The sequence below is a fragment of the Lepisma saccharinum genome, chromosome 28, assembly GCF_977018435.1.
Source record: "Lepisma saccharinum chromosome 28, izLepSacc3.1, whole genome shotgun sequence".
Classification (NCBI taxonomy): domain Eukaryota; kingdom Metazoa; phylum Arthropoda; class Insecta; order Zygentoma; family Lepismatidae; genus Lepisma; species Lepisma saccharinum.
Window position 1 is genome coordinate 9577059 of NC_139256.1, and position 144179 is coordinate 9721237.

Sequence of the window (144179 nt, forward strand, 5' to 3'; positions counted from 1 at the left end):
GCATTGAACAGTATCCGTTCCGTTGATCACCAACTTTTGTTGCGGCGTGTACTACAGCAGACGTTCGATGCGCGCCGGAGCCTTCTTCCACTGCGCACCATGCGGCAACACTGTCGTCATAAGCCCCATACTGAACTCTAAAGTTGGGCTCACCAATACTTGCGGTAGCTGCGAGTGTCGTATCCGTATTTACAAACCCTATAGTGCTGTAGAACGAGAGGTATATAACACTTTCTTATTGGCTGTGTGAACCGGAAGTGTTTATGTTCGGTGTCCATTGTTCCTTAATTTACAAAAGTATGGAAAAAATTAGACTTTCGATTATATAGTAATAAAGTTGTCGAAATTATGTTAAGAAATATACGTTTATATAATAAAATATAATGTTTAAAATGCTATACGTTGGATATACATAATTTTCTGAATAGTCATTGGTAGTTACAATGTTTGCAATGATATGACTTTAAATAGAAAAATCATTCACTTCAAGAAGAGTTCTGATTTATGTCTTCTAAAACATTAATTTAAATAATTTTGCTAAAAAATGAACGTTATTGTAAATGGGTTTCTTGTCTTGTTGGGATGGATATCTGAAATCTACAATGTTAACTTGAACCCTGCCATCTAGCGTTAACTTGAAGGAACGCTGCATCAACTTCCGGAATGGCAGCCAATCAGTAGCCAAATATCGCTGGAGGTTCTGCAGTACTATAGGGTTTGTAAATACTCGTCCGGTATATCTTCTCTTGTATGTAGTACGTGCAACTATTCTCCCCATTTCTGTCCCCTTTTGCAATTCAATCACTAATTTCATTTTCCTCGTATTTCTCCACTCATTTCCTTTAGACTCCCTCACACTTTACTTCATCGCTTTTGCTAATTTTCTCTCATATCATTCTTACGCTCCTTTAATTTAAGCTTCTAACTAGATTCGCTCCCATCTTTATCATATCTGTCTCCCGTCCTTTCTCTTCCTCAAATTCGCGGCTCTTACTTTTTATTGGCGACTGATTCTGTCTTGATGTATACACCAGAAGAATTCTCGTAATTTACATCTCTCCGGGCTGTTAAAACGAGGCCCTGCAACACGCGATGTTGGAAACTTCAATAAAGGCTACACAGAAAGCATTAATCAAAAGGCGCCGATCGTGGTCACGTAAAGAAAAATGATCTTAACACTCTGGCGCCACAAATTTTCAATGTTATTGAAGCACGAACGTGAATTTTACGTGAAATACTGTTAAGAACCCTTAATATCCTCTTTTTGCAGAACGGTTGGAAGAGTGACTTTCAGAGTTTTGTTAAGGTGGAGCTTAAACGCGTACGGCTATTTCGCGGAATTTCAAAACAAAGCAATCATCAAAGATATTTAACTGTCTCACGAATTTCAACTGAAAGGTTTTAAATTCGAGGGAGTTAACTGTGGTATTGTCACTTGCAATTCTTAGCCACTTTCTTCCTCCAAAAACAGTATGCACTATAACTGAGACTCGTCCTCGCGGTCTAAGGTGTTGTGGTTTGGACTCCGACTGCGGGACGTCATGGGTTCGAGTCCGCCTGGGTTCAGTCTCTGGTTTCTCGGCCTGTGTTTAGTTTGGTTTGAGTTGGTGTGTTAAGTCCCTTTATGCACAGATAGGCTAATCGGGACTGGCTACAGTTCAATATGGGCTCCGAACCACTATGTGCCTCTACCGAGTATCGAACCCGGGACCCCTTGATTACAAGGCGACGACGCTACCACTGCGCCATCGGCGAGGCCTTCTCGGCCTGTGTATAGGACCATGTAGAGGTACGGGTTATGTTATGTTATATCTCAGACACTTATAACCAAATTGTAGTGTAATTATTCTAACATTACTAAGAGTTTCGTTTCTCAGGATCGAACTAAACCATTAAATATAAGAATGGGAAATGAATTGATTGTTTTCGTTTATTTAAAGGAGCATTTGTGTCACTTTTGGCTAATCGCGACGATGTTATTGCAATGATCCACGTTCACTTCCACACAGATCTTCGAGTATAATTACTATTTTCTATGTATTACTCTTTAGAACCACTCTCCATATTTCTATAATTATCATATGATTATTGTTTACTGTCTCCAGCGTTGATTTTCATTAACAAAATGTTCCTCATTCTGTTTTCTTCCAGATGTATGGCAAAAGGGAAAATCCAGGTTCCTCAATACGTTTCGTCTCCACTGTCTTTCCCAGCCTTTAATCACACCCATTATCCTCTCCCTTAAGATCGTTTACGGTCCTTACATTCCCAGCATCCTCCCCACCATTGAAGCAGCAGAGTAACAGATCTCGACTTTCCAGTACAGATCCAGTTCAAATCCAGGCCGAAAGCTTCTTACTTGATCCTGACCCTTCTCAAGATTCGTGTAGGAGAGGTTTGTCCCACCCTCGGAGTGAAGGATCGATATGCTAAGACATACAAGTGCCCGAAAGCTTTGAGTTGTTGCGGGGAGGCCAACCCGACTCTCCACTCAGCTCAGATCGTCACGGCTGGAGATCTCCCCTCCCTCCCCCTATCCTCTCATTCTCCTTACTGACAAGATTTGTCTCTGCGGAACCGACAAGTGGATTTCTCGAGGCCAGGCTTAGGTGCCGAGTCGCGTGGTCTTCTCGCTTCCGGGTTGGATCTCTTCAGAGAGATCACGGCGCGCTCATCGACACCCCAAGATTGCTCATTGGAGAGGAGACGCAGCATCACAAAGGACCGCAGCGGAATGGTCAAGGTCTCTTCCTTGAATACGACAAAGCTCTGCACGTGCCACAACAAATGCCCGGATTCTTTCTTGGAATTTAAGAAGAAATTCCAGACATCGGGTAAGAGGATTTTAATATATTTTACAAGTATGATATTGAAGAGACCTTCATTCTGGAATCTGATTTCCACCTGACCACGTTGAATGTATCGATCTCGAACCGTAAGACACGAATATACAGAAGATGTTGGGGTCAACTCTTGGTCTTGAAACTGAAGCCCTTGGGTTCAAGTCCTGGTATGAGCATCGGTGTCCCTTTGTGTGCATCCAGTCATCAATTTCACACACACGCACACACGCGGTGAAAAATTTTCCTTTGGTTTTCACGTCGGAAAGTAAAATAAAGGTTATTTCTTTATTTTCAAATAATTCGAATTAAAACGTGTGGGAAGGTATTGCTTCTCCCTCCTGAGAAAAAGTTTTTCCTTCCCCCCGCCCTGGAAAAAAATACTTTTTTTTCACGTCGCTTCTGTATGAAGATATGATGAAATTTCCCCACTTAAAGAACTGGTTTCTAACAGCATCCCCCGGAACGTAAGAACTCTCCAAGATAATCAATAATTTAAACACAAATGCCGTGTGAAGAAGTCCACTTTTATGCACAGAGAGGCTAATCGGGACAGAACCTACAGGTTAAAGTGGGATCTGTACCTCCATTTTCCTCCACCGGGTATCGAATCCGGGAACACTTGATTAGAAGACTACCACGTTATTGTGCACGAAATGTAAAATCCGAAATTCAATTTTGTATTCTGTTTATTTAGCGCCACTTTTCTTGTACTATTTACTAATCGCGACAATGAGGAAGACAGGAATAAGTGAATCTAATGAAATGCATTCACAAAGGAGTGGCGATGCTCAGGCAGGGATACGTACAGAAACGAGTCTAAATAAAATAAATCAGCAACATAGGAACTTTAGACAAATATTATCCACATCAATCACAATGAATAAAAAGAGTGTTTACAATAGAATTTAGCTGCAGAAGTACTCTAGGCTAAATTATTGTGCCGGTCACAAAATTAACAGAGGAAACATATATGACGAGTCCTCATTGTCTAAAATAGAGTTCAGGGCAGGTAGACGCGACATATTTGCAGAGATGCTCGGACTGTGGGATACTTTATGGCCTACAATGAGTCAAGGAAACGGAAGCTTTCAGAGCTAATTGTCTGGTCCAGCGCTATCCTCAGTTCCTCTCTCTTTCTCTTTTGTTCGCTGTGGAGCAATTATATAACGAGCACAAATAAAGGGTTTAGAGAAAGGGTTAGCGCTGGTGTTGTTTATTATCTCTCTCCTCAACTCTCTCTCTCTCTCCGTTTTGGATAGATACTTTCCCCCCAAACTGAGAAGAATGAAAACCTCTTTTATATGAGTTATATCCTGTTTATCCAGGAGGGAGATCCAGATTTATTATCCTGTATCTGGGAAGAAAACAACTCTCCACTTATACTTCCAGTGCAATCCAATCATTTGTTGCGAAGAAAACTTTATCTTCTCGGTCTTTTTGGTTACCCATATCTTCTGGAACGTACGTCTTAACATGAACAAACTTCTGGTTCTAAACTTTGCAAATATGAGATTTCGTCAAACGGCACACTGTCAAAAGCATTTGCATTTTGTTCTTACAGTTGTAAGCTGACTTACGGCCTCAATGTAATTCGAATTTGTATCGTACATTCTTGTATGTATTGCTGTATCAAGGTTCTTAAGCAGGAAAGTATAAGTATAAATAAATTAAGAAAAACAGCAGGAAAAGTTGGTGTTATTATTACTTGAAGGGTTCGGGTGTAAAACATGGTGACATTTTGGTCATTTCCGAGTTTATTAAGAAAAAAGGTTATTAGAAGCTATACTGCAGATAAATTGTTTTCGTGTTGTCTTTACCAATTTCACAAGGCTTCACTGAGTCCAATGCAAATTGTATGATATAGCAATTTCGCTCGAAAATCGAAGGATGGCGCATTTTACTTTGTAACTCAAAAAATAACAAAATGTCATTTACCATGTTTTACACCCGAAACCTTCTCTTAGTTACCTCATGTGTGACATGAACTCGCATATAAACTGTATGTTCTACACCATAGTCACATACCTCAAGAATTCAATTGAAGTTCAGATAACCCTAACAAAAATTAACTAACTAACTAACTCTCTAGCCTTCTTAAACCCGAAGGTTCATGGATGCAGCAACACAGGCCTTCCATCTGTCCCTATCTTGAGCAAGTTCTATATACTCTTTTCCATCCCTACCGATTTCCCTTAGGTCCATCTCAACGTTGTCCCTCCATCTTTGTCTTGGCCTTCCTACAGGTCTCTTACCATCAGGTTTCCCAACAAGAATCCTGTAGACTCCTCTTTCCTCTCCCATTCGTGCCACATGGCCTGCCCACCAAAATCTTCTTGATTTAATCACTCTAATAATATCTGGACATGAATACAAATTATGTAGTTCTAAATTATGTAACCTTCTCCACTCACCTGTCTCCTCATCCCTTTTAGGTCCAAAGATTTTCCTAAGGATCTTATTTTCAAATACTCTCAATTTTTGTTCCTCTTTCAATGTAAGGGACCAAGTTTCACACCCATATAATACTACAGGCAAAATTACTGTTTTGTATATTTTAACTTTAACTTGGATATTAAACGAGAAGACAAAAGTTTATGAAGAGAGAACTAACATGCATTTCCTGAATTAAGCCTACTTTTTATTTCCTCTTTAATATAATTTTCATTTGTTAATATTACTCCTAAGTATTTGAATTTGGAAACTGGTTCCAACTAGTTGTTTTCAATAATTAGATTTTGATTATTACCTAATACTTGGTTTCGGCCTGTAAGCATAGCTATATTTAGCTTTCTCTTTGTTAACTTCCAAACCTATCTCTTTAGCAGTTTTGAAAAATATTTTAGAATTATTTTTAATTGTATTTATATCATATATATATATATATATATATATATATATATATATATATATGTATGTATGTATATTACCCTAACAAAAATTAGATACCAATACCCTTTGGAGATACTTTTGTAATTATACACAAAGTGAATTACAGGGATTGCTATGTAAGTCTGACTTTTACGACAGTCAACAGACTAGATTTTAAGTCGTAAAAATGACAAGTGACTTGATTGATTGATTGACTTTGAGTTTTAAGTCCACTTTATGCACAGTAAGGCTAATCGGGACTGGACCTACAGTTTAAAGTGGGATCCGAACCACTATGTGCCTCCATCGGGTTCGAACTCGGGACCCCTTGATTACAAGGCAATGACGCTACCACTGCGCCATCGGGGAGGCAAATGACTACTGACGACAATGTAAGTATTAGAAAAGCTAAGAAACTAGAAGATAAGTTTTAGTAAAGCCAACAGACGAGATTTAAATTTTAGAAAAGCAAAGTGACTAGAGTTTTAGATTTAGAAAAGCCAACAGACCATTGCCTGCTTAAAGTTTAAATTTAGTTTACATTTAGAACAATTAAAAGTTTAAAATTTAGAACAGCAGTTCAAGAGTTTAGAAAAGCCAACATAACAAACTTTAAAATTTAGAAAAGCAAAGTGAATATAGTTTAAGTTTTAGAAAAGCCAACATAGGAGACTTTACATGTAAATATTCGAAAGGTCAGTAGACAAGAGTTAAAGAGAACGTCCAAACGATAAGAGTTCAAGTCGTGGAAAAGCCAAGTGAAAAAATTTCGAGTTTATCGAAAGAGAACTGAATTTTAGGCAAGTCAATTGACGAGAGTTGAACTATCAACACAACCAACTAATGAATACTGATGATTTTGAGGAAATCAAACTAATGCTACTTTGAAATTTAGCAAGACCAACAGATACGAGTTAGAATTTTAGAAAAATCCAGCTGACAAGAAAGTGATTAAAACTATACATATTACACGGTCACAGTAACGATGATGCTGTTACGTTATTTAGCAGGGAGCACATTCCAGGGCGAACAGTACCCAGCAAAGATCGTGCAGAAGGAATTCCATCATACAGGCCACCTCCAGTCTCCTGTTCTTTGACGTTCTCTGTGGGTACTCGCTAATCCCGTGACGCCTCGCTGACGTCGATTCCCAAAGGATAGGAGCAGGATTTCTGGCATTCACTGACGCGAGGAGTGCGAGATGCATATAACAACATCACAGCAGTTAGAGAGAAAAAATTCACACGCTGGTGGTGGGAGGAATTTCCGCAAGCATCTACTTTTTTAATATTTGGGTTTTCAATAAAATGTGGGATTAGTGACGGGTCAACGCAAAGAATTTGATGTCATATTTAAAATATGCGAGGTCACCTAGCGTCAGTCAGATGTGGAGGCTGATCCTCTGCAACCCACAGTTACAAAGGGTAAAGAATGTGCATTATATTAGATTAAAAATTGGGTCGTTGGTGCATTCCTGTTCACATAAAGTGGCACATTTGTAAGGTTGGACAGTTGAAGTATATGCCACTTTATCATTGTAGTTGGGTTTAAATTAGTTTGAAAAATAAAATATACCTTATGAGGTAAGGGGTGTCGAAAGTATATTGTTTGCAACGTTCGTGGCAAAAGTACTGCACACTACACCATGAAGCTGTGCAAAAGTGTACCCATATATGCTAGCTTGTAGCCAGCCGAAGACATGAACTCAAAATATCTCAGGGCTTGCGGGGTTTAGTATGGAAAGGTCAAAAGTCAACTAGTAAAACTTTATTTATATTTATACACGCATGTAAATAACCAGTTTAGCACATACGCTCTTATTTCCTCTTAGTGAGTTACCTGGGCAGAGTTAGTAACCTTATCTAATTTAGGGGGAACCAACTAGTGCAGGTAACCAATAGGTACCTTGATAGTCGTCACGTGCCACGCCGTCAGGGGACAACATGCGAAAGCGTCCAATCAATTGCGAGGGACGGGCCAAGGGGCCCGCGGTTTCACAAAGGTGATGGTATGAAAGAACGCCGCAAAGTCAATCCAGCTACTGCAAGGAAACGGTACGGTCCCTTGGTATGTCCAGTCAGTAGCAAGAGACGGCAAGGTACAAAGGGAAGGTCTGGGAGCACCCAGGAGACTTGGGCCGCCACACCAAGCTCTCATGGGGAAGACCAGGTAGGTAGGTAATCTGCTTTTCTTATTCTCCTTCTTCCTTTTCAAGGCTTAGCTATTGGATCCCCGTAGGGGAAACATACAGACAAGATCTGGGAACCAGGTCTTTCGCAGCCGGCATCTGGCAGTCGACTGAGCTCCGGGCCTCGCTGCATTGTTTATATACTGTTTGGTGGCAGCACTGAGGCGGGTGGAGAAGATCGGAACTAAGCCGGCTGCAGCGTTGCAAACTCCCTTCAATTCACGAGATGCAACTCATGCGTTATAAATTATCAAGTTTTGCATTGTAAAAACCACTAGCATGTGGCGATATAAACTTAACACTTGTGTGCTAAACTAAACACGTTACATTAAAGAATTTACAAGACAAAGAGATTCGACAATGCAAGTTACATATTAAACAACAATTACTGCACAAAAGATAACTGAATGCGTAAGCCACGCAGGGCATTTAGCATGCTTTCTTTAACCAAATCTTGTGTGCCACAACAATATATGTTTCATGCTTAACAACAATGCACTCAAAATTAGATAAAATATAAATCAAAAGCGTAAGCCTCTCAGGGCATTTCGCAAGCATTAGTAATTATATATTTAAGAATATGTCTATCACGCAGGATCGCTAAATGTGATGACCACACAGGGTCGTTACACATTCCGAAAACTTGCCTAGATTTCCTTGTTCTCTTTCTATTCTGTCTTGCTGTTAAACGTCAGGTTCCCATCTCCAATTCTTGTACAGTCACGGACACTTCTCGGTTGTAAGAACTCGATTGAAAGTCAATGGGTTCATTACAACCCAGAACTGTCCGTGACTGTACGCTGATCGATAAAAGGTAAGTTTTCGATTTCTGATACCTTCCCTTTCATTCTAAAAATCATTTCCACACATCCTTCCCACTGCATACGTGGTCCACCTTTCTCTCTCTCTCTCTCGCTTTCAAGACTGGGCTCTGGGTGCTGTCTAGGTTTACGGTGTTCATCTATTCTAAAGTTCAAATCACCAACCCTGAGACCTTCTGTAAACAAAACCACGTGCATGCAGAAAGCATTGTAAACTCATAGAAGTAAAATAATCAACACGAAAATCCAGCGTTGTTACTGGATTCATTACATAAGGTAAAACAACGGCCAATTTGTAGCATGGGATACGCTGCCGCAAATAACGTCACACTTTAAACCCGATGCTCTTTCTTTTGTTCTTATTGCTTCACCTTTATGGTGAACTCTTTGCACCAGTAATCATTTCCCATAAATTTGACTTCTTTCTTGCATGCGAATTGACTATATTTTACTTGCATTTTTTTAGACAAAATGATATAACATGGTAATGTATATTTCTAAGGTTTGATAGATATAGATAGGAGTGTATTTGAAATTTGTTTGTAGATTTTATATAAATTGTATCTTATGTAAATAAAATATATAATGGGCATAAACAGCCATATGCAATGTTGTAAGTCCAATAAATATATTGATGATGATGATCAAAACAAGACAAAGAAAGTTCGTAAATTTATTACGGTTGTAAACTTTGACAAGCATCCTAATAACGACATTTGTTCCGCCAAATATAGTGCACTTCGTAAATTAACTTGGTGACATGGCAAGGCATGATAAGTGTGAACATTTTGTAGGAATATGCATTGTAACTCTCAATGAGCTTAGATATTTGTGTACATAATGATATTTTATAACATTGGTTATTTTCTAAAAATAATCATGTGAACAGCAAGGAAGTAGTGCCACTTTCAACATGGCGAGTTCTATGCGTGCGGGAAGGCCTCCGTGTTCAGTGATACATCGAATCGGTGAGACGGTTTGTTTACAGAAGGTCTCAGGGTTGGTGATTTACACTTTAGTAACGGTATCAATTAATGGATCTTGCTGTACCTGATCCTTAATTGTGGTATATCTGCCCCTCTTTCTTATTGCCTTTCCCACTGTTCGCGGTACAAGTCTCTTCTAGGCAGAAATGTCGAACTCTCTGTTCCAGAGCAATGTAGATTGTCATCTTCATTCGTTAATTTTACACCAATGAATGTGTTGGTGGTATGGTAATTTATCTGGTTAGCCTTGTGTGTTCTCTGATTCATCTCGTCATCTATCCTTCCATGATAAGATGGTGCTATTCCCAGGTACACGTATCTGTTTATTGGTTCTGTTTTTCTTTCCAGCAAGTGTTAAGGGGCTCAGCTACTCCTGCGTTTGTTACAAACATCACTTTACTCTTGTCCACATTCATGTTTGCACTCTATGCCGGAGTGGTTATCACAGTGCGCTACGATGCAGCTTTTCCCAGATTCGAATCCCGGCCTGTGCATATCATCACAGATTCTCATCTTCCCGATTAGCCAAAAGTGGCAGAAGTAATCAATCGATCAACGACATATGTGTTTTATTCCTTTGTCTTATATTGTACAGTCAACGGCAAAGATAATGGTAGGCAAATTGTCGACCGCTATTTCCATTACTTTTTTATTCTACGTCTTAAGGAATGAAACTATGTTGATTCGAAGCAGGCATTGTTATCTGCTTATTGACGTCTTTATTTCAATTCATTGCCATCACATTCCGTAATTCAGACCGAATGAAAATGGTGGTGGACAACTTGTCTACTGTTTCTTTCGCCGTTGGGTGTACTTGCCCACGCACTCCATAACTCTTGCTTATTATCAAAAAACTTCTACATTTAGCCTGTTATTTCCTACATCAGTAGAATAGAATCGTGGAAACATTTCAAGGATATCTCAGTCTGAATGGACGAAGCGCCTGTTGTCGCGAGAAAGCAATACTCCACGTGCAGACCAATCACTTTGCCTGATTCCTCTGTAAATTAATGCTGTAACGGCCGAGCCGGTGAAGCGAAGACTGGATTGGGGTAGATGCAACATCACTTTGGGGACCACTCAGTAGCTTCTTCTTGTTATTGTTGACAATCTCAAAACATCGTCAGAATTCTCTAGGAGTGTGAGAATTGAAGTTGGCTCTCATGAGAGTGTCGGTAGTCTGAAATCAAGCGAGAAACAATTTTTGCACTAAAGGCAACATTTAGCGTAAGTTCGAACCACGCGGATAATGACTTCATCGTGTATTTCCATCCAGCGTATTTCGAGTATCAGACTATACATTGATTGAAGTACGATAGGAACGGCGCTCATAAGCCTCATCATAATCTTTCCATGGCGATGTATTTGACAGGCAGAACGTTTCCAGCGTTCGAAAACTCGTCGAGCGTAATCTTGGAATTTCATTTCGCCTCACTCTCTCTCCCTTTCACCCAAACACAGCAGGAAATAAAGAGAATCTGTCCACGTCGATTGATTCGCCACAAAGCTTTTGTTTACGCAGCGCTCGGAATTACAACGGAATTTTCCGCCCCGGTTGTCCTTCAGCCGATTTCAGAAGAGTCACTCCCGACAGCGCGGAAACAATGTTACGCAGAAAACGAACACCCGCATGAATGACAAAACAGTTTATATGACTGAGAGCGACCACTTCCTCATTGGCTGGTCTGGTTCCAATTGCCCCTTCTGTTTTCAAATCGTCTGTCAGACGAACGACCGGAATGCTTGAGTGAATATTGGGAACATCTTGACCAGCCCAGCTGCGCTGAAGAGGTTGCAAGTTCGAGTTTTGGCGAAAGAGCTCATTTGGTATTTCGCATCCTCGTAATGTAACTCAAGTATAGTCCCAATTTCGCACAACTTGTGTCATATTCTCTTCAGTTTAGCATAGCACTTGATTCTTCTTACAATAAAAGAAATAGAGAATTGCAATGAACTATTTAACCTAGATACTGACTTTGAAATATGACACAATCAGGATGTCTCTGGCAATAAACTAGGTGGAAACACATTGGTATTGCTTATGTGTAATACCTGATACTGCAGCCGCAACTTTAGGTTGAATTTACATTGCGCGAAAGTTTTGTTACACACAGGAAAATACACAAACACACACACACACAGAGAGAGAGAGAGAGAGAGAGAGAGAGAGAGAGAGAGGGAGAGGGAGGGAGGAACATCAGTGTAATTGTGAACAGGGCTCCAAGAACAGAATTTGGCACAAAAGGCAGGACGAAAAAGTATATCAACACTTTTGTATCCGTTATAGACATTGAGAAAGCATTTGGTAAAGTAAACTGGAACATAATTTGTTGCATTCCACATAAGAAGAATGTACTTCAATAACAAAATAATTATGCATACACTCATATAAACTAAAAGTCATGCTCGAAGCAGAAGAATGAGAAAAGCAGGAAATAATAAAGGAAGATATCAGGCATGAATGTTCTGTGACATCATGGATTTCCATCCTATAAATTGAGAAAGCATTGAACGAAAATACAAGTCGTAGTGAAAATAAATTAGTATGTTAGTAATTTCAGAATATATAGCACTGTTAAGTGAGGATGAGGCAAGACTTGACAAAATGATACACGGTATGAAAGAAGGGATCTAGAATGGTGGCTACAAACTCAAAATAAATATGAATAAGAAAAGGATCAAACTTTCAGTAAACTCCAACCCCAAAGAACAAATATAATGCTGGAGATAGAAAAGAATCAAAGAACTGGAAGAATTTTACTATCTTGAAAGTACAGAATACAGAAGGTTGTTACACGTTGATGGTAACGACTTCGATCACCAGGGAGCAGCACGTAGGCACAGCACAGAGCAGCCAGAGCCAGTAGGACGAAAGTACCGTGTGTTGACTTTCAAAGACGATGGTTGGTGTGTGAGTGAGTGTTTATATGGCACCAAAAATTCCAATCTTTTGGGAGGGGTACATCTGTGCCCTTTCCGACGTTGGGTATAGTTATTGCCAGATAATTAAACAGTGCCACATGAAACATTCCATGTGTCAAAGAAGGGCATCAATGCAGTGTTGAAGCGCCATAAAGCTTGCACCGTACCTGTTGCTTGAACCAGTCAAAGTGGGCCTCTCACACATCGGAAGCCCAAGCTTTCCTCCGATGTTGTGCGGAAAGTGAGATCCTTGGTGCGATGTGAAAACCCTGCAACGCAAAGAGTGATTGCACAGGCAGTGCAATGTTTCCCTGCAACTGTGAATCGCATCATAGCCCAAGATTTACAACTTGTGCGGAAGCACAAGGCTGAAGTTCATAAGTTGCGTGCCTCACATGTCCAGGAGAGGAAGACCAACAGTCGGAAGCTCTACGAACACCATCTGGCAGGGGACCGCTGGAAGTATGTGGTGTCCTGGATGAAGCATGGTTGTATCTGTCGGTATGTGGTAAAAAAAAGGGCCATCTACTATCGTCCACGTGATGCAAGAGGTCGATCTGAGTGGGTACGTGAATGTGCTGAAAGTTTTCCACGCGGGTTCATGGTTGTTGGGGGTTACTGCCATAACGGCAAACTTCCACTGGGCAGAGTGGAAAAAAGGCTAAAATAAATGCAGCCTATTACCAGACGAATATTTTGGAGCCACTTTACAGACATGATATTCCTTCTCTCTATGGCAGCGACACATCTCGTGTTGTCATCCACCAGGACAAGGCTTCCAGTCATACGGCAAAGTCCACGCAGGCATACATGGATCGGATGGCACGTGAAACGGGCATTCATGCAATCCCCTTTACAGACATTCCTGTGAAATCCCCCGATGCCTCTTCTATGGGTTTTTGTGGGTTTCCGTTGTTGAAACGAGCCTTGGGAAGCAGACGGCCCCGCACAATTGAGGGTCTTTGGAAAGCTTGTCAGGAGGAATATGATCGTTTGGACCAATGTGTTCTTCAACGCAGTCTCCTCCAATGGAAACTCCGCTGCAGGGCCATTGCTGCAAGACAGGGGTATCACGTGGAGCACTACCGCTCGTGACGTCACGGTTTTTCTTAAGGTGAGGTGAGTTCTAACTTTGTTACCATTGACGTGAAACGACCTTCTGTACAATAAGAAATGATGAAACAAGTATGAAAGTGATCTCTAGTAGGATAACGCAAACAAAGATATTTTATCTTACAAGAAGAAGCAATTGTTAACCTATGTGACTGTAAGGGAAAGACTAGAAGAATTCGCCTGAATCAACATGGGCAGGGTCTAAAGCTGAAAGAAAAAGACTAGAAACCTATAAAAGATGAGCTGGCAGAGAATGTTGAAGATCACATGAATACACACACAAACAAAGGAACATGTTCAACATGCAGAAATGGAGAATTCAAGGAAGTTGTAAGATCGCAGGCCATGACCAGAGACAAGCAGGATTCGTATCGTACCCAAGGTATTGGATAAGAAGTCACAAGGCTTATGTTATTCTTAACATAGCAGGAAGAAGAGAAAGCAATGCGGAGTAAGCAATTAGGCAAACGTTAGGTTAGTGACTTGAGAGACGGCTATGGAATGAGCGTTGGAATCGTGAGGGAGCGAGATCAGTTGGCAAGAATACGAGAGAGAGTAAGGACTGCGGATTGTGAGAAAGAGAGAAGGGAAGTGTGAAGCGATTATTGGACAATTGTGCGTGAACAGATTGAATTCTGACAGGGAGGTCAGACATGTGACAATTGAGAGGACAATTGTGGGAATAACCTTCATCTATTTGTGAGGCAAGTATTATCCTATTCTTAACAATATCCATATCGGTTCAGTCATGGATAGTACAGAAAACTAATTATTGCACATGTGAATTATTTTGCCATTCCTTTGAATGTAACCTCTCGCATACATCATACTTCAGGCTAAGCGAGTGATAACCATCTGAAAGATGAATGATAAATAACTACATCACCCAATTGAAGATTCAAGCTTCTTGGTTCGATCCCAATGCAGTTTTAACATTGCGTTACGGATTAATGAAACAATACTTGGTGAATTACAGAAAACACATTGGTAGCTAAGAATAGAGATTATGAAAATGATAAATTATGAAAACTGCATAGAAAATGAAGGCATTAACACAAAACCGAAACAAATAGAGGTATGCAAGGAAGTAAGAAAATATAATTTAAACGGTATCAAGGCCTGTCTTCCGTAAAAACGAAGGCGCAGGAAACTAACAAAGAAGAATGAAGTAGCAGGAAAATAAGGGAGAGGCGGATTTCCTAAGGTGCTAGAAAGACCAAACCAGCACCAGGGATAGTATCACAACTAATTTTCTCTTCCAAGCTATCCTATCCCTTTCTTAATAACTTCCTTTACACCACAGCGACGGACTTTGGCAAAATAAAGTTCGCAAGGGACAAGATACCGAGAGAGAGAGAGAGAGAGAGAGAGAGAGAGAGAGAGAGAGAGAGAGAGAGAGAGAGAGAGAGAGACTTCGCAATAAGGGGAACCACGTTGCACTTTTATTGAGCTCTTTGTCTTGTCCGGGGGATTCACCGAAAGTCTGTTAGTCCGGCATCGGCTGTCCGTGTTGCCCCGTCCGCTGCTTGCATCAGAGACCTTAATTTAATCTCGTCCTCCCACGGCGAGTGAATGGACTCCATGTTGAAACATATGGACATTCACATCTGGCGAACCATGTTCAGCGAAAACTCTCTCTCTCCGTGTTCCTTGGCGAGTTTTCGGCTCAGTTCGCGAATCGAAACAAGACAGATGCGGGTCTGCAGATCCCTCCAACCCTTCACCCCCTTCCCCACGTCTTCCTGCTTCCCATCCAAGGGAATCGCTTGCAAGCGGTCTCCTGCTTCCATAACGGGTTTGCTGAAGGCTCTCAAAGTCAACAGAACAGGCAGAGCTTATCCAGTTTCGGTTCTGTGTTCGATCACCCCGTGTCTTATCTGTCCACTCTTTAACTGCAATTGCTGTTATATTTAAACACTAATTTTGGGTTGGGCTTAATTCTATTTTTAAAGTTATGTCAATTTTTGTAAATTGCTATAGATGTTTTTCCATTACACGTTATATGCTACTTTCGTGTTTAAACTTTTGTTGTCTTTTCCGTTGCTTTTGCATTCCATTTTTTAAACATTATTTCTTTTGCATTTACTCCTATCGTGTCCCTAGTGAAGCCGATTTTTAATCTTCTTTGAGAAGAGAGGCGAGATTGACATAAACGATATATATACACATATAGAAAAATATAAAAGACGCATTTGATTTGAATTTTGTTCGATAGTCACTTTTCTGCCACTCTTGCCTAATCGCGACAATGAGGATGAGAAATTCATGATGGAACATTCATGAACCTCAGACTCCTCACGTCATAGCGCGCCGTACTAACCACTCCACCACGGAGGTCGTCAGAAAGGAGGAACGTAGTGGAAATATTACTGAAAACTGAGAAACATTGGAAAATGATATCATCTGCGTATTGCTCTCCTATATTACAAAAAAACTTTTTTATCGGAGTGGATTTTGGGAAAGGTAATTGGTACTCTGGCTCCCTCTTCTTTAGGAGCAGAGGAGCCTCCTCCTCTTCCAAATATTTTATCCTATCGTGACTGTTCCTCGTCACCTCTTATTCAATACAAAAAGAGGCATGGAGACTTCCACATTATGATTTCTCTATTATATATAGAGCCTTAAAGACGGTGTATGGTGTACAGGTCATAGTTTCAGCTGTCAGGAACAACAAATACATTACCAACTTCGGAAAAACCCGGGACCGAAAAGAAGCTGAAAGTATTGTCCCTGGAAATGCTGCCAACCTATTTCTGAATGAATAAAAAAGTCGATTCTTGAAAGAAAAGACTTGTAAGCGGTCGGTGCCCCGTTGTTGATGACAACAATACGTCTGTTTAATTAAACTTTCAACCGCTCTTATTAAATTCTCCAAAACTTCAGTCTTACATCGGAGGCAGGGCAAAGGATCGAGATATTCAATTTAGAAACTTTTTGGATAATTTCTCCCCCTTCAGTTTTGTCGTTTCGGATATTCAAGTGGCATTCTGTTTTGCAGTGTTGCCAACCAGCAGAAAAAAATTCAACTGAGTATATGACGAGAAAGACTTGTACAGACACGAGTTCAAATGGGTTGGAGAATCGAAAAGGGGAATTTCCGTAAACTCAACCTTAACAACCGAAGAAAGCGATGCACTTAATGCCATTTATGCCGCTTCGGTTGTCGAGCGTCTTGAATGGTCAACGTATGATCTCGCCACTGTAAGTTGGCTTCACTCAAATCCCAGCCTGTAGATTGAAGTTTCTTTGTTCGGTTAATTTTATCATTCTCATCGTCGCTGTTAGCCTATACTGGTAGAAAAGCAACGGAAAAGAAGTCCAGTACAATTTGAAATGTGTTAATGGGCTGAGTTGGTATTTTAGATTATCTCTTTGCCTTTAAATTTCACTTTCTGGACTGTTTTACGACTGAACTTGTACTCAATCTGCCCCTCCACACAAACTTAGAAATAGGCCTACTTTGATTATAAGATAACCAATGAGAAAACAAGTAACAAATCAGGAATAAAAATTTTACCGGAATATAAAACAAAATTATATGATCTAAGGATATACAGTAAAAAGTATAAAACACCAGAAATGGTGTACATGAGCAACAAGGAAATAAAGAGAAGGCATGGTTGACTGATTGATTGTTTTGCTTTATTTTACCTCGCTTTTTGTGCCATTTTTGGCTATTTTGCGAAGATGAGGATGAGTGATGATATGATGAAATTGATGAGAATTCTCACAAAGAACACCCATGCCTGGGCCTGGATAGAAATAATGAGAATAAAGTGGCATGGACATGTCCAAAGAATGGAAGAAAGAAGACAAGTCAAAGTAAAGACAAGTCAAAGTAATGGAAGAAAGAAGAAAAGTCAGAGTAATGGAAAAAATAAGACAAGTCAAAGTAAAGACAAGTCAAAGTAATGGAAGAAAGAAGAAAAGTCAGAGTAATGGAAGAAAGAAGACAAGTCAAGGTAAAGACAAGTCAAAGTAATGGAAGAAAGAAGACAAGTCAGAGGAATGGAAGAAAGAAGACAAGTCAGAGTAATGGAAGAAAGAAGACAAGTCAGAGGAATGGAAGAAAGAAGAGAAGTCAGAGTAATGGAAGAAAGAAGAGAAGTCAGAGTAATGGAAGAAAGAAGAGAAGTCAAAGTAATGGAAGAAAGAAGACAAGTCAAAGTAGTGGAAGAAAGAAGACAAGTCAAAGTAGTGAAAGAAAGAAGACAAGTCAAAGTAATGGAAGAAATAAGACAAGTCAAAGTAATGGAAGAAAGAAGACAATTCAAAGTAATGGAAGAAAGAAGACAGGTCAGGATAATGAATAAAACGGAAGCAGAAGGGAAAGGTATGAGGGTAAAATACGAAAAGACACCAAGAGAAGAAGGCAGATTGGATAACTTTAAAAAAAAGAGAAGGTGCAGAGATAACAGCTAGAAGAAGAAAAATATGAATCTGTCGCGAGAAAAGTGTTCTCAGACGTGATTGGCCTGTGTACATAAATGTGAACTGCCATTAAAAATCTGTACCATTCCTTACTTGCTTGATAACATAGTCTCAAAGCAACTATGGTTGAAATACGAGAGTGAGGGACCGGATTTAAGCAAGACTGGTTGCTGTACCCATGTCTAAATGTAAATATTCCCCTGGTCACGTTTCTAAAGCCAGAAGGGCAATTCGGATTTCACTCCTTTGCACAAAGTACTTGGAGCTAATAGGCATGAAGCCTCGTTTGTCGGAAAAAAATACACGTTTCCCGAGAATTGTGAAGGGACAAGCGAGAGAAACATCCACCAACGGACCGCAACAGAGCCATGGATGTGTTGATCTCCGTCCGACAAAGATGTCGCCCCTGTTGAATTGATGGCTCGGCGTCCGGCATGCTTCGCCGGTTCTTTACGGGGCGACCAGTCGACCGTCGAATTGACAGAGGCCTGCGAATGCCACGGATATGATCGGGGAACAGGATTTACGCTCGATTCGCGACGCCATGTCGAGAGAGTTTTCTGCACAATGTAAGATGTTACGCGGAAGAGCAAAATACGCATTTCCTCGGCGATTACCTCGACAAAGGGAGAGAAGGGGTCACTTCGCATCAGTTCACAGACCAAGGATGGTGTTACGGAAATGTCAAAATGCGAAAACGGGTTTTGAAAAGCTATTTAGTCTCCCCTTCGTTTGAACGTTTTGAGAGCTGGGACAAACACGATATACTTCTGAAATGAAAACACACACACACACACATACACACACACACACACACAGATAGAGAGAGAGGGAAGTGAAAACAGAGATATCGAGAGAGGGAATGCGAAAGATATACAGGGTGTCCCACTCGTAAGGGGCCCCGGAAAAAGTGTTATAAAAATCTTAATAAAAGAGGATATGAAAACAAATTTGTACATAACATACCTTTATGGTTGAGAAATGAAGGTACATTACAAGAAGTGCTGGAAGTTTCCTCCCCCAACCTGTATACACAATTCAACACGACGCTGCATGTTCGTGAATGTTGCTGCCAGAGTATTCGGCGTGACTGCCTGGATTTCATGGCGGATGTTCTCACGTAACTCGAAATCTTGAACACGATCGTCGTTGTAATAAATTTTAACATGTTTCAAGTAACGAATTAATTCTGTAGGGGGTACCCCTCCGAAAGAATCGAAAATAAAAGCATTGTCATTTTGTTTATAATAGCATATCCAGTGAGTACCAACGTTTTCGGACTTGTCCAAATTCACCACGCCACATTCTCGAGAGTGAAGACTACCTTTAGGGAGAGAATCAGACATGAAAACCCCCCTGAAGTGTTTAATTTTAAATATTTTAACTAAAGATTCAATGTCTTGGTTCGTGAGTGCTTCTTCTTTTTTGAAATTTTCTGTGCTCTAGACTTCACACCTTTGCCTATTTTTTTCTCCATGGCAAGATTATGACGCTTTTACTCTTCTAGTTCTGCCTTATTCACCTTCGAATCAATCACAGTTTTGACAATAGCAGCACTACCCCAGCTAAGCTCCCAACTGCTCCCTATGCAGCCAGGATAGCTGGAATGCTGAATATGAATCCACCACTGTGCGTTTTCTTTCTTGCATTTTGCAATCGTTTTAATTGTGGCGTACTGAGTAATAATTTCATTCCGTTCCCTTTGGCTATACATTGCTTCTTCTTTTCTTGTTGTTTTTTAGTTAAAATCGAATTACGTCTTAAATTTTTAAGATCATGATACGGTATTTGGTACACAACTCCTTTTGGTTTCATGTTGTTGTTGTTATTATTATTATATTTCAGTGTATTTATATTACAAACCCCACCCTAATTTTTGTTTTGTATTCATAGCAATAGTTGTACCCAACGCTGTTATTTTTTCACCCAATGATGCATCTCTGCTTGTTAATCTTCCAAAAGCTGCTTCTTCCAGTTTTTGATCAGCCACATGACGATCATTCAGATTTTTGTGTGTGTTGTATGCAATATCATGTTCTTTGCAAGCTGCATCCAGAGGATTAATACCCCTGTCCCCTCTTTCTATTCGTTTCTCAAGTTTTGTACCAGGACCACAATATTGGTAACCGGGTACGTGTAACTCGAACGGAAGTTTATTAATAATATCATTCACTAAACCTTGACCCTCTGATATATTCCAGAATTTAGGAGGTAGAGTATTGATAATTTTAATTAAGTATCCTATACCTTTAGGATCGTTTACGATAAAATTAGCTAATTTGTGACTAATCATGTTTACAATACCTATTTTCTCATTATGGAAATTATTGTTCCCAGCATTTTCCTCTCCTGCTATAACAAGCAACCTATCTATAAGTTTTCTCACATCGTTTACCCATAGAAATTGCTTAGGTAGAGTATTGTATTGTTTTATACCACTACCGGTTTTGAGTTAATTCCAGATAGGTTTAATCAGATTTTTGTATTTATCCCCGCTGCCCGATTTTACACGCTTTTGACTAGCATCGTTATTTTGGTACAAAACATCAGAGAGTGTCAAAATTTCAGAGTAACTTTGATAATCATCTTCTGTAAAATGTTTTCGTTGTTTTTTGGTAATGAGCTCCCATAGCCCTACTGTATCTGGACCAGCTGTTTCTCCCACTCAAATTAATTTTTATGTTATCCCCTTCAAATGTTACTTTAGACTTGCCAATTTTCCATACTACGCCTTCATGACCCTCCATAGTTGGATACAATCCAAATACTTCATATTTTTCGAATTTTCCAGTACTCAAATAATCCCTTGCCAGGGGACCCAACTCGATTTTTTCTGATTCTTCTTTAGCTGCTTTAGCAGGTGGTTCCTTAAGTACTAGAGGAGTGTGGATAGTAGATAATGGCGTAGGAGAGAAATCTGCATAATTTTTAGCAGTAAGAGGTACCAATTCATTGAATCAGGCAACGAGGTGGCCACGGAATCGTTCCACCACGACCAATCCAAGTCGGCACTTGTGTAAGATAAACAAACGCTCACGCCTCCAGTGGCGGCGTCTGAAACTAACAACGTGCTACAATAAACTTGAAGATATGCTGTATTCATTGATGTATAAACCATTTCTGTTACACATACACTTTCTTCACAATTAACGGTTACTTTTGTACAACTAATTTATAGAAACCCTGTATATGCACGATCTAATGATATTGTTTGATTTTATCCAAGGATAAAGGCTTTTCATATTACAGCTTTTAAGATTTGAGGACTAAAAGTGGTAAACGTTGTAAGTGCCAAAAGGGAAAGTGTTGGGAAATCGCATGGTTCCGCACATCAGCTAGTAAGAACGTGCACACTAGTGACCTCTTTACACGCCCTTTGAACTAATTAGAGGGCTACCAGCCACTTTTTATGTTTACCACATTAAAAAGCATTGCACATTTCACAGTTTAACGTGGAAAACGGTGTTTGAATGATTGTGACACTTACAGCGTTTACCAATTTTAGACTTCATTTCTTTAGAGCTTCTCGGCCCAATGAGACGACGTGGCGGCCCTTGGTGTTTCGCGGACCACAGTTTAAGGACCCGTGGAATTGAGTTGTTTTAAGTCCACTTTATGCACAGATAGGCTAATCGAGACTGGATCTACAGTTTCAAAGTGAGAATCGAAACAGTATGAGCCTCCAGCTGGTATCGAAAGCATCACCGTTCAAGATACAGGTCCGAAGGCAACCGTCCTGTCATTTTGTTGGGATGAGACTTGCTGACCGAAACTCTGTCACAAATCTTGCTGCTGTGCCTTTCATGCCGCCAGCTCGGCATTTCCGCGTTCACAAAGCATTTGATGGTCTCTGACAGGTGTTCGGCATTGTTGGTTCGCCCAAAGGCAAACCGCAATCCGAAACAGGCACCGCCCCGCGCGCTGAAGTTTCGTGCAAACATCGATACCCCTGCTCCAGTGTATTTGCACAGCAACGTGAGGGAACCATCCGAGAAGAATCGACATTTAGCCATTTTGCTTTCTGGGAGAACAGAATAAAAAGTGATGTGGTTTGGAAATCAAACAAGAACCGAACTGGAATTATAAACCTCACAGAGAAACATAACGGAACAGTTATACGGCTTGTAACTATACTTTTCACTGAATATATACAAAGGATATTTAAAGTGTTAAGAAGTTAATTTGTGCTCTTTTAACATAAGTTAAATAATATTATGAAAACCCAGTTGAGCGCTTAGGACTTGAAATTTAATATTAAAACTGCGTAATAGTCTGGTCATCCTTCGCGCACCGTAGGGATTGTACAAAGCGCGTTCAATAAGTTTTGCACAGATGGTTATAATATTTTTATTAGTTGCAATATGATGATGAAATTTTAGATGAACATACTTTGATCCTTTGGCTAGAAGACCATGTCACTCAGTGTAGCCTCCATCTGCTGTGACGCATCTTATCCAACGTTCATTCCATGCCTTGCATGCACTTTTGTAAAATTCAGGTGGCTGACTTTTACATCATTGTTTCTCACAAGAAATGAGGTCCTTGTCACTGTCGAATGTTTTTCCCCGCCGGTGGGCCTTCAGACGACAAAACAGAAAAAATCCGGAGCCAAGTCCAGACTATAGGGAGGCTGAGGGACGACTTCCCATACAATTTTAATGATTTTTTGCTGTGTCATCATGGCTGTGTAAGGCTTGGCATTGTCATGATGGAGTTTGATGACCTTACCTTGCAGCTCCGGTCTCTTGGTCTGGAGAGCACGTCGTAACTCCATCATGACAATGCCAAGCCTCACACAGCCATGATGACACAGCAAAAAATCATGAAAATGGGTTGGGAAGTCGTCCCTCAGCCAGTCCGAACTTGGCTCCTTCGGATTTCTTCTGTTTGGTCGTCTGAAGACCCACCGGCGGGGAAAAACAGTCGACAGTGACAAGGACCTCATTTCTTGTGTGAAACAATGGTGCAAAATTCAGCCACCTGAATTTTACAAAAGTGCATTCAAGGCATGGAAATAAGGTTGTACGAGATGCGTCACAGCAGATGGAAGCAACATTGAGTGACATGGTCTTCTAACCAAAGGATCAAAGTATGTTCACCTAAAATTTCATCATCATATTGCAACTAATAAAAATATTATAACCATCTGTGCAAAAGTTATTGAACGCCCTTTGTACAATCCCTACGGTGCGCGAAGGATGACCAGACTATTACGCAGTTTTAATATTAAATTTCAAGTCCTAAGCGCTCAACTGGGTTTTCATAATATTATTTAACTTACGTTAAAAGAGCACAAATTAACTTCTTAACACTTTAAATATCCTAAAGAAACTCATTTGGAACTTTTTAACTCAAGCCATTTTAAATCAATCTTCCTACATAACAAAAACGAATCTAAAACAACAACTTTAGAAATATTGACATTGATACAGAGTTCTTCATCGCAATGGCTCCCTGTTATTTTTATAAACATGTATACAGTAGAAATTGATTGATTGAGTTGGGATTTTAAGTCCACTTTATGCACAGTAAGGCTAATCGTGACTGGACGTCCAGTTTAAAGTGGGATCCGAACCACTGTGCCTTGTGCCTCCACCGGGTATCGAACCCGTGACCCCTTGATTACAAGGCAACGACGCTATCACTGCGCCATCGGGAAGGCCTGTACAATAGAAATAAAGTAAGTACTGGTTATTCGTGAATGTGGAAGACAGTTCCAAGCTAAATTCATGTTTAGTAGGAATTTGGTTCGAACACTAGCATATTGTTATGTATTGTTAGAATGCTAATTTGTTTACATAAAGATATTCTATTTAAAGCGGTGATCCTTCCTGTTGGACACCCAAATATCAACCTATCTTCCACGTATAAACCCTGGACTACAATTTGCAAACTAGCGAGGCTCTGGCGACTGGACCCATGGGCAGTATAATCCTCCTTGCGACTTGTGTTGTGACTTGTTCTTATGTGCTTGTGACTGACCCGTCATTCTTTTTACTTCTTATCGCCTTCCATCCTCATCTTTGGAATTAGCCAGAAGTGGCACAAATATGAAGTAAAATAAATAAATCTATGCATTGCATTTAAAATATGTGCCTTTGCACATAAAACAGCCATTTGAGTGGCAGATATTGTATAGTTGTAAATGTAGGACTTAATTTTTACACTAAGGCAAATATCAGGAAAAGTGATAGAATATAATAAAGAAATTCATATGTGTTTCATAGATTTGGAAAAGGCATTTGACAGGGTACCTTGGATTAAATTATGGGAAGTGCTGCAAAGAAGAAAAGTGAAGGATAACCTGATCGCTAGCATACGGAGCTTTTACAATAACTGTTGTAACTACATCTGTACAAGTAACATAAAATCTGATGAATTTTATACATCAACTGGAGTAAGACAAGGCTGCATTTTAAGTCCACTTCTGTTCATAATTTTAATTGATGAAATTACAAAAATTTGCAAAAGAAAGATTAAACCCTTTACTGTTGGGAATTGGCTCATGAGACCTGTACAAATATCAGAACTAGCTTTTGCAGACGATCTCGTTTTATTTGCTAAAACTGAAAAGGACTTACAATATAATTTAGATGTATGGAACAGAGAACTACAAAAGGTAAATATGAGAATATGAGAATTAACACCAGTAAAACAAAAACAATGATAATAAGTAGAGAACATAGAACTCATACTATTAAGATAGAAGGCGAGAGCTTGGAACAAGTAACAAAGTTCAAGTATTTAGGGTCTATAATAAGCAGCAGTGGGAAAATAGATGAAGGAGTAAATAATAAAATTGCTGCAGCAGGAAGATTATATCATGCTCTAAATAGAAACTTCATAAATAAAAAGGAAATTACGAAGAAAACAAAGTTGACAGTTTACAAAACAACGTATGCACCTACACTAATTTACGGGTGTGAATCATGGCCACTAACAACTAATTATTCTAGCAAACTTCAAGCAACTGAAATGAGATACCTAAGACGAATAGAAGGAAAAACAAAACGAGATAGGGTAAGGAATCAGACAATTCGAATGAGCCTTAAGACCCAACCTTTACAACAACAAATAGAAGCGTCGCAGTCGAGGTGGTTTGGTCATGTTCACAGAATGAGTGAAGAAAGGATACCTAAAAAGATATGGCAAGCTAAAGTAGATGGAAAGAGACCAAAGGGAAGACCAAGGCAGACCTGGGACGGCTGGATGGAAGAAGTTTTGAGGAGAAGAGGATTGGATACCAACAGGGCAAAAATGTTAGCCAGAGACCGAGAAGGATGGAGAGCTCTTTGCAAGACCTCTACACCTGACGGTAGAAGAGGATCGACTAAGTAAGTAAGTAAGTAAATGTAGGATAGTTTTCTCTCCTCACAAGCGCGGTTTGCATAATTATATCCCAAAATATCCCAAAACAAAGGCAGAAGGAAACGTGGATATTTTCGCTAACACAGCCCGCATAGCATGATTACCACTGCGAGTTAAAAAAAACCGCCAGAAATTAAAGGAGAGGTAGATGGGGGAGTTATTTGTAATGTACCCACATGGAGTGGCCTCAGCTCTTCGCCACCAGGTGTCTCCACCGGTTCGTAATTTCCATAAGAGGGCATGCACAGTACAAAAAGTACCCAGGAAACGCTTGCTGGAGCCAAAAATAACGCTGTAATAGAGTTCAGGTCAGCATACACTTGGGAATTGTCAAATTGCATTCTGGGATTTGAAACTGGACGTCAGCTTTTTTCTTCGCATTGGAGTTCAGTTAAATGCCAAACAGTTAATTATCCACGCACACACTCACACTGCTAAAAATCCTAGAGAACCTGACTTTGTGACGTCAGGGGACACAAAACAAAAAAACTGACGCTGTAGAATAAATGAATCATCTGCAAATATAGACACATAGACAACGATCATGGTAAATGCGTCTCTTGTCTGACACAAAGGGGCGGGGGTGGTGGGGGGGCAGACTCTTTACCTTAAATCAATCCTCGTCCCGTTTTCATGTTTTAATGTCTGGTTTATAAACGTCACTGGGTAACCGGTGCTATTGAGTTATGCGTCGCGTAAATAATGAAAGCAACGACCGGGTGGTGTTTAATCCCGTCTATGTCAGATATTTCGCTTCCAGCGCTATCCCGCCCTGACAACTTCCCTTCCCATGGCAATCGCGGTTGGAGTAGACCAGAACGATGAACGCAACATAACGTTGGTGCTAAATTTGCATTAGTTTAGTGCGATCAAAACATGGCTTTACTTTTAATTGATTTACTTTTTCATATTTTCTTTTTAGAAACAGGGTCAGGTGAAGGACTGTGACATCCATATCAAACTGTATGATGAAGTAGACATTTGTAGTTACCGCTCGTTCAATGTATATTTTTGGCGTGCAAATTAAACAGCTTGCCTACCTCGTGATGGGATGATCGAGTGATATGGTTTATTTTACTTCGCTTTTCTGCCACTTTCGGCTAATCGCGACGATGAGGAGAAATTCATGAAGGAACATTCATGAACCTCAGACTCCTGGCGTCATAGCGCGCAGTACTAACCACTCCACCACGGAGGTCGTTAGAAAGGAGGAACGTAGTGGAAATGAAAACTGAGAAACATTGGAAATTATATCATCTGCGTATTGCTCTCCTATATTATAAAAAACCCTTTTTTTATCGGAGTGGATTTTGGGAGGGGTAATTGGTACTCTGACCCCCTCTTCTTTAGGAGCAGAGGAGCCTCCTCCTCTTCCAAATATTTTATCCCATCGTGGCTGTTCCTCGTCATCTCTCATTCAGTACAAAAAGAGGGATGGAGACTTCCACATTATGAGTTCTCTAGAATAGAGCCTTAAAGACGGTGTATGATGATGATAAGATGAAATTGATGAAGGGACACTCAGCAAGGACACCTATGCCCAGGTCGGGATTCGAATCTCGGCCTCCAGGCGTCGTAGCACGCTGTGCTAATCAATCCGCCACGGATATCGGCTGATTGTGGGAGGAGTGACCACACATTTTTCAGACTTGGTCCCTGGTTCTGATCATGTAACGGCTCATTCTCATCTGCGCGGTTAGCCAGAAGTGGTAGAGAAGGGAGAGGGAGGGACAGGAAAGGATGATTGATTGATTTTTATGTTATAGGCACTTCAGCACGTAGGCTATTTTTGCCCGTCACGCACTGCGGGGATAAGCACCTTAACAAAAACACAAATAAAGCAAGAAAATGAAATGTCTGTTAAAAACCTCCTTACTCACGTTTTACTCACGTGATTCCCTCGCTAGAGGTCCCAAACTTTTGTCTATAAACTGCCATTTACTTAAAGTTTGTCTTGACATTTTGTATGCACATACCTTCAACAACGTAAAACAGGATCTAACCCCTCGCAATAGGTTTGGACTTTTCCAGTGACCTTCATTTGTTTTGTTCCGCGACAATGCATCTTGGTAGTATTGGCTTGAATATATAGGGATTACAATGTACACAATCGAAGAGCGTGTGTTCCTCGTTCGTAAATACTGGCTAACTGGTTCATTTAAAGAATGTCAAAGGGCATTTGAGACTGATTCGTGTGAGACGTGTACCTTCAAAGTGTTGTACCCAGAAATTGGTAAGAAAGTTAGAGACAATGGGAAGTCTTGTCACACAGCATTCAGGAGGCCGGAAAATGTCTGAAGAGACAAAACACGATGTAAAGGAGCAATTACTGGCATCACCATCAAAATCATTGCGAAGAATTTGCCAAGAAACTAATCTCGCGTATTCCACGTGTCGAAAAGCTGCAAAAAAAAGCCGCACAATCGCAGTCGTGAAAGAAGATATACGTCAAGAGATTGAGGCCATTACCGACGCAACTTTAAGAAAGTTTTCCAGAATTTGGAGAGACGTGTACCAGAGTGCTTGCATGTGGAAGGGGACCATTTTCAGCATCGGATATGAGCAGAGCCTGTTTTACATTGTTCAAGGTATGTGCATACAAATTTTCAATACAAACTTTAAGTAAATGGCAGTGTTATAGACAAAAGTTTGGGGCCTCTAGCGAGGGAATCACCCTGTAATTAATTCATTCACTTACTACACAAGAACTCATCACTGCCTGTGATGAGAAGAATTAAATCTATACTGTCTGTGAGAACTAAAATCTTACCTAAGCTAAGAGCTGAGACGTAAGGACAAACAAAGGACAACACAACCCTACAGAGGATTATACAGGCCGTACGTTCAGGTGCGAGAGCCTCGTTCTGCAAACTGCAGTCCAGGGTGTTATACGTGGAAGTGAGGGTGACCTTTCACGGTACTATGGAAGGTCACCCCCTTACACTCCGGGGACAGGAAAGGGGGATGTGGGTACACCTAGTAGCGCTATCCCTACTCTAGACTCTCTTGATCTCCTCTTTTGCCGGCCCCCGTGGCGAAGTGGTTAGCATATTGCGCTACGAAGCCAAGGGTACCGGGTTCGAATCCTGCCTGGGTGGTTGTTTGTTAGTGTCCATTCATCAATTTTATCTTATCATCACTCATCCCCATCTTCGCAAATTAGCGAAAAGTGGCACAAGAAGCGAAGTAAAATAAAGCAAATCAATCAATAAATCAATCATGCTCTCCTCTTTTCTTGCATTTCTTTTTTTCCTGTATCTTCACTCTCTCCCCCCTTTTCTCTCTCCCCTATATATATATATATACACACACACACACACACACACACACACACACACACACACACACACACACACACACACACACACACACACACACACGAGGGTTACAACAAAAGTCATGGCAACTATTTTTTTCTACTATAATGTGGGTCAGGTAAAAAAATTTAAAATATACAATTGTAAGGTCACGATATATGCTAACGTTTAGTGTATGAATTTTGAACAACATAGAGATCTGTATCAGGATAGAGAAAAATACAAAATACGCGCAGTCACAGGTCGTCCTGAACGTTGCACGTCGACAGTTGCCTCCCTTCCACGCTCGAATACTGCTGTCAGTCTCGCAACAGTTCTGTATGGTAGAACATCATTTCCTAAAGCTTCCACAAGCTCAGTGTGACATTCTCTCGCATTTATTCCACGGAGAACTGCTATTTTCATATGAGAACGCTGTTCACGCCGGGTCACATTCATCCTGCACGTCTATTAAACATGCACTGACTTCCCACTTCCCTCTGTTCAATGTCTTGGCAGCCACTGCAATCTAGTGGCGTCACAATACATTGCATGTGACGGGGTTTCCACTGTATATTTTAAAATTTCTTGCCTGACTCGCATGATCGTGGGGAAAAAATGGTTGCCATGACTTTTGCTGTAATCCTCGTATGTATACGAGAGAGAGAGAGAGAGAGAGAGAGAGAGAGAGAGAGAGAGAGAGAGAGAGAGAGAGAGAGAGAGAGTAGAGAGTTTTACTCTCTTCCATTTCACTTCTACCAAGCGAAAGACAAATTTCCAATCATCCTTGTATCATTACACGTTCTCTCACCACACTTGGACATATTAAAATGACCACACAAACTACTTCTTCGCCATTGCCCCTACTGCGCCCGGCTCTACTTCTCACTCACTCTGCTTCCAGGCGCACCCGGAGCCATTCAAGACAGATCCTATCGGAACACAGCCATCCTGAAGGGTAGTAACAAGCAATGTTCTACCGATACGAAACAGCAATGCCTTGCGGGCGTATCCTGAGAAATAAATAGGAAATCGATCACATTTAATAACATCCTCCAGCTCTCAATGTTTCCCGATTCTTCGAACGGAAGTGTGTAGATGTTTCCTCTCCCGATCGATGCCTCGATAAGAGGGTTTCCACAACACCACTTAGGAAACGGAAAGTTTCTCACATTTTTCTCCTCTTCAGCTTTATTCAACTTCACCCAAGTGAATTTTTCACCTCGCTTGCGGTGCAACAATACTCGTCTTACATAATCCGAAATAAGTGGAAAAAATGAAAACTTGTAAGAGTTTTGAATCGACCGAAACCTATAAAAGAAGCGGAGTTGGAGAAAAAAATCACACGAAGTTAATTCCGAGAAGTATTCGTTACAACAAGAAGTAGAAAGTGGGAAAGAGAAATAAAATATTGTCCAAGAGAAAATATTTGCATGAAACTGCAAGAACACTGTTACTTCCCCATTTCATTTTCATTTATATTCTCTGAATAAATATTGACTATAGTCGGTGACAAACTAACTTGGCAGTGACGTAAGCACTGGACGACTCACCGCATTGTGAAAACAATGTAGCATTCCGCGCGCAACGAAAGCAAATGCATCCCTGCTTGATAATAGATGGCGCATGATTGTAAATTCACGTTTAACATGATTGGTTTTATTGCAATTATGAACCCACATATATGAGGGCCTATTTATTTTGAACATGTAAATATTTTTTTACACTAAGATATCAAAAGCTGTCTTTGAGGAGGAACTTGAAGGAACCTGTTAGCCCGTAGCTGGTTTCTCTCTATAGAAAATGATAGGCTTGCCCTTGAGTTCGGTGCGTTGTCAAGTTTTACAGATTGTGATTATAATCCGCTTACGTTTTGGATTGATAATAAAAAAATGTCTATTATATTTAACTTGCACGTGTAATCGCTTCATTTACAATGTATGCAACACATAATCCTGTACAATTAGCTGAGAAACTTGGAACTATATTTTCGAGCGATAGTTTCTTTCAATGGGTCGTTGTAAATAGCACGATACATTTTTGTATCACATTTTGTAACGTCGTAATTCACTAGACTTCCGAAGTCTAACCGTTGAAACTTATAAATTGATGATTCATTTTATCCACAAAATAATATCACACTTTATTTAATATGGACACTCAATTTTTTTTTACAATGCGAGTTGGTAATTCTGTTTATACGTCACTTCCAAGTTAGGTTGTGAACGAGTATAGTTATGGCGACCAAAATTCGCACTGTATCGTATTACAGATTGCTGTGTTGAGTTAAAGATTTTCTTCTTCGTGGATATCTTGGAAAAGTAAGGAAAAAGTAAAACATCTATGTGCAGAGTACAGAAAACATTAGAAATTTCGTGGAACGTCACGAAGAGCCATAAAAAATAAAAGCTCCTATTCTTTTTTCTCCTTCTCACTGCAACTCGCTGCCCCTCCCCCCAAAACCCCTGTCAGTGCGTTTTTGTTTTTTAACTATTAGTGGTTTCTGACAGAGGGTCTAATTTACGATTTCAGTTTCAGGAAAGGTAATTACTTAAGGGCCCTAGACCATTTTGTAGTGAACGTGTTCATTCTTGGAGTTTATGTTTGCATGGTAATGTTTGGAGAGTGTAGTACTTCTTGTATTTGTCTGTCGATGTCAATTCTGTACACATCAATGAGCCATTGCATTATGAACATCTACCTATTAGAGCTATCACAATAGGTCCGCGTGGGCCTCCCCGATGGCGCAGTGGTAACGTCGACGCCTTGTAATCAAGGGGTCCCGGGTTCGATACCCGGTGGAGGCACATAGTGGTTCGGATCCCACTTTAAACCGTAGGTCCAGTCCCGATTAGCCTTACTGTGCATAAAGTGGACTTAAAATAGCACCAAATCAAACAACAACATTATGTCCGCAGTCCCAGGTGCAACAGTGTTCGATGAACCGTGTGCTGTGAAATAGTGTCCTGGTCACCACTGTTGTACCTGTGGGCGATTTCTCTCACTGTGGCTCTGCCTCCTTTGGCATCTATGAGCCGCTGTCGACACACGGCTGGACGACGTGTTGTTGTTTGCCCATCGTTGCCCCTTTCGAAACGTGCTCACAACAGTGGTACGAGAACAGCCAACAAGACGCGCTGTTTCAGAGATGCTGGTACCAAGGTGCGGTGCCATCACAATTTGATCTCTATGAAACTGGGATAAATCGGCCACTTTTCCCATTCTGACTCCGGAGACACTGCTAACAGCGAGCCTGTAGACCTGCCTAATATATACCATGCTGCCTGCGTGTCACGTGTTACTCTCCGCGCCGTTTCAGAGATGCTGGTACCAAGGTGCCGTGCCATCACAATTTGATCTCTATCAACCTGGGAAAAAATCGGCCACTTTTCCCATTCTGACGCCGGAGACCCTACTAACAGCGAGCATGTAGACCTGCCCAATATATACCATCCTGCCAGCGTGTCACGTGTTACTCTCCGCGCTCTAGGCGCGCTAAGTGTTCCCGGGTCGGGGTGGTCATAATGTAATGGTCATCCGTGTATGTGTTGCTGGAAATTGCCTCTGATTTCGAAAGAAGGGAGAACATATCTTTTAGGACCAGGTCCTCAAATGTCAGAGCGCTCTAGTCAGGTAAAAATCAGAAACGGATGAGGTTGATTTGTATTTGTGCGTCAAAGGAGGAGAAAAGTAGGTGGCCAAGGGGTATACCAACACCTAAGTGTGTGTCCTCGTTTCGGCACTTGTTTGGCTGCTACACTTACTGTAACAGTACCAAATGTTCATTGAAATCAAAATTTGGGTGCGTCAGGAGTTTGGATATTTTCATCCGTCACATTATATGTGTGCAATGTGCCTCCATCGGGTACCGAACCCGGAACCCATTGATTACAAGGCAAGGACGCTACCATTACGACACCAGGGAGGCCCTAGGTTGAGTACGAGCAGACAGGGACAGAAAGAGAAATAGTAGAGAAGGCAGAAAGGAGAGAAAGATAAAACAGAGGACAAGACGAGTTGGATAAATGAGAGGTAAGTGAAAGAATAGAGGGAAAGAGGAACGCAAGGGAAAAGAGAGAAGGGATGGAGAAAAGTAAACAAACCCCGTGACGTCAGCGGGTCGCGCTAATCACTACATTACAAATATTGGCAGGTCACCAGAGACACACGCGCGTGATGTCAAGACAAGCCAACTTAGCGAATGCAGCCTCGACCAGTATGCGAATTCGCGCCATTGCTTTCCAAACAAAGCCACAGCTCGAGCTCCGACATTGGCTAATTTATCGCTCTTGCTGACCAATCCGTGTAGCTGGATGGCTCAGTTGATTCAGCAGTGTCATGCTATGCAAGAGACTGTGGTTCGACAACCGGTCGAGAATTCATCTTTTATTATTTCATTCTTTGGTATACATTCACTACATGTGTCAAGACGCTAGCTTATGCCTTGAGTTTGACTCGTAAGCAACACATGGAGCAGGACGTTATCTTTCAGTTGCAAAATTTGGCAAAGCTTCCTTTGAGTTTCCATCATACTCAGTCTAATATGAACTCATTTTGTCGATACTGCAGATATATTGTACAGAGCCACTTGAAGTTAACCTAAAGAGGAGCCAGACGAAGCCGCAAAGCCTATTTGAGGCTTCTGTTGATTAATTAGCAAGTTTCCTCCCCACAGTAATGGGATTGGAATTACCAAGAAGCGATCACGAAACATGAAGAGGGATGGATGTGACCGCGTCAGCTTGGAGCAGAACTATTGACTCATAAATCTTCAGGAGCTATAAGCCAAGTCTGAGAAACTGTTAGAACGCAATGTTAATTGGGTATTATCCTTTGTCTGGTCCCTGTACCACTTGAACCTATTCCAGCATTACGTTACACACACACAAAGAACAAGCGGCGGTCCCAGGATTAATCATCTGCGATGAAGGGGGTGCGGAATGATGTTTAGGGTGTGGGACGTTGAAAATGAATAAAACACGAAACATGCACGGACGTTAGATATCAGGCTTCTGTGGGGAAAAAAAATGCCTGTGAAGGCAAGTACTAATAGCGACTTGCATCATTTTTGCTTGTTTATACCACAACAATCACATGTCTCATACGTAATTTGAAACGAACAACGCTTGTTGAAGGTAAGCCAGTGACATCTAGCTATTGTATCTTATGCTCCAAATATACAAACACAAATTCGTAGCGTACCTCTCATTTTCGAGTTACGCTTTAGCCTTGTAGCAGGAAATACAAAAGAATGTGTTAACTTCAACATAATGCATTTTACAGTTACTGCAGAGGTAAAGTGGAGTGAGAAAGAAAAAGTAGGAGGAAGCAAGTTGAATCTTTGAATAAGACAGTTGGTTTTAGATTGGGGAAGACAGTCGGTTTTGGTTTGGTAAGAGAGGCGGTTGTGAGTTTGAAAGGTAGCCGAGCGGGAGTCTGAAAGAAAGAGACAGGTTTAGTTTGGAAGACAGTCGATCTGTATTATGGAAAGCTAACGTCAGTTCGAAAGTTTGTTCGGGATAGAAGTACAGAGAAGTTAAGAGACAGTTTTAAGAGAGTAACAACAGTGTGTGTAGTTAACTTTGAAACTCTTATTGATCATATCTTCGAGAACGAGACAGGTAATATGCATTTCTCTCATACGCCAACATTGCTAATGCAGTCTTAGGTCATTTTAACCTGAAAATGTGTGAGTTGCCATTCATTTAAAAGATTGTGTAGATTAAGTTTATCTAGGTACCTCCGCAGATGAGGGATGCAGCAAAGCGAGTGTGCTTACGAGCTACCGCTTCCCACAATTAGGCCAGTCAAAGTAATGAAGTAAGATGCCTTACCCGGAACAAATTGCAACAAAAGCTCTGTTTGCATTTATTGGTATCCACATAGCAAAAGTTTACCTAAATCTGAAGTGACCTTGACAACCATTTTGAGCCGCCATCTTGAATTTTACCAATATACGTTATTTATTCACAAAAACGGGCCTATCTTGTTTTATAATGGATTTTCACGTTCTATACACCTTTAGAATGGAAATTGCATTCTCTTCAAATTCTGCATCTTTTAAATGGCGTTTGTTAAATGGTTGAAATCTTTTAAATGGGTGAAATATGTTTGTTAACTTGCAATTATCCTGGATTTTGTCATTGTCCCCATTAGTGTAAAATTAATATGTCATTGCAATGAAAGTAATTGTAGTAAAAGTCGTAATGATTTTATTTTCACAGCACTCAATGTCAATTACAATGTTTCAAATCACTTCAAGAAGTTAAGAATTTCACATTTAACTATATATACACTATTATATAATATTCAGTATCAAATCAACCAACATTTAATGAACGACAATGAGAATAACAAAAAAAGAACGAGATATCAGGAATAAATTAATGATCAGATGGTTCGTATAAGTATATAGTAGTGTATTATTATAATTTTATTAGTGTAAATAATAAACTTTCATTGTTAAATATGTTATAAAACTCATCGTTGCTGGAATTCATCGTAATTTTCATCTTCATCTTCGAATTCGTGCGGTATACTGTACTCATGTGGACTGTTGGAGCACGCTGAATTGAGTTTGGCAGTAACTGTGGAACTTGCTTGCTGCTCACTTTAGTGTTAGAGACTGCGGCTTAATCGACAAAGTATTTCGTACAACTTTTTCGCTGAACCGTTTAAATCGGAGCACGTCAAGACTGTCTGATGCTGAACCATTGTACAACTGTAGCTTTCTCACCTGCTGCTACAAAATCTGTAGTAGTTGCTGATGGATTATTAAAAACGTCTGCACATTTGCATAAAGCTGTCCCTTTCATTAGCATTTTCAGACCTTTCCCTTTGCCCAGGCCGAAAAACTGAGACGTAGAGTAAAATCCTTGAATTGCATGTACAAACAGAACGTTTTTAATGACGTTGACTCCCAAGCTACTCTGGACTGCTTGAACATGCCACTGATGCGGGCTGCGCATTCCCTATCTTAATCTGGGATGGAAGAAAATATTCTTACACTCAGCGTGTGTGTAGTGACAAAGAAGAATCAGTACATAGGTATCATCAGCGACAACAATAACAATATCCTCGCAAGCAACTTCCACCGCAGTCTGTGCAATTAATACATCCGTATATCCTTTTGCATGTACACACTGGCAGCCAATTCCTTCTAGGTGGGAACCGAGCATGTGAATGAACCTTTGTTTGTTCACGTTGTTTGCTAAGAAGTTTTCTTTTTTGATGACAAGGTTGCTGTTAAGGGTTATTAGGACGTCAGGGATGCCATCCTTTCCATATCTCCTGGAGTGGGTTGCATCCGTTACCGGCCATACCCGAGAAAAATATCCTAAGCATTTTCAAACTCCCGAAAGAACTATAAATGGGGTTAACAACCTGCCTCAGGAGGAGAAGCCAGCGAGAACGCCAAGGATCGAGATCAGGTCGCGAGAGCGCGACAGTGCCGGACGGGAGAATCGTCTACAGGGCCGCCCAGAAGCCGTAGCGCCCAAGCTGGGGCCTGTCCAGAGGCGGAACGGCTCAGGTCAGCCAGCGGGACCAGCGCCCAGGCGACCGATCCAGCATCCAGGCGATCCGCAGATAAGTATCTGCCCCTTTATGGTGCTAATCCTTTCGTCCCTAGCTTCTCCCATTTATAATCTATTGGAGTGCTTGCCAAAATAAACTCACAAGGGAGGTTATCTAAGTGTCCCCCCCGATTTCCATGACATTTGGCATTCAAGGGTGTACTACGTTGAAGAGAAGTAGAGTTTCTGGGTGTCTTCCGTAAGGTTCACCTTACACCCCGTGATCAGTAGAGGCGATCGGGTGTCAAGACTGGGGGGCAAGAACAAGTTACTTTCACTTGGTAGACAAGGCTTAGCATTGAGAGGCCATACTGCGGTAGCAAAGAGTTGCAAAAAGTGGGGGTAACTGCCTCCCAATCCCCGTCACCAATTAGCTTGTTAGAGTAGGTATAAGTATTAGAACTATTAGAGAATGGCTGGATTATGTACAATATACATTTAATGCTAATAAAGGATCATTACCACTCACATTCAGAGAATTACTTATAAAATGTAGTCCGCGAAGTTAAGCCTGCAGATCTGACCTATAAAGGTTGTCACATGCCAGTTCTGCCGACGCAATGAGAAATGCAAGGAAGAAATGTTTCCCGAGAGAGACGAGAGATGGTAGCACGCCATATAAAGAAGAGCAGAGTTCATTGTAGAAACTAGGAGAAGAGTGATTATATATATTATAGTAAATACAAAATACAAAGAGGAAGAGCATAAAAATTATAGAAGGAGTGAATAAAATGGTGTAAATAGCCAATTAAGATAATTAAGAATATGCTCGTATATGAAACAATTAGGAAAGTTAATAAGTGAGCAAATGAATTCAAAAATGTATCCTTTTTGATCCTAGTGATCAAAATTTGGTTTAATACCTCTGACGAGGAGAACATCATCAGTTTTTATGGTTGTCCTTCCCTCGGTGGCGCTGTGTCAAATTAGACGCCCCGAAGCACTTACGGTTGTGCTCCTTATTAGACGCACTGGGCCATAGGCAGCGCTTGCTGTTAGCGATCCTGGGCAATTCCCCTTTTGGTCGTTACATAGGAGGTGGCGCTACTGACAGTTTAGACGCCCATAATCTTTCTATAAGTATAGCTTCTGTTGCTGTATAATGCAAAAAACGGGGAAAGCGAGCACATATATGATTACGCTTTAAAAAGGAAAGAAAATAAATTAGAAGAAAGAAAAGAAGGAGAAGTCTTTCCACTAATCAACGATAGAAAGGAAGAAGAAGATTTTTCCCATGATACAAGCTTCGATATATATTTTCTCTGTATTGTGTACAGTTTTCAGAATATAGATCCGCATTTAACTATATCCTCTTGGCTATAAAACGCTTTCTTATTTGGAATTCTCAAATAAAGAACCTATTCCCTGAGATTAAGATTTCTGTAGCCGTGGTATAAATAGTATAGTCAAGTACGTACCCCCAGGGTCGTATCAAGGTTCCCACTACTAAACATAATAATATTTAAAATTCACATAAAATCCGCTGTCCAACTTTAATAGCATGTAGCCAGAGAGAACAGCACAGGCACGGTCGGTGAACATGGCTCGGGACAGTACAAGTGGTATAAAATAAATATTGGCGTTATTTCTCCTGGATGTATGCAACCCTATCATCATCCATGAGCGACCATGCTCCGTACACTTCATGTTTATTCCACATGTTTTGGAGCGGTCCATTCTATCTGTTATTTCGAAGCGTGGAAGCCAGGAACAGAAAAGTTATAACTTGAATGCAGATATAGTTGCAAAAAGTTTAATTCTCTAGGCAATATCGACGTCGAATGAAATTTTCTAGATTACAATGTAGCCTCTAGTAATTATGCGTAAGTATGGATAATAGAAATGGATATATGTGTTTTGGTGCTATACTTATACCCTATCCCCGGAATCTGCAGAGTAACGCTACGAATATCGGCACAAATAGGGGGAGATCGTGATAACCAATCAAACGAACGTTTAAAGCAGCAGACAGTCATCTGTTGAATCTTCTGGACTTGAACATCGCTATTGTTGCGTACAGCGTGTGCTTGGTTGAACCCAATTTCCTTGCACTAGCCTGACGCTGCGCTGCACTGCATCTAGTGCCAAAAGGGGCAGCGAACTAGCAGGGGCTATTAGGTAAGTAGTCAGAATTTAATGAACAGTGTGCGTTCATCTTTCACTTGACTAACTAATTCTCTAGCCTTCTTAGACCCGAAGGTTTACGGCTGCAGCAACACAGGCCTTCCATCCGTCCCCATCCTTGGCAAGATCCATCCACTCTTTTCCATCCCTACCGATTTCCTTTAGGTCCATCTCAGCGTTACCCCTGCATCTTGGTCTTGGCCTTCAAAATGGTCTCCTACCATCAGGTTTCCCAACAAGAATCCTGTAAACTCTTCGTTCCTCTCCCATTCGTGCCGCAGGCATGCCCATCTAAGTCTTTTTTATTTAATTTTTCTAATAATATCTGGACATGAATACAAATTGTACAGTTCCAAATTATGTACCCTTCTTCATTCAGCTGTCTCCTTATCCCATTTAGGTCCAAATATTTTTCTAAGTATTCTTTCAGTTTTCAAAATTCCAATATTAATTATAAAAGCCACTTAATTTCACTCTCTTTTAGCTCTCACTGAACAAAATCTATCACTCTCCTATTGGATTATCCGGTTTGATATAGAAAAAGCCACAATCATAACTCATTCCCTATTACCTATCAATACCAATGTATATCCTTTAGCCTGGTACTGAAGGAGCTGGTTATTTATAGATTGTTTATTGGAAAACTTCAACGGAATGGTAACTTTTTTGCTGATGGAGTAAGAAACACTTCTTGAGCATCTCTCTTCCTTTCCTCTTCCGCCGCCGTCTCTTGTTTCTCTCATTAATCGGCGGCGCTGAACCAGCCATCAAGGAATCAATATTTCTCTTTCTTTTAGTCTTATCGACTTTGTGCTACGAGCAATTTCTTTCTGCCCGTCTCCCACAAGACTAAGCCCCGGCAAAAGACCCATGCCGAAGGAGGGGAAGTGGGGGCGACGTCCCCTTCTTCCTCGCCCGCTTTCCAATTTCCTTCCTGCTTGCCTGCACCGGAACAAGAAAATTAAATCAATATACGTAGATTTGGGGCTACTTAGGTGTGCAAATGCGCCCTTTACTCCCTCGTGGAGGAGGGCCTTAGCAAGAAAACTTGTTACGGTCCTTGCAGAACACCAATAATTTTGCGTTTACTGCTGTCGGAATTGACAAATAGCACCCACTGGCTGCCTGCTATTAGGCTTTCGGTGCGGCGGCGAGTTACGTTACATAAAAGGGTAATTTGCTCTCTCTCACCTTTATCACACAGAAGCCGAAATGAGTCAGTTCCAACGGTTAAACATGTAATTTGGTTTCGGTGAAATAATCTTGTGTGATCTGTTCATTTGATTGATTCATTTGAGTGATTCATTTCTGATTGCTTTTTATATTAATGGATATGTCAGCATATACATAGACTTCAAGGGTAGTTCAAGTTTGACAGAGACCTTTATGTCTAGGAGAAAAATGGAAACTCGTACAAGCCTGCATTTCAAAGTATTCCCTGTAAGCATTCAGGTACCGCTGCAATCGTTGTGTCAGTTCCACGAACCCTTTGACGCAGAAGGAAGTTTGCTGTCGTCCACATAGCAGGACATCATTTTTGTCAGTGCCTCATCTTTCTTCAGTTTCTTCCCTCTCATATTTTAGATGTATTTTCTTTTTGTGCGAGCCATAGGCTGTACGCACTACATAGTTTTGATTTTTCTACAATATTTTGTTACATTTAGTTTTCTTTTAAGCTGTCTCTTACTTTGTCCCCTATATACACATTCTTCCCCTCCCTCGGCAGTTCTTCTTCCAGCCTTTCTTCCTTCTTCCTTGCCCCACTTCTCTTTTCCTGCACTCTCACCAAAAAACGCATACATTTTGCTTTACACACACTTACACTATAAAGATGGCTCGTCTGGAGCATGATCACTCATTTCGCTGCCTTCTCTAATAGCTTTCCCCCGCCGTTCTCTTACTTCTCCCAGGTATTTCCCCACTTGCTGCCCCGCTTCCTTATCTTTATTCTGTTGTCTACCACTTGTATCACCTCCCTCCCTGTTAAGTTTTTCATCCATTTGTCCCTCAGGTCACGTGTAGAAGGGCAGTGTAGTAGGATATGATTTGTCCGTCTCCTCCCCATCGCACAAAGGACATATCGTTTCCCCTGCTTCGTTTCTCTTTCTTAGTTGTTTCAATCCCCCTAATCTGAACCATGCCAGCGCGCCTCTTTCATTTTTTCCCACAACCTGGATATATTTCGCTTTCCCCCATTCTCTTACTCTTAGCCGTTCCCTGATTGAGGTCTTTGTTTGGCAGTCTGTTATTATTTCTTGTCTATCTATGTCCAGTAACCTGTCTCTGATTTGATTTTCTGTTGAGATGCCCCCCCCTCTTCCTCCCTCTTCCCATACCCAACCCATTCCGCTACTATATAAGATATTTTTTACTTCCAGACCCCAGTTGCAAACTTTTTCCTCCCTTGTCTGTATTTCCAAACATTGTCCCCTCAGCGTAGTTTGGCCCTCTTGTATGCTCTCAAACTAATTTGATAATAACCGAGGGCTAAGTCCGGAGCAACTAGGAGCAAAGCCTCCCAGTGGATTTCGGCGAGCATTGTTGCTGTCAAATTTACCGTGTGGGGTCGTGCATTGTCATGGTGAAGAATGACATTTTCAGACGTTCAAGTATTTTCTTGCGAATAACATCACGTACACCGCCCTTCATCAATTTGCAGTAATACTGGATATGAATTCTGACCCTTTCTCTAAAAAAAAATGCATGAATAACACCTTGGTTGTCCCAGTCGGACGAACGTGTCCATGCCGTTCACTCGTCATGAACTATCGTTCACCAAACTGCTGACATCATTCGCACACTTTTGTCCTTGACACCGTTTGCTCCCCATACTGTGCTTGAAATCTTCAAAGTTTCAGCTGGCTTCAAGTTCTCTTTCACAAGGAATGTGATTATACACCGCTGCTCCACAGCTACACACACACTACTCGTCGCCATTGTTGCCGACGCTACTACGCATGCGAAGAATGAAGGTACAGTTACAGGCAATAAAAATGGTCACACAGATCCTCCAATACAGACTTGTTGTGTGTGTTGACTACCTCTACGACGGTGATAGAAGTTGCCATTGAATAGTTGCTAATGAAGTCCACTTCTCGCTGTCGACTTAGACAACACACATTACGCCTTTCAGAGAAACAAGCATTTTAGGACATCCTCCGGTAGTTTTATCATTCTCCAGATATTCGCCACATTTTTATGCTAAAATGTCTCTATCAACGTTGAAGTATCCTTGTAGTTTTGTCGAACGATACAGGTTGATTGATTGATTTGGTGTTTTAAGTCCACTTTATGCACAGTAAGGCTAATCGGGACTGGACCTACAATTTAAAGTGGAATTCGAACCACTGTGTGTCTCCACCGAGTATCGAACCAGGGATCACTTGATTACAAGGCGATGACGCTACCACTGCGCCATTAGGGAGGCCTCGAGCAATAAGGGGATAAGCCCCTTAACTGAAACAAAATTGACGACAGACCCTAACAAGAAAATAAAACATGTTAAAATCTTTCTTACTAATTTTCTAACACTAATACAGTCAAAGATTCCTCAACAAGAAAAGGATCTACACTGTCTTCGAGGATATAATCTCCATACCCTAGCGATTACGGTCCGTTTCGCCTTATTGCGTTTTCACTTCCGCCATAAAATTTCAATTGATTCATGTGACACTAACTTTCTAAGGCGAAACGTGACATCTTGTGTAACGACCGCCATGTTAGGCAGATTTCAGTCGTATATTGGCATTTATCATATTCGTATACTTTCAAGTTAAGAACTTGGATTAAATTATTTATACTTAATTGTTTTCAAAAGTCATGTATATAGCCTATTTAAATTTTATCTTATGTTATAATATTATTCGCGTATTTTTGTAACATTTATTCAGAATTTATAGGCTAATAATTATTGCAAATAATATATGCAACGTTTTCATTGTCTTTCAAATTTTGTTGTTGAAGCACAAGTTAAATACATTTCTTCTTAATATCGATTTTTGTTCAACAATGTACGAGATTGAAGTAATTTGTCTTCGTTATAAACTAAATCTTTATTTAATCATTTTTATGTGCAAGGGCAAATATGAATTATTTGATAAAATCAGTTTAGTTATTTCTATATAGTTTAATATTGTAATATTATAGCAAAGTATTTCTCCCTCGTTTTCAATAAAATATCGTTTTCCTATTGGCTGTTTATGTTAGGAGTGGGGGAACCACGCTACGTGTTCTTGGCGATGTAAAAACTTCCACGTTGGCATTTTTAATAGTTGCCAACCTGAACTTTAGCTTACTATCGCTAATTAACATTGATGTGTCATATAAATTATCAGTTTTTCTCTTGGGTTATTTTATGTAGCAGCTGAGTTGAGGTCTTGCTATTAACTGTGAAGGCGGTGCGCGGACTCTCGTGTTAAATAAGTTGCTTATCACTGCCTGCGAGCGTGCATGACCCAACAAAATATAATTTTACTTGTGCGAATCAGTATGTACGTGCGCGATTCGTGATTAAAGATTTTGGACATTTTAATTATAAAGTATTTGAAATTTTATTTACTGTCACGTGTCGCAATTCGGTGGTTTCCTTCCTGGAGGAAGGGTGGATCGTCTTAATCCCGATCCCTGGGTGAGAACTGGTGCTCTCAACTGACCAGCCGGAGCAAGGAGCGGTGTGTTGCCAATTCGGATCTCCATACCCTGGAGTTACGAGTGGTTGCACGTTGCCCCTGTTTCGCCTTACACACAAAAAATTTCCCACCAGGGTATATTATCGACTTACAATCAACCAGACTTAACCTTATCTAACCTGGTCGGTGCTTCTGGGGGTCGTGGGGGGGGGGGGGGGCAAGGTAGGCAACATCACAAGCTCTGCGCTCTCATTATGAATTACCCATCAGGTCGATAATATTCCCTGGTGGGAATTTTTTTTGTGTGTAAGGCGAAACAGGATAAGGAGAAATGGGATGTCCCGTTTCGCCTTAGAAAGTTGGTGTCGCATGAATCAATTGAAATACGTGTAGTATTGGAGGAGGTGAAAACGCAATAAGGCGAAACGGGAAAAGGCGAAACGGTTTAAGGCGAAATGGAATAAGGTGAAACGGGATAAGACGAAACTGCTTAAGGAGAAACGGGATAAGGCGAGACGGGAGGACACGCTATAAGCTGAGGCTGTAAAGAGGCACTCGACACACACAAGGTTAAACACAGGACAACACGACCCCATATGTTGTATATCTAGAGAATATATTTCTATTGATCTCTTAATCTTGTGCAGCATATTTCCATTCGCTTCTTAAACAAATGTATTATCCGCTTTTAAATAATCAAGCAGAAAGGTGTAACATTTTCCGGAAATTACAAGCAACAGCATCATTTTAAATAATTCATGAAGACAATGTGCTTAGGATGAAGCGTTTATCTCTATATCCCTTCCCACGGCGTTTGTTTCTGAAGATTTTTTTCGCTTACAAACCAACTTAGCGATGTAAGAGAAAAAGTTGATTTTCCTTTAAGTTTCCTGGGAGGAAAAAAAACTTGAAGTTTTCCAGATTGAAATGAATTCAGCATAAAAGTATTTTTTATCTTTTTTTTCACCTTTAACTTAGCTCCAAACTTCTCTGCAAACTTCCTCGTTACGGTTAAAAAAAATTGAAGTGGAAAAAAAGAACAGTTTCTAACAAGAAAAGTCTTAGCGCTTCATGTAAATAGGACTTTGTTATCCCGCCCAGACAAGAATTTAACGTCTTCTTTTCTCTTCTTCATTTCCCTCACTACGGAATGAGCTGTGGTGAGAGGCAAGTTTTCTAAGTCGCTTTCCTGTTCTGCCAGATGATCACATTCACGGCCGTATATATGAAAAGATATTGGAATATTAAACATTATGTAGCTCAGTTGTATGTTGGCCTCCGTGGCGGAGTTGTCGCGCTACGAAGCCAGAGGTCCCGGGTTCCAATCCCGGATAGAACATGAATGTTTGTGTTTGCCCGAAATGACCAACATCGATTGATTTCTTTGGTGTTCTAAGTCCACTTTACGCACAGTAAGGCTAATCGGGACTGGACCTACAGTTTAAAGTGGGATTCGAACCACCGGTATCGAACCTGCGACCCCTTGATTACAAGGCGACGACGCTACCACTGCGCCATTGGGGAGGCGTGTAATGACTAGAGAATGTAGTAAAAATTGACATGTGTGAAAGTTGAGAAAATGACGAAGAATACTAAAACTTAGGGGCATTCCTAAAAAAGGTATTAGGGCGTCTGACTATAATGCGAGAGACGCGGGTTCGATCCCCGGCGGGGAAGAACTGGGATTTCTTCCACCTGTAAAATGGGTACCTGGAGGAAACTCTGGAGGGTAAAGGCGGCCAGGGGCGTGGTGCTGATCACATCACCCCCACCTTCAAGAAAGTGTGGGGTCCTAACTCCACGCCCCCTATACGCCTTCATGGCGTGGTGCAAATCACAGGGAAGCACTTTACTTTACTTTTTATACATTATGTATCCCTTCCTCCCAATATTTCAAAGGTAACGACGCTTATGATCGCGTTTACTTTGTTTTCGCATAAAATGTTAGCAAAATTCTAGCATTCGAAAGCAATTTCTGTTCATGAACTTTGTAGCTGTTTTCCAGAATTTCTCCACAATTACCTTACACAAGAACTAAGAATGTATGGCTTCGACGTACATAAGCTAATCATTACATCACAGAAGATGGTTGCTGCAGTGAATACATATTGAACCATTGCACGTGCATGTGCTATGACGGGTCGGGAACTATATTAACAGTTGAACAAAATCTACTATGTCGCAGAAGACTGTAGATCAAGCGAACGAAAACAAGTTCTCTTCGGAAGTTGTGACTCAAGAGGACTCGATCAATAAACGTGTGAGAGGGAGAGGGATTGTATGGAAGGGGAAACGTTAACTGCAACTAATAGGAAATCAGATTGCCAACTCATAGGAAATCAGGTTATCAACTCATACGAAATCAGGTTGCCAACTCATATGAAATCAGGTTGCCAACTCATAGGAAATCAGGTTGCCAACTCATAATAAATCGGGTGGCCAACTCATAATAAATCGGGTTGCCAACTCCAGAATCAGCATCATCATCTCACTGATATGAATAATATTATTTACAATTTCTGATCGATTTTTCTCCTGTATTTTATTCTCTGGACTTGCTACGCCCTTTGGGGGTACGTACTTATATATATTATTTATACCACGGCTACAGATATCTTAATCTCAGGGGATAGGTTCTTTATTCGAAAATTCCAAATAAGAAAGCGTTTTTATAGCCAAGAGGATATAGTTAAATCCAGATCTATATTCTGAAAACTATATACAATACAGATAAAACATATAGCGAAGCTTGTATATACATTAATATATATATATATATATATATATATATATATATATATGCTGATTCCAAATTTACGTCGGTTATATTCTTCTTATACATATATAAATAATTGAAAGGAAATCTTCTTCTTCTTTCTTCTCGTAATTTCTGGGAAAAGGCTCCTTCTTCCTTCCTATCTTTGATTTTGGGAAAAGGCTTTTTCCTTTCTTCCTTCAATTTTGGAAAGACTTATTCTTCTTTCCGTTTTTGGAAAATACTTCTTCTTCTTTTTCTTCTCTTTGATTTGGGAAAAGGCTTCTTCTTCTTTTCTTCCTTCTATTTTGGGAAAAGGTTTCTTCTTCTTTTCCTTCTTCTAATTTATTTCTTCCCTTTTAAATCGTAATCTTATTTATTACATATATGCGCTTGCTTTCCCCGTTTCTTTAGCAAACAATACAAGGTATACTTACAGAAAGATTAGGGGCGTCTAAACTGACAATAGCGCCACCTCCTATGTAACGACCAAAAAGGGGAATAGCCCAGGATCGCTAACAGCAAGCGCTGCCTATGGCCCAGTGCGTCTAATAAGAAGCGCAACCGTAAGTGATTCGGGGCGTCTAATTTGACACAGCGCCACCGAGGGACGGACAAATACAAAAGCTGACGATGTTCTCCTCGTCAGAGGATCAAAAAAGAGAAAGATAAATTTCCGAATTCATTTGCTCACTTATTAACTTTTCTAATTGTTTCATATATGAGGATTTTCTTAATTATCTTAATTGGCTACATACAACATTTTATTCACTCCTTCTATATTTTTTATACTCTTCCTTTATATATTTTTCATTTACTATAATATATATAATCGCTCTTCTCCGCTTCTAGTTTCTACAATGAACTCTGCTCTTCTTTATATGTCGTGCTGCCATCTCTCGTCGCTTTCGGGAAACGTTCCTTCCTTGTGTTCTTCACTGTATCGTTGGAACTGGCACGTGACAGACTTCAGGCTTTGCGGATAGCCTATGTAACCTAGAATATACGCTCCTGGGTACAATAATTTGAACACTGACAATGTTACTGACCAACATCAAAACAGCGCAAATATCGTATCAATCCCTAAGATTATATGTTTATTTTATTAAGTCTCTCTGAATGCTTCACGTTGACCAGGGCATTCACTTGTTTTTCTCAGTTGTCTCAGCCTCTGAGGCATGTTTACAATGCACAGTGTTGTGCCATGCAAACCTCCTGAGCATTCAGGAAACAGGTAATTTCTTCTGGTTATAGAGTCAGCGGTTTGCATGGTAGCAATTAAAAAACACGATTCGGCATAGAGGAAGAGCTCGATGGCCTAGTGATATAGATGTGAGACAAGCTGAGAGGGGACTGACTTTTGGGATTTGAGGAGAGAGAAGAGGTGGTTAGCAGAGCAGTAGGTCAGAAGTGGAACGACGCTCTGGTCGACGAATTGGAGAAGCTAACAGAGGACTTCGCATATTCTATTCAGCCTAATACTTCAGATAGACAGGTAATTATCCTAACACCCAGCCATGATCCAGGTTCAACGGTTCACAAAACCCAACGAGTGACCATTGTCTTTTCTGTAGTTTAGTTCCTTAGTGTGATTTTGTACCTTTCGCATTGCCAAGCGTTAACTCGTCATCCCAATGACGAGTGCTCTCATCAGAGGATGAATGATGAGTAATTTACATCACCCAGCAATTAATTGCACACACACTGGTTTAGATCCCTTCATTCTTTAGAATGACACGTGGTGGAGGTGCGGGGATTGATACGATATTAAGTGGGGGAAACTGCCCCCTTGACTTCCATACGCACGCCCATGTCGAAATTTAATTCTACCCTGTGTGACGATTGACTGATTGATTTGGTATATTTCAGTTCTCATTTCTGCCACTTTTTTGGATAATCGCGAAGATGAGGATGAGAGATGATATGATGCAATTGATGAAGGGACACTCACAGATAACACCCATGCCCATTCCGGGATTCGTACCCGGGACCCCTGGCGTCTGAGCACGATGTGATAACCACTCCGCCACGAAGGTCAGCGCACGGTGTGACGAAACTTGTTTCGGTACTGAAAATTTATCAAAATACCGAAGCGTTCTGTTACCAAGGAAACATCTAATAATATTAGGAGAAAAGGGATTTTAAAAAATGTTTAGTTGAATTACCCACATCGGCGTGTTGCTAACTCGTGAGTGGGGAGAAAATACTCTTCTAAAAAAATAAAAATAATAAACAGGATGCAAAGGGGAATGAACTAACTCGACACTCAATGTAGTTTGGCATCTAATTACGTCACACAAGGCCCGCGAAATTAAACCGACGCAATTTTGCAAAACTGGATGACGATTTTTTTTGGAATGACGTGGTTCGCCAATTACATCATACCCTTAGAGAGACCATACAAATTCAATTTCGGGCGCTAAAGGGTTGAAATAAAAACAGAGTGAAAACAGTCCAGAAAAAAAGGTTAGTTACATTTTCAACAATGCAAACCAGCAACTTGATTGTTGCACGCATCTACTTTGTTACTTTTACAGAGAAGCGGTCTAATGAAATTCTTTTGCCTTCATAAGCACTGGGTAATGAAGAGAAATTTCGTGGGAGGTTTGTGCAACACTGATTGCGTATAAATAACGCACCTTGGAAACCGACATACTGTGGTAAGCTTCACTACTATCAGCAAACCGCGTTTGTCGAACGTTGACCTTTCTAGCAGAAACCAAGCGGTATTGTCGCTGTTCCTGTCAACTTGCGTGTTGGGGGGAAAGCCGCTCTATGGATAAGCTACAAGGGAATGGACAAATGTAAGGGAACGTGCTCGAATATCGGATACTTCTCGCTTACGCAAATTTATAATACAGTAAATCTTCTCAACGGACAGGCCAGGAGGAAAAATAAATGTCCGTTATTAAGAAGTGTCCGCTATTCAGAAAAAAGCGTAGGATGTTACACAACAAGATAAGCATATTACAGCACGTACTTTACGAACATAATGATTTCTTTTCTCTACATTCAAGGAACAAAATACTGTACTACATACGGTGAATTTAAATTTACTAAAGTATCCCTACATTCATTACAAATTTCAAAATCAAAAAAAGAAAATACAGTACAGCCGGCAGCCGACGAGAAGATCGCTGAATGAAGGGAGACGGGGCACAGAGGGAAAGGGAGGGTCAGGTTCATTTGCAGAATTTAGGGGTGGTTGGGGGTGGTCGGGGAGAAGGAAGTCTTGTTTTCTTCTTGGCGGGTCATTGTCAAGCTGACGAGAAGAGTTCTGGCGGAAGAGCACCTCCCCCACGCGAAAGAGTGGAGTCGCCTGGCAGTACGTCACACCTCTTCTGCCAGCGCTCTTCTCGTCGGCTGCCAGCTGTACACGTAGTGTAATCTTTTGTTAAATTTGTTACGGGCTGCTAATTTAATAATAACTAATTAACTCAATTAACTCAACTGAACTGAGCTTAGCAACGCAACATCGAAGAATCTCTCGCCTCACCTGCTGGGCGAATTAAACATTACATGAAATATAATACGGTCAGGATAAGTGCCTAACAGTCGGAGTTACCGAGAATAAACCTAGGAGGATTTGATTTTAAATACCTGAAATGACGTTACATAATACTACGGTGTTTCTGAATATACACATATATTAAAGCACAGATAAATACACATTACATCTTGCCCTCTTTCACTCGATCTCACATTCATTCTCTCATTCTATGGCATATTGCGACAATATGACAAATACAAAGGTTAGATTATTTACTACTTTGACCATACTCTTGCTATGTCCTGGCTACATTGCCTTTTACAATTTATCGTTTAGGATTTCAAGTATAAAGTGAATAATTGTTCCTTGTGCGAACCCCTTCTATCTTTTCTGACGGTATAAATATATTCAATGAACTATTGTTTGCTGTTAACATAAACTCTCATCTTTAAATTTATTACTCCGTCGGAAAACAGATGTCTAGGGATGCCATAGCGCTGATTTAAGTTATGCAATGATTTGATTTACGCAGATTCGCGGTAGATAGTCGTCATCTTTCTCACACACGCACATGGTTGGATCTTACCTTCGCTGCATTCCCTCCTCTGACCTGGGTTGGGTGAAATTGGTCTTACAGTTTTGGAAGACATCCACACTCCAGTGTTGCACTTCACGGTTATCCTGGTTGGCGAAAGTGGATCAGTCGGCATCTCCATCTGGCATCATCGGATCCTGGCTTCACTCGTTCACTTCGCAGGGACGTCCAGGACGGTACACGCCCACTGTCGACTCCATACGACAACTTGCGCAATAATAGGTCAGTTCTTCGCGGTCACTCGTAAGTACAGATACGTGACTTGGGCGATGAGACGAACATATGCGATGAGCCATTCGCGGTTTCACATGGATATCAAATGTTATTAACTTTCACTACTTTGGACGTTGTTTCGGACGATTGACACGGGTGGACGTGTCTGGCGTTATTCTCACGTAACCACACGTATGTGCACGGATGCGTTGACGGCGAAGGGGAGAACGACCCCCTGATTCTACTTTGCTCTACTCCATGGCTCTGAAACACTCACTCGAGGAAAACAAATCCAGACCTCGCAGCTAGGTCGCGCGTAGCTCACAGTCCGGTGGCGATTGTAGGCAAAACTGTGCAAAACTGTGGCAAAACTGTCTCTCGCTATTCCAAATCGTCCCTTTTATTCCAGATTTGAACGTGGTGACGCGCTACCCTCTATGATCAGGTGCTTGTTTATTGTTTCTGGTGCTTTGACCGTTGTCCTCCTATATTGGTCAATGCTCACTCCGGTCCTTAACCCCTGGTAGCAGCCCCTCGCGCAGAGATTAGGCTAACTCTTCCTCTTTTGTATTCGACACGTTCAGAGAGGCCAACTCAGTAGGGTTCCGTCTTCCTTTCAATTCAGCGATGAATCTTTAATAATTCATAACTCCCGTATTTCTGTTCTGATTAGGCTCAAATCTTGGAATCAGTACTTTCATGATGTGTTCTTCCGCTGGTTGAAATCTCATCCAATTCGGTCCATTGGTTTAGAAGTTGCATTTTTCTTGATATTCCCATAAGAATGCATGTAAATCCGAATTCGGGCGAAAAACGGTGGTTGAGCAAGCTAGTGCTGGCTAAGACAGTTCGCTAGACACCTGTATTCGCGACGGATTTTAATATTACCAATTGCAATTAATTCCTACTAACGGGCAATTAGATTAATTACTTGTCACTCAATATTTGACCGTTATAAATTACTGCATTCAAAATGCTGTTTCATTTTCAATAGGCTCTAATTATTTCTGGCCAGACCCAGATTGTCCAAAATTATCATCTATATTTTTCTAAATCTTAAAGTTATTAACAATTGTCTTTTCGTAGACGTTGATGACCAACTTTTTCCTTTAAAGTCAGTCGTTTGCGTTTCTGCGACATCGTAGCAGAAGTGACACACACTTCTCAAGATATACTCAAGGAATACTGTCTTCTGTCTGCACTTTTAAAAAGAACGTTGGGTGTAACATGAAACAATGCGCGCTAGTTCGAAATGCTGGCCATTGTTGTGTTGAATTCCAGGAATTGCGACCGTTTTCTTTCAGGCTGGTCGTTATTAAGAAGTTTTATTTGCGTTGGGAAGGTAATTTTCAGTGTTTGTGTCCGTTATTAAGAATGTCCGTTATTGAGAAGTAATATTGCCATTAAACCCCATGTATTTCTGCCGGGGAATTTAAAAATGTCCGTAATTTAGAGGTGTCTGCTAATCAGATGTCCGTTAGGAGAAGTTTTATCTTAATAACCACTAAATCCATTGCTGTTCTGGGAATCCCTGGAGGAAGCGAACGAAAACAAGGCAATCCTCTGCACAGGTAGGACTCGACCAATGAACACGTGAGAGGGGAAAACTCAACTGCAGCTACCAGTGCACTGCTTTGCTTCGCGGATTCGCTTTCTTCCTTCCCATATCGTTATGCGCCGCATTGCTCCACAGATTATGGAGACAGTGCGTAGACAGGATGCTTAAGAATAGAGTTATGCTGGATGGGAAAATCCAGAGTTATCTTCTAGACACGCCAACAGCTTTAAGAAACAAAAGTCCGTTTTAGGATTTTGGAGCACCGTACAGGAACTGTAAGTATAAACGTAGCAATGTCTCAAACAGCGGAATCCGCCAGGGTTTTATCGGGGGACAAGGAGGTAATCCCCGCAACAAATCTCCTTGTTACGGACCCTTCCATGGGATCCCGTACATCTGAGGAGGAAGAGTTGTTAGGAGCTCATGTCCGCGACTTAAGCGTTTCTTAAAACGGCGCTCCAACGAGACACTAAGAGCAGCGCTGAGGGTCTTCCGGCCAATCAGAGAAAAGTTCGTTACCTTCACCAGAGCAGGAGGATAAGCCATTTCGATTCGTCGCTTTGTTTTCCCCGTTGTTGCTTAAAGAAAAGCGTCCGCAGACTTTACTCATTCCGAACACGATCGCGTGCTATTTTGGTTTATGGCGCTGAACGCACCGACGCGCAATACTTGTAACTCAATCCGGTTATCTCGAAAAGAGGACCGGAGGGGAACGGGCAGACACTTACCTTCACTTTACTGCTGCTGTCTTAGATGAAATCCAAGAGTTAGCACTTCACCTCAAACCTCCAGAAAGTGTTACTAGAGTTACTATATAATTCTTAAGAAGTGACACTTGCCAAAAGAGGTTATGGCCATCAAGTGGTATTCGAATCTTGCATCGAGTATCAGAATTTCAAATTCAGACCCGATGTCCGAATCTACATTCTCCGAATTCATTTCCGAATCTTCATCATCCAAATTCGTTAGGATACGAATCTTCATTTTCCCAATCCATTAGTACACGAATCTGTCGAATTCGTTCTGATCCGAATTATTATCCAAATTCATAAGGTTACGAATCTTCAACATCGAATTCATTAGGTTTGATTGATTGATTCAGTTGGTGTTTTAAGTCCACTTTGTGCACAGGAAGGCTAATCGGGACTGGACCTACAGTTTTAAGTGGTATCCGAACCACTATGTGCCACCACCGGGAATCGAACCTGGGACCCTTTGATTACAAGGCGACAACGCTACCACGAATTCATTAGGATAAGAATTCTCAATATCCGAATTCATAAGGGTACGAATCCACAATATCCGAATTCATAAGGGTACGAATCCTCAATATCCGAATTCATAAGGATACGAATCCTCAATATCCGAATTCATAAGGATACGAATCCTCAATATCCGAATTCATAAGGATACGAATCCTCAATATCCGAATTCATAAGGATACGAATCCTCAATATCCGAATTCATAAGGATACGAATCTTCAATATCCGAATTCATAAGGGTACGAATCCTCAATATCCGAATTCATTAGGGTACGAATCCTCAATATCCGAATTCATAAGGGTACGAATCTTCAATATTCGAAATTATTAGGATCAGAATCCTCATTATCCGAATTCATAAACCTTCAATATCCGCAATTATAAGGATACGAATCTTCAATATCCGAATTCGTAAGGATACGAATCTTCAATATCCGAATTCATAAGGATACGAATCTTCAATATCCGAATTCATAAGGATACGAATCTTTAATATCCGAATTCATAAAGGTACGAATCCTCAACATCTAAATTCATTAGGATACGAATCCTCAACATCTAAATTCATTAGGATACGAATCTTCATTATCCTAATTCATAACGATACGGATTCTTCAATATCCTAATTCAATAGGATCCGAAAATCCTAACGTGGCTCAAACGTTTGAATCCGTTAGTATTAATAATTATGGGAGGATTTTATTAATCTGTGATTTTTTCAGAAACAATCTCTCATGATACCATTGTATATATCAAATCAAGCTTCATCTTGTGTCATCCGTATAAAATAACAACAATAATGACATAAATTATAATAAAAATGAAATACTAATAATTATAACAATGAATTACTAATATGTAGCTTATTTGGGTTAACATGATCACTGACTAACTGCTGTTTCCCAATAAATAAAAGTGTGTGTGTGTGTACAAAGTTAGCCATACCAAACGAATTGTGGTAAAGTAAAAACTACATATTTCGGAAACTCTATAAGGAGGAAACCTTTAAATACGGAACAAAAGTCCCCAGAACGGAACGATTTTATACCTGAAAATGACCTGCTTAAGGCGGAAATCTCCTCAACGCGGAAACGAAACACCATTTAAAGACCAACGAGATGTTTTTATTCTCAGTAAGACTGAAATTTCTTCCTTAATTGTTTTCGCTCGCAAGAAAACAATGCAATACTGTAAGTGGAACACGCCTCTGTTGCCACTCGCTTATCGGTAACATTGTTGATATGAAAGAATGCGCTACAATACTCATCCGTTTCTTTCTTTCATCTCTTACCTTCTTTCGCCACCTTTCTTTGTCTATTTCTCCTCTGTTCTTTCGTGACCTTTCTATTTTTCTTGTTATCTCTCTTCGTTTCTTTCTTTTTTCTTCACTTTTATCTCAATCTTTCTTCACCTCTGTTATTCCATCTTTCTCTTTCCCTCTATACACATCGCGCTAGGACGCCAGGGTTCCCGGGTTCGAAAAGATACATAAGCACGTACTGTACGTTCTTACAATACTGTAAAAAGTGTACCAACATGTTGTGTAGTTACTAATTGTAATCTCTGCTATGCTTATTGCGACTGTATCGTATTTTTATTCATGTACGTACATGCATTAGTACTCTACATTATAAGTAATGCGAAATGTAAATCTGTTTTTCCATTATTTCCTGCAGGACTCTATACTGTATTCAAAGTCAACCTTGTATAAGAAGGAAAACTGTTAAGACGGAAAATTTTGCTCGGAACCATCATGTTCCGGGATAGACAGGTTTTACTGGTTTGGGCAAGTGTGTACCCCTGTACCTTACATGTTAAACTATGAGCAAACACAGTTACTAGAGACTCACACAGTCGGCTGCCTAGAACAGATGTTGATAGATGCTTCCGCCAGCCTAGATCACATAATTATTCTGGGTAGTGTGTGGGTCGTACAATTATGTTACTAGGGTGTAAAAACTTACATTAGGAGCTGTATGCACTAGTGGTTATAATTAAGCATTTTCCGTTTCCGCGTAATATCATTGCTAATTTAGTTGCTACAAGAAAATGAAGAAATAACCTAAAAAAAAAATCATCGTAATTTCAATTTGAGAAGAAGGACCATTTTCCTTGCCACAGCCGTTCCTTATGTGAGAATTTCCCCACACTTGTTTATTGTGGTCAATATATTTGCTTCATGAATAGCTTCCGGCTTGGTGAAATCAACTCAAAAAGAAAAAAAACAGTAATAATTACGTAGCATAAAGGCGAAAAATAAAAACTCTACTAATTTGAATATGGTTATTACAGTGATGCGCCTGAAGCCTAGCAAAAGTACACAAGTCAATACAAATTTGAACTGATAAAGGGCAAAATAATAAAAATATCAAAATTCTCTCTCTCTCTCTCTCTCTCTCATTCCGGCTGTCTCTTTTTAGGCTGTTTAAAATTAAAAACAATCAAGTTTAATCATTTTTGAACAATATAATTCAGTAACTTTTAACATTTTAAACACAAATCCTTTTTGCTACTATTTTACGCGTATAATGTGCATTTCCCCACACAAATACACTCTTGCCTGGGAATTCTGGAGCAAGGGAACGAAAACACGTCATCTGCGCAAATAGGGCTCGACCAATGAACGTGAGAAGGCAAGTGGGTGCATGGAGGGGATGAAGGGGAAAACGCGGCTGCAGCTACCAGCCGTTTGCAGTAGCAGCACTGCTTTGCTTTGCCTACCGCTGTGCCTACCTACGGTGTTGCTTCACAGATGCCGAGACAGAGCTATGAGTGACAGAATAAATTTCTAGTCTAAATATAGATTTGTAGACATATTTGAACTTTAAAGTCTGTCTCTCTCATAAGTAGAAAAAGCTGTGGCACTATGTCGTCCCGATCCTTCTATCTAATCACTATTCATTCTCATCGTTTCGATTAGCCAAAAATTTAAGAAAAGCGACGAAGAATAACAAAAGGACATTCAAGTAACCACTCAAACAGCACAGTTTAATTAAGTTGATTCAGAGGCAACTTAAAAGCAATACAGGTAACACGGTGGCTGGAATAGAACGGTGGCCATCCACTGGACCACACACCTTACTGGTATTTCAGATGCATTTTTACAAACGATGAAACTTCAAATTTTTTGTAAATCCTCCAATACCTTGCCGCATTCCGTCAATATCGATTATTGTGTTCCTTTCTCCTGAACATTCTTCCCGTGGTTGGAGTTTTTACTGATTCCTCTTCACATGAAAAATGCCTCTGCGTCAACATGACACCTGAGCAGACTCTTAACATATCAGACCTTATGTGTTGTTCCAGACATTCTACACACGTGGTGAAATAAACTAAGTCAATGATTCAACATTCGCGCGGGGATTCCTATGACAATTGATTGACTGACAAGGGATATTGATCAAATCCTGATTCCTAGCACAATTCTCGGCAACTTTCAGAAAACAATTGACACCAACAATTACGTAATTGATTACTCTTGATGATGATCTGGGCTATGCTTTCTACAGTACTACAGAAGATGAAGAAAGAAGAGGAAGATAAGAAGAAGGTTATGAAGAAGAAAAATGCTTGAAAAGAAGAAGAAGAGAAGAGAAATGGATCGAAAAGGAGAAAGAGGTAATAAGAGGAAGAAGCAGAAGATGAATGTAACTTGAGAATCGAGTGAAGAAGAAAGAAGAATCCAAAACTCATATCATGGAATAATTAGAAGAATTTTATGCACATGTTGTGTACTATATTTATACTTACAAGATCTAAATGTCAGATCAATCTCTACATCATAATTTAAACATATTCCTAATGTATTAATATTGTGTGTTTTAATATGTGTATTATTTTTAATTTGTAAAATTGATATTTATTACACGAATTATTATTAAACACATAGTTTAAGTGCAATATATTCAAAGGGGTTGCAAATGGAAACAACAAGATATCTCTCCTATAATGTGCACTTAAAGAAGCAGCACTTAGTCAGTATGTAAATGAGAGTCAGTATGTAAGAACTAAGATAATTAAAAGGGCATAACACATCAGCCTTGGAAAAATAGTCAAGATATGAGATAACTGGACGGTTATATGCTGTACATGCAAGGCTTGGAAAGGACTGAGAAGCCTTGTCAGAGGGTGAGCTAGTGTGAGTGGCGAGTGGTGATTGGAGGATTGTCCCTTGTCAGTTCGTCCAAAGTTAAGACTAAAATATCAGTACAGTTCCGTTCTAATTAGCCTATCTGTGCATAAAGTGGACTTGAGACAAAAAATCAAGCTTTGTACCCATAATTCTAACAAATCAACCCATGTACTATGTTTATCGTAATTGCGAAGTTCATCGGCTATTGGCAATTACTCCTATTTACCTGTACAATTTGGTTGCACACATTCAGGATACGATTCAGTTGTTTTTTTTTCGTGGGTTCGTAGCGTTGAAGCGAGATATTTAACAGAAAAAAAGTTATTAAAAAATGTTGCCTTAATGACCTCTGTGTACTGCGAAAGTACAGTATTTGTTGTTATACTCTGTATATGTTGCTTTACGTGTTGAGACTTGTTCTTCAAATGGATTGGATTGATTTGTTGTTTTAAGTCCACTTTATGCACTGAACCTACAGTTTAAAGTGGGATCCGAATCACTGTGTACCTCCACCGGGAATCGAACCCGGGACCCCTTGATACAAGGCGACGACGCTACCACTTGTTCTTCAAATTAGATATGGGTGTTATAACGGTCAAATATTGAATAACAGGTAATTGATCTAATTGCCCGTTAAGAATTAATTACAATTGGTAATATTAAAATCCGTCGCGAATAAAGGTGTCTAGCGACTGCCTTAGCCAACGCTATCTTGCTCAACCACCGTTTTTCGGCCGAATCCGGATTTACATGCATTCATATGGAGAATAGCAGGAAAAGAGGAACTTCTAAACCAATGGACCGAATTGGATGAGATTTTAACCAGCGGAATACCACATCATGAAAGTACAGATTTCAGAATTTCAGCCTAATCAGAACAGAACTACGAGAGTAATGATTTATTAAAAATCCATCGCTGGATACAATGGAAGACGGTACCCTGTTGAGATAGCCCTAGCTATACCAGACGAGTTGGACTAATCTCTGCACGAGGGGCTGCTAGCAGAGGTCAAGAGACGGCCTGAGCATTGACCAGGACAACGGTCATAGCACCAAAAACAATAAATAGGCACATAAACACAGAGGCTAGAGCGTCACCACGTTCAAATCTGAAATAAAAGAGATGATTCGGAATAGCGAGAACACAGTTTGCCTAGAATCGACACCGGAGTGTGAGCTACGCGCGACCTAGCTCCGAGTCGCGATCAGACCCGTGGTCTGGATTTGTCTGGATTTGTCTTTTGACTCGAGTGAGTGTTTAGAGCCATGAAGTAGAGCAGAGTAGACCCAGGGGGTCGTTTCCCCCTCGCCGTCAACGCATCCGTGTACATACGTGTGGTTATGTGAGAATAACACCAGACACGTCCACCTGTGTCAATCGTCCGGAACAACGTCCTAAGTTAGTAGAAGTTAATAACCATTGATAGGAAAGTTAATACCGAAGTGCATAACAGTCAATACTAAAGTTAATAACATTTAATATCCATGTGTGTCCATGGGAAACCGCGAATGGTTCATTACGTATGTTCGTCTCAACGCCTAAGCCATGTATCTCTACGTACGAGTGACAGCGAAGGACTGCGCTAGTTTACGTATGGAATCGACAGTGTATGAGTATCGTCATGGACGTGCCAGCGAAGTGAACGAGTGAAGCCAGGATCGGATGATGTCATTTGGAACTGCCGAGTGATCCACTTTCGCCAACCAGGATAACCGCGAAGTACAACGCCGGAGTGTCGACGCCTTCCAAAACTGTAGGACCACTTTCACCCTACCCAGGTCAGAGGGAATGCAGCGAAGGTAAGATCCAACCATGTGCGTGTGTGAGAGAGATGATGCCAATCTACCGCGAATCTGCGTAAATCAAATCATTTCATAACTTAAATCAGTGCTATGGCATAATTAGACATCCTTATTCCGGCGGACAAATCAACGTTGTAGAGCAGAGTATACGTTAACTGCCAAACAATAGTTCATTGAAATATATTTGTACCTCCAGAAAAGATAAAAGGGTTCGCACAAAGAACAATTAATCACATTACATCTAAAACCCTAAACAGTAAATTGTAAAAGGCAATGTAGCCAAGAAAATAGCATGAGTATAGTCAATGTATTAATTAATCTAACATTTGTAATTGTCATATTGTCCCAATATGCCATGGAATGTGTGTATGAATGAACGAGAGAGAGAGAGAGAGAGAGAAGGCATGATGTACTGTTTATTTATCTGTGTTCTAATATATGTGTATATTCTGAACCGCCGTGGTACTATGTCACGTCATTTCAGGTGCTTGAAAACAAATCCTCCTAGGTTTATTCTTAGTAGCTCCGACTGTAGGCACTTATCCTGACCGTTTTATAATTCAGGTAATGTTTAATTAGAGTGACAGGTGTGTCACGGGGAGCGATTCTGTGTTGTTTTGTTGCTTAGTTTAGCACGCACAAGAGTGAGCCCCACCTAACAGTGTTTACAATTCGAGAGGAGACCAGAACGAGACAGACCTCCTCACGAACGAGACGAGAGTCTTGCATCTCGGAACCCAGACTCGAGTGATAGGAATACAACAACATTTCTGCATTTGCTTCTTCTATTTGTGAGAATAACCACCTATAAAAACCATACCGCTATCATAAGCCTATTCTTAACACGTAGCTGAAGGCATGGTTTCAATAAAGTGACTGTAACATATGGCTACAGCATGCTACAAAGGCCGCTTTCCCTTGAGAGAACGCGCGCTGTCCTGCTGAAAAATTCCACCAATGAAGATATCCGCCCAACGGAGCCAAGGGGCAAGAAAATCCATTTCTCCCTGCAGCGAAACGGACGCATTATTCAATGTTCCACATACCCAGTCCGTTAACTCTATCAAACCGCCCTTCGCATCATTGGCATAGATACGATCGGCCATTTTAGATGATTCCTCCCGGGGAAGAAAAGGAGGAAGCGGAAATCGAATGAATAACGAACCCCCGTAATCGTTCCTAGGAAGGAAAAGTAGCTTGAAGCCAGGGAATAGAAAAAGAGAACAGATATAAAGAATCATTTACCTTCAATGAAGGCAAGAAGCGTACGCTTTGCAATTCTGATGGGATTGCTTCGGTCTTTAGGGCTGAGGATCTCTTTCACGACTCCTCCCCCAAGGGACGGCCGAATAAATATATGTCTTCCCTTAAAGAACACCGGGTTGTTTCTCCTTTACTACCTGAAGAAGGATGTCTCGGAGGGTTCTTTGGTTTCCAGGTGATTCTCCTGTGGACCTTGTTCTTTTTCTCGTCTTTTATGTGCGTGTATCAAATCACCGAGGTTGAAATATTCAGGCCCTTTTTTGCATCAGTTGATTTTTTCAAGTTTTACTTACACTAGTAAACTGTACAAAAACATATAGTGGTTGTCAGCGGGCCTATCTGCAGGGACACGGTAATCTCTGGAGCAAGTAAGACTCGAGAGAGCTCGACCAATGAATGCGTGTGAGGGGAAGCGAGTGCATGGAGGGGAAAACGCTGCTGCTGCTACCAGTGTGACGTACCTCCACGGCACTGAAAGGCCCTTTGCTCCCATGCACTGTCTCAGGAACGGTAGAAGAGAAAGCGAATAAGTGGAGCAAAGTAGTGCGAGCTGCTCAAAGCGGCGGGTAGCTGCTCATTTTTTTTTGCGCAGAGACTTGTTTCCGTTTGCTTTCTCCACAGACTCCTGGTACAAGGTGTAGCAGTGAGACAAACTTAGATCTCATAAATAAGCTGCTATGAGCGTTCTCACGTTGTAGTAAGAAGAAAGTCTAATATTAACCTTACGAAAAGGATTACTCGATCACAATATAAAATACAGTTTCATTATTTCATCTTTGATTAGGTCATTAAGGTAGGAGAAGATAAATAGGTCCCCAGTTACCGCGTGAGTACTTTCACATTTTTCCTGATTATGTCTGTGGACGCGTTAACCTGGAGATTGCCGGGTTGTTGAAACCTTGATTATTTTGTAGGTAACGGTTGATACATCCAGGATGGTCCATCCACTTGATCTGTAGAGTTTAATTGTGAAGTCACCGGAGATTATGACGTAATTTGAAAATTGAAATTCTTTAGATAATTGATCTTCCTTCTTAATAAGATAGTTTGTGACACAAAGCAACGTTGAATTAACCAATAATACTAAGAATATGAAAAATTAAACTTCAGTGTAATGCTCAACGATATTACAAATCACATAGCTGGTACTAAACATAAAGACCAAGCAATAGCATATGCATTGGAAGGAATACAACTCGCTTACATACACTACAAGGCCTGCACCGAGATACTTACCAACCTTTAAATTTTCAGTCGCTACTGGAAATCGGGGAAGAGGACAGTAATAAATAAGATATGATCCATATTTTTATGTGACGTCACCGGTAGAAAATATGTCACTAATATATTTATTTTTGTGAAAAGAGCGTAATTTCCTTGTTATTCTTTGTAATATTGCACCTTGTTTGTAATGTATATCTTTTGTTTAATGTTTATTGTATTTTATGCTCTATTATGAGTAGTTTAATGTATCTTCATGTTTACGAGAGTGCACTATACGAATTTGTATTTCTAAACATGTATAGATGTCAGTTTTGTTGGTAGCATCTTTTTGTAAATAGTGAGTGATTCATCTGTACTTGAATCTGTGTTCTCGAAATAGTATATAAGCGAGGATACCGCGTTAGAAACATCACACTTTCGCCACGGATCGTCGAAGCTTTTAAACTTAAAAGGAAGTCCTCGGTGTTGTGCATACATCTTGGTATGGTAGTTCGGGTCGCAAGCTAGGCCTATGCGATCATAGGCATGCCGATAGCCACGCATTGAGTTTATGCGTTTTTAGTTGAGTCAATTCATCGACAAAGCGAAATCCTCGCCTTCGTCTCAAGTATATTCGCATTACGATTGCCATAAATAAAGAATAAAACCTTTTAGTTTATCTACTGCAGCAATGTGGTTTTATTTCTCTGTGCTGTGAATATTGTCTTTGCCTAACACTATCCCTGTACCTGAGAGGAGTCTGTGTACTTCGCCGAGTCTCATCGTTCACCGCTGAGTATTATTAAGTTATTATTAATAAATATAATAATACGTTTAATACTATAAATACAGGCTTGACTTGAACGTATCACAGTCACCCAGACAGAGACATGAACCTCGAACTTTATGTGGCAAGATGATCAGTTCAATATCTAATTTATGTGTATTTATGGTTAATGAACCTTACTGGCTAGGATACAGTTAGTGCCATGGTTCTTAAACTTTCAGCAGGTAGAGGCAAAGGTAATTATTTTTGCGGAATAACAATAATTTTTAAATTCTTCTTCTTCTTCTTCTCTTTGCTAACACACAAGCGTTTGGTGAGCATCTCCTTATGGGCTGATCCATGACAAACAAAATGAGATATAATTTGTAACTCTAGCATTCTTAGTGTTCGAGATTTTTAATATTATTTGCGAGTAGTAGATAATTTCAAATTTCGCGCTGAAAAAAGGCTGAGCATTGAGGCTAACAGCAAGAAATCAGCCCGGGTTTCGGCACCATTTTCCTGGCCGACTTCAGAAACATAGAAGTTTCAAGTTTTCAAGTTTCTGCAGTGCAGCAAAATCATGGACTGGGATTACAAATACGTAGTACACTGCCTACGTGTGTGTGCGTGCGTTAATGCGGTCTTGGATTCTAGGAGAGCGGAGAGGTTACGAGGAAGCAGCTCCCGGTGCCACGTGTTGGCGCTCTTTCAAATTCTCGTTGTGGGATAATGGCGCTGGTGCTTAGGGAGGAACGCATCGCAGCTGTTTCCGGAGTGCGGGAGTTCAATGCTCGCCTGATGCGTAAACACCCAGCGATTTCCCTTTGTATTTCCAACCTCCCGTCTCCCCATTAGGGAAACAAGGATCTCTCATTATAGTCTCTGTGGAGAAACCTCCAAGAAGAAAAATCTCAGCCTGTGTGGAGGAAGATAAATACAGACGGAGAGAGAAGAAAAGCGAGAAACGTATCGGACCCAGATTCCGAAGAGCTTGCGGTAGCCTGAATCCTACCGTCGAAATGGGAAAATCGGTCTGAGGCAAAAGATTGCGGCTGCCCTGCGCAAACCCACGTCTGAGTCAATCTCATTATTCCGTTCGCCGTTTGCTGCCACTGTTGACCAAGGGAACCACTGGCAAACGCTGTGTGGAGCAGTCTTCGTTTGCAGTTTCAAAAACAAGTTGCAAACACGCTTCCGTCAGCACCAGACCAAACCGATTTTGCATTTTCAGCTTTGTCCAAGAGTCTCAAGATGGGCTACCAACCAAATTTGCAGTTTCCAACACCGATGCTCCTCGACACTCCTAAACATATCATCGCACATCAATCGATCTTAGGCCTCCACAATGGTAACGTTGACGCCTTGTAATCAAATAGTGGTTTGGATCCCACTTTCAAACTGTAGATTGCAACGATCCTGCGAGATCGCCACAAGTTACGCATTTGTTATTTTTATTGTCATTGTTGACTAGCATTGTGCAATCTTATCTATCTTGTTATCGCTTCTGCATAGGGTTTCACTGCTATGCTTGGTAGAGAACGTAGTTCTACCATATCTCACTAGGGAGCGTTATTGTTTATAATAGTTCATTATTAACCTGTATAGATGGCACCTCATGTTAAGCAGCGCTCTCGTAGTTCACGAGAATCCACTAGAGGCGCTGGCGCTGCGCTCAGAATTGTATATAAGCAGCGACGCTGCCCCGACCAGCAGTTCTGTGTTGACTCTTCAACGACTCATGGTCGAGCTCTGCTCCCGCAAATAGCCCAGCATTGCAAGCACACGGGTGCTTAGGGATACAAGAGGGCTTCTTACAGTGTGGCCTACTCTGGTAGATTATACGAGAGGTAGCAATATTTCTCGGCCTACCGGGTAGAATATACACATTGTTTCAAGCTCAACCTCCTACAGTGTGGCCTGCCTGTAGAACAGAAACGTACTCCTTGTGCGGCCTACAGGTAGATTATACGCATTGTATTAGGTTACGGTTTAGCTCGTGGACATAATTACTGTTGGGAGACGGCCTACTAGTAGATTATACGAAGGGTATCCGTATTCTTTGGCCTACTAGTAGATTATACATTTCACAACAGTCGATGCAGAAATGACGTCATCTTTTGGCCTACTGTGGTAGATTATACGAGCGATAGCAATATTTCTTGGCCTACCAGGTAGAAAATACGAAGGGTGATGTTCATCGTTAGTTAATTTTTCATTAAGGGAAAAACTAGCAGTGTTTTATTACTGCCTTCGGTTTAGCATTATTCAAGTAATTAATTAAAGTAAATAAAGTTTAACTAAGCATTATCTTTTGTAAGCTTATAGTAAATTTCCGTTGCTTTGTTGATATTACTCTTTACTAGGATAGCAGATTTAAATGTTCCTTGAGTCGTTTAATTAATGCCCTATTGTCCCCATGTCAGCACAGAGGCGACCCAATGCCATAAAAGGAAAATAAGGTCCTTTATTCCCCACTGGAGAAAAATTGAATGGTCCCTGTCCTCTCTCTCCAAGACTTCTGCAGAGGAGATTCGAACCTGGACTTCAAGAACGGCAAAAGTGCAGTGAAATCTTATCAGGAGATATTGTGACTTTGTTTTGTGCGGATATCTAATTTCACCCCAGTTCAATAAACTGTTTACAACGACGCTAACTTTCATTATATATATATACCCGAACCCTGAGTGTATAAGAACATCATATCTCCGGCTAGAAAAGAGCTAACATCATGGGTAAAACTGAATAATGTTCCCCGTCACAACGTAGAACCCGGGGGCGTTACAGTTATTTGCTCCGCTGACCCAGGTAGCGTCACCGGGGGCGTTACAGTTATTTGGCGCCCAACGTGGGGCTCGAAGATTGTTGGCGCTCGTTGTGTACGAATGACTTAGAACATGTGGAACGTGATGGCCCGAGAAGCTTGTTGGAACAGACTGTGCCTGTGTCCGATGAACACCGAACAGTGAAACTTAGTGTCATGGCCCGAAGAGTGAGTCTGTGCCCTTTCAGTTATTGGTGAAACTTACTGTTTATGGCCCGACAGAACTGTGCAATTAAGCGAAGTAAACCGAACCGTGCATTAAAGGGACTGTCCAGTGAAAGTGTGGACTGTATTAAACATGGATCAAGAATTTACTGGTATGAACCTGAGAAGTAGAGGGAGGAAGACCATGGATTCAGAGTCTGGATTTGGTTGCTGTGAAGAACTGGGAGAAGAGGCAGCACATTTCCAGTGTTGCCAGTGCCAGCGCCAAATTCACTGGAGCTGTGATGGAAAGGATGTGGCTACCTTCCCTGCTGTAGGAGTTAAATGCCAGACGTGTGAATCTGCTCCGCTGACCCAGGTAGCGGTGACCGCAATACAAGAACCAAGTCCGCTGACCAATCCTCCATCAGACCATGGGTTATTGGAATGGTTGATGAAAGATAGGGAAGATAGAAAGAAATTGAGGCTTGAAGATGAAGAACGCAGGAAGAACGAGAAACAGGAAGAAGAGAAAGTGCGCAAAAGAGAGGCAGTTCAGGCTGAAAAGCTGAGAAAAAAGGAACTGATGGAACTTAGATCCCTAATAGAGTTTCATGAAGAGAAAAGGGAGCTAGAGAAACGAGAGATTGAAGAGAAAAGAAAGGTAGAGAAACGAGAGATTGAAGAGAAAAGAGAGCTAGAGAAAGAGGAAGATGAAAAGAAAGCGGAAGAAGAAAGAAGAAAGAAAAGAAAATTGAAGGATGAAATATCCTGGTTGAAATCAAGAATTCGCTTCGGAGAAGACCGTCGTAAGTACAATTTAGAATCTGTTAAAAGACGAATGAAGAGTAGAGAAGATATAATAAAAATTAAACAAGAAGCCGTCCTCCGTGCAGAAACAGATTTTAGAGAAGCAATTGAAAAAGAGTACAGCGATAAAGTTATCCTTCGGAGAAGGGAAAGTGTAGAAAGTAAAACAAGGGAATATGAAGAAAGTCTACAGAAGCTGGAGAGCTACAACAAAGAATACAATGATCTATTGCTGCAATATGAAGAAGAGAGAAAACAGGAGAAGGAAGAATTGGCAAAGTTGACTAATGCTTTAATGGGGGAATCCAGAGTTGAAGAAGTAGAAGAGTTAAATGATAAGGAATGTTCTCTTCAGTCTCCTCCAGAACAGGAAACATTAATTTCCAGTTCCAGCATAGTTGTTGCTTCAGAACCACTCCATGATACTCTCGAGCCGTTGCCTCTCGATGAGGAAATGAAGATGCAACCAAAAATGCAGCCCGAAACGCAGCATGTAACGAAGATGCAACCAGAAATGCAGCCTGTGACACAAATGCAGCCAGAAATGCAGCCTGTAACGAAGATGCAACCAGAAATTCAGCCTGTAATAGAGATGCAGTTAGAAATGCACCCTGTAATGCCCTTGCAGCCAAGTGTGACTTTCTGCCTACCCGAGATGTTTCCTTGTAAAGAAGAATATTGGAAGCGAAAGAAGAAAAGGAGGATAAAGAGGCTCTTCTACTCTAGCCATCTCTTGAAGAAGGAGAAAAGGAAGAAGAAGAAGAAGGCGCTACAGAGGAAAAGGATGAAGCATCTATTCCACCGAAGCAGATGGAAGATACAAGACTGGCATTCTTCGGTTATTAGGATATGTAGAGATGCTATGCTTTCTTGTGAAGTCTACAAGGGCCGAAAAAAAAAGAGAAGTAATTAAAAGACAAACAAACAAAGTAAATTTTCTCATTCCAGTCTAGTGATGGTAGTCCTGATTGTGTCTGGAGGACTCATACAATTGTGGAGCTAAATAATTAAATAAATGAAGCACTTCATACATACTAAAAAGTGGGAAGAACACCAGCTGTTCAGCATAATAAAAGGAGGTATGACTCCAGTAAAATGAAGAAATGTAGACATATACAGTTGAAGAAGAAGAAGATAAATGATATATGAAAGGTTGAATTGAAGCATGTATTAAGGGTGCCTACTTGAAGTTATTAATTAATGGAAGGAATGGAGCTAGAAAGAGGCCCAGATTAAAGGTAGTTTCCAGAGTCATAGCTAAATAGTGGTCGAGAAGATAGACTCCCACGGAAGAGAGAAGACTCGCAGGGAACTTTATTGTGCTTATTTTTAGTTATTGCGCCCATGCCCTCAACCCAAGTCCAACTGTAATGAGAAACATGTCTCAGAGACCTGGAATAATATTGTCTTAGCGATAGCTGAACGCACTTATAGGAGTGCCTATTTTAACTAAGCAGTGTATATATCTAGCCATTTTTGCTGCTTCTTGATAAGACTTCTAGAGCTTTTCAGAAATAAGAATGGAAACTAATGCTACACTGGGATTCTCGGATGTTTGTTTAAAAGAAAGAATGAAACAGAATATTCGCAACTTTCCTAATAGTACTGATGTAACAATGGGGAAAAGAGATAAGCTATGAAGTAAATTATCAGAGTTGCTGATAACCGATATTCTTATTGTTGGGATTTAAGACTTTAGTATCATTCATCAGCATGGCAGCTAAGCACGCGGATGTCGAGTTGCTACGTTGCCAATTTAAGAACAAGGAAATGCGAGCAAGGGCGTATCCAGTGCCGCTGGGACCGGCCCCTGCAAGGAAAAAGCTCCAGCTGATTCCCCCACCTGCCTGCAATCCGTAAATAAAGCGTTCCAGTGCAGCCCGTACTCGAGAACAGCGTGTGCGTTCCAAACATTTTTGTTTTGTTTCACCAGTTGTAAGGGAAAGCAGTGCTAACATTCAAGACAACCCCCATGTTTCTGAAGAAGTCCGTTTCTGGCGAGAGAGAGTGCGGCTATTAGAAAGTGAGAAGAGAAAATTGACGGCAGAAGTCAAGGCCCTCGACGAATCGCTGATGGCCTGGGGACCAATAGCCGAGACTAATCAACTGTCCGCGTCCTCTACCCCCAACGTAAACGTTACAGCACAGCGCAGTTTCCCCCCTCCTTCAGGGAAATCGACGGCCAGCTCCTCCTCAGAGACCAGACAAGAATCTTTTGAGAAGACCGTCCTGAACCTGGTTGGCAGGAAGCAAGTGACTCTCCTTGAACTTAGGAAACTTCTGAAGAAGGAAGGAGTGGGAATTCCCTCGAAGTTTCCCTTGATATCCAGGATGAGGAAACTAGGAGTGCTGAAGAGGAAGTGAAGAAGGAAGAGTGAGTGTTTGAAAGGACTGATACGAAGTATATAAGGACTGGTACACTCTTATCAACTAGTGGATTTGTATTATTTAGTGGACTTTCCTTATTTACAGTACTGTGAACTTATATAAAATATTGTTTTAAAGGAATATTGCTAACATATTCTAATATCTATACCTAAAGGACTCTTAAGTGTAGTGGTGAATATATAAAAGTGAAGTAAGTGTATTATTTAGTGGACTATGGTGAAATATTGTTTTGAAAAATTTTTCAAGATTCTTTTGTAAATTTAAAATTTAGTCGAACTCTCAAAATTTTTCCCCAAGAGAGGGGCAATTGCAACGATCCTGCGAGATCGCCACAAGTTACGCATTTGTTATTTTTATTGTCATTGTTGACTAGCATTGTGCAATCTTATCTATCTTGTTATCGCTTCTGCATAGGGTTTCACTGCTATGCTTGGTAGAGAACGTAGTTCTACCATATCTCACTAGGGAGCGTTATTGTTTATAATAGTTCATTATTAACCTGTATAGATGGCACCTCATGTTAAGCAGCGCTCTCGTAGTTCACGAGAATCCACTAGAGGCGCTGGCGCTGCGCTCAGAATTGTATATAAGCAGCGACGCTGCCCCGACCAGCAGTTCTGTGTTGACTCTTCAACGACTCATGGTCGAGCTCTGCTCCCGCAAATAGCCCAGCATTGCAAGCACACGGGTGCTTAGGGATACAAGAGGGCTTCTTACAGTGTGGCCTACTCTGGTAGATTATACGAGAGGTAGCAATATTTCTCGGCCTACCGGGTAGAATATACACATTGTTTCAAGCTCAACCTCCTACAGTGTGGCCTGCCTGTAGAACAGAAACGTACTCCTTGTGCGGCCTACAGGTAGATTATACGCATTGTATTAGGTTACGGTTTAGCTCGTGGACATAATTACTGTTGGGAGACGGCCTACTAGTAGATTATACGAAGGGTATCCGTATTCTTTGGCCTACTAGTAGATTATACATTTCACAACAGTCGATGCAGAAATGACGTCATCTTTTGCCTACTGTGGTAGATTATACGAGCGATAGCAATATTTCTTGGCCTACCAGGTAGAAAATACGAAGGGTGATGTTCATCGTTAGTTAATTTTTCATTAAGGGAAAAAACTAGCAGTGTTTTATTACTGCCTTCGGTTTAGCATTATTCAAGTAATTAATTAAAGTAAATAAAGTTTAACTAAGCATTATCTTTTGTAAGCTTATAGTAAATTTCCGTTGCTTTGTTGATATTACTCTTTACTAGGATAGCAGATTTAAATGTTCCTTGAGTCGTTTAATTAATGCCCTATTGTCCCCATGTCAGCACAGAGGCGACCCAATGCCATAAAAGGAAAATAAGGTCCTTTTATTCCCCACTGGAGAAAAATTGAATGGTCCCTGTCCTCTCTCTCCAAGACTTCTGCAGAGGAGATTCGAACCTGGACTTCAAGAACGGCAAAAGTGCAGTGAAATCTTATCAGGAGATATTGTGACTTTGTTTGTGCGGATATCTAATTTCACCCCAGTTCAATAAACTGTTTACAACGACGCTAACTTTCATTATATATATATACCCGAACCCTGAGTGTATAAGAACATCATATCTCCGGCTAGAAAAGAGCTAACATCATGGGTAAAACTGAATAATGTTCCCCGTCACAACGTAGAACCCGGGGGCGTTACAGTTATTTGCTCCGCTGACCCAGGTAGCGTCACCGGGGGCGTTACAAGATCCAGTTCCGATCAGCCTATCTGTGCATAAAGTGGACTCAAATAAACAAATTCCAGTATATCCGTATTCTATTTCCAGTTTTTATTTTGCCGTTTGGCATGGATTTATAACGCCAAATGATTCCATTGTGCTCCACCTGTTTGACGACACTGATACTATCAGCAATTGTAACTATTTTTTAAATATCTTTTTGTGAGTTGGGCAAATTTGGTTTGTTGGTTGATTTGGTCTTCTAAGTCTACTTTATGCACAGTAAGGCAAATCGGGACTGCACCACAGTTTAAGGTGGGATCCGAACCACTATGTGCCTCCACCGGGTATCGAATCAGGGACCCCTTGATTACAAGGGGACGACGCTACAACTGTTGGGCAAATTTGGAATTGCATTATTTTTTTGAATTTGAATTAAAATTTTGGGTCAGTCAGCACTGAGGCTATTTTGTACCCGTCACACTGTACGGGGTCCAGCCCCTTATCATAACAAAAATAAAACCGTGTCTGAAAACTAAAATTTCCTTACCTTGGTTAAAAGCTGAGGCTAAAAAGGGTGCTCAGCACACATATGGAGAAAATACAGGACGACACAGAATTATACTGGCCACGGGGCCAGTCGCCAGAGCCTTGTTAGTCTGCAGTCCAGGGTGTACTACGTGGAAGTGAGTTTGACTATTGGGTGGGTGCACTACGTGAAAGGAGCACCCCTTACACTCCTGGAATGCATATATATATATACATATATATATATATATATATATATATATATATATATATATATATATATATATATATATATATATACATACAGGGTGTCGGAAAACTCTTTCAACAACGCTTGGGTGTTGGTAGATATCATAAAAACAAGTAACTTTTCCCTATAAAGTTTAAAGTTTACCACGAAAGCGCTTAGTATCTGCGCTATAAGCTCTTAAAATCTATCCTGTACGTATGCAACCCAACTCAGCAAACGCTTGCTCTGACATAAACTAGCAGGGGACCGTGGCAGGGTTGCCACTAGCGTTCCTCGCTAAGAGAGACCACTTGAAAACAACAACTTGGGAGTCTCGCCTGAGCAAAATCCGAAACATTAATGATACTTGCGATGTTGTAAGAAGCATTGACAGTATTTATAAACTGACCAAGACAAATAATGGGCAGACTGAAATTCAAGATTACTCATTTTAAAATATTTCCATGATTGATTGATTGATTTGGTTTATTTTAATTCGCTTTTCTGCCACCTTTGGCTAATCGCAAAGATGAGGATGATATGATGAAATAACAAATGACACCAATGTCTAGACCAGGATTTAAACCCGAGACACCTGGCGCCGTAGAGAGCTGTGCTAACCACGTCAGCACGGAGTGTTTCGTGTATCATGCAATATCAACAATTGCAAGGGACACGTGAAGTATGGGAAATCCACGAACGAACAAATGTATACATGATGTGTTTGCTGCCTCGTTTCGAACACGCAGACTGTAATGTTATTATAATTTATTTGAAAATTATTACTATCTGTACCAGCGTTATTGCTAATCGTGTTCGTCTCATAAGGAAATAATTTCAAGACTCTTTTAATTTAATGATTGATTGATTTTCTTTATTTTACTTCGCTTTTTGTGCTACTTTTGGCTAATTTGCGAAGATGGGGATGAGTGATGATATGATGAAATTTATGAATGGATACTCACAAACATCCATACTCAAGCCGGGATTCGAATCCAAGACCCCTGGCATCGTAGCGCGATGTTCTAACCACTCCGCCACGGGGTTCGACTTTCAATTTAATGAAAAACGTCGTTTTAAATCCACACATTAAAACTAGTGCTTATTAAAAACCAAAGCCAAGAAATGCATACTTATATCAAGCGCTGAACTGTAAAGGGCACTCGTATTGCACATTTCCGAAATATTTACATTTATTCGTTCGGGGATTTCCCCTACTTCACGTGTCCCTTGCAACTGTTGATAGTGCATGATACACGAAACACTCCGTGCTGACGTGGTTAGCACAGCTCTCTACGGCGCCATGTATCTCGGGTTTAAATCCTGGTCTAGACATTGGTGTCATTTGTTATTTCATCATATCATCCTCATCTTTGCGATTAGCCAAAGGTGGCAGAAAAGCGAATTAAAATAAACCAAATCAATCAATCAAGCATGGAAATATTTTAGAATGAGTAATCTTGAATTTCAGTCTGCCCATTATTTATTTTGGTCAGTTTATAAATACTGTGAATCCTTCTTACAACATCGCAAGTATCATTAATGTTTCGGATTTTGCTCAGGCGAGACTCCCAAGTTGTTGTTTTCAAGTGGTCTCTCTTAGCGAGGAACGCTAGTGGCAACCCTGCCAAGGGCCCCTGGTAGTTATGTCAGAGGAAGCGTTTGTTGAGTTGGGTTGCATACGTACAGGATAGATTTTAGGCGCTTATAGCGCAGAAACTAAGCGCTTTCGAGGTAAACTTTATAGGGAAAACTTACTTGTTTTTATGATATCTACGTACCAGCACCCAAGCGTTGTTGAAAGAGTTTGGCGACACCCTGTATATATATTCATGTTATATACATATACTCTGTGGGGCTTCTGACTGACACACGATGAGCCCTTTCTCGATGAACGGGGTGTACGATTCCAGGTGAGAATTTTTCCAGCCAATTCCGCTGCTTGGAGCGGCTTCTAATAAACTGGTGCTTTGGAGAGTAAAATCAGACGAAGGGTGGTGTTGATCACATTACTTCCACAGCCGAGATTGTGAATGTGTGGAGCCCTAGGACATCATCATGTATTCACGGTGTGTTGCAATGTGCAAGAGGTAGCTTTGCTTTTTCCCATGTGTGTTTCTGTGTATGGAGAAATGGAAGGGGGAGCTTGCTTCATACACTCAGGATCTCCACTTTTGTGTACGTGATCAGCTCTAGGCTCCTGTCGCCTTTACCAGCTGTCCCTCTACGGGCTGTTTTATGCACACACATGATCTGAAAAATTTCCGGTCGAGCCTACAGGCTCGGGAATCAAACCCGGGTATACCGTGAGGTGGTCAAACGACATAACTTCTGGTTGGTTGATGTTTTAAGCCCACTTTATGCACAGTTGGGCTAATCGGGACTGGACCTACAGCTTAAAGTGGGATCCGAATCACCGGGTATCGAACCCTGGACCCCTTGATTACAAGGCTACGACGATACCTACTGGATCACTGATCATATATGGGGCTGCATAAGCTACTACTTCCCTTCATGAGGAAGGGGTTCGCAGTGGACGCCTGTGGTCACTGAAGTTTGTGTTGGGGCAGATCATAAATTCTATGACGTCACTCAAAGCCAAGCTGTTGGTATATTCCGCGGAAGTAGTTAAAGGTTTGTTGATATCCTCTTGCCTCATTCTCGCCCAACTGGTTGCCAGGTGCGTGGGCTTTCTCGTCAGTAATGCCTTTCCAGAGAATGAGTTCTGCTCAGTAGGTGAGCAGTCAAAGAGATGAAGGCGGAAGGTTTTTCCATAGGTTCACTCATGGACATTTCTGGGTTGTAAAAAACCCATTGAAAATCCATGGTTTTCTTATAACCCAGAACAAAAAACAGTGGTTGCCTGCTTCTACACAGTAAAAAAATACCAGCAATAACAATAACAAGTTATCCCTGTGAATCGATTGATCTCAGTCAGGTACAGTCACGGACACTTCTGGGTTGTAGGCTCCTATTTTAAGTAAATGGAGTCGTTACAACCCGAAATTGTCCGTGAATGTCCAACAGTCTATAGGCTCTCATCATGACAGATATTGTGTTACCCCCGAAAACAACTGGAACTAATAGGCGTAACTTGGAGGGGGACATGGAGACACTTGCACCCCCCATTTTTCAATTTTCAATTTTTTGTTAACTTCCTGCGACCTGTTCAACAAAGAAATAAAGAGTACTTTTTATGATTACTCAAGTTAGTTGCGAAGCTGGATCCTGCCCCTCCCAAAAATTAAGCCCGAGGTTCAATTCTGCCCCCTTCTTCCCCAAAGTTAAGCACTAAGTTACGCCCGTGACTGGAACTACTCTAAAATATGTTGAGTTCAGTTGTTGCTTTAAGTCCACTTTATGCACAGATAGGCTAATCGGGACTCTGCCTACAGTTTAAAGTGGGATCCGAACCTCTATGTGCCTCCACTGGGTATCGACCCCGGGACCCCTTGATTACAAGGCGACGACGCTATTCTAAAATATGTGAAACTATCCTTTATCTACGCCTGAATGGGAGTGTTTTAGCAGGGAGGGGGGAGGTTATGAGGCGTTATTCGGCCATGAGGGAAGCAATTAACGAACACGGCCAACCCACCACAAACCTCCTCTAATCCTTTCTAAAATCCCGCAACAGAAATTACACCGACCGCAAAAAGTGTTTTTTTGCACCGCTGTAATTTCCTGTCCCTGCATACGCACAGGGGTGCCACGCACGGAAAGTTGATTAACCGCCCTGTTTTTGACGATGAGTGACCGACACGGGCGACGTCAATTGAGTCACCACTCCTGTTTAATTGTAATTAGTTGACAACAAAACACCCCGGTAGGTATCGGCGAACGTGGCTGTGAATGCCAAAGGTGGATTGCTTGTGTGCGTGTTAACTAGCTTACATCACATCTCGTGTGTATACATTTAGGTCAGTGGGAATGGATGAGCAATAAGTTTGAAATGGAAGGTAGAGGGAACGTATGCATATCCCAAATTGAATTCGAACAAGTTTCCATTGCTATCTTAGACAAAGAAAACTGATTTCTACAGGCCAGATGTCCCAGGTTCGAACCCTGGATAATGTATGGATGTGAATGTCTCATTAGATCCCAATTCAGGAACTATGACGGATTATGTTCCAAATTCAGGAACTATGACGAATTATTTTCCCAATTCAGGAATTATGACGGATTATGTTCCCAATTCAGGAACTATGACGGATTATGTTCCAAATTCAGGAACTACGACGGATCATGTTCCCAATTCAGGAACTACGACGGATCATGTTCCAATTCATGAACTATGACGGATCATGTTCCCAATTCAGGAACTATGACGGATTATGTTCCCAATTCAGGAAATATGACGGATTATGTTCCCAATTCAGGAACTATGACGAATCATGTTCTCAATTCAGGAACAATGACGAATCATGTTCCAAATTCAGGAAGTATGACGGATCATGTTCCCAATTCAGGAACTATGATGAATCATGTTCCCAATTCAGGAACTATGACGGATTATGTTCCCAATTCAGGAAATATGACGGATTATGTTCCCAATTCAGGAACTATGACGAATCATGTTCTCAATTCAGGAACTATGACGAATAATGTTCCCAATTCAGGAACTATGATGGATCATGTTCCCAATTCAGGAACTATGATGAATCATGTTCCCAATTCAGGAACTATGACGAATCATGTTCCCAATTCAGGAACTATGACGAATCATGTTCCCAATTCAGGAAGTATGACGAATCATGTTCCCAATTCAGGAACTATGACGGATTATGTTCCCAATTCAGGAACCGATATTTTCACCTAGAATGTTTGAAGTGGAATGTTCCCGACTCAGGAACCGCTGCCTCGGGAAGGAAGGGAGAGAGATAAGGACTGGTTTTGAGAGGTTCTTACCGTTACTGCACGTTACCCTGAAATACTGCGTACAAATATATCCATTTGCAGAAAAAAGTACTGTGCTTTACGGGGAGTTTATTTTGAGTATATTGGAGAGCTTTTTCTTGTAAGTTAGGTTAGGTTAGCAGCTACACAGGTGTACGTAATGTCAACTATTTCAAACGCGAATTCATCCTTTCACCGAGGAAAGGAAGTTAAAGGTAAACTATTCGAGATTGAGGTGAGATGGGTATGGGAAGAAGAGCAGGTAGACAAAGGCACACTTGAACTCCTTAAACAGCGACTAGAAGATATACAGTAGATCGGCAAGAAATAATGATGGAAACTGCAACGAAAATATCTCTAGACTTCCACGAAAGGGACAACCGGGAATGTGGAAAAGCAAACTACAAACTAAGCAAGGAAGCAAGGATATATGAATGTATAATATGTAAGGGGAATGACGGGCCGGATCACCTGTTCAAATCTCCGGGAACGCACACCCTGCAGGACAAATGGCTGAAGGGTTTGGAAATGGGAAGAGCACTCAAATTAGATGTGCAACAGAGTGTAGCAAGTGTGAAAAAGTTGGAGAAAGTGGGAGTGTTTTTGGTGAAAGTGAAGGAAAAGAGAAGCGAGGCGAGGAAGAAGGAAGAAAGACTGGAAGAAGTAGTGGAGTGAGGGGGAGGGGAAAGAATGTGTACATAGGGGACAAACAGATACAGCATACAGGAAGGAAATAAATGTAACAAAATATTGTAGAAGTAAAATTCAAATGTAGTGCGTGCAGTCTATGGCTCGCACATGAAAGGAAATAAATCTAAATCATCAGAAATCAATTAGTAGGACGTCCTGAGTTGGGAAGACATTTCCACTGAAATATCCAACTGGTTCCAGAAATGGCACTATTTAAATTGGAATTACCATAGTTCCTGAGTTGAGAAGTACTGAATCGGGAATAAATCAGACGAAGCCAGGGCTGGTCCAGTAGCTCAGTTCGTAGAGCAATAATTTGTTAGGCGTTTATCTAAACAAAATCTAACGTAGCACAATGACTGAAGCTATGTTATTTGAGATACCCTTGAGACGAAACTATGCCACCCACTGTCTTTGGCTTGTCAACAGAGCAGAAAGTATTGTAGAGAACTGGGTTCAAGTCCTAGTCGAGCCTACATTTTTCGCTAAAATTTCTACATAACACTTTCCTTTGTTTGTAGGCAAGGAAAAAATGACAAATGCCACAGAATGACACTGTTAAAAATTATATTTGATTTGTTTTTTAAGTCCACTTTATGCACAGTAAGGCTAATCGGGACTGGACCTACAGTTTAAAGTGGGATCCGAACCACTTGTGCCTCCACCGGGTATCGAACCTGGAACCCCTTGATTACAAGGCGAAGACGTTACCACTGCGCCATCGGGGAGACCGTTTTAGAAACGATATAGGTGATTCAAAAGTCACAGGACACTTATTTGAGAAATGGAACTGAAAATCGTTAACAAACTCTTCATTTCATACGAAATGAAAAGACCCGCATCTCGCACCACGTAACATACCTTACGGTATGTGAGATCGAACACTTGGGTGATGTAGCTCACTGCTCATTCATCCTCTATTCTAGAGCAACTCGCTACTCGTGGTGAGCTTGATGGTAAGGTGCGAGAGGTAATAACTATACACTTGATGGCAAAATACAATACCTGAGTTTAAACCCCTACAGACTGGATCAGCATGGTGAAAGGAAATACCTGTCTCTCACTGTGGAAGTGCTCCCTCGAGGTTTCGAACCACGGACTTGGTTAAAACAGGTGTCAGTTTGTAGTGCAAGTTTGGAAGCCCAGACTTCATTCCATTTCTCCTACACTTTTAGCTCGTACTTCTGCACCCTGTGATTACTAACTTAGAACTGACTGCTGAACTCCCTCTACCCAGACATTTATTCAGATTCCTTTTGCTAAACAAATGCAGAGACAGACCTGTAGTCTCTTCCTTGATTGCCCGGGTTTACATCTGTCTGCTGCGATGGCCATCAAGGAAGCCCGGCAATGTCTGACAAGACATTCCTTAGATAGTTCTTGCAATTTCCCGTTTGGAAAGGTGATCACTAAATGTCTGCTGTTGTAGAGGTACATTACAGTTCGAAGATTCTATAGACTGTTACGAAATGAAATATCTGAGTACCAAAGAAAACAAATTGAGAGTTGACGTACCTGTCAGGATATAACCGAACTATGGTCGCCATCTTGGATTCCAGTCAAGTTTTTGAAATGGGAAGGGGGCATATTGTCGTTTGAGAACCAGAGGGACGTAACTCTGGTTTATCAATTTACAGGAGAGAGAAAATAATGTATTCTTAGGAATGTTTCTAACTCTTAAAAAAGAATCAATAAATTGAAGATACGCGACTTAATCTTATTGCTAGGGATAAAGAGTGGAGATATGCCGAACTGACTCCAAATACAGCTCTTCAGAGGAGTTTACAAGATACGTTCCTCTGGTACGTAATTACAGTATATCAAATCAGGCTAGTTTCTTTCTCAGAAATTAATTTCTGCAATCAGATTTGCCATGTATGATATGGTGCAAATTTGTTGAACATGATTGGACGAAAAAATGAGCACTTGGTACTAGGAACTGAAGACTTAGCAGTTTTATCAAACTGTCAGAAGATACTGAAAGAAAGCCTATTTCAAAGTTGTAACAAAGCATATATATTGATATAGAAATGTAACACATGTGTTAATTCATTAAAGTTTTCGCTGTTTTTTTTAAAAAATATGTCCTCTCTTCACTTCACAAAATAGGATAACCGTAACCAAAAGTGTGACGTCATGAAGAAAGTTGTTACAGTCTCCATCCTCTAAAGACAATCTATTTTAATTCATCTTTTTCCCATCCTTGGCTATCTACAACGAATATCACTCCCAGAGTGTGATATTAGCAAAAAGCACAAGCTTGTAATTAAATATCCCCTGATATGATTATCCACGAGTATCCAGTAACTCAAATTCCAGCCCTGATTATCTTCAGGGCAAGAAATTAAGTTAACTACCAAACTTAATACAGATTCATGCAAACACTCGCGCAGCAAAACACTTCTTGCATCCTACCCCCGTAGGGTTCATCCACGACATTAAATCCTTCTACCCCCTTAATCCACTAACATAGAGAAGCTGGAATGGCTTAATCTGAGAACACGCCATTGCTTTCATGTCCTTGCGCCAACGTTCAAAATAATTCACTTCGGGCTGTCCGAGTTCGCCTCAAATCCTTTGAACACAACGCACTCGTACGAGATTACAGGAAACTGACCGCCGCACCTAACAAATTATACTTCTTCCAAAATTCATTTACACATATGCAACTTCGGAGAGAATGGCATTTGCAGAGCTTGAAGAAAGTGAAGATGACCACCTAAAACTATTCCAAAACGAACATAAAATCCTCAGACTTGAATTCAGTGTGCTGCCTTACTAGTGGATGGTGTAAATGCAATTACGAATAATCCTAAAATACTTCGAAAAGTCACAAAGGAGATGAATATTAACCCTACTTACCTGTGCAGGGGGGGATGGAGGAGGGGGCTCAGACCCCCACACATCTTTTTATCACTAAAATTCAATAAACTATTTTTGTTACTGCTTCCTTTTTAAAATATACTTGTACAGGGTGTCCCACTCGTAAGGGACCCCGGAAAAAGTGTTATAAAATCTTAATAAAAGAGGATATGCAACCAAATTTGTACATGACATACCTTTATTGTTGAGAAATGAAGGTACATTACAAGAAGTGCTGGAAGTAACCTCCCCCAACCTGTATACACAGTTCAACACGGCGCTGCATGTTCGTGAATGTAGCTGCCAGAGTATTCGGCGTGACCTTTGTACACACACCTTAAAGGTAGTGTGTACAAGAACAAACCACGCACCATCGACGAGTTACGTGAGAACATCCGCCGTGAAATCCAGGCAGTCACGCCGAATACTCTGGCAGCAACATTCACGAACATGCAGCGCCGTGTTGAACTGTGTATACAGGTTGGAGGAGGTTACTTCCAGCACTTCTTGTAATGTACCTTCATTTCTCAACCATAAAGGTATGTCATGTCCAAATTTGGTTTCATATCCTCTTTATTAAGATTTTTATAACACTTTTCCGGGGCACCTTACGAGTGGGACACTCTGTATAATAATTACAAAAGATACCATAATTACCAACCAATTGTCTAGAAAGTACCTCATTATTCTTTGATGTATTGATAGAGGGAGGTAAAACAAAATCTCAAACCTTCCTGCAAAAACATCCAAAGGAATGGAAGGACAATTCTGCTTTCAATTAACTTCACCACAGGATCTCACATATGGAAGTAAAGAATGACACGGCAGAACGAGGCTGCGGTCTAATCCAAAGGTATAATGCAACTCTGATAAGAGATGAAGACGAGAAATAGTTGCTTCTTTACACAGTAACAAATAACACAAAACAAGTTTCCAATCCCATCAAAAGCAAATTTAATGTCGTAGGCTTCTAAATGTGCAGCTCTTAAGAGATACCACTTAAGTAGATAAAAAGTATAAATTGGGACGACCCCTCAATATTGTCTCTTTGAAGATAACTTTGGAATATTTTTAGTCACATGCCAAGGAATAATAATATCCATGTGAGGAATGGAAGAATAACAACCCCCCCCCCACACACACATATATATATATGAAACAGAAAGTAAAATTCGTGTGGGTATTAATATGTCTGACAAATTTACAATTCATGATGGGTTAAAACAAGGAGATGCATTATCTCCATTGCTCTTTAATTTTGCCTTAGAATATGCTGTTAGGAAGGTAAAAGAAACTAAAGAAGGACTAAAATTAAATGGTGTGACTCAGTTATTAGGATATGCAGATGATGTAGACTTACTGGGGGATGATGTGAATACAATTAAGAATAATGCTAAAATATTTTTCAAAACTGCTAAAGAGATAGGTTTGGAAGTTAACAAAGAGAAAACTAAATATATGCTTACAGGCCGAAACCAAGTGTTAGGTAATAATCAAAATCTAATTATTGATAACAACTCGTTTGAACCAGTTTCCAAATTCAAATACTTAGGAGTAATATTAACAAATGAAAATTATATTAAAGAGGAAATAAAAAGTAGGCTTAATTCAGGAAATGCATGTTACTTCTCTCTTCATAAACTTTTATCTTCTCGTTTAATATCTAAGAAACTAAAAGTTAAAATATACAAAACAGTAATTTTGCCTGTAGTATTATATGGATGTGAAACTTGGTCCCTTACATTGAAAGAGGAACATAAATTGAGAGTATTTGAAAATAAGATCCTTAGGAAAATATTTGGACCTAAAAGGGATGAGGAGACAGGTGAGTGGAGAAGGTTACATAATTTAGAACTACATAATTTGTATTCATGTCCAGATATTATTAGAATAATTAAATCAAGAAGACTTAGGTGGGCAGGCCATGTGGCACGAATGGGAGAGGAAAGAGGAGTTTACAGGATTCTTGTTGGGAAACCTGATGGTAAGAGACCTGTAGGAAGGCCAAGACGAAGATGGAGGGACAACGTTGAGATGGACCTAAATGAAGTCGGTAGGGATGGAAAAGAGTATATAGATCTTGCTCAAGATAGGGAAACATGGAAGGCCTGTGTTGCTGCAGCCATGAACCTTCGGGTTTAAGAAGGCTAGAGAGTTAGTTAGTTAGTATATATATATATATATATATATATATATATATATATATATATATATATATACCGGGTGGTCCAAAAGTCCCGGAACGGTCACATATCGTGAGAAATACACATGGAATCGGAAAAAGAAAAAAAATGTGTTTATTACGTGAAAGAAAGCTATTCAATGATATCACACTTTATTCCCCACCCCCGTTCCCTGGGGGTGGGGCGGAGGCAACTGCGTAATTTTAAATGGGGACCCTCATTTTGTATTGTAGAATCGAAAAAAGGATTTCATTCCGAGTCCAACGAGCTATCATCCATCCTCCTAGCGCAATTAGGAACGGATTATGGCGATTTTAAGTTTTCGCAAAAAAAGTGAAAATTTCATAAAAGCCAAAAAACCTTTTTAAAGGGACGTATCTCTGCCCCTAATTGAGCTAGAATGAAAGCGATTGCAGATTGGGAATCTGCGCGTCAAGACCTTTCAATAGAGTATATGGAAGGGGGTCTAATCGCCATATCTCCGTTCCTAAGACTCGGAATGAAGTCCTCTTTTCGATTCTACAATACAAAATGGGGGTTTCCATTTAAAATTTCACAGTTGCCTCCCGCCCCACCCGCAGTGGGCGGGGATGGGGAATCAAGTGTGATATCATTGAATAGCTTTCTTTCACTTATTAAACACATATATTTTCGTTTTCAGATTCAATGTGTATTTCTCACGATATGTGACCGTTCCGGGACTTTTGAATCACCCGGTATATATATATATCACCGGCGGATATATCACTCCCGTGGCGGAGTGGTTTGCATCGCGCTACGATACCAGGGGTCCCGGATTCCAATCCTGTCCTGAGCATGGATGTCTGTGTGTGTCCATCAATTTCATCATAGCATCACTCATCCCCATCTTCACAACTTAGCCAAAAATTACAACTTAGCAAAGTAAAATAAAGCAAATGAATCAATCAATCAATATATATAGCTTCTATAAGAAAGAGGGGGAGAGAAGAGAAAATGGGGGAGAAATAGAGAGAATAAAGAGACAAGGAGACAAAGCTGTAAAAGAAATAATCGACAACATAGAAAATAAACAAGAAGAATTTCTAAAACATAAAAAAGTAGGCGAGAATGTAGAGGACAGAAAGACATAAACAGGGATAAGGAATATAAATTAAGAAATTAAGATAGATATTAATAAGAACTAAGCAATCATTTGCATATATCCAAGGGTGGCAAATGGCCGACCCTTTTGACATTCTTGTGGGGCATAAAAATTGGGTTCCGTTCCTCAGACAGGAGATAGAAACATAAGAAATAAACAAAACAATCCGTCAAAGTTTAGAACACGTAAGATTTTTCGATTGATGTACAAAATTTAATTAGAATGTTAAGAAAATAGTTTCCAGCGAAATGAATTCACTTCAAATGGATTAAACACAAGACAAGGATTAACTGAACACAAGATTAAACGCAATTTCAAATTTGAAAGTTTTAAGCTGCTCGGCCCAACCTTTAGTTTTGCAGACAAGAATGGGATTCATTAGAACATGCTACATGCAAGAAATTATAAAACTTTGAGTCTCTCCTGTTCAAAAGTTTGACACAGTCTACTTTAAGCTTCCAAATTTGACAGAGAAATATAAATTAACGGAGAGTTGAAACTTGACAAAACTTTCCGAAAAATGAGGACAAAACCTTGAGGGAAGGCAAGGGAAAGATTCATTACGTATTGGAGTGCACTGGATGGAATATTCTTCAAATGTCGATCCACTGTTTCTTGGGATATAAGTATCATTTGTCTTTGTAGAAAAGTGTTAGCCAGTTATATGAAAGTTGCGAAAGGTAGACAGCCGAGTAAAGGAGATATGGGTGAGATAGAAGAACGTGACAAGGAAAGCAAGGACACATATAATGTAGCATTTGGAAATTTCAAGTGTGGGACAGCTCTTGATAAGGTTGGCAGAACTTCTTAATATGTCAATTCACTGTCCCGCCTATATGTCCCATTCTTCTCCATTCCGTAACGCAACTCCCATGCTGCGTTTGGGATCGAACCAAGAACCTTTAGATTGTATTGGGTGGTGTAGTTATTCATCATTCATCTTTCAGATGGTTATCACTCGCTTAGCCTCAAGGATAATGTATGCGAGAGGTACATCCAAAGTTATGGCACAAGAAATCACACGTACAGTAATTGAGCTTCTGTACTCTCCATGACTGAACCGTCACCAATAGATGAATGTTATTCGATAGATTGTCCTTTCAATAATGGTACTTGACACACATCTGACCTTCCAGTCAGAGTTCACTCTGCTCACGCACCACTGTCCAATAATGGCCCCTCCAACTTCCTTCCTCTATCCCGTCCACTCGTCTCTCTCCCTTCCAACTCTCATGCCACATGCGTCTCTCAAGTCAATAACCTAACCTCTGCCTGATTACTTATACAGCATTCCTTTCTCTGCTATGTTAAGACTTGACGCTTCTTACCAAATACCTTGGGTACGATACGATTCAAAGGAGAAATATTTTTCAGGAAATATCTTTTCTGTTCCTTCTTACGATTCGAAGTTGGCAGAACTGTTTCATTGTTAGAACTTACCAATGACGTTACAGTTCTCACTGGTGCATTAAGGGCATGTCATTAGTACCGTTGCCCAAGACAGACGGGAAAAAGAGAGAACAATAGACTTTTTTTTATCTGAGAGAGATGTTCCTGTTTTTAATTTCAGACTCTGGCAACGCACAATATAAGTCGCTACCTTGAAAATGCAAGTTGTGTACTGAACAATGTATCAAGAGTTTAGCTGCGACTGGCAACTGTGTGTGACTCTCTCACGTGGGAACATGTTCACATAGCAGCGATCACTTCGTTGCAATGCGACGATCAATTCAATGCAATACTGCAGCGGGATAGTGCCTTACAACGCACATTATTTCAACTGAAGTTCCAAAAATCAGCAACCAGATAAGAACAATTCTCTCTCGTCGTTATGGCAGTGGCGTGCTGTTGTCCCGTTTACTATAGAGCGACCACAAAACAATCTTCCGCGAAAAGTCTCCTCGCACCTTCAGTTTCTTCCGTTCAGGTCGGGCCACAAGGAAGCATGCTCCACTCTGCCCCTTCCCTCCACGTGAGAGTACGGTGCACAGGAGTCGCGGGGCTTAGGAAGGTTTTTTTTGCTTGTGATTCCACTATACTAAGAAACATGCTGTCAAATCGCCAATTAAATCCACCGCTGACCAGAAAAACAGAATTTTGTCAACATAACCGTTCTGTGTGGTGAATTGGGGGCCCCAGGAGATAACGTGGCTGGGGTACACAGAATGTTGGACCTCCTAGATTGAGCGATAATAACGCTGTCGGGTACCAGTTTCGACCTCCAATGAAGGCATATTACACTATGCAACGTACGAGCGCTTCATGCGGTGCAAGAATTCTGAATCACAATGCCCGTAAGCAGCATAGCAGGTGTGTGGGAACTGTTTGCATTCGCAGGTGTGTGTATATATGGTGTTACTTTTCACAGAACCACGTCCTGTTTCTTCTGCATTCATTACAATGCTATATTGCACAGTTACCAACGAATCAGATGACAAGAGGTATTCCACTTCACGAACGCGACAGACGAAGCCTCCTGCCTCGATCACATTCTCCGTTTCACCACATCCTTGCAAAGATAAAGTAGCGCTGCTCACTCCGCGGTTAACACACATGTAAATGAGACCGCTGTTTCACAAATGCAGGTTGTCCAAGGCTTGTATAAAATGAGCAATTGAACGAAAACAAGCCTCTGCGCGAGTACTGCTATCGATGGCGCATCGATATCGTAGTTGCCTTGTAATCAAGGAGTCCCGGGTTCGATATCCGTGGAGACTCATGGCACAGTGGTTCGGATCCCACCTTAAACTGTAGGTCCAGTCCCGATTAGCCTTACTGTGCGTAAGTGGACTTGAAACAACAAACCAATCAATCAAGTGAGTGCATGGAGGGTAAAATGCGGCTGCAACTACCAGCAGTTTCCAGCAGCGTCCACTACTTGGCTCTGCCCACTCGCTTTCTCCTCTTCTCTACCGTTATGCCTGGCCTTGCTCCACAGATTCCCAAGACAGAGTGTAGAAACATTATAGAGAAGAAGGTAGGTTACTCGCACATTCCTTGCTAAAGATATATCCTTTTACGTTATGCAACTATGTGTACTGCAGCGAATTTCGTTCGCCTATGTGCAAGGATGCGGCTATAGGAGTTTTAATTTTTTATTAGGTCAACAACCACTTCTGACGTTAACTGTTGAAACAAGAGTTGATAAGAGGAAACTTTTGACCATTACAGGAAATCCGCGCACTTGAAACAGAAGCAAATACGTTCCATGCCATCAGAGCGCATGAAACTCTCACGTGAGGTATGAAACATGTTGATTACTAATTGTTTGCGGAAATCAAGATACACCTCAGATTACGGCGCCAAATTCGAGAGTTGCCGGCAGGCGAACTTTGATATTTCCGGCGGGGAATTTCTTTCCATCTTGGAGGATCTAAGTTCAGTGCGTGTTTACTGCATCACGTGACCCCGGAGCAAGATTTCATCTCCGAATCTCGGTTATGGGGGGGGGGGGAAGAACCGGCCATTAAAAGACGGCCGTAAACCCCGGGCGTCATCTTGCAGCTGTTATCGGAGGAAGAGAGACGACCCAGATACGTCAGGAGTCAGTTGTCTTTAAAGCCGCGATCACGCTATCGCTGGCACCTTATGGCACCGTACGCGGGGCGGCCAATTATTCCAGGCAGTTTAGATATGCACAACCTCCGGACGGGTCGCCATTTTGCAACTTGTCTAATTGCTACATTATCAACTAGCGAAGTGAATGTAATGTGATGTTACCTAGACGATGTGTTGTCCACACATTGGTTTACAGTCTAGACCCAAAATTCTTGAAGCGTCTCCAAGTGCTCTGCAATGAGGTTAAGAAAAATACAAGACACGTTCAACATATAACCAAAATTTTGCAATAAAATCCTCGGTAATGTACCAATGAATACGAAACCTCGCATGCCTGTTCTACTTGAGATTCCTGTATTAACGGCGGAGCACAGAACTTTAAGAACCTTTTTCAAGCAGGCCTCATCTACAGGAAAGTATCAACTCTGGGCAAGCCCAGGCACCTACCAACCTGTTGGGTGAGATAAGACAAGGCAAGGACTTTAAGAATCTTTCCTACCCCCTCCCCCGAAAATAAGCAATAATTAGGCTGGAGAGCTCAATGTACTAACCGATCTGTAACTGTTTTACAGTAGGATCCCAGTAGCACACGAGGCAATATCCTTGCAATTAAGGCTGAAGTCAATGCAGAAAAGTCTCCGAAAGACAAGTTCCACATCATTTGATGGAAGAATGGAAAGACAAGACACGCTGAAGCTTGTCAACATATTCTGGAACGTTACAGAACTAAAACATGACTTTATTGGTCGGTTAGTGTCTGGGAATGAGTCTTCGATCCTCCATTTTCGCCATTTTCGCATAGAATGTTACCGCCCATTCTCTCCAAGGCCTTAGAAAGCAAGATCGTAGCCGTTTGAAGCAAAAGTCATGTTAACCGTTATCTGCGGTCATTTTTTGTGATCACCTAAAAATACATGACTTTGAAAAGTGCTTCTTATTGTTGCAGGATACAACAATGAAGCCAGCAATACAGGGAAAGCATCATGTAGTTGGTTCGACATTCATTCACTTGCAACAGGACAATAGCAGTACCGCTGCTACGACTCTTCAGACCAAATGGAAGTTACCGACATCCTCCTTACTCTCCGGACTTAATATCTAGCGATTATTGGCTAGACTACAGTTAAACAAACATCAATGAAGCAACTCTGTTCAACTGTTAGTAACACTATTGCAAAATTCTGGTTATATATTGAACATGCCTCGTAAATAATTGGAGCCTAAGCGACAGGATTTTAAAATCGTCATTTGTGCGTCCGTAAACTGTGCATACGTAAAGATTCAATACAAATTATTGAGCTCGGGCAGTGCTGAGAAGTAGTGCAGAGAGCATTATGGAACGAAGTGCAATTCAGCCAGCTTTGCTTTCTGCACCTTCTCAGGACCATGCATGCAAAATAATAAAGAAATATATATATAGACACACACATACGAGGGTTGTTCAAGGAAAGAGTTTCCGTTTTTTTTGGGGGGGGGGGAAGAAAGTACGAGCCCGATAAATGAAATGTAACTAGCAATGTGTTCTTTCATCTTTCCTCTACATTTACAGACAATGCAATGTTCGTGCGGGCTACCGCGCATGCGCGACACGTGATTAACGTGAGTCATGCAGTGAGAAACATGCCCTGGCCATAAAAGGAGTAGCGAGTCATGGCGGAACAACATGTTTTGCAAGAAGAGATTAATTCTGTGATCCGGTATGAGTGGGCAAATGGTCTTGCTCCTATCGACATCCACAGGAAGCTGGTTGTTGTTTATGGAGACTAATGTCAGTGCAAATGGTGCGAAGGTGGTGCAAATAGTGTTCTGAAGGGCGATGAAGATCGGCCCGGTGGCTCGTCTGTAGTCAGTGACGCAACATTGGTTGACAAAGTGAATGCTCTGGTTTTGGCCAACCGTCGAATCAAGGTTCGTGAAGCAGCCGCTGATTTGAACATTTCCGTCGGGACTGCACACAAAATCATCCACGAACAATTGGGATACGTGAAGGTTTCATCGCGTTGGGTCCCACGACAACTCACTGCAGAACATCTCACGACGCGTATGACATGTTGCCTGCATTCTCTGACCCTGTACCACAATGAAGGGAACAACTTTCTATGCCATATTGTGACTCAGGATGAGACCTTCGTTCATCACTATACTCCAGAATTCAAACGGACGTCCAAGGAATGGGAACAGCTGTGAAAAGTGTTCTTCGGTCCCTGGGCCCCCGAATTTTTTGCAGATGGCTTTCAAAAACTTGTGCAACGATGGGACAAATGCTTGTGTCGCCTTGGAAATTATGTTGAAAATTGAGAAAGAATCGTACTACTTGGTGCAACTTGATTTTTGTCTGTAACTTAAGAAATATTTTTTTTGCAACATAGGGAAATATTTTAACCTTGAACGACCCTCGCGTGTATATATATATATATATATCTAAGTTTCATCATTTTCCGGAAGAAGTCTAGGCAAAGATCGGAGATTTTTTATTTTATATTGTAAACCATACTCTGCTGTAGGAAAAGCCAACCTGTCTGACATCGTAGCAGCACGAGCGATATATTTTCTCGACATAAGAACCTCATTAATGACAATATTTCAAGTATTGTTAATTAATTATTTCATAGACCTTATAGACAACGGAATATAACTTCCACCATGGGCACGTTTTCATTTTGAACTCTGAAATAATACTAAAAAGAGGATTTTAACTACACATGTGAAAGTTGGGTTGTTAGAGAGAAGAGAGGATCATTGCTTGTTTCGCCATGTCAAGAACCCAATTGAAGTCATCATAACGTATTGTTTCCCCTGAAAGCTTTTCGAGCACAAAGGAGCTCATATCTAACTCATGCATGCACAACTTCCAAATTTCTGTTCTCCGCCTCCCCTACGTCGAATACGCCGATTATAATCTCTTTGTGGAAGGACAATACAAAAATTATTCCACTCCAAAACGACGACATAGAATGCAATATTAATTTGAACGTAGATCTGAGAATATACAGGAAATGTCGTTGATGACATCGAGATACGTTAAGATTTATCAATAAGAAATTCGATCCTTCTACGAGCATCGATCCATCGACTGATTACAAATTGAATTTATCTGAAATAGGCAAATAGAGTCTTAGAATGACGTCACGCCGGAAATTATAACGTCGATTTGGAATCGGGAGAACATTTCTTTCACATGGGTTAAATCTTATTGACAGGTTGCATTTCATTGATCTCTTACTGCGATATTTAACCCTCTGAATGCAGATATTTCTTGTTACGGGTTGTTGATATTGAAAAAATGTATCTCTCGGAAAATAAGCGTAACTGATGACTTGTGGTATTTGTTTGTTTCTTATGAGATACAGTTGTAGCGAAAGTCAGTGGAATTGCTACATCCAAAGAGTGTCTGACTGTAATGGCTCTCACACTGGAAATAGGCATTTATAGGCACTATAAAAATACGTTTTTGGACTAGAAACACCATGGAACGAACTTAAAACATTAAAGCCTATGTTTTAGTACAATGGAATAGAAAAGGCAAACAGGCAAAGATCCACACCCTAGTGATTACAATAGACCACAACACGTCAATTGTGTATTTTAAGATGTTCAATTTTTGCTGCCAGAACGTGGCAAGTTTTTATACAGGGTGTTTCCGGGCTGATGATACAAACTTTCAGGGATGATGGAGAAGGGCAAATGTATCAATTTGAGATAAGGAACCCTGGTCCGGAAACGACTTAGTCGAAAGTTATAAGCGAAAATCGGTGTATGAAGATGTAATACTTTTATTACCTGCATAAGTTTCACAAGCTGCTACATTCACAACGGTTGTCCAAAGTGGCGTCCCCCAGCTTCGCTGCAGGCATGACATCGTCGCACAAAGTTTTGGCAAGAATTCTCGCTGCCTGTGACATTGTTCGAATGACGCCGGGGTTGTTCCAACGGGTAAGCCAGAACTTTGTGCGACGATATCATGCCTGCAGCGAAGCTGGTGGACGCCACTTTGAACAACTGTTGTGAATGTAGCAGCTTGTGAAACTTGTGCAGGTAATAAAAGTATTACAGCTTCATACACCGATTTTCGCTTATAACTTTCGACTAAGTCGTTTCCGGACCATGGTCCCTTATCTCAAATTGATACATTTGCCCTTCTCCATCATCCCTGAAAGTTTGTATCACCAGCCCGGAAAAACCCTGTATTCACGTATGGCATGGCAGGCTCACAGAGTATACGAAATACGACAATACCATTTGCAACTGCTACATGCTACGTGAGAACCGTATAATACATATTCTGCAGGTCAGATTCAGCCTGGCGTTCTCTTACCTCTTAAATTTTTTATCAACTCTTTTTCCCCAATCATGTATTTTCTCAAGTCAGAGGTGTTCGTGGGGGACTTGAGAGGAACTCTGCGTCATAGAAAATGTGGGTGAAGGAGGGACAAAATTATAAAGTATGATAATATTGTTATATTAAATAATAAAATGTTTTTAAATAAAGGGTGTCCGAATTGAAACGCCGTAATTTCAAATACTTATATTAAACATAATATACAGGCAAGAACACTGTGGTATGTGGTATATGATAGCTTAACTGTGGAAATTTTAAATAGGTAATGGATAATAAGGATTCGTTTATTTTGTATCGTTCCAGGGCGTGGAAAGTGAAAATGACAACCAATGCTGAAGAAGCTCAAACTGTGTGGTTGTATGCCATTATTGCAGTTCAACGACGGTTTTGTGCAGAGTATCACATAGACCCTCCCGATGCCAAGATTTTGATTTTTTAAAAATTTTGATTTGCTTTATTTTACTTCGCTTTTTGTGCCACTTTTGGCTAATTTGCGAAGATGGAGATGAGTGATGACATGATGAAATTGATGAATGGACACTCGCAAACATCCACGCCCAGGCCGGGATTCGAACCCGTGACCCCTAGTGCCGCCGTAGCAAGATGTGCTAACCACTACGCCACGGGCCAAGAGAATCAAGGCGTGGAAAGGAGCGTTTCTAGACACAGGATCTGTCGCTAAGAGGCATGGTGGTGGCCGATCACGAACATCAGAGGAAAACGTTCAGCGCATTGCAGATGCATTTGCACGAAGTCCCAAGAAATCCGTTCGTACGGCGTCACGTGAGATTGCTCTCCAAAATTTTGTGTACGAACGGATTTCTTGCAATAATGGATCCCAATTCTGCGTACCACCACACAGTTTGCGCTTTTTCAGCATTGGTTGTTCTTTTCACTTTTCACCCCTTGGAACGATACAAAATAAACAAATTCTTACCATTCATTGCCTATTTAACATTTTCACAGCTAATCTACCATATACCATCTACCACACTATTCTTGCCTGTATATTATGTTTAATATAAGTATTTGAAATTAGGGCGTTTCAATTCGGACACCCTGTATTTTACATAGTTTACTTTTTCTTCAATTGATCTTCACTCAAAACTTGGGAGACTTTTTTTTCTTTCGAGGGTTTATCAACACTTATGCCTCTTACAAGTCAGATAATTAGTTGTGTGGCAACTTTTGCTGTGGCTCAGGATCTACGCAAATTTGCAGATTCAACCCTATTTAATAAGTAAAGTAAACAACGGCCCTCTGAGGGAACAGTTTTCAAGCAGCTTTTCATTGGGTGACGCGTGGTCAGCGCGTCGAGTACCATGCCGATGTTTTCTAGCCTTCGAAGCCGGAGACCGTTAATTCTTTTCAAGTAGCTCATCAATTGTCCCCATGATTCTGGGTCAACACCTATAGTTTGGGGATCTCCCACCGGGAATCTAACACGAAACTTCTCGCACTAAAGGCAGGAGCGCTTGTAAAAATAATTCAAAACATATTATTATTAATTTTTCAGTCTTCTGAAAATAATTTGTGTAAAATATTTAGCATAACGGGAAGATGTGCTGAGAGGTACGTGATAATCTTTTGGATGAATGGACACCTCTGCCTGAGTTACACATGAGGAGGCCACCAACATCTCTAAGTTTGCAACACTGTTCGGGCGAGCAAAGTTAAGGGGACAAGTGAGGGACAAAGAAGGTGACGAGCTTTCCGGCGAACGCTCCAAGATGAGGTAAGATTGGAGGGCGGATCCGGAGCCAGGAGGTCGAACTCTTGCTAGAAGTTGCAGATTCACCGAGAAGGCGAAGAGGGGGGGGGGGAGAGAAAGTGACGGAAATCTTGAGGAAGTCAAATTTAAGGAAGCGTTCCCATGGCAACGGAGTCTGGGGTTCGAAGCGCCGGCACAACTCTTAAAAGAATCCTACTTAGGAAAGTTTTGATCAATTCAGTTCCGGGTGAAGTTTCTTCCTTCGACGTCTCCGGCAAGGCTCATGGTGAATTTAGCTTCTAATGCCGAAATCCCGGAGTGGAACGATTTCGTAACGTAACGCAATATTACTGAAATACTGTGCGGGAAAATGCTAAATGTATTACACGATTTCCTAATCATCATTCTCGAATTTCGCTCAAATCTGTAGATTTAATTTTTGCTGACGGTCACAATTACTAGGGGTAACTGAACTGTGCAAGTTAGACCAGACAAGAGGAAAAAAAAGGTTAGCGATGAATTTGAAGATGTGAGAGGGCTGGAAAATGCAATACAATGGAAACAACAGACATAGAAACAAGAATTGTAGCGACGGATCAAGGATAGAAGCTACACCCGTCCACTCTCTCGTGTTACGAAATTTAGAATGTTTTACTCGGGAGATAAGAAGACTTAGATGGGCAGCCCATGTGGCACGAATGGGAGAAGAAAGAAGAGTTTACAGGATTCATGTTGGGAAACCTGATGGTAAGAGATCTGCAGGAAGCTCAACACGAAGATGGACGGATAACGTTGAGATGGACCTGAAGGAAATCGGTAAGGATGGAAAAGCTAGGATTGATCTTGCCCAGGATAGGGACAGATGGAAGGCTTGCGTTGTTGCAGCCATAAACCTTCGGGTTTAAGAAGGCTAGCGAGTGAGTTTGTTAGTTACTTGGAAATAAAAGGAGCATAGAGGAGTTAAGTTAATATTTTTGGACATTTTCTTCCGATGCCCACATGGGAAGAATACTGCAGACAAGAGTTGAAGTTATATACGAGGGTGGGCTGAAAAGTTTTGCCTGTTGATTAATATCCCTCTTATTTTATTTGCAGAGATCTCGGAACTTTTGCTGACTTTTCCTCCATTCCTTACCTACAACGCCGCGTAGCGGGAGTTGTTGTCATCTGCCCACGTGATCAGCAGTTGCGACCAAGATGACAACTGGCATGGACGTCACAAAAGTTCTCCCACTCCAAGAAAATTCAAGGTCTGTGCATCTGCGGGAAAAGTCATGCTGACTCTGTTTTTCGATGTGAATGGTGTTGTCCACACATAGTTTCTTCCCAAGGGTACCAACGTGAACTCAGAGCGGTACATCGAAACCCTAAAGAAGCTAAAGGTTCGACTGAGACGCGTCAGGCCTGACAGTGGAGCCTCTCTTCTTCACCATGACAACGCTAGACCCCACACCAGCAAGTTGACCACTGATCTTGCACCCTGTGACTTTTACAACTTTCCTAAACTGAAGGAACGCCTCAAGGGAAACCACGACTCATCAGATGAGGACGTCAAGCGTGATGTCCGATCGTGGTGCCACTCCAAAGGCAAGGATTTCTACCGTGACGCCATGCAAGGACTGGTGCGCCGTTGGAGGAAGTGCGTGGAAGTGGATGGTGACTATGTGGAGAAGTGATGTTCCAGAACTGGAGCCAAGATGTCAATGTACATATTGTATTTTATTTGATTAAATTCTGTTCACTATAACCCGAGATATTAAGCAACAGGCAAAACTTTTCAGCCACCCTCGTATTAGCACCCTGATATATGGAAGATGTTGAGAAGTGCATATGCATTTCATCAGAAAGAAACGCTCCAATTAATGAGAAAGTGGTAAGATCAAATATGTAATTATTTCAATCATTTTGTAAACTAATTATTCTTGCACTGAAAATCAGCCAATTACTTATTATTTGCTAGTATTTTCTAATATAATAATAAACTGTCGTGAAAAACTCATTGAAGGGCCGGACCTAGCTACCAACTGCCAGCCTCACTCCCACCTGACGTGTGGACAGCACGACGAACCCCCAGTCGTCGTCGTAGGTTTCCATGACTCGGTTACGCTACTCATTCGCAGCTCCCCCATTTCCTCACGATGGCCACCGGTCCCATACACAGGCCGAAATCTCAGGAGAAAAGTTGTTACGCTTCCCGCAGGAGACTCGAACCTGGCGCGTCTTGTAGCCGGAGCCCAAAGCATGACGCCTGAGACCGCACTACCACGGTACGGGACAATACTTTCCAGTACTGTATGTTATTTATAGTAGATGATTGTGTCCCATTTATTGTCAAACACGTTCCCGTACCACTACTTAAAAGTATCCTGTTGCGACCTTGCTGAACATTGTCCAGTATTCGGTTTCATGGGAATGATCCCGTTTTCGTGGTTGGCAACCCTGCTTTCAAGATCACATGGAACAACACATGCCGGTTGTTACACCATGGCTGATGTGAGCGGATATAGTTACAGTGTTGAGCAGCGTCTAGTGACATGGCAGTGTCACTTCTTCAGGCAGTGTCAAACATGCCGTGAAGTGGACGAAAGACGGACGCGAAAATAAAAAGCGTGCCTCCATCGTTCACTCGCCAGCATTGTAGGAAGTAAATAAATGCCATATATCTAGTGGTAATGTGTACTACATAATATACTCCCTCTGTCCCATAATTATTGTCCGCTATACTTTTGTTTGTTGTCCCATAATAATTGTCCGATATTCAAACTGTGACATTTGTGTATACAGAAGAAGAAATGAAACACGGGAATGAGTCATACAACGTTATTACTCAAGGATCAATACAAATTGGCCGATCAAGTATCCAAAAGAACATAAATAAAAAGTTACCATTTTGGCGTACCGAACTATAATTATGGGACAGAGGGAGTACTCTATAGCCTAGGTACTTCTCGCACACCCTGTTTATCAAGTCCTATATTTTGGGAAAGTGCATCCTCGAGTTGTGTGGTAACCCTAGATTGAATCTCAGCTAATTTCAGTGTGTGACTTCACATATACAAGGGTTGATCAAATGAAAAGGTATGAAACGTCGTAACAACGGAATCGTTTATATAATACCGATGCCGCGATGGGAGAACGTAGCGTGATATGTAGGGGTGCGATTGGAGTCGCCACGCGGCATCGGAGCATGCAGGGGAACGCGCATGCGCAGGAGAGAGCAGAGGCTCCGATACATAGCGCCGTCCAAGTGACGCGGCAGTGCGTGTTCGGACAGGATGGCGTTAACATTGGCAAATTCGACTGTTGATGAGCAGCGAGGCGTTATCCGTTTTCTGACAGCGGAAGGTGTTAAACCGGCCGATATTCATCGCCGGATGGTGAACGTTTACGGGGAAGACTGTGTGTCTGGCAAATCAGTGAGGAAATGGAGTGCCCGTTTTTGTGCAGGCCGTGAGAGTCAGCAGGTAAGGTGTTGCTTACCGTGTTTTTCGATGTGCAAGGTCCGCTACTTGTGGAATTTCTTGAACACAGACGAACCATTAACTCTGATGTGTACTGTGAGACACTCCGCAGCCTACGCAGGTCCATCAAGAACAAACGACCGGGGCTGCTCACGGAGGGTGTGGTTCTGCTCCATGATAACGCACGTCCACACGTCTCCAGGGTCACACACGCGGAACTGGCCAGGTTCAAGTGGGAGCAGCTAGACCATCCGCCCTACAGTCCAGACTTATCCCCCTGTGACTTCCATGTGTTTGGTTCCCTGAAAAAGCATCTCAAAGGAAAGCGCTTCACCTCGGATGATGAACTCAAGGACGCTGTGAAGGACTGGGTCGCGTCACGGCCAAAGGAATTCTGGGAAAAAGGAATCATTCGGCTCGTTCATCAATGGGATCAATGTGCTCAGGCCTATGGAGGATACTTTGAATAAAGTATTCATTTACACCGACAGTGTCGTTTTGTACCTTTTCATTTGATCAACCCTTGTATATGCGCACGCACACACACACACAAACATACGTATATATGTATATTGTAATGTGACAAGGGTGTTAACGAGATACGAGGGATGTCACTTAGGGATGTAGCAGTAGACCAATGTTCAACTGGGGGTTTTACAGTTCGGTCTCTCTCCTGTAGATTGTGTAATGGCACATTGAAAATCTGCCTTAGAAGAAGAAAAAACCTTGCACAGAGAGAATTTTCTAGTTTTCCCTTTTCCATAAGTTCTACGGTCTCTCCATGCGGTGGAGAAATTTACAATGTAAATATTTGGATTTCTTTGCTCCTGATAATTCCATTAACCAATTACCTTTTTTCAGTTTGGAGGAAACTCTTGGTATCTTTCGAGCAGAATATCAACACAAACGCTGCTTCTGGACTATTTCACGTCGCAGCATAAGGTACCCTTTGGAGGGTCCGTGAAACATAATGCAAATTGTCTTGCTGCTCGGAATGTGTTTTAGCAAAAAGGGTCTTTAGCTTCGATGTTCCATTTAGTTTTGTATGTGCACGTTTTTACATGAAGCCTATAAGATTGCATTAGATCGTATTGAAGAGATGAACAGGTATTTCTTGACACCTTTGGGGCGAGCGGCCCTGGGTTCGATGGACAATTGAGGAGCTACTTCAAAAGTACTGCGCTCTTGGAAGTCATAAAACAGCGGTGATGGGACTCGATGTGCAGGTCATGCCCCTTGGAGGACTTTTGCACTGTATACCTGTTTAAGTACTACACTAAAATGAATCTATACTTAGTCTAAAAGAGCATTTATTTCTGTAGTTTTTCTTGTTGGCTGTTAGGGAACAGATTGGTCGACTAGGTGTGGGGAGAGAGATTCCGAGCATCGGGCGACGACACTGAAAGAAATGGTGTCACTGTGTGAAATAGGAATTGCTAGAAACCTCAGATGGGTGTTTCAACAGGCCATATATTTCGGAGTGAGATTCTGTTTTAAGTGCACTATATACACATATAGGATAAACGAGACTGGGCCTACAGTTTAAAGTGAGATCCTAACCACTATGTGGCTCCACCGGGTATCGAACCTGGGACCCCTTTATTAAAAGGCGACGACTTGGCAATTACAAGGTAAACAGATTCTTGGATCATATTCAATTCAATTTTTTTATTAAAGGGCTCCCGCAGGATTTTTTCTCAGGGGGGGCTGAGTAACAGAAACTTATTATTATTAATAATAATAATAATAGTTGCAGTAACTTACGGCCTGTAAGTCACAGAAAACAATCATTTCTTTCTAGAAAATATCTCTACAATGTCACCATTCGAATTATTAGGGTAAATCACAAAGTAAAGGCAATTTTCACACGACATCTTTATTTCCACACAAGAAGAAGAACTACACATATCACTTTTCCACATATGCCCCCTGCACGGCAATCAACTTCTGTATCCCGTCTGCAAAGAAGGTTATTGGTTGGTCAAGAAGCCACGTCTGCACCGCCTGCTAGACCTCGTCATCTGACCTGAACCGACGACCACGCAGCTTTAAAGTGGTCCACCCGCTGATACACCTTTCGTTGAGTCATGGTGCTTGCTCCATACTGCGCTAACATCCGACGGTGGATGTCTGCCTGTTTGACTCCCTCCGACCACAGAAAGCGCAATACGGCGCGCTGTTCCTCCATGGTGCATTCGTGGAGTTGTGCGTCCATACGTGTGACCTATTTGCTCCGCAACACTCGAATGAATGGGGCAGTGATGCTTCCACGTCTCCAAGTATACACCTGGTGACCTCAGACACACCCAGTCTTCGTTTATTCCTGCGAGAACTCAAAATTGCCTTTAGTTTTTGATTTACCCTAATACATAACACTTTCCAGAAATACCAGGGGGGAGGGCAAGTGCAAAGACACATGAAACAAACAAAAGGAACATACACAAAAAGAAGGGGACCAATGTACACTTACACAACAGAATTACAAATGAATGGACACGATTCAGCTTAGTGTCAATTAGGTTACATTAATAGAAATGAAGATGATATGAAGAAAAAAATATATGTTTTAATGCACGAGTAAGAACAAAATGTCGTCAAGGATTGGCGACATGTGCGGGGGGGGGGGGGGGGGTTTGAAGAGACTAAATAGCAATATTTGTTTTTATCAAATTTGTTCAGAAGTGACAATGTGATGATAGCTTGAACACAGATACTGTTATTTTTTAAGTTTGTTTTTGAAGTTGTTACAATTTGTGAGGGACGTTATGGGAGGAGGAAGTTCATTGCACGCTCATATATCCGAATATATACAAGATGTTTAGAAAAGCACCAGTGTGTGCGCTTTGGAAGCTCAAGTTTTGAGTTCCACATTTTTTTAGAATCATGTATCTTAGCGACACCACGATATCTAACTGTTAAGTCTCGTCTGCCTACCTCCCCATCTCTTTACTCGCGGAACTACAAACCTCAGCGAATGTAAAGAACGCTGAAGCGTGGACGAGACAAGATAAAAAAGAACAGGGTGTGTTGAGTGCGGGGAATTTCATATGAATGCATGAGGTGACATCCTCTTACAACCCTCGTCGCCTTTATGAATGAAATATGCGGCGTAATGGAATCACTCCTCCCCCGAAAGGCGAGAGCAAGAATTTTCTTTTCCGGTTCGATGACATTGTAGAGTTCCATAGCGCGTTTTGCATGATTCAAGCAGGTATTCGTCAATTTACCTTCCACTCTGGCAGGTTTCTAAGGCATCAGAGCATGACACCGGCTTGCATTACAGCAAAGGACTCTCTGCTACTCTTTTTCTTCTAAAACAATGCACAGCCTGAGGCAATTAGGGTTGTTTCAGCTTGTTTCCGCAACGGCAATGCGCCCTTTGCCTATTTATCTACACTCGCTTACCATTAGAACTAATAAATTATGCAGTCTGGAAGTCCCCAAGCCAAACAAGAGCTGATATGGCAACCTCTCTTCCACGTAGTACACCCTGGACTGCATTTTGCAGACTAACGAGGATCAGGTGTCTGGACCCACAGTCAGTATAATCCTCTGTCGGACTCTTGCCGTGCTATCTATTTATCATCATTAGGAACACAAATTTATGGTAAATAAAAACTGAGGAGAGCGGTAAATAAAATGTTGGATCAGCGGTATATACCAACGGTGAAAAAAAAATGGCACACACTTTTTCATTATGAGAGAAAACAACATACAAAAGAGCTATAAATTAATAAACTACTTCATTTTTATATACTGTGCACATACACAAGTACTTAGCTGTCCAACCAAAAAGAAAACATCAACACAAAATCACTTCATTTCTAAATTGCATATTTCAAGTGATTTATTCAATGTATGTATTTAAAGGATATCCTTGCTGTCCAAAAAATAAAAAAAATCACTACTGCACATACGCATGTTGAAAATCACATGATGATAAATAAAATTAATTCATGACTGAACACAAATGACACCATTGTTTCCCTTGATGTGCGGGAACAGACTAATCTTATCGCTGCTACAGCTAGCAAGTTCAATGAAACTGGAAGTTGAGTAGACATTCGGGGAAAGAAAGGAATGCAGCTTGACAGGGAGCGAAGTTTTCGAACTGATATTATGTGCATGGGAAATTACAATTTGCAGCGTTTTCCTTATGTGATCGAAGATAAAAAGTTCTTCAGCTGCAAGTGGTAGGAAACTTTAAGCAAACGTTTCGTTACAAATAGACAGTTTGCGCGCACAACCTCGATTGCCGGTTTTTGTGTGTTTTCTACTTAATTTGATGATATTTTAGGATTATTTCGCGAAAAAGCGTTCATTTCGTGGAAACGCACACATTTCGCATTATTTCGCGAGTGAAACTCATGCATATTTCATCATTGGGGTGTAGTTATGTGCAAAATGTTCAAAATTGCATATTTTTCTCACATTTCGCGATTTCGCGCATCGCGAAAATTCAATGTCCCTAATCATCATTCATCTCATCACCTTTCATCCTCATCTTCGCGATAAGTTGCAGAAAATTGGCGTAAAATAATCCGATATGACAAGAAACACCTAGTTATCTGGTAGCTAAATTATGGAACATCCTTCTTGAAAATATGGCAAATCATTCTAATAAGTCACGGTTTTTTATCGTAACGATCCGTAGTATCTTTTAATTATTATGGACAACGAACTCCAACAACTTCCAGTTATTCAACCATCGTTTTCCAATCAGGAAATATTCAGAAACATCACAGGAATGCAGTGTCAGACAGCACCGAAGCTCTTCCTGGTCATCCAGGAAGAGGCTAAAGTCCTGACTGTGCATTTGTTTAGTAAATTGAATTGCAATAAATGTCTGGGAGGCAGAGAGTTCGGGGTCAGTTCTAATTCAGTTATTGAGGAGCAAGTTACGATTGAATAGAGACAGAAGAGGAGGTTCTAGGGAGAATGTGTTAACGCTAGTCGCAAGTCAGACTCTACGTACAGTCACAAGCATAACCTCTCCCAGCAGATCTTCAGTTGGAGTACAGAGACAGGTATATCCTTACATTACCCATGCTGATCCAGTCTTTAGGGGGTGTGAAACTCAAGTGTCATGTGTTGCCATTCAAGTGTGTGAATTTAGTACCTCTAGCGCCTTACCACCAAGCTCACCACGAGGAGAGAGTGCTTTATCATCAAGGATGAATGATGATTAGTGAGCTACCTTCCCAAAAGATCCCCCATACCTAACAGTATGAGACGTTATATTGTGGGTGTTTATATCCTCGAATATTAATCTGTTTCCAATTTTCCATGTTCCCTGCATTGTTCTAGTTGAAATATCTTCTGCTTACTCGTATGCTTCCATCCTTGTAGCGTCCCACTAATTTTCTATTCGGCTCTGTCTTTCTCAGTGATTAGTGTTGCCCACGGGACGAGACGAGACGAGATTGACCATGTGTCATAAGACAAACGAATATTTTCGAGACGAGACAGCATTTCCACGAGACGCCACGAGACGAGACAGGCCAAAGTCTCGTCTCGTGGGCAACACTATCTGTGATATTCGTATCTTGATGATTTAGTAAGCAATTTTCAAATTAGTATTATGCTACTCATATGGTGTACGAACGGATTTGTAGTAAAATCACAGGTATATCGTAGGCTGATTTGGCTTATTTTATTTCTCTTTTTTCTACCACTTTTGGTTAATCGCGAAGATGAGGCTGAGTGATGATGTGATGATATTGATGAAGGGATACTCACAAGGAACACCTATGCCCAAGGCGGGATTCGGACCCGGAACCCGTGGCGTCTTATCACGCTGTGCTAACGACTCAGCCGCGAAGATCAGGTCTGTAGTAGGTTCGATCCCCACCGGAAAAAAATATATTAGTTTACCTGAAGACGAGAGAAAAGGTGCTGTTTTGAAACATAGTGTTAGAATAAGTATAGTTTAAAGCACTAGACAATGGATAACATTGCATGCTTATGTAGGACAACTGTCACTAAAATTCAGAGAGTTATAAGGGATTCTTGGCCCCACGAAAAATTTCTGCCCCCCTTCTTCTACATTTTTCAATTGAAACACTGATCTCATTGAAAACTCACCCGTGATAATAAAAGTGATTTCACTTATCGAACACAGTATTGAGCACCTTCGTCTACTAATCAATGTTGTCCTTCTTAGGTTCATGTCTCTTACCATAAATACAGTAAAGCCTGTCTATCCCGGAACATGATGGTTCCGAGCAAAATTTTCCGTCTTAACAGTTTTCCTTCTTATACAGGGTTGACTTTAAATACAGTACAGAGCGCTGCAGGAAATAATGGAAAGACAGATTTACATGTCGCATTACTTATAATGTAGAGTACTAATGCATGTACGTACATGAATAAAAATGCGATAAATTCATCAATTTCATCATATCATCACTCATCCCCATCTTCGCAAATTAGCCAAAGGTGGCACAAAAAGCGAAGTAAAATGGACACTGGCAAACATAAATGCCCATGCCATGATTCGAACCCGGGACCCCTGGCGTCGTAGCGCGATGTGCATAGAGGGAAAGAGAAAGATTGAAAGATGGAATAAGAGAGGTGAAGAAAGATTGAGATAAAAGTGAAGAAAAAGAAAGAAACAAAGAGAGATAACAAGAAAAATAGAAAGATGACGAAAGAACAGAGGAGAAATAGACAAAGAAAGGTGGAGAAAGAGGGTAAGAGATGAAAGAAAGAAACGGAATCGTAACAGCTCTGAGTATTGTAGCGCATTCTTTCATATCGACAATGTTACCGATAAGCGAGTGGCAACAGAGGCGTGTTCCGCTTACAGTATTGCATTGTTTTCTTGCGAGCGAAAGAAATAAAGGAAGAAATTTCCGTCTTACTGAGAATAAAAACATCTCGTTGGTCTTTAAATGGTGGTCCGTTTCCGCCTTAAGCAGGTCATTTTCAGGTATAAAATCAGTCCGTTCTGGGGACTTTTTTCCCCGTATTTACTGGTTTCCTTCTTGTAGAGGTTCCGGGATATGCAGTATTTACTGTAATACATTTTTGGTCAATCCCCAAAAAATTCGGTGTATTTATGCTAACGGTCCAAAACCTAGCACGCCTAACCTTACAACGAAAGCATTCCGCGCTTGCGTCAGTAGACGAAGGTGCTCAATGCGGTGTGTGATAAGTGAGATCTCCAATAAAAGTGGGACACAGTGAAATGTATGATGTTATGCGTGTTGACAAACTCTACAATGGCCGAACTGACGTCATACTGATGTTCGCTCATCGCCGTACAGTTATGCAACACACAACTTAACGTCGAGCAGGTACGCGCGTTTTTCTGGAGGTAGCTGTTCCATTCAATGTCAACACAGGGAGAATATCCCAGCTTGAAGAGACGAGTCTGTTGTTTTATCTCCCTTTACGAGAATAACCATCACAATTTGCAGAAGTACCTGACATCGTAGATTGTTTGCATTTCTCGTGGACAACTGTAAATTGGCAGACTGGCGGCCGCATTTATAAACACTATACACGCATTCACTTGTTTATATTCCCCAGACATTGAGCGGGCTTCAGTGCCTGTGTCAACAAGCAACAAGCAAGGGTCGAATGAATTGTCGTTGTATGCTACACGCACGGAACTATGTTCGTATGCTCGCAATCAACATTCACTTTCCTGGCGTCCACGTATTAAATGCGGGTTTTTCTGTGTATAAAGTTCGCTACATTAATTTATGTTTCGGTTCAGTGACGGCGCAAAAGTTGGGGGTTGGGGACGAGCGCCCATCTAATGCCCCCTTGCAAACAATAAAAAACTAGATAAACATTTAGGTGTGCCTACCACAAAATATTCCCGTACCATTGCTTCCACAGTTTTGTTCGGACGAATTACAAATGGCTATGAAGTAATATACACAGAAAACTTTACATTTTGCTCAATAATTAATGGTACACATATAAATAGGTAGCACAGCCATTAAATTTTGCTCAACCGTTAATGCTACACATGTAATTAGCTAGCACAATTCTTAAATTTTGCTTAACCGTTAATTCTACACATGTCAATAGGTAGCAGGCTTTAAATTTTCCTCAACCGTTAATGCTACACATGCAAATAGGTAGCAGGCTTTAAATTTTCCTCAACCGTTAATGCTACACATGCAAATAGGTAGCAGGCTTTAAATTTTGCTTAACCGTTAATTCTACACATGTCAATAGGTAGCAGTCTTTAAATTTTCCTCAACCGTTAATGCTACATATGCAAATAGGTAGCAGGCTTTAAATTTTCCTCAACCGTTAATGCTACACATGCAAATAGGTAGCAGGCTTTAAATTTTCCTCAACCGTTAATGCTACACATGCAAATAGGTAGCAGGCTTTAAATTTTCCTCAACCGTTAATGCTACACATGTAAATAAGTAGCACAGCCATTAAATTTTGCTCACCCGTTAATGCTACACATGTAATTAGCTAGCACAATTCTTAAATTTTGCTTAACCGTTAATGCTACACATGCAAATAGGTAGCAGGCTTTAAATTTTGCTCAACCGTTAATGCTTCACATGCAAATAGGTAGCAGGCTTTAAATTTTGCTCAACCGTTAATGCTACACATGCAAATAGGTAGCAGGCTTTAAATTTTCCTCAACCGTTAATGCTACACATGCAAATAGGTAGCAGGCTTTAAATTTTCCTCAACCGTTAATGCTACACATGCAAATAGGTAGCAGGCTTTAAATTTTCCTCAACCGTTAATGCTTCACATGCAAATAGGTAGCAGGCTTTAAATTTTGCTCAACCGTTAATGCTACACATGCAAATAGGTAGCAGGCTTTAAATTTTCCTCAACCTTTAATGCTACACATGTAAATAGGTAGCAGGCTTTAAATTTTCCTCAACCGTTAATGCTACACATGCAAATAGGTAGCAGGCTTTAAATTTTCCTCAACCGTTGATGCTACACATGCAAATAGGTAGCAGGCTTTAGATTTTCCTCAACCGTTAATGCTACACATTCAAATAGGTAGCAGGCTTTAAATTTTCCTCAACCGTTAATGCTACACATGTAAATAAGTAGCACAGCCATTAAATTTTGCTCACCCGTTAATGCTACACATGTAATTAGCTAGCACAATTCTTAAATTTTGCTTAACCGTTAATGCTACACATGCAAATAGGTAGCAGGCTTTAAATTTTGCTCAACCGTTAATGCTACACATGTAATTAGCTAGCACAATTCTTAAATTTTGCTTAACCGTTAATGCTACACATGCAAATAGGTAGCAGGTTTTAAATTTTCCTCAACCGTTAATGCTACACATGCAAATAGGTAGCAGGCTTTAAATTTTCCTCAACCGTTAATGCTACACATGCAAATAGGTAGCAGGCTTTAAATTTTCCATAACCGTTAATGCTACACATGTAAATAGGTAGCAGGCTTTAAATTTTCCTCAACCGTTAATGCTACACATGCAAATAGGTAGCAGGCTTTAAATTTTCCTCAACCGTTAATGCTACACATGCAAATAGGTAGCAGGCTTTAAATTTTCCTCAACCTTTAATGCTACACATGTAAATAAGTAGCACAGCCATTACATTTTGCTCAACCGTTAATGCTACACGTGTAAATAGGTAGCAGGCTTTCAGTGGCGTAGCGTGATTGTATGAAAGGTGTAAGACTTCCTTAGATAAACCTGACCTGAATATTGGATAAAGAAGACCCAAATATATTTTAACTAAATGGAATCTATTTGAATCTAAGTCATGTATGGGCATACTCAATTTCAAACACAAAATGCATACACTCTATGTTAACAAAAATAGCATATGTATTACTTAATGAAAATTCTCATTTATACTGTAACTCCTCAATCACGTCGTCGTAGAATCGGGAGTTTCTGGCCAATGTCTTTGGCAGCTCCTTTTCCCAAGTCAGATTTTATTGTCTCAGTCTGTGTGCTACGTTGAAATGTATGAATCCTTTTCAGTGCAGAAAACGACCTTTTCACCGACGAGCTTGAGGCAGGAACAGTGAGGAACAATTCTGTTAGTTTGTACACTTGTTCAACAGCTTCATTCAAATGGGTAGTACGCAAGTACTCATGAAGTTCAAACACACTCTTTACTCGATATTCGGCTTCAGAATAATTTACCTGTAGCTCAACTTTCAACTGGTAGCAATTGAAAAATTTCGCATACAGCTTAGTTAAGGACACAAACTCTTCTTCTGGAAAGGTCATGTCATATTTTTATTCTTATTATTCTTTTTCTTTTACTAAAAAAACATTTGTGGGAAATTCGTAGGATACAATTTGCAAATGCAAATGCATTCGAGAATATTACTCATTATCATGGTTACGTTATTTTCGCACATTTTGAAAAGGATATAAAGCAACTTAGAGAAAGGAAAAGGTAAAAAAAATCTCTAAATATAACGCCAAATATTACGCGTATGCTTTTAACATTACGGGCAACTGGGATGCACGTGCCTAACTTTGCGGGCGCTGCCGGATCTAGAATTGCCAGACATTCCTCTTTTTATCTTTAACTTCGCTGCTTCTAATGAAGGTAATATCCAACATTACACCATCTCTTTGTGAACTTAATAGTTAGTTTACACATTTAAAATGACACCCGTTTTGTTAGCTAAACCTCCCGTCAAGCATTGTTGAAACAACAGGGGAGTCGATTTTCTTGGTTCTCTTCCGACCGTGCAAACAGACGCAGCGGGGACAGAAATCTCGCCAGACAGCACCCACTCGTAATGCGTCTTACAGTGCTTGAGAATCGGGGCGCCCTGTCGTTGGTTGAGAAGATACTACGTAAGCAAACACACCCGCCATGGGCGAGTCCAAATCATTTCTTCCATTCACCCAGACGTAAGTCCTCTCAAGAAGCCTTACAGAGAAACAACTCGAATCAAAACAAGTTCTCAATTGTTTCGTTGAAAGTTCTACTTGCAGTCTGATATTGATATGTGTGTTCAAGCGATAAATACGGGAATGAAATAAGTTTTCTTCAATAATTTCAACTTGTAAGGTGGACTTACAAGCCTTACGTGGGCACTACGACGCTGCAGGCTTTAAATTTTGCTCAATCGTTAATGCTACACATGTAAATAAGTAGCAAAGCCATTTAATTTTGCTCAACCGTTAATGCTACACATGTAAATAGGTAACACAGTCCCTAAATTTTGCTCAACCATTAATGCTACACGTGTAAATAGGTAACACAGTCCTTAAATTTTGCTCAACCGTTAATGGTGCACGTATAAATAGGTAGCACATTTTGTCTGAGTTACAAACTTAAATGCATTTTTATTTCAACCGGAGCATTTACTTTTCTGGTGTAACACAATCTGGTTCTGAAACACAATTACCAGTTTCACAAATCTCATAAAATAAGAGTGTATACCGATACATACGCCTGACAATTAAAGCAGATAATTGAAAATTTTACTGCCCTACTGAATTTTCACTTTTCAGGAGTTCACGTCAAGGTCCAATAGTTTAATCGGGACTACATCTGCAATTTAAAGTGGAATTGATTGATTGGTTTGGTTTATTTTATTGTCCTACCACTTTGGCTAATTGCGATGGTAAGGATGGTAGATGAAGATGATTAATTTGTAATTTATTAAATTAAGATGATAGATGTGTCGCGAATGAGAGAGGAAAGAAGAGTTTACAGGATTATTGTTGGGAAATCTGATGTTAAGAGGCCTGAAGGAAGGCCAAGACGAAGATGGAGGGATAACGTTGAGATGGACCTAAAGGAAATCGGTGAGGATGCAAAAGATTGGATTGATCTTGCCCTGGACAGGGACAGATGGAAGACATGTGTTGCTGCAGCCATAAGCCTTCGGGTTTAAGAATGCTAGAGTGTTAGTTTGTTAGTATGGTAGATGATATAATAAAATTTCTGAAGGGACACCCATGCCCAGGCCGGAATTCTAACCCAGGACCTCAACACATTCATTGCAAGGCGACCGACTTACCAGTACGCTATCACGAACACAACTTAATAAGAAAAGGATCCAGTCCTGGAACTTTTGGAACGCTTTGCAAAATAACCTCCGAGCATCGTTCCGAAAAATTACCATAACAACACAACCCCTCGTTATTTCCGTGTTGCGCCGGGGAACGAAATACCACAATAATGGCCCGTTAATGATACACCCCACCTTTACTGAGCCTGTCTTTTCATACAGGACGCAGATTGGGAGAAACACAATTGGGTTCTCAACCTATACAAAGCCTCCCTTTCTGCAGCCACCGTGGAAGAATCAGAGCTCCAGGCTGGATTACTGGAGAAGGTCGATGTTTATTAGAAGGATCAGACAATGGATGAGAAGAATGGTTTCCAAAAACGAACTATAATCTTCCCAATATTAAGCTCGGGTTCCCTATTCGCTATGATCCTCTCCTTTCTTCGATCAAAGGTGATTATTTCAGTGCTTAATCTGTTTGCAGCTACTTTTCTTCGATCGAAGCTACAGTGTTTTTCAGGTTCTGATGAACTGCAAGCGCACTGATATAACTACGGACCTCTAAACGAAATAACTTCTTGCAGCAATGTTCTTCTCTCTGTGGTATAGGGTGACAAGTTTCCAAGTCAAGGGAATTGGGTTCGAATCGTGTGTATTTATTACTGTCTGTTGTTTGAAATGTCTAAGTTGGCAGCAGTCTTCAAAGTTTACTCAACCGTTAATCCTACAGGGCTCCGCCAAGTGCAGTGGTTAGCGCTCCCGCCTTTGGTTCGAGCGGTCACGGATTCGATTCAGTGCAGAACCAGCATCGTGAGGACAATTGGGGAGCTACCTGAAAAACATGAAGTAGCGGTCTCCGGGCTCGAAAGCCAGAAAACAGCAGCAATGGGACTCGATACCCTGACCAGGCGTCACCTAACGAAAATCAGTTTACTAGGCCACAACCTTCACAGAACTGTTGGGTCACGGAATTTAGTTAATGCTACACATGTAAATAGGTATCACAGTCTTTGAATTTTGCTCAACCGTCAATGTTACACATGTAAATAGGTAACACAGTCTTTGAATTTTGCTCAACCGTTAATGCTACACATGTAAATAGGTAACACAGTCTTTGAATTTTGCTCAACCGTTAATGCTACACATGTAAATAGGTAGCACAGTTTTTGAATTTTGCTTAACCGTTACTGCTACACATGTAAATAGGTAGCACAGTTTTTGAATTTTGCTCAACCGTCAATGTTACACATGTAAATAGGTAGCACAGTCTTTGAATTTTGCTCAACCGTTAATGCTACACATGTAAATAGGTAGCACAGTCTTTGAATTTTGCTCATCCGTTAATGCTACACATGTAAATAGGTAGCACAGTCTTTGAATTTTGATCAACCGTTAATGGTACACATGTAAATAGGTAGCACAGTCTTTGAATTTTGCTCAACCGTTAATGCTACACATGTAAATAGGTAGCACAGTTTTTGAATGTTACTCAACCGTTAATGCTACACATGTAAATAGGTAGCACAGTCTTTGAATTTTGCTCAACCGTTAATGCTACACATGTAAATAGGTAGCACAGTCTTTGAATTTTGCTCAACCGTTAATGCTACACATGTAAATAGGTAGCACAGTCTTTGAATTTTGATCAACCGTTAATGGTACACATGTAAATAGGTAGCACAGTCTTTGAATTTTGCTTAACCGTTAATGCTACACATGTAAATAGGTAACACAGTTTTTGAATTTTGCTCAACCGTCAATGTTACACATGCAAATCGATAGTGGAGTTTTTGAATTTTGTTCAACCATTACTGCACATGTAAGTAGTTTGGTCAATCATTAATGTAACACCTGTGGGCTATAGCAGATGTGCTTGTTAACAACGAACATAAAACAACAGTGAAGATGTTTGCTTCCTTAAGTTAGGACTACTTACCTACTAGCAGCCATTTCTAAGGAAGAATTAAGAATTCGTCACTTACCTGTAATAGAAAAGATAAATATATTACAAATTAGAATTATGTTATCTCAGTAATCACCACTGAGAGCCAATTACCAAATACTATAATACAGGGTGAACATAAAGTCCCAGCCCATTTTGCAGAAATAATTAATGCATGGTTTTTATATTTCAGGTAAATGATACTCCGAGGAAATGCTAACAACCGAAGAACGAATTGTGATTATAACGGCACATTTGCGTGTCCAGACATTCGAGGAGGTCAGGGAGACGTTTCGTAGAAAATGTGAACTAGAGGCTCCAACACGAGGTAATATCAGAAAACTGGTGAACAAATTTATGCGCACCGGATCTGTACTCGATGAGCAACGTACAGGTCGACCATCGATGTCGGATGATACAGTAGCACGTATCCGTGAAGCCATTGAACGTAGTCCCACTGCATCAACTCGTCACCTCGGTCGAGAACTGGTGATACCTCAATCATCGGTGTGGAAAGTGTTGCACTACACCTTAAAAAAGAAAGCGTACCACGTCCAGGTTGTCCACAAACTGGAACCGGAGGATTACGCTGTACGGAAAGACGTGTGCTACGAACTCTGCGAGGCTGCTGCACAGGATGGATTAATGGAGAACATCCCTTTCAGTGATGAGGCGACATTCCACACCTGTGGAACTGTGAACCGTCATAACTGTCGTATCTGGGCTTCTGAACACCCGAATGCTGCTATCGAATGGGAACGGAATACACCCAAGGTGAACGTATGGCTTGGTTTCACGAAACAAAAACTCTATGGGCCATTCATGTTTGCAGAAAACACCATCACAGCAGACACCTATCTCGAAATGTTGCAACTGTTCCTCCAGCCACAGCTACAGGATGATGGGATTCTTGATTCCGTGATCTTCCAACAAGACGGCGCACCACCGCTTTCGCCTTGACTGTGCGTGAATACCTCAACAACATGTTTCCAGACAGATGGATAGGAAGAGGATCCACACGTGTTTGGCCATCGCGGTCCCCCGACCTTACACCATTGGATTTTTTTGCATGGGGTTTTAGCAAGGAACAGGTCTACAAGAGTAAGGTTGCAAATGTGGCAGTCCTAAAACAACGCATAAGGCACGCATGCGAACTCATCACCGGGGCGATGTTGGACACAGTGTTTCGAGCAACACTGACCCGTTGGGAAACGTGTTTTGAAATTGATGGACATCACGTTGAACAGCACTGATATGCTGTATACTAATGTTGTAATATCACATTCATGAATACATTATTTCTGCAAAATGGGCTGGGACTTTATGTTCACCCTGTATGTGAATAGCAATATGATCATTAAATATGTAGGTGATGTTATAATGTATAGCAATACAAGGAGAGCTAAAGAAGAGTTATTACTCACTTTACTCAGAGTGATTTATTTAAGACTTTATTTCCATGACGAAATTAAAGTGTTTCTTCCAGTTAGGCATCCTCTCATCCACATTTGTTTACTACTAATAACGTATACATAATAATAATAATAATAATAACCCATAGCGCGACAGCCCTTGAGAGCCTTGGCTTACCTACCGACTGCTGGTCTCCCTCCCACACTGTTCCTCCGTCACCTGTTATAGCGTGGAGATCTTAGACCAGTATTGGGGTGACGGGTGGTCAGCCCGTCGAACCCCCAGCCGTTGTAGGTCTTCTCGACCGGGTTACCGCTCACTCATTCGGAGCTCCCCAATTTCCTCACGATGGTGGGTTGCCACCGGCCCTATACGTAGGCCGAATAAATTCCGACCAGAGCCGGATTCGAACCTACGCCGTCCCGCAGCGAACGATCTCAAGACGAGTGAACACCTTAACCCGCTCGGCTACGGAGGAGGAAACATAATAGTGATACAATAAATTTTAACAAATCAGTATGTGTACGGGGCCACAGACACACACACATACACAAATACATACAAAGAAAATAATTTCTTAAGATTTGTGCTAAAAATGTAATCCAAACACTATACATTTACTGTAGTTCATCTAAGTTTACTTGCATGCATTGTTTAATGGTCAGTGTCATTTTTCTTACGTCCTTCTGTGTTCATATCAAGGATTTTTGGAAATCAAATTTCTAGATTTAGCTAATTAACAGGTGTAGTTTTGTTTCTTAAAAGTTAGGTTTGAAGAAAAGGCATGCATTTCGGAAGATAGATGGTTCCAGAGGCTTGTGGAGGTACCGGTGAAATAATTTGCTTAGATGTTGGAGCTGAGGAGAGGAATGGATAGCAGAGGTCCTTCGGGTTATATGGTGTTGAGGCAGTGAACGTCTAACAGATGTTGAAATCAACCACAGAGATCTTGTGGATCTTTTATTTCTAGAGTTTTGTACAGCAGACTAGGTTGTGGTAAATGAATTGAATTGTTATTCTAAGTCCATTTTGTTTCCACTAGGCTAATCGGGACTGGACCTACAGTTTAAAGTGGGATCCGAACCACTGTGCAATGAGCCTCCACCGGATATTGAACCTTGACTACGTTACCACTACGATATCGGGAAGGGCCACTTGTGGTAAATGCGTTTATCAGTTAAGCCACTCAACTTTCACACAGTATCGTATCAATTCTATACAATTTCATATTTTATTATGAACACAAAGTTAATTACTCTCGATTCTCATCTATGAGAATCAGAGCCAGGAATCAGTCTCTAGAAACTCCAAGTATTGCTTAGTAGGGCACGAGGTAACAAACAACTTCGAGGAAGTAAAGATATGCATCGACCTGATATTTACAACAGCAATCCTTGGAGGATAAATAGTGTGTATTCTGATAGAGGGGGATCAGTTCATCAGTTGAGATAAGATCAGAGAGCAGAGCATTGTAGATACTACTACACACAAAACCAAAAACGTGTCAATTGACACATATTTTGATTTCAATAACACGTTAACGTGCGTAAACTGCAAATGATGCACCTTTTAGTGTGACGAAATACACATAGAAATATATAAATGGGTATTTTTATCAGATGAAGTTCCCTGTGATGCATTAAAATGCAGCAATTTGGAAGATCAGACAAGATCATTTTGAAGATAACAAAATTACACATCTATCTGTGTCAATTGATGAATTAAAAATTGAAAATTTCTTATCTTCGAAATGATCTTGTCTGATCTTCCAAATTGATGCATTTTAGTGCATCACAGGGAACTTCATCTGATAAAAATATCGATTTGTACATTTATATGTGTATTTCGACACACTAAAAGGTACATCATTTGCAGTTTATTCACGTTAACGTGTTATTGAAATCAAAATATACGAGTGTCCGAAAAGTCACACAACCCAGTGTTTACGAGCGTATAACGGAATAGCGAAACGGAATGAGAAGAAACGCTTTCTGCCAAGAGAATGCCCTGTATATTGGGAAAATTTAGAGAGACAAACATATGTAAGAACATGCATGCTTTAATAACAAATAAGCAAAGTGTTGCCAAAGGCGTAAAATTTTTCTTTTGCAAATCGTGTGTATTGATGCACAGAACTCACTGAGGTAAATTATTGCAACATTTCACAATACCAACGAACAATTTGGATGGCCATCTATTGAATTTGACAGAAAAAGAACTTTGACGAAGTTTCAAAAACATTGCACAAGGGAATAAATGGGCTGTTCCAAAAATCGATGTTTTCACAATATAACGTGGGACACTGGTAACACTGTTGCTGTCCCGTGTCACTAACAGACGTGTTTCACCTCATGCTATCACACTAAGACACTTTTAACGACAAAGGAGAAAGTTGGTCATTCTCGAACATATGCAATAAATTACATACATCTAAATTTTCCCAATATACAGGGAATTCTCTTGGCAGAAAGCGTTTCTTCTCATTCCGTTTCGCTAGTCCGTTATACGGTCGTAAACACTGGGTTTCGTGACTTTTCGGACACTCTGTATGTGCCAATTGACACGTTTTGGGTTGTGTGTGTAGAGAGAGAGTGGTCATTCTTCGCACGTCGGTCTGAAGGCCTGATTCAGGTCTGACATCAAGGTAGTGGTGTTGATTCTCTCTTTCTACACTTCGACGTCAGTAAGAACAAGTCTACGTTCTTCTACCATTCCGCGAGTCTTCGGAGTACGTCAGCTTCTAGTTGAAAAAGGTATACGGTATGTTGTCAAACGTTCGGAATAATTCACATAAAAGAAAAAATAAGAAAGAAATATTAGTATTGTGGATTCGAGTTTGACAGTGATGAACATCCGAAAAAATCAATGTCAATGTAATAGTCAATAACAGGGAAAACAAAGTGTTGAATACATGCATGCCTTATATGCGCCAAAATATACAGTACTGAAAAGAAAAGATGAACAAAAGTATAAGACATATTACAATATAGTGACTGGTCTATATGCAACCCAAATAACAATCGTGCATTTTGGGTTGCATAACTGTCAGGAAACCTAAGGTTAGGTTAGGTTAGGGCATGTGGAGTGGACGATTGTCATTTGGGTTGCATATAGACCAGTCACCTTTTTCAAACTCGGTCCACCTTCACGACCACTTCCGTAATGCTCAACTATGAATACTTTTCCCTCCGTCGAGAGACCCAGTTCCAACAACAACTGCACAACACAACTTTATTTTCACTACTGTGAACACGTGCAGCTGGAGCTATGCCCCGTCGACAAACGCAACCACGTGTTCGAGATGCGCGCGTTTCAGTACTGTATATTTTGGCGCATACCGTACATAGACTTCGACCTGCTCTACGCTCACCACTCCGTCACTACTTTATTTGCTGTTCCCTCTTTATTGTCCTCTATGTTTTGTCATGCATTCCTTGTTTTTGGTACCTCACAATAGGCAATGGGGTACAAAGTAATTCTCATGTACTATATCCTTAATTGTATACCCTTGTCCTTACACGAAATACAATCAAGTGCTCTAATTTCAAACTTTGAATGTAATTTGAAAGTTCAAAAGGGAAGCAAGAGCCTCTCTGCAATAGAAAAAATAATGTTGAATGAGATGTATTCATCGCGTCAAAATTTTAATTAATTCTATATTACACACTGCAGCTCAAAGAAAGATACTCATAAACCTTCTACATGGCCAGCTGCATTTTTCGAAATGAAAAGCCTGGACTACATAATAGAGAGTCGAATAAGATCACAACTGATTCAAGCTGAGGGAATGTAAAATGAGACAAGAACTAATTAGCTATATGTTCTTGATGAAACTACAATTCTAATATTTTCAGTCGTCATTCGAAATACACGTTATTCTTCGCAGGTGGAAGAAAAGACGTTTAAAATGCAACCCTATGAAATGGCAACCACACACCGAATAAATTAGAATATTTAAGTTCAGATGACACCTATGGAAGTGGAGAGGTGAGTTTACAAGAGATCAGATGGACCAGAAGCAAAATTACGAGGATGGTTAGGATTGGATTGATCCTGCTAAGGGTGGAAACCTACCGGTAAAGCAATGACAAACGGTTGCTTAATCACATTGTCATGACTTAATCTTCATGACATAATCGGAAATACACATGTCAAGAGTGTGATCCATATTTTTATGTGACGTCACAACTTTAAAATATGTTAGAGATATAATATACTTTTATGAAAGGACACTTAAATGTTGTGTTATTATATGTAATATTGCACCCTGTTTGTAATGTATATCTTTTGTTTAATGTTTATTGTATTTTATGCTCTATTATGAGTAGTTTAATGTATCTTCATGTTTGCGAGAGTGCACTATGTGAATTTCTATTTCTAAACATGTGTAGATGTCAGTTTTGTTGTAGTATCCTTTTGTAGATAGTGAGTGATTCATCTGTACTTGAATCTGTGTTCTCGAAAATAGTATAAAAGCGAGGATATCGCGTAAGAAATAACACACTTTCGCCACGGATCGACGAAGCTTTTAAACTTAAAAGGAACTCCTCGGTGTTGTGCATACATCCTGGTATGGTAGTTCGGGGCGCAAGCTAGACCTATGTGATCATAGGCTTGCCGATAGCCATGCATTGAGTTTATGCGTTTTAGTTGAGTCAATTCATCGACAAAGCGAAATCCTCGCCTTCGTATCAAGTACATTTGCATTATAATTGCAATCAATAAAGAATAAAACCTTTCAGTTTATACATACGGCAGTAATGTGGTTTTACTTCTCTGTGCTGTGAATATTGTCTTTGCCTAACACTATCCCTGTACCTGAGAGGAGTCTGTGTACTTCACCGAGTCTCATCGTCAGTGATGTGCGTCTACGCGTAAACAACGATAGTCTACATTCTACACGTAGACTATGTTATACACGTAGATTACGTAATCTATGTAAACAACATGGCGAAAGATAATAACTTAGCAAAGAGTGCCGTAGAATTAAAAGAAAATTATACTGTGTATCAGTTGCTGATGTGTGTGGAGAGCTTTTCTCCTCTTTCTTTGAAATTCGAACAATTTCAGTAGTTGTATTTGTGGTGGGGACAGGACGAGAAAGTACGAACCCCTCTCCAGCAGCTTTGCTACACTTAAAACTTGCTCAACATGGTTACATGAGCTTTTTGTTCAAGCGTGGAGCTCTTATAATTCAAGATTTTTGTAAAAAATGCCCTCGGGAATTTTTCAGAAAGTACGAACCCCTCTCCAGCAGATTTGCTATACTTAAAACTTGCTCAACATGTTCATTTGTTTAAGTGTAGCACCTGCCTAACCCAACAATTTTATAATTTGGAAAATATCAAACCCCCTCAAGCAGATTTACAAAAATTGCATTAGTTTGTCTATAAACTTGTATCCATACCTACCTATACATATTTACTTCAGGTTTAAGTTTAATTGGATACTATTCAATTTGCTTATCTAATATTAAAACAATGCAATATGCAGAGCCTACCTCTAGTCTAGCCATAACAAGGTTATGTATTGATTTTTGCTTCCCGAGTTGTGCGTAAATGGGAAAGAGCGAACAAAACATGTTTTCCATGTTCTTATAATCTTTTGATCAGTCCCATTAGTAAATGCCTGGAAGTTGTATGTCAATAGATATAATCTTTATTGTGTCTTTTCAGAGAGTTATTCATCATCAAAGAGACATTAGTAAATGCATGAGTGATTATATCTGTTGATATTACCTACACTGTGCCTTTTCCGAGGAAAATTACATGTCATTTGTCATGGAATTCAAAGAGAAATTCTTATCTACATTATGCACTCTTTCAGGGATCATCCATCATATTGAGGAATTGCCTTTTCGGATATTGTCATGCAAAGGGTTGATCTTGTCGCAACAGAATAATTGCAATGGCAAATGTGCTGTGTTAGTAGGTAAAAGCTTTTCTGCTCGTAAGCATAGGTGCATAAAATGGGTAGGTAATATATTTTCTGACGGTAAAGTATTGTTTTATATCCAAAGGGTTTCGGTGTTTGAATCGTGTTTCTAGTTCGAGTTGCTGTTTTAAGTCAACTTTATGCACAGTAAGGCTAATCGGGACTGGCCCTACAGTTTTAAAGTGGGATCCGAACTACTTGTGCCTCCACCGGGTATCGAACCCGGGACCTCTTGATTACAAGGCAATGACGCTACCACTGCGCCATGGGGGAAGCCCTGAATCGTGCTTCTAGAATTGCTCTGTGACCCGTTCATTTCTCACATCATAAATATATGATTTTTCACCTATGAGAATAACGCTACATATGGTGTCATCTGGTAAAGCCTCGTGGAATTCACAGATAATTTTAATGTTTGTTCTGTCATTAACCACAACCTGTTTTCTTTTCGAAGTGTTAATTACAAACATGGGTCTCCGTTCCTTGAATTCATCTGGTGCGTAGTACAGGTCAGTATTGCCAGTAGTGACGCGCTTGAAGGAAGAAAAAGCTTCATATAATTTAAGAAAATCATCCTTGGACATGTCTAAATTATAATTTTCCCTAGGGAATACCTCATTTCTGCCATTTTTAAGATATATGTTTTTGATGTTGCAGTTATCAAATCTACTTGAATTTTTTTCCTGATTGTTGTGTCTTCCAGTCTGAAACAGTACCACTACAAAATCGGGCATGTCAAATTGTATGCTGGAGAATGAATTTGTAGCATCAAATTCATAATAAGAACCAGTGGCAACCTTCTGTACGCATTGATATGTGTAAAATTGCAGAGGAATCTGTGGATTTTTTAGGATATCTGCTTTGTATTTAAGAGCATAGCCGGCCTCATATTCAACAACGGGGATTCTTAACTCCATAGTCTGAATAATGCATTTGCCTGCATCTGGTAAGGTATTAGGCAAAGCTTCCCCTGTAGGGTTTAATGTACTGTACCTCATCAATGCATTGTTATCATTTGCAGCTCTTCTAAATGTAATTCTTAACCCGCCCTTCCACATAATTTCTTTGTAATCCGATAAGAATCCTGGCAACAGGCGCATGGGGAACAATACAGTATGATTTTTAGATAATATTTTATCACCAGCTTCAAATCCGCCTATTTTGTAGTAAGAAGCCTCGGTTTTGGATAATTTTAGTGTGGCCAAAGCCGTGGAGGTAATGCCGGGATAATCTATTCTGTTTATAACAACGCCATGCTTTCTGATCTCAATTTCAGAGAACAGATGCGGTACAAAATTGTCTACAAGTCTTATATTCGAATTTGCCGGGTAATCTGTTCCATCGAGCTTTACGACATCAAATTTGATGTATAGATCTGCTCTGTGGGGGTGTATAAAGCCGTCCCCTACATCAAGATCCACCTCAACCTCCGTGTTGGGTTGATTTAAATTTGCAAATGTCCTCCTGTTTGGGGGGAACGATTGTAGCTCATAACTCTCAATATTTTCCATTGTATGTATTTTTATTTAAATATTAATCTCTATGATTGCAGTTGTTGTGGCTCCAGCAAAATCAACTAATTCTTCTTTTTCATTAGTGACCATCAATTCAATATAATCTATTCTATTATGGCACACAGGAAAATATAATGTTGGGGATGGATTGTAGATGATGGGCTCCATGAATTCGGAATTAGGTTTAAATGTTGCAATGATGCCGGTTTGTTTGTGAGTGCCTATGCCATTTGATTTGGTGATCATACCCTCGGCCACATTACAGTGAATATTCAGAGTCTCTATGGCTAAGAATTTGGGTATATTCATAGCAGTGTGTTTGATGGCCGGTTCAAGTTTTGTGTTGTTCTCAAATCCTAACAGCTCTCCTATAATACCCAGATGCACTATTTCCGTAGCAGATACAATCTCTACTCTGTGAGTGACAGAATTTTGACTTAACACTACACCTCTGGGTAATTGAGCATTTAGAGTGGACAGATTATACTGCCCTGGAGTGATGACAATTTTTTGATCCCCTACTGCAATTGTGTTGTTGTGGTGTGTAATATTAGGGATCAGGTACATGCCGTAAAATGCTCTGAGAGCTATTGTTTTGGGATACACTATGTCATCATGCAATTTGAGTTTCAATATTGAATTTTGGCTGGTGAGATGGAATACCCCCATGATGTTTCAGATACCACAAGGCTTTTTGAAAATTTTCAATTGATGGTTTATTTATTTGAGACATATATCTGAGAACGGATAAACACAAATGTCCGCAATTAACATCTTTGAAATTTTGAACACGGGCATTATTGTAATAAAGATTAGGTGATTTTAAATATTTTACTAAATTTTCAGGTGGAACACCTCCAAATGAATCAAACACAAATGCATCATCGTTTAAATATTTAAGATAACAAATCCAGTGAGTGCCCTGATTTTTGTACTCATCCAAATTAACAATGCCACACTCTTTGTTGAGTGGTTGTTCCGGCAAAGAATCAGACATGTACACACCCCTAAAATGTTTGATGCCCAGTGGCTTGATCAAAGCTTCAATATCTTGGTTTGTAAGCGGCTCTTGTTTTTTTTTAAACTTATTCATGGATCTCTTAACACCTTTGCCTTTTTTCTCCATGGCCAGGTTATGGCGCCTCTGCTCATCTAATTCTGCCCTATTTTTCTTGGCATCTATTACTGTTTTTGCTATGGCGGCTGAACCCCCGGCCAAGCTCCCAACAGCCCCGAGAGCAGCTAAGATGGCAGGGATGGTAAATATGAATCCCCCCACATGTGATTTTTTTCTTGATTGCTGTAATTTTTTTAATTGGGGGGTACTAAGCAACAATTTCATACCATGCCCCTTTGCAAGACAAGAGTTTTTTTTCTTGCGCTGCTTTTTGGTCAAAAGGCTGTCAATAGTTTTAAGAGATTTGAGACCTGCATAAGGTATTTGATACATAACACCCTTGGCCTTCATTGTAGGTTTATTATATACATCTTCACAGCCCCCACCCCAGTTTTTGTTTGGTGCTCATAGCTATGGTGGTTCCCAATGCTGCTATTTTTTCACTCAAAGAAGCATCTTTGCTTACAAATCTGCCAAATGCAGCCTCTTCTAATTTCTTGTCTGCAACATGTCTCTTGTCAAGATCAGTATGTGTGTTGTATGCTATGTCATGGTCTCTGCAAGCAGCATCTAGGGGATTTACACCAGGGTCCCCTCTGTTTAATCTATGATCCAATTTTGTACCGGGACCACAATACTGATAGCCTGGAATATGTAGTTCAAATGGCAGCTTGTTTATAATGTCATTAACCAGCCCCCGACCCTCAGAAACATTCCAAAATTTAGGTGGTAGAGTATTAATAATTTTTATGAGATATCCAATCCCCTTAGGGTCATTCACTATAAAATTAGACAATTTGGTGCTTATCATGTCCATAATTCCAACTTTTTCATTGTAAAAATTGTGGTTCCCTGCATTTTCCTCCCCAGCTATCACCAATAACCTATCTACAAGTTTCCTGACATCATCAACCCACACAAATTCTTTAGGCAGTGTGTTGTATTGTTTGATTCCACTGCCAGTCTTGATCTGTGACCATATGGGTTTGATTAAATTATTGTATTTTGCTCCACTGCTAGACTTGACTCTTTTTTGTGTGGGATCATTGTTCTGGTATAGAGCATCTGATTTTATTAATATTTCTTTGTAATGTTCATAATCTTGATCTGTATAGCTGCCAGGCCTCTTCCTAGTCATCAGTTCCCACAATCCAGGTGTTCCGGGGTACTTAACAAAAGCACCTTTTTCTCCGAGACGAGATTCTGAATAAACAATTATATCATCCCCCATAAAAGTTACTCTGAAATTACCGATTCTATGAATAATGCTGCCATCAAGCTCTGTGTCGGCATATAAGCCAAAAACCTCATCTTTATTGTCTTTAGGTGTGGTTAAATATTTTTGAGCAAGAAGACCCAATTCAATAGGATCCAGAGTAGCTTCAATTCTTCGAGGGGCAACAGGACTAGGTGTATGAATACTGGAAAGTGGGGTGAATGGATAATCTAATATGTTCCTTGCAGCTACAGGCACAAGCTCTGTGATCAAATCTTGATTTTGCTCTGTAACAGTTTTGATATTCTTACCTAAATTATTAATAGCATCAATGACAGGCTGTTCTGTTTGTTTGTGTTTTTCATAAATTCCACGGTTCTCTGATTTCCATCCCTTAAATCTTTTTACAAGATAATCTCTTAACTTAAGATCATCAATGACTGGTCGTTTCATGGTTGTTTATTTATGTCTCAACGTCTAGAAAATCGTTGATTTTATTTCTGTATTTTCCAGTATTAGGTGTTCTTGTCATATCAATAGTGACAAACCCATAACTGTCCTGGTTCCAGCACTTGCTGCAAAACTTGGAAAAATCATTGTAGCTCAAGTCCCCACCTACATATTCATCATGTACGTGTTTGAGGTTGGTATGATCTTGATGAAACACACATATAAAATTGCTGTTGTCTCGGATCAGCTGCTTCGGTATTTTAGAAAAAGTCTGTGCCAGGTAGAAGCAATCAATGTTCTTGTGCCGCCCCTGTGTAAAGAAATTTCTAACCTTGTTTTGATTATCCAGTATAACGTCATCAAACACAACAACAGAATTATCGAGACATTCGTGAAGTGGCTTAACATCTGGTTCAAAAGTGGCAATATCCAATCCGTCATATAGCTTCATCAGCTGCTGATATTTTAATTGTTCCAAGCTCTTAGAGAAGACATACAAGTGCCTGTTTTTCCAGTCTAACCAGTTGGGTGCCAATAAAAAATTATCAACCATTAGTGTAGTTTTACCACAAGCAGATGGCCCAACAATAAGACATCTAATATTATCAGGCAGCAAGTTGCCATTTCTCTTATTCTGCTGTTCAGGTTCTGGCAGCCTCTTTATAACATCCCAGGTGCTCATATTATCACTTTGTCTGCATCGATCCAGCTGTTTTCCGGATGACCCATCCATTTGACAAGTAACTTGTTGCCTTTTCTGCGGATGATTTTTTCTATGAGATATGTGTCAGGCTGTTTAGTTTTGCTGAGCTCTTGTTCATAGAACCTGCCTTTGAGAATTTCTCCTCGGTGATCTTTTATTATATATGTGTTAAGGGCCCCGGGTTTAACTTGAACCACTGTAAATAATTCGGTGCTCCAGTTTCTCGTAAAGCCTCTCTTGAATAAGTGCTTATATTTGCTGATTCTTACTTGGTCGCCCACCCTGTATTTGGCCCTTCTTGTTGTTGGCTGGTATCTAGGATGATAAACAGTCCTGATCAATTTTTGCTCATCAGATGAAGTTACTTCAGAGGGTTTCATGTTGATTGTGGAATGGACCGAGTTGTTATATTTATGTAGAAGTTCTGGAAGAATATTAACCCATTTATAATTACCTTGCAGTGTGAATTGTTTATACATAAGATTTTTTAAGGTTCTGTTGAATCTCTCTACAATTGAGGCTTTGAGATCACTGTAACTCGAATAATGTTTTATTGACTGGCTTTTAATAAATTGTTGAAACACAGAATTATAAAATTCTTTGCCATTATCTGTTTGCAAATAGCGCGGTGATCTTCCTGAATGATTGATGATTGTCCTGAGGGCTTCTGTAACACATTTTCCAGTCTTGGATTTGAGTGGCACAGCCCAGGCAAATTTTGAAAATGTGTCTATCACAGTGAGTAGATACTTGTAGCCCTTGTTGATTTTGTCCAAGTTTTTCAACTGTCCAGTTGCCAACTCAATCAAGTCGCTCTGCCATAAATCATCTATGCCCTTTGTGACTACTGGCAGTCTCTTAAAATTATGTCTGGCCTGTCTGTGTAATTCATCAACAATAATTTGTCTAGACATAATATGTAAACAAGAATATTGCAACTATAGGGTGTTCAGCAGCTGAGACTGCAGGATTTTCTAAATATAATTTGTCCCCTATTTGTATTTTAAATTCCAGAGTGCCATCATCTTCAGTATAGGCTGTTTCTAATGTGTTGGGGTCTGTAAAATCCTCCAACTCTACACTGGTGATTTTTGGTTTGTTATCAGCATTTGTTATCGATAAGGTAGGGTAGTGATGTGCCTGTGGCTGATGCCAATATTTGATCTTGATTGGTCTCAATGTGCCCCCAACAAAAAACTGGTAATAAAATTGTGCAGGGGACAGCATATATATTTTGCCACCTGGTGTAAATGGTGAATCATATTCTTTGTTGGGGATGCTGTACAATTCAAGAATTACTGTATGTTTTGGATTCTCAATTATGCCCGTTATTTCTTTTTCTGCTGTAAGCAATCTGCTTGTTACAGATTCAAGGTGCTCATTGATGGTCCTAACAACATCATCGTGGCCTGGCTTGATTTTTATGTCCACAACAAGTTTCTTGTATTGTTGCACAATTTCTTGAAGCTGGGTGGCAAAAACAGACAGAGCATTTGCTTGATTGGATTCCATGGTCCCTAGCTGTTGCTTGATATTAGCTACAATTTGTTGCAAATTTTCAACAACTGCCAATTTTGAATTTTGAGCAGTAAGATCATGGACCTGTCTTCTGATATCCTCAAACAAGGCATGCAGTTCATTAATATGTTGATTGGTTGGAAGAGTGGCCACTGTCTGAGTGAGTTGTTTGATCTCTGCCTGGATATTCTTGATATCTTCTGATTTCAATATCCTATTCACTGCCCTCTTAATATTTTTAAGTTCCTGTGATGTGGGAAGATTTGATACTGTATTTTGCAAAAATTCAAGTGCCAATTTTACATTGTTTAATTCAGTAGCATCAGCCACATTTTGCATAGCATTTTGGAGCAGGGCTATATCTGCCTGAGAGGGTGTGGATTGTTGTAAAATTTCAAGCTTTGTTTGGATATCATCGATCAAGTGATGAAAATGAGATAGCTCAGATTCAGTGTTGAGGTTTTCAAGCTTTGTGATTTGTTGCTGGACACTGACAAGTGTGTCTACAATACCGGGCAGGCGGGATTCTAGTACATTTGCCAAATCATTTTGCACTGCTGCTATGATACCTTCAAGATGGGTTATGGAACTTTGAATTTTTCCAAAATCTTCATATGTTTCAAGTTGCAGCTTGATGTTTGCAACACTCCGAGTTATTGCATTCAAAGCATCAGAAGATGGCAAGTTGTTCATAAAATTTTCAAGTGTCTCAATTTTATCTTTAACCTCGGCTATGGCATTGTTCAGAGGATCCAGGTTAGGTATTTGGAGTGACTGAATCTGTTCTTTTAGAGTGGATATCACTAGATCAAAATCTTCCTGTGACTTTATGCTTTTGACAATTGTTTGGAGCTGTGCCTGGACATTATTTATCTGTTCCTCCAATTGTTGTTTCAATTGCTCGGAGTTGGTGGCCTGGGTCTTAAATTTGGCTTGAAGAGCTGCTACAGCTTCTTCCAAACTTTGAAAATTATCCAATGTTGCCAGATCAGTATATTTCTGAAGCAGCACTTTGAGTTCTGAATCAATTTTAAGAAGAGGGTCCATGCATTGTGATTGCAAATTTGTAATTTCTAATTGAAGACTGGCATTCAGTGTGGTCTGTAAAGCTTGTAAATCACTTCTTAATTTCTTGACTCTGACATCAAGCATCAGAATCTCATCACTGTGATCTTCATGTCTTGTATGGCCAAATATATCATTAGGCATTTTTGTTTTACTGGTTATTTATTATAGAGTATCTGATTCTTAATTCTATAAAAAAGGGTATAAGCTTGTCATAAGATCCAGGGACCTCAATATATAAGCAGTCACCAGCAGAAACAGTATATACAGTGCCAGAAACCATGTTTGAGTGCTTGATTCTATAAATATTTCTCCCTACTGAAATCTTGACATCACCCTCAGGGGTTGTAATAAATTGCAATTGACCACCTACAGGTAATTGGTAATGATTTAAATTATTGTTAAATATGTACAATATTTTGCCTGTTTCTTCATCATTATCTGTAAGTATGCTGTTCAGATGAATAATTAACAAGCCACTCAGTTTAGACAGCATATCGGAAGAGGGTTGTGGTGTCGGCAGGTCCATAATAGCCTGTTTTTTGAACCCAAATAAGTTCATAGGCATGTTTATTTATTTCAAATCATGCTCTGTAATTAGGCATTGTTTGCCACTTTTCAAATCACAATGCCCCCAAGGTAAAGTATGTATGTCACATGATAAAATGCATCTCTTATCATCATGTGGGTCCAGAGCCACTTTTGTTACAATATTTGAAGTCAGCAAGTGATCCTCACTCTGAATTCTATTTTCTGATGTTCTGATTGAACTCTGGGATTTGAGGCAATTTTTATAATCTTCAAATTGAAGATCTTTTTCCACAGTTACTTTGCCAATGCCCTTGGCCTTTTTGGCAACAGCACCACTACATGTCTCAAAAGTGTACATCTTGGCTCTTAACCCAGCAAATTCCACAATAACATCACCACATGTCTCATCTTTTAACTTGCCAGGCACCTTTTTGTTGTGGGGTTGAATCCTTGTATGTTCACTGGTATCAAAGTATTGAAACAATTCAGGCTGTGCAATATCTTGATAAACATCTTCTGTTTGAATATCAAGAACAAAACTATCCGTGTCCATGTACATCAGTTTTACACGATCACCATAAAAAGGTTTCAACACCTCATAATACAATGTTAACATATGTAATTTGGACAATTCCAATATTGCAGCCCCTACATAAATAGGCTTATCAAATTTGATCTTTGTTTTCTTCATGTTGAAAAGTGCCATGTGCTCATCATAAATTCTTCTGTAATTGAAGTTGGGCTTTGCAACCAATTTTTTGCTCAGGCTGGGGTCAGTAATTATTTTAACATCGGTATGTTTCCTGACATTTTCAATAGTTTTGCCATACACTGAATTCACCATCAATTTAAACAAGCCCTTATCAAATTGGCTCTTGGCAGATGTTCGAAGCTCCGTGTTTGTATCAATGTATGACTTCAACCATGTTGTGTGCCTGAACCTCAAGACTTTGCCAACTTTGGTCACTTGAACACCATGTTTCATCAGGAACTGGAGGTTTTTGTAATATATGACATAATCCTGTTTCGGCTCCAGAGTCATCATGAGCTTCTTCTGTTTAGAGCCAGGTGAGCACTGAACCTCGGGAATTGGGGACAGATCAGAAAATTTATTGTGCAAATGATCTGGAATTATCAGATCAACCTCTAAGAAGAGGCAATATTCACTGTCATCAAAATCCTTAAGATCTTCAATATTGAAATCTTCGACCCATTCAAGCCCTGCATATGGCAATTTATCCATCATGGCATGACCATAGAGGTTGTTGGCATCTACATACAGTATATAATTTGATGGCCGTGCTGGATCATAATCAGGCATATGCTTGTTATTTGCTCTGGCATATCTCTGGGAACATTGCACCATCCCCCCTCTTATACATTGCTCCATAAACAGATACATATCTTGATCGTGGATCAGATCCAATTGCATTTTGGTATTCAAAAACGTTGCGGCCCATGCTAGACCCGGGGCACTGTAAAAATACACTGGGTCCAGTTTATAATTTTGCATGGAAGATTTTCTGAATGCTTGCAATATATCAGCTAAGAGAGTGACATCAAGTTTTAAATATGCCATGTGATAATCACCAAATGTCTTGCATTTTAAATTGTTCCACATCAACTGAGCATGGTGATAATCATCATCAGTGATTCCAGATCCTCTGATTCTGCTGTAAAACTCTTCTTGTGGTGGCAGGGAACACTCATCAAATTTAGAAACATCTGTGACATAGTCATATGGATATACACCCTTCCGCCTAATTAATTTCAGGTCCTGATTTGGAAACATTGCACGTGTGATTTTGAATTGATCATCAGATAATTGAGTGGCCAGTGTATCCAGGCTAGCTGATAAAAATCTGTAAGAATCAAGAAATCTTATGTGAATAGGAACACCATCAACTTTAATTATCTTGCTAATAGATATATATTTCTCGTCATTTTCAGCTAAAATATTTAAATTCTGCTTCTCAAACCCCTCGTACCTGATCAGATGATGGAAATCATAATTGGATGCTCCGTGGCAAAATATGGGGACAAATCTTGGTCTCTTGATCTTAATATTACAGCTATTACACAGGGCCTGTTTATATCGACCATCTGTATGAGAATGGTGATGAACCTTGATATTTGTATCTGAAAATTCACAATCACATACCGGGCATTTTTCTGCATTGTTGAAATCCTCAATCTGTTCCTCTGTTAAAGGCAACATAGGCTTTGATATTAATAAGATGTTAGATGCTATGTCACGGCACACATTTTCTATTATATGTGCAAATATTTTGATGGCATTTGGTCCCTTGTATGAATATTCTTTAATAACAACACCATCCCGTATAACCACACAACAAAAGCTGGAAGGTTCATGTTGCTGGTACGGAGTAATTGAAGATTCTTCTGGATCTGGGCTACAGAATGCAAGAGATTTGAGATTCGATTCGGAATCCCAGACAATATATACAGGGTGTTCCAACAAGGCTTCATTCTTTTTGAATTTGCAATTTTCACTTGGATTAGGCATCACCATATGAACAGGTTTATGGTTGCCACAGTATTTCAGATGCTCAATTAACTTGTTTTTAGCCATTTCTGCACTCTCTTCACAAACACCATTCACCATTTTTCTACCATCAAAAACAGTTAAGCATCTTCTGCACAACTTAAATATTTTTTTATATTTGTCTAGTTGTGTTCTCACTAAAGCTTCAAGATTATGTATCAGAGTGTAATGATATGTGCCGTCCCCTTCAATTAAGAGCAGATCAATCGGAATAGCAGATTCATCATCAAGTGTACTGATTCTGAGAGGTGCTATCGGGCAATTGCCAGTGGAACAAGTAAATACATTAATAGATAATTGCTTGCCATCGATGTGCCTGGCCCTTTTTTCAAATTTATCAATATTTTGAACAGACATTGGATATTCCAAACCCTCCATTGCATCGTCAAAATCGTGCTCATGCTGTTTGTAATAAGTTATTCTCTCAGGATGGCTTGAAACTGGATACAAAGCAGCTAATATACACCACAAAAAGCATTTCTGGTCGGTGTTTTTTATATTGACCACGGCTCTTTTGTTTTTGATATTAGCAGGTAATGGCAGATATGTAGAACCTTTTAATGGGCTGAATTCAGAAATATTAACATATAACTTGTGTGGGGATCCGCATAGGCTCCATCCGGACTCTTTTGCCGCAAATTCAGAGTGTTTCATATTCAATTGATCTATCAACCTGCTTATTATTCTGTCCGAATTTGCGTTTGAATATACCGGTACAGTTTCTGTTACGTGGGGGTGTGTAAATTTTGTGCCGTCTGGTTTCTTATATTGTACAAACAATTTGAGGAAGAGCTTATAAGAGCCATTTTGTGCATTTAGAATTGCCTGCACATCAGGATTTACACTGTTCAAGAAATTATTAATACCACATCTTGGCTCTGATACAAACCGGTAATCCCTTAATTGGCCATTAAAACTGCTATGGATGGGTTCATGGCGTGGCTGCTTTGCTGCTCTGGCATTAACAGGTGCTTCGTGCCTTCTTTTCAGACCAGATGTTGATGACTGTACAGAGCAAGTATCTTTATGTTTATATGTGAAATATTCCATGTTATATTTTCTATTGCATTTGGGGCAAATTTTTGTGGGAGTTTTGTATTTGTCTGGATTACAAATTTTTTGATGCTTGGCCCAATTAGAGCTGGATATATTTTTATTGCACTGATTACAATATTTTTGATTTGGCATTTTTGCTGTTGTTTATTATATACAATTTCCTGGGTTTCAATTCAAAATTTTATACTAGATAAAAATATCAGTTGGCTTCAGCCGTGTGATTTGTATGTGTGTGTATGTATGTATGTGTGTATACACTTAATATTTTTGGCTTTGGTATTTATATAAAATTTCCTGGGATTCAAATCTAATCTCTATGGATTAATATTATTAATATTAATCTTATGACAGGTTGTAAAGCCAATAGCTTACAAGTGGAAAATCATTCACACTGACCCAGCGCAAATGCCTGCACGAACATGCATATCTTGAATGGCAATAACCTTGTTATGTATAACAGGCTGGGACAAATATAAGCTTGACTCTAAATATGAGTGGATTACAACAAATATCAGATTTTATATTGTTCAATATGAATTTAAACCAGTAAGTATGAGAAGCACTGTATCAACACATCTGTTCCCCTCAGTCACTCTCACATAACTGGCTGATGCAATAATCGGGAATTTCTGTAAATACTGGCGCTGAGGAAAAAATCAATACTACCGTCTCGGGAATTCCACACATTGCCACAGAGGAGAAACATGCAAACACGAAGCAATTCTAGAGGTAGGCTCTGCATATTGCATTGTTTTAATATTAGATAAGCAAATTGAATAGTATCCAATTAAACTTAAACCTGAAGTAAATATGTATAGGTAGGTATGGATACAAGTTTATAGACAAACTAATGCAATTTTTGTAAATCTGCTTGAGGGGGTTTGATATTTTCCAAATTATAAAATTGTTGGGTTAGGCAGGTGCTACACTTAAACAAATGAACATGTTGAGCAAGTTTTAAGTATAGCAAATCTGCTGGAGAGGGGTTCGTACTTTCTGAAAAATTCCCGAGGGCATTTTTTACAAAAATCTTGAATTATAAGAGCTCCACGCTTGAACAAAAAGCTCATGTAACCATGTTGAGCAAGTTTTAAGTGTAGCAAAGCTGCTGGAGAGGGGTTCGTACTTTCTCGTCCTGTCCCCACCACAAATACAACTACTAATTTCTCACCTAGGAAGAGACCTAATATAGGAAATATTCTAGTGCTTTATGGGGAAAAGACCACTCTTGCCTCACGACTGCCATCTGTTGTTGTTTTTTGCATACTATTTATCTTCTTCCATAGTTGATAATAGAAGAGAAGAGAAATTTTGTTGTAAATAGGATTCCTTGCATTTCGTTAGGAACCAATATAGTTGAAAATGTCACTTTCATTTCATGAAACCCTTGAAAATTAATTGTAATGCACTTTAGATTGTCTACGTAGTCTATGTAAACTACAACCCAATGTAATCTACGCGTAGATTACGTGTAGACAACGCATGTAGACGTAAACTTATAGTCTACGGCACATCACTGCTCATCGTTCACCGCTGAGTATTATTAAGTTAATATTAATAGTATAATAATACAACGCGTTACAAGAACGTTTGAAGTGTAAGTTCAAAAATAAATATATTTTAACTCATATAAAACATGGTACATAATAAAGACAAAGATTGAAGGTAATGGAAGTGGAACAGAAGGATATTTGATTAAGATGGAACTGATCTTGCCTAAACGCACTGCCATGAAAATAGGCGAGTGCCAGAAGTTCGCGCTGTTGCCACGTCGGAGCACAACCCCGTGTGTTCGGAGTTTGAAGAGAATGAAATATCTCCTTGTAGAGTTGGTCTCTGTAGTCCATGTGATACAAACTGACAGCATTTGCTCGAAAGGCCAGGGATGACACAAAAGTGCCCCGGATAGAGGTCGGCCTCACGCTCGAACTAGGCAACGCAGCCCGGTTGACGTTGCCACAGTGCGCGGGAACCAGCAACTTTTGTCCCGCTCTCGCTTTGCTTTTTCCATATGTGGCACCAGCGCAATTCTGCCCAGCCGCCTATTTTCACGGCCGTGCGTTCAGATAGAAATCTTGTGTTGAAACGGCAACAAACATCCGAATTTATTTGTACCAGGGAGTCAGTCTATTATTGGTTTGAAATCTCAGTTCGATGTAATACAGGGTGATTCATTAAAAGCGTGCAAACAAGGAAAGAGGAAATAGGTGTTCCACCACCGATCAGTTGATAATAGGGAATAGAAAGTCTGTGAAGCCAGAGTACAGAGATATGGAGCACCACCTCATTTCATTGTAGATGTCCGCAACGATCTGAATGTCACTTTTCCTGTTCGCTGGATCGGGCATGAAGGCCTTATTCCCTGGCCTGTGAAGTCACCTGACCTGAACCCACTCGATAATTTTTTTGTCTGAGGATATCTCAAATCACATGAACTTAGTTGGCAGGATTGGAACCGCCTGTGAAAAAATTCGCAACACGAAAGGAATATTTAAAAGGATGCGGCAGAATCTCTTGTGTTGTAGTTGACGGTTGTCGTTTTGAACAACTGGTGTGAGGTACCTCATCGTACGTTGTTAACGCCGCTTTGTCAGTGTAATGACACTAGTCTCCAACTATACCAGTGAGTCGTACGTGTAATTCAATGTCAATAAATGTCGCTACTCATTGTGGGTCAGCAGTGTCACTACGCGTCCATACATGTCCTATGGAGGACGGGTGGCGGAATGGTTAGCACATCGCGGTACGACGCCAGAGTTCCCGGTTCGAATCCTGGTCTAATCATGGATTTTTGTGAGTGCCCATTCATCAATTTCATCATATCACCACTCATCCCCATCTTTGCGAATTAACCAAAAGTGGCAGAAAAAGCGAAGTAAAATAACACAAATCAATCAATCTTTGGAGGCTGGTCCTCGATATGTTTCAGTCCATATCACGGTACGCTGGCTTCTCCGACATTCCTATCTCCAATTCATCAACTACTTCTTTGCAAGTTTTTACTGAATCACCCTGTATATGACGTACCTGATACTATCAATGGGAATGTTCCTATTTTGTCATTAACATTAAACAAATAAATCATGTCGCCCTAAGAAGCTGCAAAAAAAAATCGTCATTTTAAGCTTGAAGTACATAAATCGACAATTTTAACGATGCGGTACAAGAATGACAACACTGTTAACCACATCTGAGAAGAAAGAAAGAAAAACATCTACACGGAGATTTTTTTGGGAATTCTCAACTAAATAATTGCTCCTCTAATTCAATACATAATTGTCCCAAAGCAGGAACCAAGATTCAACGCTGCGTGGAGTGAAATTGCATTAATTTTTCAGAAAAGACAACCACTGAGAATGAAAGAGAGGGGGGTGGGGGTTCGGGACACAATTAAGTAGCGAACAAAGAAGGAGTCACCGACGCAAAAGTCCGTTTTCTTCTGACAAAGGATCGACCGCAAAATTTGTCCAAATGTCGAGGACGTTTTCCGCAATTAGTGGGACCAAAACCCGGTCCTCGTTATCTTTCCCGCTCTTTTCTTTTTTTTTCCGGGAGAGTTCTTGGTCTCCCGGATTTTTAATTTCTTCTACTTTTGCCGTCTCCGAAAGCCAGCCGACCCGTGATTAACAAGCTCTTCCCGCGCTGTAATTATCCCTGGGCCGAGGAATCAGAAGGCGGCCCTCTGCCCCCCTCTTTTCTCTCGCAGAGAGAAAACAGCCAAGTGTGGAAGAATTGTTTGGGGGAGAGGCGTAGGGCGACAAACGCTGATTTGGGATTACGACGTGTGAAAGGGGAGATGTTAACTGCATAAGTGTTGGGTATTATTATGGAAATATTAAACCTAGATTGGGATGTGTGACGGTAAGCCTGAACCTTGGTCCTCCGGATTTGATTCCAGGGTTGAGTGATTTCAAGTTGTAATTTTTCCGACAATTTCTCTGTATGCGCGGCTCTGCGGCTCACGTGGCCTCTAGTCAAAGAGTGCCTACAGGATGACCACATCACTTCCATTATGGTCGAGATTATTCGGCGCTCCATCTCCACACCCACTATGTACAGGAAGGAATGGAAGGAGTCCAAGGAAATAGAGAAGAAAGGTGAAGAAGACACAATGAACTGGAATGGGGGATTGAAGATAAACAAAGAATGGAAGAAGGTGTTAGAAAGAGTGGAAAGGACAAGAGAGAAAGAGGAGAGAAGAAGGAAGAAGAATAGAGCGTGAGAAAAAGAGTCCAAACACATTTACTTTCAGGTGAAAGTACAGTTGACAAGGGAAAGCCACCTGCTAGATTGTTCCAGAACTACTTTCCAATAGTCTGGAGGGGAGTAATGCTTGTGAATATATATCGTCCTGTTTTGTACCTTGTTACATTTGTACTTGGTACAGAGTCTGAAGAAGACCTTGCTAGAAGCTTGAAACGTTACGTTTAGTTTATATTTTATTATGAAATAAATTTCTGCCTTGGTCAGCATATTGAGTTTTTCATATCATGGAAACAAGGCTTAATGGTGTTATAATATGTACAGGCACCAGCAACAGAAATGTGACACATAGCTCCTGAAATAGTCCCTTCCTTCCCTCGTGCTATGTATATTTCTCTACTCTACGACAATAGACGAACTTTCTATTGAAGTTCTCCCCTCGCCGTGAAGTTAGGCAACGCACAAGACTGCCTACACCGAAGCGAGTATTTATTATCTATGACTGTACAACTTGACCAAGATAAGAATGTACCTATGGCGCTGTAGTCACAGGCCACAAAGGTACGAAGGAAGGTGGAGCGAGAGGAGAAAACAAATGACGGCACACAGGGCGTCCGAAAGGAGGGCAGAGAGTTGCCACGCCCCCCCTGGAAAATAATGTGAACCTAAAAATTATATATTTCACACATACTTTCATTTCAATCACTGTAATTTATGTTAATTATTATAAATTCGTTGAAAAAACATGATTATTTCAGACTGATATAGTGTTTTTTGAGAGGGCATCACTATTTTGGAGGAAAATATATGTCCTTTGCCCCCCTGGAAAAAAATTACCTTGCTTGCCCCTCTCTGGAAGAAATCCTGCGGACGCAAGGGTGCACTTTAGTTCGCGAATTATCCGGGGACATTATCATCTTGGGTAAGTTCTATCTCCATGCTTGATCGATTGAATTGGTTAATTTTCTTCGCTTTTATTCAACTTTTGGCTAATCGCGAAGATGGGGATGACATGATGACATTTATGAAGGGGCACTCACAAAGTTCACCCATGCCCAGGTCGGGATTCGAACATGTATCTTCATGGGACGTTGTTGTATCTGCACAGATAGGCTAATCGGGACTGGACCTACAGTTTAAAGTGGTATCTGAGGCAGGTATCGAACCCGGGAACCCTCGATTACAATGCAATGACGTTGCTACGTCACCGGGGACGCCCCCAATGTACAGATGATAGCTTCACCTCTTCATCTTTTATACCATATTACCACCCAGCCTCGTACAAACGTGGGAGTAAAGGCGGTCGGAACGTGATGTTGATCACATCATCCCAACTAAGGCCGAGATCAAGATCATGTTCTACGTCCATATACATGTAGGAAACGCACTCTTCTGCTGAGAGGGAGGCAGCATGTGTAGATGTTAAGACCCAGAAACAGACACCTATTCATTTCTGTTGTTTAAAGCGCCTGCTTACTTTTTAACAAACCCTCATATATTGTCAAAAATCGAGGAAGATTAGGCTTGTAAATAGCCCATTAGAATCAAACCAGTGAGAAATATGAAGCGTCAATTTGTAAAACCGAAAAAGATCCTTAAACCTTTTCTCCTCCTGTGCCTACGAGGGAAGGCGTCGCTTGCGCCTGTCAACGCTTCCCGTCTCACGAGTTCCCCCACTTTTAGAGTCATTGAGATTCAAACTCGAGAACCGAGTGCCTTTCAATTTCCCCGTCGTTATCATTAAGCGAGAATAGCAATTAAACACTGCAGATCAGAAAGCGGAGAATCCTTGAAGGAGAAAACTAAGAGAGAGAGACGAAAGCAACGAAAGAGGAATACAAGTTTTCAGAGGGATCAAATTACATGTTATGGGGAATTACTAATCGTCGTGGAATCCAATTAATTTCCCTGCGAGTATAATTGACAGAGAACTTCTGGAGATTTTCGTCTTTTGTTTTTCGCACTGGAGCATTCGGTCCCATTCTCCATAATTAGGCTTGATTTCGCTGCTGATATCAGCCTCCACACTGGAGGACTGGAAAGGGAAGTCCATTTCGACGTTTGAGAAGGAAGATGAAAACAGATCTGAATGTTTTTGCAGCCGTAAGGAACCCACAATTAGGTCTGAAGACTGAACGGCAGTTTAGCGTGTTCAGTAATATTCATTCGTCGACAAAATTTGGGCAAAAGGAACCGTATAATGTGTTTTAGCTCTTCCATTCTTAATGTTACATATCCTCCCCCCGCCGTATTAAAATCAGAAAAATAAAGAGAAGAAACAGGGAGGAAAGATTCGATAGTTTCTAAACCTTTTTCCTCTTCCCATTTCATTTTATTGTTGGTTAATTTATTTATTTATTTTACTTCTCTTTCTGCCACTATTAGCTAATCACGAAGATGGGGATGAGTGATGATATGATGAAATTGATGAAGGGACACATCAAGAATACCCCATGCCCAGGTTGTGATTCGAACCCGGTACCTCTGGCAATAAATGAACTGATAGCAAATAAATATTCCCGCCTGCACTCCGCTCCCTTCTTTTGTTTCTTGTGAGATTATCCCAAGTAGCAGAAAAAGCGACAAAAATAACATCGTTTTATGTCACTACAGGTGTGTTTCGCCCAGGTGTGTATCTCCGAGCAGCCATGATTGAGACCAGTTCTTGTGAGCATACGGAATTTAAGTGTGTGGGCGGGACATTCGTATTTTTAAACAAACTTGCAGTTGGTGCAGAACGCTACGTGGTGGATATATTTCCTTGTAAACGACAAATAAAATTGGCCACAAACATGGCGGCTGTACGCACCCTGACGTCACATCAAACCTATTTATAAATTATCGATTTATGATGATCATCACGATTCAACTTCGATGAGGGTAAGGGAAAGAGTACTGCAAGCACTGAAAATATTTGCAGTTCCAAATACAATTCAATAGGAGATATACAGTGACGTATTTTCTGGAGATACTGGAGAAAGAAGCTCCAGGCTAAAGGTAATCATCTGAAAATGGAATCCTCATCTTCCAGCATTTTTCCCTCCTCCTACGCCCGCTGTTGAAAAGAAGATATTTCTCCGAAATACAAGCGGATAGGGGTAGTGAATGCCCGAGATGCCTGAGCCGGATTAAGCGCGGGTGAACTTCTGAAAGAGAAACCTCTGTTGAAGGGATGACCTGGACATTTAGGTGAAGAAGAAAGCTCACAAGCTTTCGAAGGCCCCCTGTGAGCATCAAAAGCATGGATTCAAGTGCAGAGGACTGCATCTTACTGCTCTCTCTCCCTCCGAAATCTTCATTGTGATGCTGAAGATGCAGTAATTGGCTCAACGAACAGAGAAACTCATATTATAACGCTTCATTTTTTAAGTAGTAATTGTAATTTCATTATAAACTAAGTTATGAACTCGCGTTGGGTCAGTCGGCAGGGAGTCTCAGGTTCAATTCCCAGGATTTCAAGTGAGATTCCTGTATAGAGCTGTTCTGTGGCTTTTATAGGCCAGAAGGCTGGACAGCTCCCGCCAAGAAATGACTTGTCGTCTGCGGACCGATGTTGCTAAACGTATGTTTCGTGCAAAAAATAGCGAAAGTGCTATTGGTGAACCCAACTTAAGAGTTCAGTATGGGGCTTATGGCCTATTCACGAGCCTTTGCCTGGCCATACCCCGCCCCCTTCCCTCTTCCCAACAGCTGGTTGCAGCAAGTGGCAACAGGCGGAAGGCTGTTATTTTTAACTCCCCAAATCGCGGTTAACACATGAAAGGAAAGCGCCTTTTTTGAATGGTCTGAATTGTAAAAGAAGATATAGACCATCAAAACCCAACATTTCCTCTGCTTTTTGCATATTTATAATTTTCTCCTCGAATGTTAACAGCTTTTGTTCCTGACAGAAACACACATGTTTTGGGAGTGGTGATCTCAAAAGTAAAAGCCCATAACAGCCCATACTGAACTCTTAACTTGGGCTCCACTATAGCAAATGTAAATGAGTTGTAAAAACTCTTATACCCGTTTTCAGCAACGTCTTGCACAAGCTCGGGAGTTTGAAAATCCACGAGTGGGTGGGGATAATTTTCCATTGAACCAATCTGAAAGGCTAGCAACGCACTAGTCTCAACGCAAGTGCCTGAACGTCATGCTGATGGAAGCATGTGATTGGTTACCTGTTTCAAGAAAGCGTGGTTTTACTCGTAGGGTGGATGAATTACAAAAAAAAGAGAAAGGATGAAGGTAGCGAGACATTGCTATCCGCTGTAAACAGTGACAAGCGACCGCCACGAGAAAATTTCAAGCACGTAATGAAGATGAGGAATAATATTTACGCGAATATATTATTACAGCTTGCAATCATAGCTATTAGTTTTACAGTGATATTTGTAGCATTCACGATCGTCTTATGGCTAGCACTAGATGGACGAGACTCGTCAATTTGACGGATGACCCTATTTTTATTGTAATTTTGACAATGTTAATTTTACTCCACAGCTTCCATGTTCTCTGACTTTTAACAAATATTAATGCTATACCCTTGTGTAAAAAGTTAAACTTTTATCTCACGTGTAAAGAATAATATATTGGATTTCTACTATAAGTATGATCACCCGTTATTTTGACGGGTACAGTTTTTAACTAGATGCATCTGTTAGCAGTAGCGTATTTTAAGTGTGAGTAAACCTTAGTTCATATTTGCTCATTATTGTTCGTCTAACGGACGTATTTTCAAGTTGAATGTTAGTTCAGATAGGCCAACGAATTATCTAGAGTAATCTATTCCCTTACTCTATTTGGCTTAGTTCAGTGTCCAATATGTCACCCGAACCTGGCTTACTGGAACGTGATGTAACTACTTCATTGTCTCCTTGATTTGTCAGATGTCGAATCTGAGGGAGAGGACAATATTGATGAATATGGTGAGTTCAGAGTAGATAATGACAATGCCAGAAGAGATGTTCATTACATACGACTTACGAACTTGTCTTCAATTATTATTGAGATGAAGATGTTAAAGATGATGGCAATACATGTGAATGTCTGCATATGTTTCCTCTTGTATTGATTTTTTATCGAATGATTTAGTTTATTTTACTACGGTTTTGTGCCACTTTTGGATAATTTCGAAGATGGGGAAGAGTGATGATATGGACACTTACAAACATCCATGCCCAGGCCGGATGTGATAACCACTACGCCACAGAGACCAACGTTTTCTTATTTCCAAGTGAGTGTTAGTGTAATTCTCTCGTATTGTGATAGAATAACGTAATTATATTTTTCAAAAGTTCCCATCAATGAAAAAGGGAATCGTTATCTAAATGGTAATGAAAAATGTTTCTACAAATACAAAAACTTAAAAAAGAAATAAAAATACATAAAGAAATAAAATCCACCCATAAAGAATAAAAGGAATAAATTAAATAAATACATAAAATACACATACCTTGGTGATTTATTGATATATTTATGGATATATTTCATTATAATTTTGACAATGTTAATTTAACTCCACGTCTTCCATGATTTAACTGAATATGAATAACACGGTCCTTCTGACCATTCATTTTGTTCCCTTTGTGCCCCTCTATTAGCCACTGCATGAGGCAGAATTTGTAATGAATATTTATAATGATGTGAAAATAAATAGAGACACACAGAAGTATTTTCACTTTCAGAATAAAAGCAGTGAGATATTGTATGGAAAAACTATACCCGTCAAAATGACGGGTTCAACCTAATAGGTAGTTATAGCTCTTTTCAGTTCTTACGGCGGGCGCTCTAGAAGCTGGCAGGGGGAATTGGGAGCGGGGAAGCGACCAATCCAGCACGATAAGAAACGTAGCGGCCAGTAGAATGAGTTTCACGTAGTACTTTTTCGGGCCGCGTCGTGTCTCTCGGCGCCAGTGCCGTTGTCTGGTTGGTCTGTTGCGTAATCACCGCTCTCCACTTCCCCTGCCAGCTTCTACAGCGCCCGCCGTAAGAACTGAAAAGAGATATAGGAAATCACCGTCCTCCTGGTGTGTTCCACTTTCCCCGGTTAGTGGGTGATTGTTGATGTTTGTATTGTATTATGTACTGCAGAATGAGCGCAGTAAACATTAACAAATAATACATTTAATAACAGAATATATATTTCTAGACTTTTAATACATAGTTTGGGTCTATGACTTCCCACTTTACCTGTATTTGTTTTGTGAAAATCGTGATTGTTTATAAATAAATTAATCATACACCACAAAAGTCCCGGTAATAGTGCATGAAAATACACTTAAAAATCGAATTGAAGGAGAGACATATGTCTTTTGACTTCATACATCCCAACTGCACAATACAACGACCTGAATGGCATAAAAACAATCTTATTATCTCTGTTCGTTTTCCCGCCTCCACATTACCCATTTCTTGCAAAATAAAAGGAAGAAACTTATCCCTTTTTACTTCTTCGAGAAGAAAATTTTAGAATACAAAATAAGAAAAGTTGATAGGAAACCGTGAAGTTTGAAATTTACGACAGGTGACTTAGCGCCCTCCTCCCTTTACCAAGTCGCTGAGGAGGCGTAGGGAGAAATTCAATTAGGGGTTGGCTCCCTTTGTGACGGTTCCGCCTCCATCACGAAGACGGCAATTTAATATCGGAGTGATGCAAAGCAGAGCAAGTTATGGATAATGATTCTACTTTTATGGCCCACAGATGTCGTAGTTTTTCGATGACGAGCAACTGCATTTCTCGCAAGGAATAATTTATGTATTAATATTAGTTCTTTTCCCAAAAAAGCTAAAGATTTTGATGGGTTGCTTGAAGAGAGGAAATCTTTAAAGCGTGCATCTGATTCTAAATACGCTGGAGCTACGTTTAGAACTCACCTTATGTTATATGGAGGTGAATCTATTTAATGGTCCGGCTTCACTAGAAACTTTACGACCGACGAGGCAAGCGAAAGTGTAATGGAGCAACATGACAAGCTGCACATGTCGCTCGGGCTGGACCGTTTTCTCAGTAGCGAGCATTGAGTCACCTCGGTCTCTAGGTCGCACACGCGCAGCAGTAAATATTTCTCAAAAAACATAAAAGTTTTGATTATGATTTGATTTTAGTTGTTTAGTGTCACTTTTCTGTCACATTTGACTAATCGCAACGATGAGGATGAGTGATGATGTGATGAAATTGATGAAGGGACACACAAAGAACACTCATGCCGAGTCAGGGATTCGAACCCAGGACCCCTGGCCTTGTAGAGCGCAGTGATACCTACTCCGCCCCGGAGGATCTGTGTCGCTTGTCGCTTCAGTGTGAAACCCTGGTTTCGGTTTGTACTTCAATCTTAGAAAGCTGCCTAAGGAAGCTATCAAACTGATGCGACACGCAACAGCGACAGGCGTTTCGTGTCACTTGGAAATGAACCTTCAAAAATAATTTCAACCTTTTGTACCGAAGTGACACAAGCTGCACGTACCGCTTCTCCTTTATGTGTCAATAGCGTGCATAGCGTTTCCTCGGTTTAGTTGTCGCGCATGCGCAGATATTGGTTTCTTCTAGACTGGAGGGATCCTTGTCGTTTGTCAATTCTGTGTGAAATCACCGTGTCGATTGTACTTCGGGCGGGAAGCTCTCATCGACGCACGTGCGCATTTGGAATTTTCCTTGCTGGTGCCGCCATCACGTTGCGGCTGCCGCCAAGCAGAATATCCAACTCATACTATTTACTCCCATGTTGAAGAATTACAACGTGTGCAGAAATGAACGCATACAAACAGATAAAAGCTCCTAAATTCTCACCTACGAATCACGCATATCGAAACACCGGTTAAACATCACAAACTTCATTTAGACGAAAGCAACTGCTCATATTTCAGACTGGAATCAAACAAGCATTTACGAAACATGTTAATAATTCTCACTTCCCGGTCGTTAATTAAAAAGGCAATCCTTTGAACAATATCTGGGAAGATTAAAGAAAGTGTAGTGCATTCTGTTCGGAAATAGTTTCGCTCTTCGTCACAGATGGCAGCAGCATACATACGATCCGCGTTGATACATGCGAACATCGTCAATTGAGGAATCTCTCTTCCAACAATCTATTGAAATTAGAAATAAACCTGAGCAAAAATAATAAGAAAAGGAAACTTTCTGCGATGGGTTACTCAAGTGCCTCTGAATTTGCCCTGAAAATTTCCGAGACTTGTCACTAAAGGAAAACGCCCATTTTGAAGAGAAAAACAGTTATTCGCGATGCATTAGTTTAGTTTTCAGCCATAACTCTAGTACCACTCAACATAAAGATTTGACTTTTTTTGTTTTAAAATAAACTTCCTTCCATTATTTGATTTGATTTAGTTTATTTTACTTCGCGTTTTGTGCCTCTTGGCTAATTTGCGAAGATGGGGATGAGTGATGAAATGATGAAATTGATGAATGGACATTCACAAACAACCAAGCCCGACCGGGATTCGAACCCGGGACCCTTGGCGTCGCAGCGCGATGTGCTAACCACTCGGCCATCCTTCCATTATGCCCAATACCAAAGGTCATAATCAATTTTCAACGTGTGTCAAGTTTCTCAGTTTCAGAATGAAAAGAAAGAACATTACAACTGCGAGGAAAAAATAATGTTTGTTGCAGAACAATTCTTATGGAAAAAAATCAGTTAAAAAACATTCAAATAAAAGATGTTGGAAATTTTTATAAGCCTAGAGAGGAAGTGTTGATAACATTTTGACTATAATGTGTACGAAAGGTGAAGTAAAGTTTTCCGTACACATTGCATCGTGCCATGAGGCACATAGGGGCCATTTTTGAAGGTAATGCGATCAGCACCACGCTTCGACCCACCCACCAGGGCTGCAACCAAGCTAATCATCTATTTATGCTGGGTGAACCGCAGAACAGCTTCTTGCAGGGGTAAGGCCGGAAAAATTCCAACCTCAGAAACCCTACTAGAGGAATCGAGTCAGGGTCTGCTGCATGGTAGTTAGACACCTTACTAAATGGACCTTCACGGCTGCCATAATATCCGATATGAATGGCGTATTTTGCTGGACAGAAAAATCTTGGAAATTTTCAGGATAAATTCAGGGACGCTTGAAAAATTGATACTGTTATAAGTCCTGATTCGAACGCCAGTTCGGTATCTTTGACATAGCTCGAGAGGAAGCCTAAAGGATGCGTATCTAGTTTCGAGCTAGCACCTCTTTTTCCGAAAAACGCTGTGGCCACTTTAACCTGCAGTGTTTAGACATCCAGCACGAACTGCAACGACGTTATACAACCAAGATCTTCACATTGTATGTAAAAATAGCAGAGCACAATAACGCAACCTAGTAAAGATAACCGCAACTTCAAGTTATGAAATCTTTAAGGAAACTGAATTGGCAACGTCTCATTTACTCCACGTGGACTTGACGAGTACTGTCAGTTCTTAAAACGGACGCTATTGGTGGGGAAAGGTTTGACGAGGAGGATATACTGGGCTCCACGTGGACTTGACATGTGGTTGCGAGAGGGAAACTTATCTTTCGGAACTTTCTATGAATTAAAGTGGCGTTCGAATCAGGACTTCAGCATTAAGAATTCTATTTTATTTCTTCCTATATATGTCCAAGGGCAGCAAGTCACAAGTTCTGGGTGCACGACTGGTAATTCAAACTTCGTTTGACCCAAAAGACACTTGCAAGCCTATCGATAAATAAATATAATTTGACCACCAAATTCGTCGCTGGTAGTGTTCAGAGCCTTCAGCCAATCTCAACCGAACTCAACACCGTGCAACCAATATCAATTCACCAGACTTCAGACGTGGAACTCTGACGTCAAATACCGGACAGCGCGGATTTAAAAAAGCGCCAACCCTCCATCCGGTCGTAAGCAGATTGGCGGCGCGGGAGCCTACAGGGAGGGAAGAGATTGTCCGTCTCTTCTCCAAATTTCTCCAGAGGACGCAATTCAATTCCGCAGCACTGGCTGTGGATAACGTGAATTTGCATATTCGCGATGGGAGAACCTGTAACGTTCCCCCGCACCTTTAATTAAAACATCCGCCGATCAAAACACCGCTGGTCCAGCCGCAACAGAGAGGGATGCTGCAACCAGGCGATCCGGAAGAGGGAGAAAAATTAAGTACTCTCGACGGTGAAAAAAAAAAAGGAACGTTGTTCGAGCTTTTAAAAAACAAAAAACGAATACGACCGTTCTGTTTACCTTGAAACACCATCCAGTGTACGCTGCGGTGAATTTGCCAGATCGGGAGCAGACGTTCTGTCAGATTCCACGGCTACTGGCGCTTCGAATTTTTCACACCATTTAACTGCGAGATAATCGTTCGGATCACGAATCGTGAATTGCCCACAACCGAAAACTCATTTGGCGAAATACTCCTTAAGGAAACCGTATTGCACCTCTCAACACAGGAAGATACTTCAACAGGACTATAACCCACAGCTAACTCTCTAGCTTTCTTAAACCCGAAGGTTTTTGGCTGCAGCAATACAAGCCTTCCATCTGTCCCTATCCTGCTCAAAATCAATCCAATTTTTCCATCCTTACCCATTTCCTTTAAGTCCATATCAACGTTATCCCTACATCTTCGTCTTGCCTTCTTACAGGTCTCTTACCATCACGCAATCATATATAAATAGCTAGATAGCTGACTCGCCGCTGACGAGTGAAGCCACACAGGAGGGCTCCGTGTACGGCAAGAGTCCGTTGGCTGTATGGTTATTTCTTGCAGTGCATATCACTGCATAACCTTTGAAAAGCCAGGATCGGATGTTTCCTTTCATAGATATGTACTTATTAATTGTGTACCTACATTTCTGCTGTGAAATACGTAACTATTTTATGTATATGCTACTAGAAATGTGAGAATGCTTGAAAGTAAGAAAGTTCGTGTTTCGCTCTACAATTTCTTATTCTTTGATATTATTTGTGGGACAAGGATAGGCGCGGACTTAGGAGGGTGAGACACTTTCTGCCCCCCGCTCAATTCCACAAGAAGTATACATTATGCGTAAAAAGATATTGCCAATCTTGGCCATCCCACCCTCTCAAATATTCATATTTACCAACACACTACACTTGAGATCGAGGTTTTTTTATGTGTAGCTTCAAAACAGTTTGAAAAACTTCTTACAAAAAAGGCAAGGAAGACAATTATTTTTTTTAATTCATGGCATGGCATTTTTTCAAGCGACATTTTTCTTTTGTGTGTGTGTGATTTGGTGTTTTAAGTCCACTTTATGCACAGTAAGGCTAATCGGGACTGGACCTACAGTTTAAAGTGTGATCCGAACCACCATGTACCTCCACCGGGTATCGAACCCGGGACCCCTTGATTTCAAGGCGACGACG